Source organism: Lepidochelys kempii, chromosome 1 (assembly GCF_965140285.1).
Source record: "Lepidochelys kempii isolate rLepKem1 chromosome 1, rLepKem1.hap1, whole genome shotgun sequence".
NCBI lineage: Eukaryota > Metazoa > Chordata > Testudines > Cheloniidae > Lepidochelys > Lepidochelys kempii.
Genome location: NC_136380.1, coordinates 344,070,472 through 344,214,085, shown reverse-complemented (window position 1 = coordinate 344,214,085; position 143,614 = coordinate 344,070,472). Strand labels below are relative to the sequence as shown.

Here is a 143,614-nt window from a genome sequence, read left to right as displayed (position 1 = left end):
GGAGATAAGCCCTGGTCTATTCTTTTAAAGTGCTGCTGGTAGATCTATGTTGGTTTAGGGGTGTGACAGGTTTACAGAACTATGTAAACTTGTAAAAGCCCCAGGCTGGACACAGTTATAGCAGTATAAAAGCATTCATAGTAGTATAGTTTATCCCCCTTCCCAGCTATATACTATAAAGACAGGTTTCAGAGTAACAGCCGTGTTAGTCTCTATTCGCAAAAAGAAAAGGAGGACTTGTGGCACCTTAGAGACTAACCAATTTATTTGAGCATGAGCTTTCGTGAGCTACAGCTCGCTTCATCGGATGCATGCTGTGGAAACTGCAGAAGACATTATAGACACAGAGACCATGAAACAATACCTCCTCCCACCCCACTCTCCTGCTGGTAGATAAGCTGTTACCAGCAGGAGAGTGGGGTGGGAGGAGGTATTGTTTCATGGTCTCTGTGTCTATAATGTCCTCTGCAGTTTCCACGGTATGCATGCAATGAAGTGAGCTGTAGCTCACGAAAGCTTATGCTCAAATAAATTGGTTAGTCTCTAAGGTGCCACAAGTCCTCCTTTTCTTTTTGCATATACTATAAACATTTCCTTGGCACTCCAAACCGGTGAGGTTATATGTAGCCAATCTCATAGTCCGCACATTCGCTGGGCATATATTTTGATGATAAACACTAGGTTCATAGCTAGTAGGGCGCGGGGCATGACAGAAAACCTTAAGATAGATAATTCGCACAGGCCCTTGGGCAGGCCCCTTTTTACAAAGCAGTAGTATCTGAAATGCCTTCTCCCAGGGAGACCCTTTTGAAGCGGATCAGCACTCAGGTGATTGAGGCATCTGGTTTTTGCAAGAGATACCAGACTTGGAGGCAGGAGGGTGGTTATCCAGGAGCAAGAGAATGTCCTTGTTCCATTCCAAACACTATGATTTGCAGCTGGTAGGACAAATTCTCTCTCTCAAACCCCTGGGAAGCAGAGGGGCTGATTCTGCAGAGGTGCTGAGCCCTCCCAGCTCCCATGGATTTCAAACAGAGCTGTGAGAGCTCAGCACTGCTGAAACCAAGGTTCAGCATTTCTAATGACAGCGCAACCCTCTGTCCCAGCCACCCGCAAAGCGCTGAACTTGCCATAAACTGCACTGAGCACCTCTAAGCTGCAGGAGTGCCCCGCACAGCACTCACTAAGCTCCCAGTGTCCTGTCTCAGCAGGAATGGGAGAAAGTCTCCCCTGTGATCGTTCAGGAACGTGGAATAGACAGTCCCCGTTCCTGAGGGGAAACTCGAGATCACAGCTTCCCATCCAGATTTTGAACACCCCCAAATTTGCAGTGGTCAGATCCAGGTTGTTGGGTCAGGTTCTGCTCTGTGAGGATGATAACTTTATGAACAGATATTATCGTCATGTGCATTTATGTTGATGATGTGTATAAATGACATCCCTTGGGAAAGTGCTACGAGACTGGAGTATTTCTAACTTTAAGCCTCCTGGACACGTGTACTGCAGAGTTCCTGGACAACACTGCTGTTCAGCTGAGTAGGACTTTCTCATCCTAGTCCCATGATTCCTTGATGCAGAGTCTAATGTGACTTTTGATGTCTTTTGGAGTCGAAGCTTCCATCCTAATTAAGTGGAAGAATGAGAAAAAACAGCTGGTTTCCTTTGAGCCTTTAAAGAAGACCCTCTAATGAATGTTATGTTAATAGGAGGTGAACGAAGTCAACAACAGCTGCATGAAATCACCATAATTAAAAAAAAATATCCTTCCCAGTAAGCAGATAGCTGTGGTCATTCAAAAGCAGGGAAAGGTTAATTTCAACCTAAGCTCCCAGCCACCTCTATGAGAACAAAGATTAAAGATGAAGCCGTAATGCACCCATGTGCCAGCTGAGCTTGGATTTCTATTTGCCTTTCTTTTGTAAAAGGTTACACAAACAATGACACTTTACAGCAAGGTTTTACCAAATAAGCCGTTCTGTCCACAGCGTAACACACACATTTACAATAGCAAATTCCCCCTTCCCTCGTGCTCCAAAGAATGATGGAGTTTAAGAAAAATGTAGGGTGAATATCGGGGATTAAAAATGTCCCTCACTGTGAGAGGGGTTACAGTGTTAGGTGCTCAGGTACCACAGTGACGAGTGTGATATAAGAACATATAGAGACTAGGGTACTGTGACATAGTCTTGCAACGAAAGGACTGGGAAATGTGTTGGCCAAGTTCTTTAAAGGGTTGAACAAAACAGGAATTATTAGAACTCCTTGAAGCTGGATGGATTCACTTCCCCAAAGTTTGGGTGACTATTATTTGGGGATACTTTTAGCACAGGGGTTCATTACCTCTGACGTTTTACTCTGAGTTTTAGTTAGAGCCGGTTGGGAAATGATTTGGTGTTTCCTCAAGAAAAATGCAATGAAAACCAACATTTGTCGTTAAAACTGTTCTTTGACATTTTGGTTTTTGCCGCAGACCCAAAACGTTTGTTTTTGGTTTTTGCAACAAAAACCTTAAACGTTTCAAAGAAAAACAGATTTTTTTTCACAAAAATGTGAATTTCTTCGAAAAAGCCTTTTCCCACTGATGGGAAGTTTGCATAGACATTTTTGAGCAGCTGTAGCTATGGATTTGAATGACAACGCTCAAGAGGTTTGTGCATACACATGTATACACCGCTTTCCTCTGCTGGCTGGAGTAGCAAACTCATGACGAGCCCTAAAGCCATTGCAGTCAATGGAGATTCTCCTTTCGTGTGAGTGGCAAGGTCTTGTGCTTTTGAAGCAGAGAAGGCCTTGAATCCTATCCTTGTTTATGGTCAGTCGGCCTTAAGCAGGCACAGTGTGTGGTAGGCAACCACAAAGCCCTATGTGGCCACAGACCTATTACCGGACAAATCCAGTACCACCGTGTGTAACTCAGCCAGACCCACTGAGTTTCAACTGGATTTGAAACTATGAATCCCGTGTGGTTTTCTAATTGCTTTTTAGTTTACAGTTGCACCATTGGTAAAGAAAACCTGTTGATTATACAACAAGTGATCCAGACTAGCAGAAAGATTTATACGAAGAGCTGCTAAATCCTCCTGGATTGTAAAAACAAAGGAACTGTATCAAACAGCTAGACACTCTTGAAGCCAGAGAAAGCGAAGTGAGCTTGAGGCATGTGGTTTGGCATATAAATGTCTCATCTCCGGTAGCAAGGAACAAGGCTACTGCCTCTTTGCCCCACAGAAACCGCTCAGACTCCATTGGTTAGTTATCCACACTACACAGTTTATCCAAGTTCCCTCCACCACCTTCACAGTGCCGTGCTGCAAGGCTATTTTCAGTGTCCCCTGTACCTACAGCCCTTACCTCAGGGCCGGAGAGGAGAATAGGTCTCCTTTTCTTAAGATCTCTCCAAATCTGGGCTCAACTAGCCCCATTCCTCCCCACTCATGCTTCCTTCCTGTGCCTTTTTATCAGTCCTCAGCTGGTGAGCTAATTAATAGCACCCCCAGCCTGCCACCCTGATTAATTACATCCCAATCAGACCGCTCTGGAGGGCCTAATTATGAGTGCTGGCTAACCCGCCAGCTCGCAGCACTGGATCACGTAGCTATTTCATTAGTAGTCTGGGGAGGGAGCTGGGTTGGCTGTGTTAAAACCTGGGGAAGCAGGAGCAAATGTCTGCCGGGAACAAGCCCTCCCCTTCCACCACCATGGATCCATATTTGGCCAGAGCCATCCACATGGAGGCTCTGTGTCTCAGTTCCCATGCCACACCTCTTCCACCATCTCTGTATGCCTCCGATGGAGATGCGCTACCAGAGACTCCCCTGTCTGCAAGTGCCTTCGGGGGTCCCACAGAGCAGGAGGGGACCAGAGGAAAGATAGCACAGCCCTAGGATGTGTTCTCTTTTCCCTGTAAACTCTGTCGGGCTGGGGGAGGGACAATGCATGTCCCTTCCCATGGCACACCCATTACCCAGCCCCCACTCCACTCTGTGTGAATCTCTCTGCACTAGCAGAGAGACATGGGCCAGTGAAAAGGTTTGGTACCACAGAGTTGGCTGTATTGCCCCCCCTCCCCCACTATCTGGGATCCAGGAGACCCATTGTATGGAGATTCTGGTATGGGCAGGATCCCTTTCCATCGCCAAGCCCACCTCGAGGCTCTCCTGGCAGACCTTTCCTCCCCCAGACGCTCTCCATCAAGTACCTCTGGAGGAGCAGGTCATCGAGCCCTTGGGCTACATTGAGTTAAATTCTGAGTTGTTGGTTTTTTCATGTAAGACACATTGAGGGGGATTTATTTTTATTTTTAACTGATTCCATGTTACAAAGAACGAAGCAGAACCTGGAAACAAACATCCAAAGTACCCAAAAATGAAGAACCACGAATGGCAAGATCAATAAACTATTCAGTCCCTTCGGACAAAGCACTCTCAAGAAACCTCCAAGGATTAAATTAAAAAACAGCATTGCATGTTAATCCAGGTTGGCCATTTTAAAGAGTGTCCCAAGCAGTTTATGTAAAAACAGATGATGTTGGCTGGCATTTGGTTGTCCCCCGCTTCCCGGAGCTCCCATTGGCCAGGAACGGCGAACCACGGCCACTGGGAGTTGTGGGTGGCTGTGCAGATGTAAACAAACTGTCTGGCAGCCTGCCAGCAGATTACCCTGACAGGCCGTGTGCCGCCCGCAGGTTGCCCACCACTGATCTAGGGTGTGGGCTGAGCAATTCCGAGGGAGGAACCCTAGGAGCAGTCAGGCCTGAGGAAAGGGGTTGAGGCAGCTTTGTTACCTTATTGTTGATTTCTTACCTAACCGTCATCACAATAGCATCTAGAAGCCCCAAATGACATGAAGGCCACATGGTGCTAGGTGCTGCATAAAACACATAATGAGGGTCAATACTGGCTATAAATAGTTTACAATCTAATTAGAAAAGATAAGGAGTGACAAGGGAGACAGAGGCATAGAGCGATGAAGTGACTTGACCAAGGTTACACAGTAGGTCAGTGGCACAGCTCAAAATGGAGCCCGGGTCTCCAGAGTCCTATCCCAATGCCCTGTCCACTAGAACACATTGGCTACCAAAGTCAAGGCCTAAGGAAGGGATTAATTTGGACTTCACAAAATGCATGGATGGTGTTAGAGCGTGCTGGCAAAGGCACCTGCTTACTGAGGATACCAGGATTCCATATCTCATCAAAGCCTCTGTAACATGAACATAACCCCTCGGTAGCTCGGCTACTATGGAAATCAGGTGCACCAGAAAACCACTGCATCTGCTCTTCTGTGCATTGCTGTCCATGTAGCAAGCTCCGGTGTTCTCGCTGAGTGGTGAATGAGCACGCCAGCCGGAAAGGCAATAGCCCACGATGATGTGCTTATACAGCATCTTTGTCCTCTCACGCGCAATAAATATGAGAGCTAGTATGCGTTTGTTCTGCCAGAGACACACCCCTGCTAGGGTGGAGAAACAGCAAAGAGCCCATCAAGGAGATAATTTGGCATCTTCAGGAAAGTAAATTATCTACCCAGAGCTTGGATCTGTCTGTTATCTGACTGCAGACCAGACAGAGCAGTGTCTGTTGCCCTTTAAGGTCACTCTGCTCCAAAGAGAGGGGGGAAGCATTTGCAACATGAGTTTTGCCCAGCCAGATCCGTGTGATGTCAGTAGCACGGGCCATCTGACGTCCCTGTAGCTATTCCAGCCGCTGGGAAGGTGTGACGGGTTACTGTGCTTTGCCCTGCTCTGGAGTGCAGACAAGGACTGTCAAATCCAAGAGTCGGGGCAGCCTGCAATCAAACCTCTTCGGCTACTGGATTATCAGCAGTATGGAACTTGGTAACTGTGACACACATAAGGTGTATAGGTCTGAGCACAGGACTAGGGGTCTATTCCAGCTCTGCCATTGACTCCTTCTGCACCCTTGGGAGAGTCACTCACAGCCAGATCCACAATGGTATTTAGGCTCCTAACTTCCACTGATTTCAGTGAAAGTTGGGAGCCTAAAAAGCTTTGTTGATCTGGGCTGTCAGGACTCTGCCTCAGTTTCCCCATTGGTAGACTAGGGCTAATAAATACCTGCTTGTATTGTAAGGTGCCTAGCACATTTTTGGGGCCCCGAGGACTAATAATCCCAACTGGGGCAGAGATTGTGTTTTTCTCCATGAATGGCACAAGGTTGAGCGCATAGCTGAGACTCCGTAAAAACTAACCCTTCACCGGGGTGTTAGGGAGGGTTAGTTAAGTCAATGCTTGTGAAGAACTTTGCTGCCTCAAAAGCCTACTGTGTTGTTATTCCTGATCTAGAGGGGGCCCTGAGGCAGACTCATGGTCATCCCAGCAGGACAAGACTTTGCCTCTATTGACGGCCTGTCCTTCCATTTTGCTCTGGCTGCTTCTCCCTTAGCTAGGTCCAAAAATTAAAACCTCAGGAAAGTCAGGCCATCTGAACACTTAGCTGAAACAACCACAGAAAGAATAGCACTGGACTATTAGGGCCAGAGTCTGCTCTCATTGACCTTGGTGTAAATCAGGATTTTAGTAGATTTGCTCCTGGCTTCCTCGGTGTCACTGAGAGCAGGGTCTGGCCCTTAGCCCCCACACAGTTGAATAGAGATTATTTCTCCCGAGAGTTAGGATCAGTACTTAGGATCAGCCCTGGCTCAGCATTCAGAGGCCTGGGATGCCAAGGCAAACACCAAGTGTAGACAAGGAAAGCTACAATTTGCACTAGCTGGTGGAGTGAACTCGACCAGTGTAAATGGTAGCTTTCTTGTTTACACTTGATTCTTGCACCACCCGTTGCTGAATTCCAAATACAGACGAGGCCTCCCAGTGAGCAGGTAGCTCTTTGGATCCTCTATATTCCCAGACAATGGGAGCAACTCCCTGAAACCTTTCTTATTAATATGGGTCCGGCAGGGTCTAGATGTCCCCACTTTCCGGGCGCTAGACAAGGGTCATCTTGTCTTGAGGGCAGTTGCCGGAGGGGGAGGTCGAGGGGCTGGGAGAGGATATCTGGAGTCTGGGATAGCGCGGGCTACTTGTTAATATTGTGAGGCAGCTTTCAGTAGCAGGGGTGGCTTGTTATAGGGATTATCTCAGGGTGGTTGTTTTACAGAGTCCAGGGTTCGGATAAATGCTTTAAAAATCGTGTGGAAAAGGGGAAGGAAGGAAAGAAGGGAGCAGGAGAGGAGATGGACGGAAAGATGGGGCAGGGAGAGTCTTTCTTTTCAGTGTTTGTACAGCACCCAGCACAACGGAGCCCTGGACATGACTGGGGCTCCAAATAATCATAGGTGGATATAATTCCCCAGCTGTCCATCAGCTTTGGTCCAGGCCACAAAGGAGCTGAGCACCCTCCCTTCCTATTGACTCCAGTGGAAGCTGCAGGTGCTCAGCACCTTCCAGGATCCAGGCCTCTGGCTGAGTTAAAAGCAAACTGTGCCTTTCCTTTCTTGTTCACTGCTTCACAGCACACCCGCCCCTCCCAGCCCTGTAATTTATGCTCCTCTGTTTCATTGACATGGATGGGATTTCACGTCTAAACACAGTTCCACCGTGTACCAGCTCCCCCTGATAAGTGAGGTGCCGTCCACGTTTGCCTCAACTCACTGGCATGCAGGTAATTGCTCCACCTCCCACCGAGCACATTCCTTCCTCCTGCCTGAGCTCACAAGCTCAAGGAATAAGTGTGCGTGCGTCTGTATATGGAAGATCCATGCAGACAGATAGCTAGTTAGGTGGATGCTATCCATATATTCAGATCTAGAATGATGTTTCATATAGTCAGCGGAAGCCTGAACCCTTCTGACTTTTAAAATCTTCCCTTGCCCACACTTAGGGTTCTGTCCCCAACATACGTCACTTACTATTGATTTACATTATGGTGGTGCCATAAGGCTCCACTCAGGGATCAGGGCCCCATTAGTTGTCTCTGTATACACACCCACACACACACACAGAGCAAAAAGACAGTCCCTTTCCCAAAGAGCTTACGCTGTATGTACAAGTTCACTTTAAATAAGATCTTTCCTCTTTTCTCCCAATGAATCCTTTGTTGCTTGGTCCATTCAGATAAATGGGGACTGTACTGTAATTTAAAACATCAGAGGCCTCCTACGAGCGATTCAGTAACTACGGAGAATGGGGCCCAATTTTTTGATTGCACAGTGTGGGTCAAATTCTCTGGTGGTGGCAGAACGACACTGAGTTCAGTGGGGTTGCACCAGCAGAGAACCTGGCCCTGTGGGGTCTCCGGTCTCCAATCTTTATAATACCATATAAGTATATTTATACTTATGACTCTTGGGGATTGCTTCAGTCTGTCTTCAAACCATCACAGCCCTAAAATGAGCAATTTAAATGGACTGGACCCGGGTGGCGAAAAGCACCACTTGGATAGATAGCTATGGCTACAAAAGGAAACATTCTCCTTCTCAGGGCCACTAGCCCAGGCACCGACTTTCCAAAGTGCTCGGGGGTGCTCGAACCCTGGCTCTGTCTCAGGCCCTGCCCCCACTCCACCCCTTCCCCCAGGCCCCAGCCCCACCCCGCCTCTTCTCACTCCCACCCCGCCTCTCCCTGCCCAGTTCCGCCCCCTCCCCTGAGAGGGCCGCATCCTCACTCTTCCCCACTCCCTCCCAGCCTCCTGCATGCCGTGAAACAGCTGTTACCGAACCGTGGGCAGGTTCAGGGTTCATGAAATCTGCTGCATCATGTGTGGCTTGTCATCTGGGGCTGAGTTTCATTTGGCATGTGTGCGGTGAAATCCAGCGACCGGCAACCCTCCCACATACACAGAGGCACATACAGACGGAGAAGTCTGGCCCAAAGTGAATATTCAGATAGTTCCAGTTTCATGTGAGCTCATGTTCAATCATCTAGAAAAAGCCCCTGATAACGCCTCTTCTCCTTTTTCAGTCATGACGGAGCCCCTGATCTCAAGTCCCCTTCAGAAGCTAGTGCAAGCAGCGGTTCTTTGCTGCTGTGTTGGAGGTAGGAATGGTCTTATTCCTGGAGGCAGCAGGGGAAGTTTGACTCCCCATGCATTGCCAGAAGGGCTCAAACTTGAGACCTTTAGCACCACAGCACAGACACCTACCACTTGTGCTAGAGAAGTCACTCTGTTAGCTGGTGGCAGTAGTCAGCTGTTATCCTCTAGTGGACCAGCAATTATGGAGTGATCCATCCCTGTCATCCACTCCCAGCTTCTGGCTGTCAGGGGTTTAGGGACATACAGAGCATGGGGTTGCGTCCCTGACCATCCTGGCTAATAGCCATTGATGGACCTGTCCTCCATGAACTTACCTAGTTCTTTTTTTAACCCAGTTACACTTTTGGCCTTCGCAACATCCCCTGGCAGCAAGTTCCACAGGTTGATTGTGCGTGGTGTGAAGAAGCACTTCCTTTTGCTTCTTTTAAATCTGCTGCCTATTAATTTCACAGGTGACCCCTAGTTCTTGTCTTATGTGATGGGGTAAATAACACATCCCGATTAAGTTTCTGCACACCATTCATTATTTTATAAACCTCTATCCTAACTCCCCTTCGTCATCTCTTATTCTAAACTGAACAGTTCCAGTCTTTTTAATCTCTCCATGGATGGAAGCTGTTCCATACCCCTAATTATTTTTGTTGTCCTTCTCGGCAGCTTTTCTAATTTTATTACATCCTTTTTATATGGGGCAACCAGAACTGCACACAGCATTCAAGGTGTGGACGTACCATGGATTTATACAGTCGTATTACAGTGTTTTCTGCCTTATTATCTATCCCTTTCCTAATGGTTCCTAACTTTCTGTTAGCTTTTTTTGACTGCTATTGCACATTGAGCAGATGTTTTCAGAGAACTACCCATAATGACTCCAAGATAGGGGGACCAGATGTCCCGATTTTATGGGGACAGTCCCAATTTTTGGACCTTTTTCTTATATCGGCTCCTATTACCCCCCCCCCCCGTCCCGATTTTTCACATGTGCTGTCTGGTCATCCTACTCCAAGATCACTTTGGTATCCCTTTTGGTAGCAGCCAATTTTGACCCCATCCTTTTGTATGTACAGTTGGGATTATTTTGTCCAATGTGCATTATTTTGCACTTATCAACATTGAATTTCACCTGCCATTTTATTGCCCAGTCACCCAGTTTTGTGAGATCCCTTTGTAACTCTTCTCAGTCTGTAACTCTTTGTAACTCTTGTGAGATCCCTTTGTAACTCTTTGCAGTCTGCAATTTCATTTGGCTACAGAATTCTTCTTCGCTGCCTGTCCTAAGCTCTCAACATATCGCTGCTCTGGGTTGGTGAACACCTTCTGCATTCCAGCCTAGAAGCAGCTGCATCAGCCTGGTGCTTTTTGCATGTCCTGAGTGCAGGCTTGGGAAGGAAAGGCACTGCACAGATATGTGTGATACAATTTATTAGTTACTATTACCCATAAAGGAGGGATGAATAATTAAGCATTGCAAATGGCCCTTGTGCTGCGTGTTCCCCGTTTGCTGGCTCATAATCAGAGCTGCTGCTGCAGCATTCAGCAAAAATCCTTGGCAGTGGAATGTGATGGCCTGTTCGAACTGCGGGCTCACACGCTGAGCTGCCGGCAGGCCCTGGCCCAAGTCTAGCTGGGTAGTGCCAGGCAATCAGGGTAGCAAGGAGGCTCCATTAGCCAATAAGTAAGTCTTCAAGCTCCGTTATCAAGCACTTTGTCCCCCAACTACAGTGAATATTCCTTGCCATACCTTGGCAGGAGAGCAGGCTGCTTTCCCCAGCACATCCCCTCTCTCACTCCACCCATGAGGGAGCCTAGGATGGGTTGTGTGATTAGCTTAGCTATCACTGGGTGAATAGAATAATGCTGTCTCTGTGCAACTGCAGTCCTTCTGGGAGGGGGCAAGCATCTCAAACCTACTCTCTCCCCAACCGGTGGCCCCCCGTGATCCCCCACAGCTTGAAAAATGAATTTCAAGGGCCCAAGCACCTTCCATTTGTTAAACCCTAAGCTGACCCTGATGAAATCCTTCTGAACACTTGATAGATAATAGTACCACCTTTCTACCCCACCCTCCCACAAATGACCACAATACTTGGCAGTTCTGTAGTATCTTTCATGCCCAGAGCTCAAAGCTGTGTACCACCATTACATTTGCTTAGAGTTTTCTAAAAATCCTTTTTACCCAGCAAAAGCTTACATCCAACCTCAGTGGTCAATCTGCTTAGATTATTCTTTAGAGTGTCAGCTATTTATACACTAGGGAGAGAGTGTCAGCTATTTATACACTAGGGAGAGAACATTTTCAATGTATCTGAAAAGAAACCTGCAGTGATTAGCTTTAAAAACTTTTAAAACCGAAGCCACTTTCCAAGTGGCTTGTTACAGATTAATTTCCACTCAACCCCAGATTTTGTCTGCAAAGCATTTCATTATATCCTCCATTATACTCTGTGTACTGCCTTTCTTTAAAGGGGATGTGAGCATATAATGAACTGTGTTGCTAAATGAAATCTTGATTTTAGCAGAAATTAATCTATAGAAGTTACTTGGAAAGAGATGTCTGCAGACCATGACCGCTCCTGCCAGAAATAGATCAGAGATGGGTGCTCTCAGATATTCCCTAATTATGTAGAAAGCTTATCAGTGAGAGAGTAAGGAATGCATTTTGCTGTTCTTCCATACTGAAATTATGCCCCAGCATTGTGTTGAGTGCGTTTTAGCTGAAGTGTGTGAAGCCAAGGTTGTGAGAATGAATGGGCATTTAAGGACTCCTTGTCATGCTTTCCAAGAGTAAAAATGTCAACCCCAATGTTTTATCATTGTCTCTGATCATAATTCATTATCATCTTGTTGCCCCCGTGGGCTCCCACACAGGCTGTTTGCTGTATCTACCTGTTGCCCTATAGCTCTATACTTAGATTGTAAGCGCTTTGGGGCAGGGACCATCTGCTATATGTTTGTACAGTGCCCAGCGCAATGGAGCTGAGTCCTCTGGGCATAACCATCCAACAAAGAAATGCCATCTTAGCCAAAGTCTAAAATGGACAATTCCATTCTGCCTACCCAAATCCCCCCACTGCTGTGCAATGTCTCTATGCACACTTAAACAGCTGGTGTCTTCCACCCCAGAAGGAGCTATATTTTGGTGACACTTAGGACTGGAGAAATGATTTGCAACAGGTGTGGTATTCAGTGAATTTAATCTTTTTCTCTTTCCATATTGTCCAATTGGCTGCGATTTTTGTTGAGTGGGTTGGTTAGCCAGGCCTGCGGCTCCTGCATGCTACTGTAGTACAGCTCATAAAAAATACCACAATTATTTGCTAAAATAATTTCTCGGACTCATTCCCTGCCCTGCCATTATTTTTGTGAGCAACTGCTTGTGACTAGTCAGTATTCAACATGGGATCTCTTCGGCTCTTTTGATTGGGCCTGCAAGTCGGACGGTATTTTTCTGTTACGCAGTTGGATGAGAGGTTTCAGAGGAGCAGCCCTGTTGGTCTGTCTTCACAAAAAGAACAGGAGGACGTGTGGCACTTTAGAGACGAAGCAGTTTATTTGAGCATGAGCTTCCGTGAGCTACAGCTCGCTTCATCGGATGCATGCAGTGGGAAATACAGTGAGGAGACCCACTGAATGCATCCGATGAAGCGAGCTGTAGCTCACGGAAGCTCACGCTCAAATAAACTGCTTCGTCTCTAAGGTGCCACAAGCCCTCCTGTTCTAGTTGGATGAAAGTGGGGCCTTAGAATCAGGTTTCCAGTGCAAATACTTGAGATTGTGCATTTGAAATGGGTTTCCCACAAACAGGCTGTGACACTCATTTAAAATATGCTGTTCCCGCCGATATTCCCTCCTATTTGCTAGCACGCCCGAGGAAAGCTAAGCCACACCCAGCTGCAGTGAACAAGTGTTAAAAGATCAACTGGAAAATGTTTCACAGCCTTTGCCTAGTGCTACTGTCATGCCTCCCTGCCTGTCGGTCTTGCACTCGGGGGCCAAAGGGGCTGTTATGTGAGGTTTTACCCTGTTTACAACAGAAAGCCTGGAAAAATAACCCTATTTGCAATAATTCACCTCCATCAGCCCAAGGTGACCTCCAGTTCAATAGATGCTCTGAGAATATCTCGAGCTCCTGACGTATATTCGATTCATTATATATTATAATCCTAGCCGACAAAGAGAGCTCGAATGGGCTGGTGAGTCACCAAAGCAAAGGCAGATGATTAAGGCACAGCTGCAGGGATCTCAACGCTCAGAGCTTTCCTTTGGCTCTGCGGCCTGACTGTTTTGTATGCTCGTGATCCGCCTTTCTTAGATTGCAAACCCTTCAGGGCAGGCACCGGGTCACCCTCTAGGGACAATATTTTCTCAGCACCCAGCAGTTCCCATTGACTCCTATAGCAGCTGACAAGTGCTGGGGATTCAACACTATTCTCCCAGTTGTGAACCCTGGTCACAAATGGCAGGCATGGGCGTTGGGTATCAAAGGCCAGGGCAGGCTAAGCCTCCCCTGACCCAGGCCGTGGCCCCACCTATGTTCTGCCCCGAGGCCCCGCCCTGCCTCCCCCTCTACCCTGAAGCCAGCAGGAGCTCAGCTCCAGCTGGCGGCCTGGAGCTCGGATCTGTTGGTGTCGGCCAGGGGCAGACCGGGGGGGAATGTCCAGCACTCAGGCCGGCTTGGGTTTGGGGATCAGACCAGCGACCCAGGGCTGGGGGGGCCGGTGGCTCAGCCCATTACTGGGGCGGTGGGCCAGCTGGTGCGGGCAGCCCAGCGCTGGCGGGGCCAGGCAGCATGGCCGGGGTAGGCGGGCTGGAGCTCCTCCAGGTGGGGGCGCGGGGCCTCAGGCAGAAGGGGCAGGGCCGGCAAGCTAGCCTCCCCCAAGGGGAGGTCACCTGCTGCCCATGACATGCATGCATCTTTAGTTAAAGGTGGATGAATCACCTTGGCCATATACTCTGGTTGCTTCCTTTTCCACTCCCCACTCCCCACGGTATCCCTGCAGTCTTATCCAGATTGCAGCTCAGCCGGCTAGTATTTATCCCTGCTCTGGTCTCCTGTAGGCCCTGGGTGGACAGGTGGTCATCAGCCGTGTCTGCAGGCTTCTCTGTACAGGGGCACCCAGGAAAGTGAAGGCAAATCAACTTGAGGTATGAATTAAAATGCATTAGTTAAAGCACATTAAACCTCATGTTCATGCTCTGTGAAGCAGCTTCCTTTGCTTCATCTTAATTCCCCATTAACTCCACCCCTTTAGCTAACTTTCCCAAGTGTCCCTGTGTAGACAAGCCCTGAGCCAAGAGTGATAGAGGTAAAGCTCTGAGTGTCATTAGCATGGTAGCCCCTCACTCCTCACTAACAGCCTGCCATATGCATTGAACAGGACAGGAGGTAAGACTGATTCTTGGGGGCCACCACATAGCACTCTAAGGAGCAATCTCCCTGCACCACCCCCGGGAATGCTCAGCTAGGAGAGAGGAGTGCTGCCAAAAGCAGCACCATCCCCTCTGGTCCTTTACATACCTCCCTGCCATATTATCTCAGCACCTCAGGATCATTCATGCATTTACCCAACACCCCTATGAGGCAGGGAAGCATTATTATTCCCATTTCACAGATGGGGAAATAAGGGTAAGTGATGAGACCAAGGCCACACAAGAAGCATGTGTGGCAGAGTTTGGAACAGAGTCCAAGTCTTCTAAGCACCAGTCCAGTCCTCTAATCACTAGACCATCCTCCTGTTGCAGTCGCCAGGTGAGTCAACACCACCTTGGGATGAGAGGGCTGGACGGCTGCTGGAAAGTCTAACAATATCATCACAGACCAGGATGAGATCATCTACCTGTCCCGCACTGCTATTTCTGTCCCGTACACAGTTCTGTACCCACATTAATAAGGATCATGTAGACCTGAGACAGATAGGTACTTGGAGTTGACTCACTGCAACCTTTTCTATGGTCTTCCCCAGAAATGGAAAGTTGTCAGAATCTAGTGGTGGTTTCTTGAGCAAAGGACACATCACAGCTTCTTTAAGAGTAGCCAGCACCACCCTCGCACCCCGATGGACGTGTGGACAACGGCCTCCAGCATTGTCCAGATCTGTGTCTCTAGTTAGCCCTCCCAGCCAAGGAGGACGTGGATCCAAAGAACACGTGTTTTGATTAACTCCCTTCCCTGATCTTGGTGATCTCCCCTTCTCTTGCATCTTTCCACCCTGTGAACTGCTCTGGGGCCAGAGGCTCTTGGCAAGTGCTTGGTGGCGACTTGCTGCTGTTTGTCCAGTATCTGCGGAACATCGCCAACAGCAATGGAAACTACAAATAACTGTCTGGAGCTTGTGGATTTCATTATCGAGTGCAGAAAAGGAAACACCTTGAGCTGGGGGAATTGAATTCAGCCAGTGGGGTTGGACTGACAACGTGCCAGCTCCCGAGGCATCGACGTTCCCATCACACACTCATAACAAATGACAGACACCATTTTCCACTTGAATGGCACATCCCTTTAAAACCTTCTGCAGCCTTTTTAAATCCACCGATCGCAAAATGCTTTGCAAGGGCGGGACGTCTCAAGCTGTTTTACAGGCAGGGAAACTGAGGCACTTGCACAAGGAGCTGCAAACTGTGACACTGGCTGCCAAAGCACATTGGAGCATCGCACCCAATCCCATGTGCACACCTGGATTTATTCCCCACCAGGTCATTTCAAGGCACGGCGATTACATTGTGTTGGTGGCAGTGAGGGAATGACACTGTCCTTTTCCCTCCATCCTCAGCTAAGGATCCTCTTCTCTCAGAGCCCCTTGTTCTGTCTTTGAGTTCTGTTGAGATCTCTGTTACAAATTGTCCTTTCATTCAAGCCATGGAGAGCAGAGAAGTTTACCCAAGCTCCAAAGTGAGGGAGAGGATGGATTTTTCCATTAAAAACACTCCACCTGCTATTACTTTGATTTCCACCCAGCCTCTGTGTCCCATTCCCCTCCCCAGTGTTTTCATATTCTCACAGGAAAACACTCACAATGGAACCGAGTACCAGACCAGAGAATAACACGCATGCCAATAAGCCTGCAGACAGCAGCTCCTGATCCACAAGTGGCCAGTAATGATTTTGTTTTCCTTCTCCCTTCATATGCTAATCACCGAGGAGCAGTTGTGAGTTGGGGACTGACTCCAATTAGGGGATGGAATGAAAGGCTCAAGGACTTTTCAATGCTAAGTGGCAATAGGGAGAAATCAGGAACCAAATGACTGGAGCTGAAATTAACAAAAGGTCTTGAAGGACTCCCATTGCCAGTTCTGGGCTATGTTCGCGCCTTTCAGTGTAACCCTCAGTTACTGGCCAAAGCGTCCGTCAGAGATTGCTTCCTCCACATTAATATTCCACTTCCCAAATGCTAACAGCAGGCAGACTGGGGCGTGTGCATGCGTGGGCCGGTTGGTGAGAGGGAAGCTGGTTTGAAGAAGCCACTTGGAAATTCTTTGGATTTTTCTGCCTTTGTTTCTGGGCACTGAACTGAACAGAGATGCAAACTGCTGAGATTTCACCAGACAAAGGTTCCCCCTGCCCTACCAGCACAGGAAGGGAATTGGGATTTCTAGCAACGAGGCCTTTTCGCTCCTTTCGTAGGATTGTTTAAAAAATGAGATAGAATTGCTTTTTCTTTCTGGCAGAGCAGCCGATGAGGAAACAGACGCTTGGATCTTTCTGCCCTGTGCACTTTTAAAAACGGCCTCCCTGTTAAGCCATGAAAAACCCGAGAAGCTAGAGATGGAACAGGTCATCCAGTCTATCTGCCTGCAACCAGAGCAGGCTGGGTCTCTCTAGTTAGTATCTTGCCCAGTCTCATTTTACAGGTTTCAGAGTAACAGCCGGGTTAGTCTGTATTCGCAAAAAGAACAGGGGGACTTGTGGCACCGTAGAGACTAACCAATTTATTAGAGCATGAGCTTTCGTGAGCTACAGCTCACTTCATCGGATGCATGCCGTGGAAACTGCAGCAGACTTTATATATACACGGAGAATATGAAACAATACCTCCTCCCACCCCACTGTCCTGCTGGCAATAGCTTATCTAAAGTGATCATCAGGTGGGCCATTTCCAGCACAAATCCAGGTTCTCTCACCCTCCAACCCCCCACACAAATTCACTCTCCTGTTGGTGATAGCCCATCCAAAGTGACAACTCTTTACACAAAGTGCATGACAATCAAGTTGGGCTATTTCCTGCACAAATCCAGGTTTTCTCACATCCCCCCACCCCCATACACACACAAACTCACTCTCCTGCTGGTAATAGCTCATCCAAACGGACCACTCTTCAAGTTTAAATCCAAGTTAAACCAGAACATCTGGGGGAGGGGGTAGGAAAAAACAAGAGGAAACAGGCTACCTTGCGTAATGACTTAGCCACTCCCAGTCTCTATTTAAGCCTAAATTAATAGTATCCAATTTGCAAATGAATTCCAATTCAGTAGTTTCTCGCTGGAGTCTGGATTTGAAGTTTTTTTGTTGTAAGATAGCGACCTTCATGTCTGTGATTGCGTGACCAGAGAGATTGAAGTGTTCTCCGACTGGTTTATGAATGTTATAATTCTTGACATCTGATTTGTGTCCATTTATTCTTTTACGTAGAGACTGTCCAGTTTGACCAATGTATATGGCAGAGGGGCATTGCTGGCACATGATGGCATATATCACATTGGTGGATGTGCAGGTGAACGAGCCTCTGATAGTGTGGCTGATGTTATTAGGCCCTGTGATGGTGTCCCCTGAATAGATATGTGGGCACAATTGGCAACGGGCTTTGTTGCAAGGATAAGTTCCTGGGTTAGTGGTTCTGTTGTGTGGTATGTGGTTGTTGGTGAGTATTTGCTTCAGGTTGCGGGGCTGTCTGTAGGCAAGGACTGGCCTGTCTCCCAAGATTTGTGAGAGTGTTGGGTCATCCTTTAGGATAGGTTGTAGATCCTTAATAATGCGTTGGAGGGGTTTTAGTTGGGGGCTGAAGGTGACGGCTAGTGGCGTTCTGTTATTTTCTTTGTTAGGCCTGTTCTGTAGTAGGTAACTTCTGGGAACTCTTCTGGCTCTATCAATCTGTTTCTTTACTTCTGCAGGTGGGTATTGTAGTTGTAAGAAAGCTTGACAGAGATCCTGTAGGTGTTTGTCTCTGTCTGAGGGGTTGGAGCAAATGCGGTTGTATCGCAGAGCTTGGCTGTAGACGATGGATCGTGTGGTGTGGTCAGGGTGAAAGCTGGAGGCATGCAGGTAGGAATAGCGGTCAGTAGGTTTCCGGTATAGGGTGGTGTTTATGTGACCATTGTTTATTAGCACTGTAGTGTCCAGGAAGTGGATCTCTTGTGTGGACTGGACCAGGCTGAGGTTGGTGGTGGGATGGAAATTGTTGAAATCATGGTGGAATTCCTCAAGGGCTTCTTTTCCATGGGTCCAGATGATGAAGATGTCATCAATATAGCGCAAGTAGAGTAGGGGCTTTAGGGGACGAGAGCTGAGGAAGCGTTGTTCTAAATCAGCCATAAAAATGTTGGCATACTGTGGGGCCATGCGGGTACCCATAGCAGTGCCGCTGATCTGAAGGTATACATTGTCCCCAAATGTGAAGTAGTTATGGGTAAGGACAAAGTCACAAAGTTCAGCTACCAGGTTAGCCGTGACATTATCGGGGATAGTGTTCCTGACGGCTTGTAGTCCATCTTTGTGTGGAATGTTGGTCTAGAGGGCTTCTACATCCATAGTGGCCAGGATGGTGTTATCAGGAAGATCACCGATGGATTGAAGTTTCCTCAGGAAGTCAGTGGTGTCTCGAAGGTAGCTGGGAGTGCTGGTAGCGTAGGGCCTGAGGAGGGAGTCTACATAGCCAGACAATCCTGCTGTCAGGGTGCCAATGCCTGAGATGATGGGGCGCCCAGGATTTCCAGGTTTATGGATCTTGGGTAGTAGATAGAATATCCCAGGTCGGGGTTCCAGGGGTGTGTCTGTGCGGATTTGTTCTTGTGCTTTTTCAGGAAGTTTCTTGAGCAAATGCTGTAGTTGCTTTTGGTAACTCTCAGTGGGATCAGAGGGTAATGGCTTGTAGAAACTCGTGTTGGAGAGCTGCCGAGCAGCCTCTTGTTCATATTCCGACCTATTCATGATGACAACAGCACCTCCTTTATCAGCCTTTTTGATTATGATGTCAGCCATTTACAACGCACACTTTGCTTCTCTACAAAAGAAAAAGGACACTAAACTTTCTAAACTACTACATGCTACAAGGGGCCACAGCAATGGTTCCCTCAACCCACCTAGCAATATTGTTAACCTATCCAACTATACTCTCAGCCCAGCAGAAGCAGCTGTTCTATCTCGGGGCCTCTCCTTCTGCCCCTCCACCCCCACGAACATGATACAGTTCTGTGGTGACCTAGAATCCTATTTTCGACGTCTCCGACTCAAGGAATATTTCCAAAATATCTCCGAACAGCATACTAATCCACAGAGTTCTCCCTACCAACAGTACAGAAAGAGGGATTCTAGGTGGACTCCTCCTGAAAGTCGAAACAGCAGACTGGACTTCTACATAGAGTGCTTCCGCCGACGTGCACGGGCTGAAATTGTGGAAAAGCAGCATCACTTGCCCCATAACCTCAGCCGTGCGGAACACAATGCCATCCACAGCCTCAGAAACAACTCTGACATCATAATCAAAAAGGCTGATAAAGGAGGTGCTGTTGTCATCATGAATAGGTCGGAATATGAACAAGAGGCTGCTCGGCAGCTCTCCAACACGAGTTTCTACAAGCCATTACCCTCTGATCCCACTGAGAGTTACCAAAAGCAACTACAGCATTTGCTCAAGAAACTTCCTGAAAAAGCACAAGAACAAATCCGCACAGACACACCCCTGGAACTCCGACCTGGGATATTCTATCTACTACCCAAGATCCATAAACCTGGAAATCCTGGGCGCCCCATCATCTCAGGCATTGGCACCCTGACAGCAGGATTGTCTGGCTATGTAGACTCCCTCCTCAGGCCCTACGCTACCAGCACTCCCAGCTACCTTCGAGACACCACTGACTTCCTGAGGAAACTTCAATCCATCGGTGATCTTCCTGATAACACCATCCTGGCCACTATGGATGTAGAAGCCCTCTAGACCAACATTCCACACAAAGATGGACTACAAGCCGTCAGGAACACTATCCCCGATAATGTCACGGCTAACCTGGTAGCTGAACTTTGTGACTTTGTCCTTACCCATAACTACTTCACATTTGGGGACAATGTATACCTTCAGATCAGCGGCACTGCTATGGGTACCCGCATGGCCCCACAGTATGCCAACATTTTTATGGCTGATTTAGAACAACGCTTCCTCAGCTCTCGTCCCCTAAAGCCCCTACTCTACTTGCGCTATATTGATGACATCTTCATCATCTGGACCCATGGAAAAGAAGCCCTTGAGGAATTCCACCATGATTTCAACAATTTCCATCCCACCACCAACCTCAGCCTGGTCCAGTCCACACAAGAGATCCACTTCCTGGACACTACAGTGCTAATAAACAATGGTCACATAAACACCACCCTATACCGGAAACCTACTGACCGCTATTCCTACCTGCATGCCTCCAGCTTTCACCCTGACCACACCACACGATCCATCGTCTACAGCCAAGCTCTGCGATACAACCGCATTTGCTCCAACCCCTCAGACAGAGACAAACACCTACAGGATCTCTATCAAGCATTCTTACAACTACAATACCCACCTGCGGAAGTGAAGAAACAGATTGATAGAGCCAGAAGAGTTCCCAGAAGTTACCTACTACAGGACAGGCCTAACAAAGAAAATAACAGAACGCCACTAGCCGTCACCTTCAGCCCCCAACTAAAACCCCTCCAACGCATTATTAAGGATCTACAACCTATCCTAAAGGATGACCCAACACTCTCACAAATCTTGGGAGACAGGCCAGTCCTTGCCTACAGACAGCCCCGCAACCTGAAGCAAATACTCACCAACAACCACATACCACACAACAGAACCACTAACCCAGGAACTTATCCTTGCAACAAAGCCCGTTGCCAACTGTGCCCACATATCTATTCAGGGGACACCATCACAGGGCCTAATAACATCAGCCACACTATCAGAGGCTCGTTCACCTGCACATCCACCAATGTGATATATGCCATCATGTGCCAGCAATGCCCCTCTGCCATATACATTGGTCAAACTGGACAGTCTCTACGTAAAAGAATAAATGGACACAAATCAGATGTCAAGAATTATAACATTCATAAACCAGTCGGAGAACACTTCAATCTCTCTGGTCACGCAATCACAGACATGAAGGTCGCTATCTTAAAACAAAAAAACTTCAAATCCAGACTCCAGGGAGAAACTGCTGAATTGGAATTCATTTGCAAATTGGATACTATTAATTTAGGCTTAAATAGAGACTGGGAGTGGCTAAGTCATTACGCAAGGTAGCCTGTTTCCTCTTGTTTTTTCCTACCCCCTCCCCCAGATGTTCTGGTTTAACTTGGATTTAAACTTGAAGAGTGGTCAGTTTGGATGAGCTATTACCAGCAGGAGAGTGAGTTTGTGTGTGTATGGGGGTGGGGGGGATGTGAGAAAACCTGGATTTGTGCAGGAAATAGCCCAACTTGATTGTCATGCACATTGTGTAAAGAGTTGTCACTTTGGATGGGCTATCACCAGCAGGAGAGTGAATTTGTGTGGGGGGGTGGAGGGTGAGAAAACCTGGATTTGTGCTGGAAATGGCCCACCTGATGATCACTTTAGATAAGCTATTACCAGCAGGACAGTGGGGTGGGAATAGGTATTGTTTCGGGGGGAGGGATAGCTCAGTGGTTTGAGCATTGGCCTGCTAAACGCAGGGTTGTGAGTTCAATCCTTGAGGGGGCCATTTAGGGATCTGGGGCAAAAATTGGGGATTGGTCCTGCTTTGAGCAGGGGGTTGGACTAGATGACCTCCTGAGGTCCCTTCCAACCCTGATATTCTATGATTCTATATTCTCTGTGTATATATAAAGCCTGCTGCAGTTTCCACGATATGCATCCGATGAAGCGAGCTGTAGCTCACGAAAGCTCATGCTCTAATAAATTGGTTAGTCTCTAAGGTGCCACAAGTCCTCCTTTTCTCATTTTAAAAAGTCCCACATGCTGGAGCTCTTCCCTCTGCTCTTCGGAGACTATTCCACACGCCATTCACACTGCATTTTATTTCACTATGTGACAAAGGGGGAATATCGGGTTTTTCCACGGGAAGAGAAGAAAATTGTGTCAAACTCTTCTCTAAAACCTTATTAGAGCCCCACTGTTAGGGTATGATCTACCCTCCGCTGCCCCAAGTCAAGGGGTGCTGCAGAACAGTGAAGGCTGCCTCCAGGTTGCCAAAAGGATATAGCCTGGATAGCTGGGTTCTATCTCTATCTCTGCCACTGACTCACTGACCTTCGGCAAGTCACTTTGCCTCAGCCCAGCTGTAAAATGTGGCTCATAATATTCACCTAACCCCCACAAGGGGCTGTGAGCCTTGGTTCATACATGTTGTGAACTGTTTCCAGCTCCTTTGGATGGAAGAGCAAATCGGGATTGTTGGCAAATGCATCCAGGCCTGTGTGGGAAAGCTATAAATAGAAACAGATGAATCGGAAAAAGAGAGACACACATAGGTGGTATGTTTTTGGAGCAGGGCAATGGAAAAAGTGGAAACTTTTCTGTTAAATATAGGGACAGTTACTCTCAAACAGGGCCAAGCGCTGTGATCTACAAGTGTTTGTCTAGAGAGGACGAGGGACAGCGGAAAAGATGCAGAATGAAGCTTGTTTCTCTGTGACTGCTGCCATATTATCCCTCCCACACATATACATACCCCACACCTTCTAACAACAATCGCAGGGTACCTGGGAACTCCTCACCTCTTCCTCTCTCCCTTGTTTTCAGCTGGGTCACAGAGACCAGCTGGTCCTGACTGTGAGTCACATTAAAAATCACATGTGGATCATACAGCAACTCAAAGATACTGGACAGAGCAAATCAGAGAGGAAGGCTGGGCTTGTGGATAAAAAGCTAGAATAAGACCCAGGCAATCTGTTTCCAATTTCCAACTTATCATTATTATTAATTATTATTATTTATTAATCACATTTATTACCATAGAGCCTAAGGGTCAGTGAAGAATGGGGCCTCACTGGCCACACACAGAGTATGAGACAGCCACTGGCCTGAAGAGCTTACAATGTAAATAGACAGTACAGATGCAGGGCGAGGGACAGGGTAGAGCACACCAGCAGAGTGAACAAAGTGGTGGCAGCAAATGACATGTTAGCGCCATATTCCCTGTGTGACTTTGGACAGATTATTTCATCTCTTTGTCCCTGAGCTCACCGTCTGTGCAACAGGGCTAATGCTCCTTCCTTCATGTGGCTTGTCTGTTGTGATTGTAAGCTCTTTGGGACAGGGGCTGTTGCTTGCTATGTACAGAGCCTGGCGCAGTAGGCCCAAATCTTACTAGGGGCCCGTTGGTGCTACCACAGTACAAATGATTAATAATAAATTGAAGGGAGAAGGAAGGTAAGATTTGAGAAGGACAAGTGATCTCTAGCCCTTATTAAGAAATACACAACAGTTTTCTAGGGTAACGGTCCAAAATATTACAGTCAGGCCATCGGGTAACATTTTCAAAAGTTACATGGGAACCAAAGTCCCATTTTCCAGAGTGACTCAGGATCCTAAAGGGCTTGTCTACCTGTACAGCACTGCAGTGGCTCATCTGGGGAAGATGCCCTAGGCCGACGGGAGAGCTCTCCTGTCGGCACAATAAAAGCACTTCCACGGGTGGAAGAAGCTATACTGGTGCTTCTCCCGCTGACACAGCTCTGTCCACACTGGCACTTAGGTCGGCGTAACGTATGTCGATCAGGGGATGGTTTATTCAGCCCCCGGACGACGTAAGTTCTACAGACGTAAGCTGTAGTGTAGGCATAGTATTAGTCCCGTTGAAAGTCCATGGAATTTTGGCTTCTAAGTGCCTACGGTCAAGATTTGCAAAAGTGGCTAGTGAGCTGGAGCGCCCTGTTTTGGGAGGCACGCCTTGCGACCCCTTAAAGGGGTCTGACTTTCAGAGGGTGGATGCTCAGCGTTTCTAAAAATCAGGGCCCTTAAGGTGTCTCCTGTGGGGCCCCCAAAAACGGAGGTGTCAGGCTCATTAGTCGCTTCTGGAAATCTTGGCCTACGTCCCTTTTAATAATGGGACTTTGGAGACATTTTCAAAAGCACAGATGGAAGTTAGGCCCTTAAATCCCATTGATTTTCAGTGAGAGCTGGCTGCTTAATTGTCCTTCCTGTTTTTGAAAAGCTCCTCCTAAAGGCCTAAGTCACTTAGGCACTTTTGCAAATTTTAACCTCTGGTAAACCGCATCGCTTGGGAACACCACTGTAGAATATGTAGAACTTCTTAGTAACCAGGAGTGGAAGCAGACAAGATGCCCTCGCAGATAGATCATCACTAAGGATGGGGCTCAACATAGATGCCCATGTTGCCAAGGCTGGGAGAATTTTGGATCTGGATCAGAAGATCATGGTGTCGACTTATTGCTAGTCAGCCCAAGTGTAAAAAGCTCCTTCCCCTCCCCTCCTATCCAACCCCACCCCCCACCTCTGATTTTCCTTGCTCTGCATGTAACATTCTTCACCGAAGCTGGGTGACTTACTCAGCGTGATCGTTATTTGTTATGGGGTTAGAGCTTTTTGCTGTTTGCAAGTCAGCTGGGAATGGATCCCAGATTTCCTTTGAGGGGATTTGTCATTCGGAAGGATGAAAATCAATATTCCCAGACAACCTGCAGGTTTCCTAGCTGAAACACGCTCAGTTTGTTTTGCCTCTTTTACAGATGTATAAGTGGGCCTGAATATTTTCCCTGACAGGATGTAGCAATATAATAAGAATTTCCTTCTAGTTACAGAAATTTGAGCAAAGTACTTGTAAGCAGGTGGCATTCTCGTCCTGCTCCTAATGCAGCATGCCCAAACACACATGCAGGACCCGGTCCAGTTTATTCTCCTTTCCCTGGAATTTCCCTTTATTGTTACCTTCAACAACAAACAAAACATAAACCCCAGCTTGAGTGTTCTCCCGAGATTGGGTGTTTCCTGCAGGGCCCTCTCTGATCCTGTTCCTAGCTCCCTTTGGCTCAGAGATTCAATCCCCTTTTATACTCCTGGATGAGCAAAAATAAATGCATTTCTGTGCAACATCCTTGCATCTGATACCAGGGTGAGTCAGCAAAAGAGCTCTGCATCTTTATGCCGGGTCCGAGAACCTGCCGCAGGTTACGCGTAAAAAGGCATCTCTTTTGCACAGAAAAATCAGTGCAGTTGCATTATTGATTAAGTGCCGATGCAGAGGAGCTACTAGTGAACATTGCTAATGACATAAACAGGTGCCTAGCGTTGGAAACAGAACACTGTCGTAAGTATATGTTTAGTACATGTTCACAAGTGCAACTACATAGAACTAATTTTTCAGGCACATCATAACAGTAATATGGTGTCAGTTTGAGCATATGTAACATTAACATACATGTAACTACAGGGTGACTGCTATGCAGTGAATGTACCTTACGTAAAACATGAGGAATAGAATGGAAGTTTGGTGTGAACCCCTTTCAAACTCCAAGGAATAGTTTGAGGCAGATCACAAAATCTCAGAGGGTTCATTGATCACAGTCCTACATCATGTACAGTTATCTAGAAGCTATCTTGTCTATCTCCTGCCGTGTGTCTATACGGCTCCTAGCCCAGTGGGTCCCTGAACTCAGTCTAGGACCTACCAAAACACCAATTATAAATGCTAATAATTATTAGTGCTAATATTGCCTGTTTCGTCATCAAAGCATTGTACTGTCCTCAATTAATTAAGCAGTTGGTCCTTTCCTCTCACATACACTGAGATAAATCAAGAGCGACTCCACCACACTCAGCACAGTTAGGCCAGCATAAGGCTGGGGCAGGAGGAGAATCAGAATCTAGCCCCTTCAGTCTGTAACAAATCCCAAGAGAACAGGCATTCCGGCAAGCCTTCCTGCTGGCAGCGGGCTGGGATCACCATGGAAATTGCCTCTCTTGTGAGATTGCGGCGCTTCCACTTGCGGACGTAGCCAGAAGCAGAAAATGAGGCAGCAGCCCTGCCCTCGCCCTCTCTCCAAAATGGAAAACAGCAGAGAAATAAAATCCTCCAAACTTCATGAATCTGGAAAAAGTTTGACTCAGGTTCTATTCAAGCCTGAGTTGAAGGTTTGAGTCAATTTCTTATTGAACCCAATTCATTCTGTGCAACAGACTGGCAAACTGTGTGTCTTATTCCCATTGAGAGGCTGGTTTATTAGAGGGTAACAGCTTACTACCGCTAATGGCCAACAGCGTTACTTGTTTATCTCAAGTGGTAAGTGGATCTCTGCTGTGGTTCGTAAGGTCACAGGTTCAAATCCTGTTACTGATCCATTCAGGGGCTCATTATATTGCCAATCTCTGGATGCAAACTTGGCCCTCAGCTCCAGGGAAGTCCTTGGAGCTGCATGGCTGTAAACAAAGGGCACAATCTGCCCTTCTCCCTGTTACCACAAATACGTTCATTGGATTATTTTGAATGAAGAGAGCATCACGAGCTATTGGGCACTGGACTGTAAGTCTGACTTGGGCTCCACCATTCCTGGCTTTGCAGTACCTCACTGATAAGGTAAGTCTGAAGCTGTCTGTGCCCCATAACCCCATCTGTGAAATGGGAATCATGCTACTTCCTTTCCTTTGCAAACCAATTTGAGATCTACTGATGAAAAGCGAAGTAAGTGTTGGTATTAATTATTACAGTCCTCTCCTCTGCAGCTCCTGGTCTTTGGAACAGCTTCCCTGTGCCCCATAGCAGTAAGGATATGTTCATATTCAGTATATTATTCAGTCACTAGATGTATCCATGTGCTGTATAGCAGTCCAGGCAGTATACAGACCCTGGTAAACAAGGGAGACAGAGTTGGAGCTCATGCTGCGTGGAGGCTTGTTTGTTTGTTTCTGTAGATGCAGCTGTTTTCTTTACTAACAGCTTCCTGTTGAAGATGAACTATGATTCCACAAATCAGCCATCTGCCTCCTTGGGTCTCCATCTCTCCACAAATCCTGTATAAGAACCTGACTCCCCGTCCCTCCCCCTCCCCCCTTTCTGTGGCCAGCAGAAAGCTGCATTTTGGCTCAGAGCTATCCCATTAAGCACAGCTCTAAGTAAGGGCACTGAGAAGCCAGGCTGCTCCACGGGGAAGCACAGGGGGAATGCAGCTGCTGTACTACCCAGGGGAGAGTGTGGTGTCCATCCCCTTTCAAGGTCAGTCAGCCTTGCAGATCAGGGAGGGTGTGGCGAATGGGAAAGCTCATGGTCCCACTTCCTCCCAGGAAATATTATCCCTGAACTGGGTGCAGCAGTGGTTGAAACTGCGAGTAGCCTGCAAGGGCTGTTTGTGACTCCTTCCGACATACCTGTGACAGTGGTACCTCCACACAGGGCACCCAGAAAGCTTGCTCAGCTGAATACCCTAACAGCGCATATACAGGGCTGGAGACAGTGGGCTTTGGATTAGGCCTGTAAGTTGTGTGCATATTTGCTTCACACTCGTTCTCTTTACCCCTCTCTGCTCCTTTCTTCATAGGCTCTCATGGGAGGGACAAGAACCCACTAACATTCTAGTAACATAAGAACATAAGACCGGCCATACTGAGTCAGACCAATGGTCCATCTAGCCCAGTATCTTGTCTTCCAACCGTGGCCAGTGCCAGGTTCTTCAGAGGGAATGTGCAGAACAGGTAATCCTCAAGTGATCCATCCCATCATCCACTCCCAGCTTCTGGCAAACAGAGGCTAGGGACGCCATTGATGGACCTATCCTCCATGAACTTATCTAGTTCTTTTTTGAACCCTGTTACAGTTTGGTCTTCCCAACATTCCCAGGCAATGAGTTCCACAGGTTGACTGTGCGGTGTGTGAAGAAATACTTCCTTTTGTTTGTTTTAAACCTGCTGCCTATTAATTTCATTGAGTGACCCCTAGTTCTTGTGTTATGTGCAGGAGTAAGTAACACTGCCTTATTCACTTTCTACACACCAGTCAGGACTTTATAGACCTCTGTCATATCCCCGCTTAGTCCTCTCTTTTCCAAGCGGAAAAGTCCCGTTTTTTTTAACCTCTCCTCATACAGAAGTTGAAATTCAAATGCAAAGGGCCTGATTTGGTGGAACTCAGTGATTTCCCTGAAGTTGCTCATGACTTAAGCCAGGGGAGCAGAGAGCAGAATCAGGCCACAGTTAGGCAAAATAAGTCACCTGATGGGCATTCTAATTAAGGGTTGTTTAGAGGAAAGTGGCGCCTTGCAAGGCAAGACTCGTGTTTGAATGATGTGATTGGCAGGGGGAGGCCCTGATCTTTCAAGTGATTTGCCTCTGCTGGTGATTCTCTAGGGGACAGAAGCTGCACAGTGCCAGGACTTTGTTTCCCCAGAACCTTTCATCCTTTCCATTTCCTTGGCAGCACTGAGCTGTGATGAATCATGTTGATCGCAGGCACAATTCAGTGCTGTAGATCTGAAACCCGCTGCACTAGTCTCATTGACACACAGTCCTCCTTCCATTCAGGTGGGAGACTGGGGCTCTGGGCATGGAGGTCAGTTTGGATCTGAAGTCCTCCGTAATGCTTAGAGTGTTAGATATGGAGGGTGGGCTTTGGTCTGGCCTCCAATTCAAAACCTCGCCTCCTCTGAGTGTCCCTAGCCTCTGACTGCCAGAAGCTGGGACTGAATGGCAGGGCTGGATCACTTGATAAATTGCTCTGTTCTGTTCATTCCCTCTGAAGCACCTGGCACTGGCCACTGTCAGAAGACAGGATACCAGGCTAGATGGACCATTGGTCTGACCCAGTATGGCCGTTCTGATGTTCATATGTTATGTTCTCTTGCAAACACGCACACAACCTGCTCTAGGGATAGAGAAGATGTCAATCTTCAGCTGCAATAGGATGCAGCTGTGAACAAAAGGGGCAGAGGGAGGGGAGTTAATAGCCAAAGAGTGGAAACAGGAAATGATCATAAATAATTAAGAAATAACTAGAATAAATTAATAATATGTGGCCCGTTCACACGTCCTTTCATCTGGCCACAGATCCTCATTTGCATCTCTTCTGGAGTCAGTGCAGCTGCATGAAGGCAGACTGTTGCTCTAACTAGCGAGGTGAACTCACGCTGAGTGAAAGAAATTGCTTCGCTCTCAGCTGAAATGCAGCCACTTCTGGGGTGGAATTCAGTCACTGCTTAGCAATGCACTACACATGAGTTCAGTGAAGAAGAATACCATAACTTCGTGAAACTACTAGGGTTGCCAACCCTCCCGGATTGTCCAGGAGTCTCCAGGAATCAGCCTCAATATCCTGTTTGCTACTGAAAGCAATCCAGCAGATTTTAATAGGCCAAAAGTCCTGTTGGCGTCACAGCAGGGCTAAGGCAGGCTCCCTACCTGCCCTGGATCCGCGCATCTCCCAGAAGCGGCCAGCACATCCCTGAAGCCCCTAAGCACCACACAGGAGCAATCAGGGAGGTCCCTCGCGCTGCCCCCATCCTGAACGATGGCTCCATAGCTCCCATTGGCTGGGAACCGCAGCCAGTGGGAGCTGGGGGGTGGTGCCTGCAGGCGGGGCAGTGCGCAGAGCCGGTGGCTTCCCCTGAGCCTAGGAGCCGCAGGGACATGCTGGCCACTTCCAGGAGCCTCCTGAGGTAAGCACTGCCCAGACAAAGCCTGCACCCTACATCCCCTCCTGCACGCCAACCCCCTGCTCCAGCCTCCTCCTGCACCCAAACTCCCTCCCAGAGCCTGCACCCTGCACCCCCTCCCACACTCCAAACCCTTCGACCGCACCCCCTCCCGCATCTCAACTCCCCACCCCAGCCTGGTGAAAGTGGGTGAGGGTGAGGGAGAGAGATTGACAGAGGGAGGGGGGATGGAGTGAGAAAGGGCAGGGGAGGGGCGGGACCTTAGGGAAGGGGGCGGGGCAAGGTTTTGCGATTGTGCAAATAGACAGTTGGCAACCCTAGAAACTACAGAGGGAATTTATGTAACCTAAACCTTATTACCATAATGGAATACTGTGTCATTAGCAAAGAGTGAAGCTGAATGCAAAAGATGAACACTTTTGATGTACTTTAACATCAAAAGGTACTTTAACTTTATTAAAACTTGTTGACCACTCTTTCCATGTGGCCGTGTTCTAACTCCACCATTTCCTTGTTCCTCTTGAGTCCCATCAATAACAGTCCTTCGAGGGAACATGGGTCCTCTGACTCCAGTTCCACTGATCAGGATACATCGTCCCTATTTTACAAACATTTTAATATTAACATTAAAAACAAATAATTGATGCCCAGAGTCCCACGCTGTGGCCCTTCAACCAGAGGTTGCTAGCACACAGCCAAGTTGCTATCTTGTCATTACCACAGACTCAGCTGGGTTCCGTCCTCTTTAAGATAGTTTGGTCTCCTCAACAGGTGACCACACCGGTAACGATCCATCTCTGTCTCCCTGACACCTGTCTTCAAACATAGGCGCCGACTTCTGCTCACGCCAGTGGGTGTTCGACTGCCCCCGGCCCCGCCCCGACTCCACCCCTGCCCCGCCCCTTCCCGCCCCCTCTATGCCCCTGTTCCGACTCCTTCCCCAAATCCCTGCCCCGGCCCCTGCACTGGGAGGTAGGCAGAGGAGCGGGGATGCGGCGCACTCAGGGGAGGAGGCGGAGCAGAAGTGAGGTGGGGCTGGGGGGCGGGGAGGGGAACTTGGCTGCCGGTGGGTGCAGAGCACCCACTAATTTTTCCTCGTGGGTGCTCCAGCCCCGGAGCACCCACGGAGTCAGCACCTATGTCTCCAAGTTTAGCAAACGATCTCTCTTGAGTCTGCTCCCTCCCTGGGGGGTTAGCCTCTGGGTGTTTCTTTGTCCCTCTGTGCTGTGATGATCTCTCTGCCTCTGCACGCTCTCTCTGGGCATTGTGTCTGCTGGCTCATAAGTGTCTCCTGTTCCTTTGGATCACGTGTCCCTCTGGCATAGTCACCTCACATGACCTGGGTGCCTCTGTCACGCCTGCTCTTCGTGAGGGGGACAAATTAGAGTGGGCTGGAGGTAACCTGGCCCTAATCAGGGAGGCGGAGACAGCTGCAGTCAGGTATGGACAAAACTTGTACAGAAAATGTGACATTCCTATGACACGCTGCATTCCTTTCACATCCCTGGAGCTGGCATGTCTCCGACTACCTTGATCTCACTGGGAACTGCTTTCAGTCCCTCTGCTGTGAACAGATGTCCAATGTATGTCACCTCACGTTGTTTGGGTCACATTTTTTCTGGGTTGTGAGTTTTCTAGTCTTGTCCCTGCATCACTGTAGAAAAGCTTGTAGTGTTCTGTCATGGCCTCATTCAGCTTCTGTATTATTGCTCCCTTCACCAACAATGAGGTTAACATCTGCCATTATTTTCACCCCAGGCAGCCCTTCCAGCACTTAGGCAAGTATTCTCTGGAACACCTCCGGTGCTGGGTTTATACCTATTAGCATATTTAAGCCCCACAATTAGCAAAAATATATTTAAATTAAAAAAAAGTAATCACTGTAGGTATGAAAGAAATAAACTACCCGACAATGGTATGCCCCACCTTGCCAATTTGAAAAAAGCCTTGCTTCATGCAAAACAAACATTTAGCAACATGCTACTAAAATGAATTAAATAATAGCACCACTTAAATATGATTAAATTTTTAAAAATTATATAGCAAAAAAAAAAACCCCTCAAAAGCCACCTGTACAACAATGTCTGTGCAATGTAACAATACTGCAACCCCCCACAATAACTTACTGTTTTCCAATGCATAACAATAAAAATGATAACCTAATAAATACCAATAATGCTCTAAATTTTCATTTTGCTTTGGGGGTTAATTAAACCACCTCATACCAATAGCTAGCAAAAAAATAAGCAAATTAGTCAATTAACTGCAGCAACCCAAACAAAAATACCAACACAAAGTCTAGCGATTTTGCACCAGAAAACTAAAATTCTAAAAATATCCACACAGGCTCAACAAATAATGGTGCACCATTAGTATAACAGTTTTAAAGGCTGGTCCCCCTCATAAACATCAGTTTTAAATATTATAATTCATCCCATAATTGTTTGTTTTAATTAATTAAAATAATGTTTGTCATAATGTGCTTTATATGCTATTAATTTTTTAAAAAAACACCTCAGATTAAAACCACGAGCCCAAATTGCTTTGCAATACATTGCCTTAGAACAATGAAACAAAATGTGACCCATTTAATATATTAATATTAAAGGGAACAGTTCATGGGGATACTTAATTACCAGGTGTGCTCAGCACCTGAGATTTAAGTGTCATCCAAAAGAAAGTGAGCCTGAATCTGTTTTCCTACCAGTATAACTGATGGGCCAGATTTTCTTCAAGTGCAAGCAGACTTCAATGGAGCTTTGTGATTTATTCCAGCTGAGGATCTGGCCCATGGCTCAATGGAGTTATTCCTGATTTACACCAATGTCAGAGGAGGATCAGGCTATAAGTGGGGGGTGGGGTTCCATGCAGCCCAAATCTGGAGAAATTATTGCTGCTCTTACAACTTGTTGTTATGGGTTCTCATTACAACAACATATTTTAAAATCACCTCCCAGGGAAGACAGATAGCTGAGCGGATGGGCTATGAATTGACCATTTTTGCTCTGGGAAAGCCCTTTGAATCCATCACGGGTCAGTAGCAGGTCTAGGTTGTTACCATCCATATGAAATGAGTTTGGTGGGTCTCAGTCGACATCCCCAAAACTGCCTTTGCATCTTGCCAGCTGTCTGAGCAGACAGACCAAGGACTGACTGGGCCATGGACGGAATGAGCTCCAGGGTGGAGCTGAGTACCTTGGTGATGTGCTGTGATAGGCACAGGTACTGCCATCATCTGCTCTGTACATGTCCTGTGGGCAAACACTGGGCTTGAGTCTCCTGGGCTATAAATCTGGCACCTTTTTAACAATGTTGTGCGCGTTTAAAAAGAATTAATTGTCTCTCATGCCGTAAAATAACCCAACCCAGCCAGGAGATTTCATTTTCTTTTATGACTCATGTCAGTGGTTAGTGAGCAGGTCTCAGTGAAGCCCCATTTTGTGTTCCTGTGCATTAAAAATGCCACATAAAAACAAAATGTGCGGTGAGTTGCATTTATCTTTACTGGGTTGAAGGGATTAAAGGGTCCTTTCTGCTAGTGATGGCTGCATGCAGTTCCCATTAATGCTGACAAGTGTCCCACTAGCTGGATGATTGTCCCCGAAAATTAATCTTTACTAAAATGAGAGGGAAGGGGTAGGAAGCTCTTTTCATTACAAACATACTTCAATTCGCAATTCCCTTCTAATCTGCTTTTTATGCGTGCTTTTTAATACAGGCCACTTCAACATAAAATATTGAGATGCTAACAAACAAGGAGGGGAATACATGGAGGAGTGTGTATGCAGAAGCGTCCAATTCATGGAATAATAATATTTTGCATTTCTGCAACGCTCAAAACACTTTACAAACATCCATGAATTGTTTCTGGTTAACCCCACTGTGCAGGAGGGTACTATGATCTGCATTTTACAGACGGGGAAACTGAAGTACAGAGTAAAGGGGCGTGGGGAAGCCCTTTGCCCAAGGTCTCAAAGCCAGTCAGTACCTGGACTAGAAATATGACCTAGGTCTCCTGACTCCTCATCCTGTGTTTTTAAACACTGGATTATCCTTCCGACGGCAACATTAAATTTGTTTTCTCAGCGTTACAAAGCCTGCTAGCCCAAAGGCCATTAATTCAGTGGGAATTGGACTCCTCACTCCCTCTTATGCCCCTCTGAAAATTTCAGCCTAAGCCTGTTTGCCAGGATGTTGTCATTTATATACTAGAGATGGGATCTTCCAAAGCGCTCAGCTGTCAATGGGAGTTGGAGGCCTTTGAAAATCCCATCTATGTGTACAACTGGAAATTCAACAGAATTTTTCTTTTTTTATTGGACAAGAGATACTAATGAATCACTGACGGGCCACCTTTTTTTGACAGTATTGTTGGGCCGTTATCATGGCTAGACATCCTGGGAGAAGTGAATCTTGCAAAGGACAGGGTTGTGGCTGTGCAAACTGATTTAGGGAGGCTATTCTAGGCACTAGGGACAGCTGTAGGAGGTGTTTGGGGGAGAAGCGGATGAAAGTGTCTGCCACCATTGCCCGAGAGCAGGCGGCATATCACAATGCAGCGAGATAAGAGACTGCAGCCAAATTGTGAAGGACCTTAAGGTTAAGAACCAGAAGCCAGGGACGGTCGCTCATCATGGGGCATCCTTATATTGAGGCACCTGAAAAAGAAGTGTGTGTCTGATGGGATCACAGTCTGGGACTGGGGCTCCTAAGCACTACCCCAATATGAATAATAACTGTCACTGGCGAACAGTGCACTCAGTGTTGTTGTGAAGCTAGAACGCCATTGTGTCAGGTTCCAGCTCTGCTCCGCTGTTGAATTGTGCTTGGCACTGTACAGACCCAGATGAAGAGATAGTCCTTGCCCTGAAGAGTTCACAGTCTTGCAGATTGTAAGACAGACAATGGGTAGAAGAGGAAACGCAGAGGAGATCAATGGCTGAGCCAGGAATAGAAGCCAGGTCTTGTGATTACCAAGCCAGTGCTCTACCCACTGGACAACATTGCCTCTCATGCTCTGGCAAAGCCCTAATCAAGTATCAGCTTCAGCCACGTTATCAATGGATGTTCATTCGGGGACAATAAAAAGAAAACCACAAAGTCTCTCTCCCCATGCTGTAGTCTTAAAGAGACCAAGCTCATTTCTAGTAACCTAATGCTCTTTGTTATAACTGTGCAATGTGGTTAATGGAGAGTGAAATTGGAGAAGAATGTGGGACGTTTGTGCCTTTTCTCTCTAAAACAAATAGCGAATTCCTCCGGGCGGCTGGAGGAATTAAACAATGATCTGTTCCGCCAGGGTTTAAGGTGTTGCTGTGGCAACTTCCAGGCTGTTTGTGGGCAAATCCTAGTCAAAGAGGGAAGAGGAGGGAGGGAAGTATCATTGAAAGAAATGTGACTAAGGAGTTCTGAGAGCAGGGTTTCCCCAGCCGGGTGGGTTTATGTTTGCTCAGAGTGGAGAGATACACATCACTCTATGGGCAGTTTTCATTTCAGTCCTGATCTGAATGCCATTGAACTCAATAGGAACCTTTCCACTGAATTCAATGACTTTGGGTTTGGGCCCAAAAGGCCTAACTCAGCTGGTGGGGATGCTGACGGTCCCTAGTTCAGCAACGGGGAAGGGGGAGACGAAAAGCCCAGAGGCCCTGCCAGCAAACGGATCTCCGCAGTAACTGGCCGGGGGTGTTGAATTGGGGCCTTTGTGATGGGAATTACATAATTTGTCAAAGCGGCAATGTGACTTTCCACTGGCAATGGCTTTGTAAAAGAGACACCTATTTAGCTGCACGAGTGAAAGAGACATGCAGAAATACAGGCCTCCTCAAATGGCTATTTTTAACAGTGGAAAATGTGTCTAGCCGCCTGCCCGCCCTTCTTAATGGACTGCTTGTTTATTTTTCTAATGCTTTTCTCTCTTCTCTCCCCGTTTTTTACATTATGCAAATGTTAGTTAGCACTTATGAAAGGGGCACACCAGTCACACTAGGCAGCCACAGAGGAAGCACAGCAGATGCTGCATAGAATGCCCCCATTGAGCTCTCCCAGTGCAATGGATCGCTAATCTGCAGCACTCCCACTAGTCCAGGGGTGGTCAGTTACTGTTTGTCCAGGTCCAAATTCTTGGTCAAGGTATAATCATAGAATATCAGGTTTGGAAGGGACCTCAGGAGGTCATCTAGTCCAACCCCCAGCTCAAAGCAGGACCAATCCTCAATTTTTGCCTCAGATTCCTAAATGGCCCCCTCCAGGATTGAACTCACAACCCTGGGTTGAGCAGGCCAATGCTCAAACCACTGAGCTATCCTTCCCCACCACATCAAGGTCTAGACTCCGGAGAATCATTTGCCACAACCCAATAACAAAAATCATAGAATCATAGGGCTGAAAGGGACCTCAAGGGGTCCTCTAGTCTAGTCCCCTGCACTCATGGCAGGCTTACGTATTCTAGACCATGCCTGACAGGTTCTGCTCTTAAAAATCTCCAGTGATGAAGATTCCACAACCTCCCCAGGCAATTTATTCCAGTGCTTAACCACTCTGACAGTTAGGAAGCTTTTCCTAATGTCCAACCAAACCCCGCCTTGCTGCAATTTAAGCCCATTGCTTCTTGTCCTATCCTCAGAGGTTAAGGAGAACAATTTTTCTCCCTCCTCCTTGTAGAGACCTTTTATGTACTTGAAAACCGTTATCATGTCCCCTCTCAGCCTTCTCTTCTACAGACTAAATAAACCCAATTTTTTCAATCTTCCCGTACAGGTCATGTTTTCTAGAACTTTAATAAATTTTGTTGCTCTTCTCTGGACTTTCTCCAATTTGTCAGCATCTTTCCTAAAATCTGGCACCCAGACCAAGACACAATACTCCAGTTGAGGCCTAACTCAGCAGAGCCGAAGAATTACTTCTCCTGTCTTTCTTACAACTTTCTTACTCCTGCTAAAACACCCCAGAATGATGTTTGCTTTTTTGCAACAGTGTTACACTGTTGACTCATATTTAGCTTGTCATCTACTATGACCCACAAATCCCTTTCTGCAGGACTCCTTCCTAGGCATTCATTTCCCATTTTGTATGTGTGCAACTGATTGTTCCTTCCTAAGTGGAGTACTTTGCATTTATCCTTATTGAATTTCATCCTATTTACTTCAGACCATTTCTCCAGTTTGTCCAGATCCTTTTGAATTTTAATCCTATCCTCCAAAGCACTTGCAACCCCACCCAGCTTGGTATCATCCATAAACTTTATAAGTGTACTCTCCATGCCATTATCTAATTGGTTGATGCAGATATCGAACAGAACTATGTAATGATAATAATAAGTAAATAAAAAGGATTTCGCAGTCCTTTCAAAAGCACCTAGCAGTCCCGATTTGGCCCGTGGTCTGCCTATTGACTACCCTTGCAGACTAGTCCAGTTCTGCCCCTCCAGACTCTCTGCCAATGCGAATGAATCCTGACATGCAGCAGCTTCTGATATGCCAGTCCTTACTCACCCACCACATCCCTGCCAGTTTAAACCAAGCCTGACCTGTAACAGCCCCTGCTATTCCACTGGATTTCATCCACACACAGCTTTGCCAGTGCCCCTCAGTCCTGGCCTGCTCTTCCAATCAATTTAATTCAATCCAATCAACAGTCTAGTCATTCCTGTGATGCAGATGAAAATCTTGAGGCTAGAATCTGGACTGAGATCACCAAAGTCATTTCTATTGGGCATAATTCTGATTTGACCCAGGTCTTGGGTCCAGTTAGATCTGCATAATAATAATAATCATTAATAATTTATATTGCAGTGTTGTGGACCAAGTACTAGCTGCTTCCCAAACACAGCTGGGAACACAGTCCTTGCCCCCAAAGAACTGGCAATTTTGACTTCTTTATATTGTAGATTGTAAATCACTTTGAAATTATTCAGTATGGAAGGTGCTAGGTAAATGTAATATAGATGCAGTCCGTTTATCTGATATGTGCCAAGGATTGTCCCTGACATCAGTTTGGTTCTTAGGCTACACTGCTGCTGGCATTGCTTCATGAAGCTGCTCCTAATACACAGCACACACAATGTACTGTGCATGGCAAAAGTGTCTTCCACAGTGTGGGATGCGTGTGTGATCGAATTATTATTATTATTTATTTGACAGTAGCATTTAGAGGCTCCGGTTGACACCAGGCCTCTGTTGCACTAGGTTCTATAGGAGTAAGAGACAGTCCCCGTCCAGGTGAGCTCACCATCGAAACAGACAAAAGGTGGAACAATAGAAGTACTATTGTGCCCATTGTAAATATGCAGAACTGAGACTCAGAGAGATTCAATGGCCAGGAGTCTGTGACAGAGCTGGGAATTGAACCCAGATTTCTTGGGGTTCAGCTCGATGTCTTAACAGCACCATCCTTCCTGTTGTTATTACTTCTTCACTAGTGTGCCCCAAGGCTTCCCCATGGCTATCAGCGAGGGCCTTGTGTTACGTTGCTAACGGGATTGCTTTATGAAACAGTTCCTACTTACAAGGCATTGTGCATATCAGGACATGACAAAAGTTTCTTCTGCTGCATGGGATGCGTCCTACACAATAGAACCCAAATCTCCTGACTCGCAGTCCTGTGCTCTGACTATTACACCAAACCTCCTTCCTAATTTCTACCTTAAGACCCTCTGCCCCTCCTGCTTTACTACATTACCTGTTGTTGTTTTTTTTGCAACTCTGCTTCTGAAGGCTCCCTTCCATAAATGTTCTCTTTTCCTTGGGGTTATCTGCCAGCCAGCTGTCGGACTGTAGATGTGTTTGCCTTTTGCAGGGATCTCTTTATCTTCCTGAAATAGCCTGTGGTTATCTTGACCCCCAGTGGCAGCCAGTGTTCTTCATTCTGTTACTCATCCCATAGGTAGCAGGTTGGCGCACTTCAGCTCATCATCCTGCCTTAATCCCAAGTTTGAATTCCAAACGTTATTACTTTGGGCCCTATTGCACAAATAAGATAGGTGGTGAAATTCAATAAAATTGGATTGCAGGGAAGCTTGGACAGACAGTTAAATTATCCAAGCCTGGATCCCAGCCCAAACTCAGGAGCTAGCACTTCCATGATGTACAGGTTTTCCTCGTTTCAGAGTAGCAGCCGTGTTAGTCTGTATCCGCAAAAAGAAAAGGAGGACTTGTGGCACCTTAGAGACTAACAAATTTATTTGAGCATAAGCTTTCGTGAGCTACAGCTCACTTCATCGGATGCTGTAGCTCACGAAAGCTTATGCTCAAATAAATTTGTTAGTCTCTAAGGTGCCACAAGTCCTCCTTTTCTTTTTGAGGTTTTCCTCGCTAGCTACATGCCGATGGAGGTAAATACAGCAGTGGTTTTGTCAATGTCAGTCAAATCTGATCGCAAACTTGAATGCAGCCCTAAGTGAATTATGCAGGACAGAGAAAGTACAGCTCTGTTAGGTCATGTGGCCCATCTCTCCCCTGAGGCAGCATTGTTCCCTGTATTCTATTTTCCAGTGCTTCGTCTAGTCTAGTTCTAAATGTCTGAAGTAATGAGGCTTCCATCACTTCCCTGGGGAGACTATTAAAGAGTCTAACAGATTTCACTGTTAAGAAGTTTTCCCTAAAATGCCGCCACCATTCTTCTTTTTGTAATTTCAGTCCCATCATTCCTTGTTATACTCCTTTGAGCAACCATGGGGTCTACCTGTGTAAAGCTCCATTTCACATCCCAGTCCTGCTATTTGACAGAATCTTTAACTAAATAAGTAGAACACAGGGGGTTTGCTTTCTACGAAACCTCCGTGTGTGCACAGATGAGTGTATATGCACGTGCACACGCATGTGCGCGGTATTGCCAATCTCAAGCATTAAACATGATGAGATTGTCTTGAAAATCATGAGATTTAACAAAATAATAACAATACATGTTGGAGTTGTTTATGTGCCTTCTGGACCTTGGGCCCCACTAGGGCAGTGGTTCTCAAACTTTAGCAACCCGAGGACCTCATTTTGATTTAAAATTTTCCATGTACCCCTCAAGCCCACTGCTCAGCCCCAGGCCCCACCCCCACTCCACCCCTTTCCCCAATGCCCCACCCCCACCCCACCTCTTCCTGCCCCCGCTCCACCCCATCCCCTCCTCTTCCCTGCCTCTTTCCACCCCCTCCCCCGAGCCGTTCCGCGGTGTGCAAGAGGCACTGGGAGGGAGGGTGAGGAGTTGAGGGAGGGAGCAGGAGGAGTTAATCAGTGGGGCTGGCAGACCCCCTGGAGTACCCTCATCCACGGATCCCAGTTTGAGAAATGCTGCACTAGGATCATGGTTCAAGTTTTTTCCACCACCATGAGGTCTGGAAACTTACATTTAAAAAAAAAAAAAAAAGCAAGATGAGATTCTCATGCAGTCAACTGACTCCATGAGCTGGGGCTTCCAGAAAACCGTAAAATATTGTGACACTCTTGATAAAATCATGACCTGGCCACTGTGACCTGGCTACTGTGTGTGTGTTTAGGTTAAATGTATAAACACCATGCAAGAGGCGGTGATACCCATGTGACAAACTCTGGAACTGCCTAACTGCATTGACCGAGTATCTTTGGCCTCCTCACCTGCACTCTGCCCACTAATCTATCGCTACTGGAACTACTTCTAAGATTGCATAGCTCTGTACAGCTGCATTATGGGGCGGGCTGCAAAAGTAAACAGAAATAAACAAAGCCCCCATTTTAAAGGTGATCAGCCAAAAAGGGGGACATAATGCTGCTTCAGAGGTGGGGTGAGGTGTTTGTGTTTCTATTATGTACACAAAAGCCCTCCAATGTTCGTCTCTCTCCCTCCCAAAATGGAAGAGAAAGGGGATCGAATGGCCATCCTAAAGTCCAGGCAGAACCTTTCATAGACAAATATTCTGGTCACCCTGCGTGAACATCTTCCACCGGGGGATTCATCAGTGCATGCCTCTCCTTTTCTGGCTGTGTGTTGATGCATATGGCAAAACTATACAATCTGAGGCTGTGTCTATATTGGGATTTCATCTACCAGCCTAACAGCTACCTTAGGGCCAGACTGCAAATTCGCCATGGACGGCCGTGGAGTTAAGGGGTCTGCGAAAGGTTGTCACAACCAGAGAACAGTGGTTTTCAACTGGTGGCCCACGGATCCCTGGGGGTCTGCAGACTATGTCTAAGATTTCCAAAGGGGTCCGCACCTCCATTCGAAATTTTTAGGGGTCCGCAAATGGAAAAAGGTTGAAAACCACTGCCTTAGGGCATAAGTTCCAGACTTTGATGTGCCCATGTGTCCTGTTGCATGGCCTAAATAGAAACAAACCTCCCGTGGGGAGGACGAGACTGCCTGCCCGCAGGCCACTCCCTAGGGCATGAGATAGCACTACACAGCCACGCCCACTCAGGCTATTTGTTACCAGCTTTACAACACAACTAGTGAAAGTAACTCACCCCTCTCTGCACAAAGCCAGCAAATGAGCATGGTTCTGGCTGCTCTGCATACAACTCCCAATAAATCCATTTGAGTAGGTGTGATAAATGAAGGGGACGGGGGTAGCTCCCTTTTATAGACCCAGCCAGCCAGTTAGCTACAAAATCCCTCTTGGTAGCTGTTCTCTACTTGCTTTACCTGTAAAGGGTTAAAAAATCTGACTGCATGCATAGGTAAAAGGAAGTGAGTGGGCACCTGGCCAAAAGAGCCAATGGGAAGGCTAGAACTTTTTAAAATTGAAACAAGATTCCCCTTTTGTCTGTCTGTGGTTGTTCTCTTGGAGAGGAGAGACAGGGCTGGAACTATGCTGTAAAAAGCTTTGAGCCAGGTATGAAAGATCATCAGATCATACCTAGAAACTACTCATTTAAAACCCCAGATATGTAAGTAGATCAGGGAATGTCTAAGAAGACACAATTAGGTTTATTTCTTTTATTTCTTTGTAGCTTGTGGATTCCTCTGTGCTAACTTCAGGTGCTTTTGTTTTGTTTGTAACCTTTAAGCTGGACCTCAAGAGAGCTATCTTGATGCTTAATTCTTGTAATTGTTTTTTCTTTTATCTAGCAAAAAGCCTAAATTCCAAATGTATTTTCTTTCTTTTTGTTTTTAATAAAATTTGCCTTTTTTAAGAACAGGATTGGATTTTTGTGTCCTAAGAGCACTTTGTGCATATGTTGTTTACTTAGCTGGTGGCAACAGCTGATTTCCTTTGTTTTCTTTATCACCTCTTCCCCAGAGGAGGCGTGAAAGGGCTTGAGGGTACCTGACAGGAAGGAATTCCCAAATGCGCCTTCCTGGGTTCTAAAAAAGGGGGGTTTGCACTTGGGTGGTGGCAGCATCTACCCATCCAAGGTCAGCGAAAAGCTGCAACCTTGGGAGTTTAATCCAAGCCTGGAGTGGCCAGTATTAATTTTTAGAATCCTTGTGGGCCCCCACCTGCACTCAAAGTGCCCGAGTGGGGAATCGGCCTTGACAGTAGGTTTCTCCCTGTTCTCCATGTGCCGATACAGTACAACCGCTGCAGCATTAACACTCCATTTCCCAATCCACAGCAGCCTTGTGAGCCACTTGTGATTTTAAAACTGGCCTGCTTTTACCACGGGCAGAAGTTTGTTCGGGCTATTGACTGTTTCTGCATTTTTGCACTCAGAGTCCCATGTAAATGGGCACAATCAGACAAGTGTGGACAGTTAATCAAGAGCACAAAATTCTGCCTACAAAAAACATAAACTGGTGCAGAAAATCTGTCTGATCCTGTAGTTCCTATGCAAGTAAAAGTCTCATGGTCTTCAAAATGATACGTACACCGACTAATACACTGATCTGGCTCCAAGAGCAGCTAATAAATGTCTGGCATAAACATTACTAGGCAGTATGGCACAGCTACATACAGTGGGCCTGATTCAGCATGGCATAGATCCAGATGGGCTTGTGTATCTCTTGATTCCAGTGCATGTACACTAATTTCCTGAAGTAACATGCTGGTGGCTCTGGCCCAATGGGGTGCATATGTAGTGAAAAAAAAAAAGTGCCCATCGCTAGCACTAAGGGGCCCTGATTCTCACTAGAGTTAATCAGCATAGCTCTATTGGTTTTGGCCCTATGTGTAATAAATGATTTCATTAAAGAGGCAGCCGATACACATGTTGTGCTGTTACATTAGTGGCATCCTGGGCTGGAAGCTGGAGTCCCCCAAATTCTCTATTCTTTCTTTCTTCTCCTTGGATCTTCTTTTTCTTTTGTCTTTTCTTTATTGTCTTGAGTTGGCTTTTGTAACGTCTCCCGGTGGATGCATCAGCAGCTGTCTAAGCTGTCTAAGAGAAAGCTGTCTAAGAGAAAGTCCTTTTGCAAAATCATTGGCCATGCCTGTGCAATGAACATCTCTGACACTGTACCACAATGGAATTCCTCGGCATTAAGGATCCACCCGGGGTTCTGTTATCTGCGCTCATTTGAAACCGCTCAACCTTCTGAAAATACTTTCCATGCTTGGTCTGAGCCCAGAGGTGATATTTTTCTAGAGAGTTGGAGGACAAAGCGTCAAATTAAAATATACTCCGATTTTTAAAACGGATACGTGTTTTGTTCACTCCCCAAATGGCTGATGAAAAGCACTCGATCCTCAGCAGTCAGTCCTCGTGGAGAAGTAATGTCCTAGGAGAATTAATACTGCCCCTTCCCTTCTTTGGGCTTGTCTTCACATTCAGCGCTACAAGGGTGCACTTACACCAGTGCAGCTGCGCTCTGGTAGCACTTTAGTGAAGACACTACTATGCCAATGGGAAAGCTTCTCTCATTGGCATAGTTAATCCACTTTCCCAAGAGCTGGTAGCTATGTTCACAGGAGAAGTTCTCCCATCCACATCACACTGTCTGCACCGGGCGGGAGTGAGGGGGCTAAGTCAGTAGAGCTACGTCGTTCAGAGGTGTGGATTTTTCACACCTCTGAGCAATGTAGTTATACTGATATAGATCTGTATTGTAGACCAGGCCTAACTCCAACTCGAAATAATCCAGATTCTCCCTCTAGGGATCAGGATGCAACACTTGCGCTCTGAGAGATGGCCAGACTCTGAGAGTCATTTATTTGATAAGGGAAAGATGTGGGGCATGAATATTTGTAAATTCTCTAGTTAGGGTCTGTTTTTTCATTATATGCATATACTGTGCCAAGCACAATGAGGCCCTCATCCTTGATTGGTGGTGTCTAGGTGCCACCTCAATGCAAATAGTAAATAATAATCATGTTTAATTTACCCACATGCCTCTTCTCCCCATCTACACTTCAGATATATGTCCTTAATACGCAGGGCTTGTCACTGAAATGCTGCAGCAGCATAGCTGCGCCATTGTAGTGTTTCAGTGTAGACATTACCTATGCCAACAGGGGAGGAGGGATTCTCCCATCGGCATAAGGAATCCACCTCCCAGAGAGGCAGTAGCTAGGTTGACAGAATAATTTTTCCGTCAACCTAGCCCTGTCTACATTGGGGGGGTTAAATCATCTTAAATACACCGCTCTGGCACCTGGATTTTTCACACCCCGAGTCATGTAGTTAAGTCAAGCTAATTTTCCCATGGAGACCAACCCCCAGGTTGCAAAGTATTTCCAAAGACCTCCTACAAGAGTGACAGTATTAATATCCTGGTTCTCAGGCTATAAACATTCAATTTCCAGTTTATATGGAAAATTTATACATAGGAGAAAAGTTGGCATGTGTTAAAACAGGCAAAACTTTAAAGGAAAAGAAATCTCCTTTGAGCAGTGGTCCCAGACTGGGAAATACCTGCCTCCATCCTATTATTATTTATTGAAGCTAAACAAATTCAGAATGGAAATAAGGGGTGCATTTGTAAGTGACAGTAATTTAACTATTAGAACAAGGTACCAAAGGTTGTGGAGGGTTCTCCTTCACTGGCTATTTTAAATCAAGATTGGACGTTTTTCTAAAAGATCTGCTGTAGTTCAAACAGGAATTATTTGGCAGGAAGTGCTATGGCTTGTGTTGCGCAAGAGGTCAGACTAGATGACCACAGTGGTTCCTTCTGGCCTTAGAATCTATGAAGTTATGAATTCTTCATTATTGATTTCTATGGCAGTAGCATCTGGGAGCCCTGGGACCAGGACCTCATTGTGACAAGTGCTATACAAATACAAAGCAAAAAGACAGTCTCTTCCCCAAAAGAGTTTACAGTCTAAGTATATGATCCCATTAAAATAAGAACACTATAAGGTGATGTTTCAAAGTCTCTTCACATTAAAATAAATAAAAATAAATTCTTGGACTTGCTGTCGAGAATGTGTGTGTATGAAAAGGAAAGTTACCTTTTGCAACATAAAATCATAGAATCATAGACTAGATGACCTCTCGAGGTCCCTTCCAGTCCAGTCCCCTGCACTCATGGCAGGATTAAGTATTATCTAGACCACCCTGACAGGTGTTTGTCCAACCTGCTCTTAAAAATCTCCAATGATGGAGATTCCACAACTTCCCTAGGCAATTTATTCCAGTGCTTAACCACCCTGACAGTTAGGAAGTTTTCCCTAATGTCCAACATAAACCGCCCCTGCTGCAATTTAAACCCCTTGCTTCTTGTCCTGTCCTCAGTGGTTAAGAACCATTTTTCTCCCTCCTCCTTGTAACAACCTTTGTAACCTTGTAACAACCATGGGCGGCTGGTGAACGAGCCATTGGGGGAGGCTAAGCCCTGGCCCCTCCCTCTCTACCCAAGGCCCCGCCCCTCCTCTTCCACTACTGCCAAAGCCCAGAGCACATGCCGCCGCGTGCCCCCAGTCCTGGAGTGCTGGGTGGGAAGCATGGCTGGAGCACCGCCAACCCCAACACGGTGGGCAGGCAGAGCTGCCAGAGCGCCCCCAGCCTCAGCGTGCTGGGCGGGTAGCGTGCCTGGAGTGCCGTTAACCCCAGTGCCAGGTGGGCGACATAGCTGGCGAACCCCCAACCCCAGCGCTGGGCAGACGGGCAGTGTGGCGTGGCCCCAGCCCCAGACCCCACAGCCCCGGGCCTTGTGAGCACTGGCTCCAGCCTCTCAGCCGTGGAAGAGCACTGGGAAGGGAACTGGAAGCGGGTAGGAGGGGTCTGGGGCGCATGGGCGGGGTCACGTCAGGCTGTTTGGGGAGGCACAGCCTCCCCCAACCTATGCTACTCACTGCCCATGGTAACAACCTTGTAAAAACCTCAGACTGCAGTATCCAAGGCTGGCTGCTTTTTGGACATCTGTCCTTAATTTAATTTTTGATATCACTAAATCCAGATTGTCACTGGACATGTTAGTGATATGTCTGGACTTCCCAGAGAGAGGGGATAGTTCAGTGGAAACCTCTAAGCTTATTTCTAGTCTCCTGGTAGCAGCAAAATACGACGTCGCTAAATGTTAGATAAAGACCTTCCAGCAGCAACAAATAAATGTAGCAAATGTTGCCTTATTGCTAAGTTTATTTTTCACATATTGCTTATTTTTGTGTTCTTGAACCAATAAAAATGTGGGGTTTTTTAAATGTTCAAATCCCAGTTGTTTATGCAAGCAACATTTGAAAATGCAATTTGTGGGCAGGGAGTTTGATGGAGGTAGGGTGCCCAGATAGCAAGTGTGAAAAATCGGGACACATTCTTTTCAAGAGGGCATAGAGTTGTGTATATAAGATAAAGCCCCTAATACTGGGACAATGCTGATGTTATCGGGACATCTGATCACCCTAGATGGGGCAGTACTTTGCACTGAAATAAAGCCTTGGACGCTTCCGAACTGTCTCGCCATCACAGAGCCATGTCATTTGGGGTGGCCTTAGAAGTATTGTGTCATTTACACTTGCTCAAATCTGTTACTCAAATTAAGAGGAATTTTGCACAGTGCGGGATGAAGGCTGTTTCTGGATCTCAGATAATATATACTTAAAAACATGCATATTATTATTTGTATTGCGGTTGCACCTAGGAGCCTGTCATAGATCTGGACCCCCACTGTGCTAGGGTCTGTACATACACAGAGCTAAAAGTCCCTGCCTCAAGGAATTGGCAGCTTAAGTACTACTGAGAGTTGGTATCGTTCAGTCTGGTTTCGATCAGAGGTGATGTGTGTAAAACTTTGATTCATAACGTTTTTCATACAGTTTCAGCTGTTGAAAGTAGAACCAACTCCAGCCCCCATAATCCTTCTGGTTTTTCTGTTACCACCAAGGGAAAGCTTCACACATCAGTGAGCAGTGGGGGAATGTATGGGAATAGCAGTGAGCCTCCTGCATACTCCCTGCTACCTTTGCACCCGTGCAAACGGGGAGGGCCCTACCAAATTCACGGCCATGAAAAACATGCCACGGCCCGTGAAATCTGGCCTCCCCTGGAAAATTTACTCTATATTATACAGAATTCATGGGGGAGACCAATGTTCCTCAAATTGGGGGTCCTGACCCAAAAGGGAGAGTCACAAGGTTATTTTAGGGGGGTTGCTGTGTTGCCACCCTTACTTCTGCGCTGCCTTCAGAGCTGGGTGGCCGGAGGGCGGTGGCTGCTGACGGAGGGCCCAGCTCTGCAGTCAGCAGCGCAGAAGTAAAGAGTGGCAATGCCCTACCGTGCCATCCTTCCTTCTGCGCTGGTGCTCCCGGCGGCTCTGCCTTCAGAGCTGGGCTCCCGGCCAGCAGCCGCCGCTCTCCAGCCGCCCAGCTCTGCAGGCAGGGCCACCGCCAGCTGCCATGCAGAAGGAAGGGTCATGGTATCGCAGCCCCCCTGTGCGATAACCTTGTGACCTCCCTCCCCGCACAACTCCTCTTTGGGTCAGGACCCCAACAATCACAAGGCTGTGAAATATCAGATGTAAATAGCTGAAATCATTAAATTTATGGATTAAAAAACCCTATGCCCCTGAAATTGACCCAGCTGGACTGTGAATTTGGTAGGGCCCCTACCACCAGCCCTAAAATCAGCAAGTGGGAGGGTGGGACCCGCAGTGGACAGGCCGTTGCTGTGGCCAATCAGGGCCGGACTGGGGGGGGCCAGCCAGTCAGGAAGCAGGGTTGGGCGAAGCGGACCAATCGCTCGCCTCTGGCTCAGCCGCACGGGAGTGCGGAGCGGTGCCCGGGCTGGGACCCCGCAGGGCTACGCAGGGCAGCGGCGGCGGCTGCAGCATTCGGCAAAGGCAGCTGCGGCCGGCGCCTGGCGGCGCAGGGAACCCGGCAGGGGGAGCCGCGGGGCACGGCGGGCAGAGGGCGCTGCCGGGCGGGGAGATTTGGAGCGCAGCGCCGGGCGCAGGAGCAGGCGAGTTGCCCCGAGCCCGGCTCCCCGGAGCCCCCCAAGCCCCGTGCAAAGCGGGGGTCGCAGAGGCTGCTGGGGGGGTGGGGAAGCGAGGGGGCTGCAAAGCGGTGCTAGGGACCGGCGCCGAGCAGCGCCCCGGCTCCACGGGCGACGGGCGCTTGTCACCCCGCCCGAGCCCCGCTGCACCGCGCAGAGCCAGCCCCCTGCCCAGCCTCGGCGCCGGCCGTCCCCGCAGGGCTGCGGGAGAGAGAAACCTTCAGCGGCGATCCAGGGAGGCACCATGCGTTGCCCGCTCCTGCTGCTCGTCCTGCTCTGCTGCAGGGGTAAGTGCCAGTCTCCTTCCCTGCCCCTTCCCCGGGGGGCAGCGGTGCCGGCCCCGCAGCCCGCTGGTGCGTGGGTACCCCCAACGGCAGCCTTGCCCCTCTCCCTGCGCCGGGTGGGGGCCAGGAGACCGGCTCCGGGAGGAGAGAGGGAGTTAGCCCCAGGCTGCATCCTCCCCTGCCCCTCAGAGAGGCACCAGGCTGAGACCCAACAACTCATTGCATGTACGCCACCAAAGGGTAACTACTGACGCACGCCGGAGCTGAACCGGCAACCTGGTGGGGAAAGGGGTCTAGCATCACGTTGGCGAGCCCCTGAACCATCCAGCTTTCTTGGGTAGAGATGGGTTAGTTTATGCTGCAGTTGATCGTAGCAGCCCCAGATTGCGTTAGGAGGCATTGGCTCAGTGCAGTCCGGGCTGAGTGAAGGGCAGGGCAGAGTAAAGCTCAGGCTGCAGGCGGCTTTGATCCTCTTCCAGGGGAGCAAAGCAAGTGGAAATTTAGCAACAAGGAAAAGGTGTTTCTCTCTCGCCCAATGGCTCTTCTGAAGCTGGCGAATCTGTTGGCGTGTGCTGCACGTCCAGCAGACACTCCTGGTTTTGCTGAGTTTGAAGTGGAAATGGCCCAGCCAGACAAAAGTAGGAACACAGGTTACCCTGTCTGCATAGTAATGCTTTGCATCTATATAGTGCTCTTCATCCCAGAGGAGTCCAGAGCACTTTATGCCGTTATTCAGTAATTGTTACAGGAATCAATTTACCCCATGCTGAAATGCAGCCGTCTCCAGGTTGGAATGGAGCAGCTGTTTAACAGTGCCCACCTAGCAGCTTAGAGCAGGAAATAAAGAACACTGTTCTGATTTGGATCTTACACCAGTTCCAGTTTCATGCTGGTATCACTCCACTGACTTGGCTGGAGTTATTATTTTTTACTTTTTTTTGCAGGATGCCTGCACACCCCAAACAACATCAGGGCCCCACTGAGTCAGATGCTGTACAAACACAGCCCTCGTCTACACTACAAACGTATGTCGGTATACCTACCTTGCTCAAGGGTGTGGAAAATCCACACCCCTGAGCGACGCAGTTACACCGACTGGACTCCCAGTGTAGACAGCGCTTTGTAGACAGGAGGGCTTTTCCCGTCAACACAGATACTGCCTCTCCAGGAGGTGGAGTACCTACGCCGATGGGAGATGCTCTCCTTTCGATGTAGGGAGCGTCTTCATGAAGCCCTACGGCTGCACCGGCTGCAGCCCAGTGAGTGTAGACAAGCCCTGAGGGACAGTCCCTGCCATGCAGAGCTTACAATGTAAATGGACAAGACAGATAAAAGGTAGGAGGGGAAACAGGAAAAGCATCTTACCTGAGGTCATGGCAAGTGGGTAGCAGAGTCAGGAATAGATCTCCTGACTTCCCGTGCAGTGCCCTAGCTAGAGCACCTCTGTTCGCTTACCCTGACTTACGCTGGCGTGAGTGCAGTTGGAATCAGGACCCCATACCAGGGGATCTGATGAGAGGAAGTAATGATCCAGACTTGGATTTATCCCGGACTTTGGGTTTAACACCCCATACTCTTGTGAAAATTGCCGTAGGATCTTTAATGGGCCCCACGCCACCAAGACCTCAGTTGCATGTCTCGTCTGAAAGGTGTGTTTTAAAATGCCCTCACAGCATGAACCATTTTAAAAGAAAAATAGTCGGAAAGGGAATTCCTCCCTTTGTTGAAAACGGGAGGAAGGGTGAGAACAGCGAAGGCGTGCAATATTTCTTGACATTGAGAGGGAGAAAGGATGGAAGACAGTGAGTGAAGTCCTGTGCTAGAGGAGGTCTTGCAGTGAACTCTCTGCCCATCTGACAGCTTGCCCTCACTGCTAAAAGCTGCGGTTTTTTACCTTGCAGTAACTATCCCGAGTTCAAAGCACAGTGAAGGTCTGCCCCAGGCAGAGGTGCAGGGTTGAGCTCAGCGAGTTTAATCTTCCCCTAAAACTAAAGTGCCCTGTCTTCAGTGTGTTTTCAGCGCAGGAGCTATCCTGCGGTATAGTTATCCCCCGTACAGAAAGCCCCACTCTTTTAGCAGTGGAGACCAGCCCTGAGTCAACAAGTGCAGGGAGGTCAGGCTGTTATGAAAAGGATTGAGGTGTTGAAAAAATGATTTCTCTTGTTGTTTAACATGAGAGGATTAGGCCAAACTCTGATCTCAGTGATGCTGGTGTACATCAGGAGTAACCGCACTGAAGTCATGCAGCCCCTTGCACTTTACACCAGACAGAACCTGGCCCAGCAACGCCTCGGAAGATTTTTTTCCCAGGGTTTCGCGTCAAATCCACTTTGAGTTGTAGGAAGTGGGGTTTAGGGCTGTGCTGGTGGGTGATGGTGATGAGGGGAGGCGTTCTGATGGCTCGGTTATATTCTCTGTCAAGTTTCAGAGTAACAGCCGTGTTAGTCTGTATTCGCAAAAAGAAAAGGAGTACTTGTGGCACCTTAGAGACTAACCAATTTATTAGAGCATAAGCTTTCGTGAGCTACAGCTCACTTCATCGGATGCATACCGTGGAAACTGCAGCAGACTTTATATATACACAGAGAATATGAACCAATACCTCCTCCCACCCCACTGTCCTGCTGGTAATAGCTTATCTAAAGTGATCATCAGGTGGGCCATTTCCTGCTGGGCTCCTCTTGGCTGTCTCACAGCGTCTCCTTCCATAAGCTGCTGCTGTTACGGTTTGAAATCTGTCAACTGCAGGTACTCTTGTACTTTCCCTTCTGTAGAAAGGGTGGATGTTTTTTTTTAATTTTTTTTTTTTAAAGGGCCAGATTGGGCCTCTCTTACACTGACTTCAGCTTGCCCAGCGGATTACACCATTTTGTGAGCCATACCTAATTCCATGAGCAGAACCCGTTCTAATCAATGGGTGCGCTCAAGGAGCAAGGACCCACTCGTGTCAGGAAGGGTGGCCAACCCTGTCCCTTATTTTCCTAAAGGAGGAAAGAATTGTGGGGGAAGGAATTAAAATGTGCACTTTTTTTTTTAAGGAAAAGAAATAACTGGAAACCGCAAGGGGCTTGCTTGCCCTCTGCCTGACTGCGTGTGTGGCCAGCTATAGCTGTGCAGAGAGGGTGTGAAACACTATCACCTGTGCACACGAGTGGAGGGTTCTGATTTGGCAGTGTTCTACCCTGGCTTCGCACAGCTGTAAATAAATGACAGCACAGTGCACAAGGCAGCTCAGCATCAGGACTATGGTGTTGCAGGTTTAAGAACACCGCTGTTTTCTGCTAAGGCTGTTTTCCTATGTAATCTGGGCCCGATGCTGAGCTCACACCAGGGTGATCCACTAGCTTCAATGGAGCTACTCCTGATTGACACTGGAGTAGGTCAGATCAGAGTCCGGCTGGCACAGCATACACATGGAGATGGTCTGAAGCATAATTGCCTCAAATTTAGACAATCTGTTGAGAGAGGCCCAAAGATGCCTGTTTCAGCATGTTCATGGGACGCTTGTTAGATTTTTAAATTCCATTAGAGGATATGGGGGTGGTGTTGACATGGGAGGAAAAATTTGACCCCTTTATTTTTAGGATAAAAAGAATCAAAGCCTCAAATAATCCTTACTGGAAATGGCAGGACTGGATTTTCCCTATAGGCCCGCTGCTCGCCTAATCTAAAGCCATCACAGTCCCTTCACCCAAGGTTTAAACTCGTGTCTCTAAAACTCCCCCTCTTCAGTCCCAGAGCTACAGCATTTCCAAAGAAGCCAAAGGTTGGTTCGATCTAAGGGTCTGTGCATGAACTGCTGAAACTTTGAGTGATCTTGCTTTTCATTCAAATATTCACGATATTTATTGCATTGTAGGAAGGGGCAACAGGCCGCTGGGAGGGGATTGTGGTCAAAACAGGAGAGTCGCCAGGGTAGGGTTACACTAGGAACAAAGATGGTTTGTTTTTTTTAAACACATTGGCAGACATGTGTTAACTAACACATTAAATTGTAATGTGGACAACACAAGTTGTGGTTGTAACTTGCGTTAGCGGGCGGAGGTGGAGTTGGGACTCCAGCATTCTGTCCCCGGTGTAACCTTCGGCAAGTTCCTGAAATTGCGCTGTGCTGGTGATTCCCCAAGGAGTGAAATGAATACAGTAACAGTATACCCCTCTCCCCCGTGCGGTTTGGAGGCTTAATTAACGCATGGTTTGCAAGGCACCTGGACGTCCGTGGATGAAAGGACCTGTAGCAATGCGACATCGTAGTTTATTTTAATTTCGGGGGGTTTCTTTGAAGAATTGTTATTATTATTCATGCCGGTGGCTGAAGTGATGCTGCAGCTGTTTTCTAAACACTGTACATGAGCCTGGCACCTTGTTCGAAGCTCTGTGAAGCTTTGGGGCTCTAGCCCTTGCATTTGTGACATACACCCTGTGGGGCTTGTGTGCATAGGGCTTTGTGGCAGGTGTATGAGATTAATTAGGGTCAGTGAGATCTCTTAGGCTGTGGAATAGTTTCACCATCACTTGTGACATTAAAACCATGGGAGCTTGCAGTCAAGAGATAGATCCCCCCCCAACAGTGGATGGGGTGAAACCCACCCAACGTGGCAAATCCTGCAGATCTTGAGACTTGCAGAAAGAGACGTGGTGCTGGTTAGCTACTTCCCAGGGGAACCCCCTTCTCCTATGGCAATGGTGCGCCTTTGAGAGCCGATCCACTGCATGTACGTGGGGGAGATGAGTGTTTTGGCAGATGGGGACAGCACAGAAGACAGTGCTGAACCCCATCACTATTATCTACAATGGGGAGATCCCTGTGGGTAGGAGGGGAGATGAGAGTGGGGAGAATGGCTGCTTCCCCTCCCCTCCGCACACATGCCTCAGAGCCCCACTGATTTGGGTCAGAGGAGCGTCTGCAGGATCAGGAAGAAGGAGGCTGCTTGCAGTGGACACCCTGGCTGGATTCTGATGGGTTTGGCCTGCTCTGACGGGAGCAGAGAGGAGTGCATGGAGCCTACGCTTCTGAGCCACTCCACTGATTCGAGCGCAGTTCCATCTGCCTGCAGCAATTCTGACTTTGTTTCCACCTCATCTGGGGCACCAACCGTCCCATGCAAGAGTCTCTGTCTGTGCCCAGCTGCTGTCCCTGTGTCCAAGGTCCTCTGTTTACTCTGTCATCGAGCCATCAAGCTGTCAGTTTGCTCCTGTGCCAGCCTGTGAGGGGAAACCGCAGCTGCACGCAGAGCATGACTGGGCTCTGACCGAGCAGAGAAAACCAAGGCAGGTTGGGGGGATGTTGTGAGCGTCATCTGAGATGTTGCACCCTTTAGAACTCAGGGCAGCGGAGGTGAGTGCTGCCCTGTCAGAGTGCCGGCTCCGAGCACGGAGGGCCCTAGGGGGAAGGTGCCAGATGCCTTATCCATGGGACAAACCATCCCGATGAGTCGAAAGAATAGTAAATATGGCAGGCGACCAGCTTGGCTTAATGGTGAAATCCTAGCGGATCTTAAACATAAAAAAGAAGCTTACAAGAAGTGGAAGGTTGGACATATGACCAAGGAAGAGTATAAAAATATTGCTCGGGCATGTAGGAATGATATCAGGAGGGCCAAATCGCACCTGGAGCTGCAGCTAGCCAGAGATGTTAAGAGTAACAAGAAGGGTTTCTTCAGGTATGCTGGCAACAAGAAGAAAGCCAAGGAAAGTGTGGGCCCCTTACTGAATGAGGGAGGCAACCTAGTGACAGAGGATGTGGAAAAAGCTAATGTACTCAATGCTTTTTTTGCCTCTGTTTTCACTAACAAGGTCAGCTCCCAGACTGCTGCGCTGGGCATCACAAAATGGGGAAGAGATGGCCAGCCCTCTGTGGAGATAGAGGTGGTTAGGGACTATTTAGAAAAGCTGGACGTGCACAAGTCCTTGGGCCGGACAAGTTGCATCCGAGAGTGCTGAAGGAATTGGCGGCTGTGATTGCAGAGCCATTGGCCATTATCTTTGAAAACTCGTGGCGAACCGGGGAAGTCCCGGATGACTGGAAAAAGGCTAATGTAGTGCCAATCTTTAAAAAAGGGAAGAAGGAGGATCCTGGGAACTACAGGCCAGTCAGCCTCACCTCAGTCCCTGGAAAAATCTTGGAGCAGGTCCTCAAAGAATCAATCCTGAAGCACTTGCATGAGAGGAAAGTGATCAGGAACAGCCAGCATGGATTCACCAAGGGAAGGTCATGCCTGACTAATTTAATCGCCTTTTATGATGAGATTACTGGTTCTGTGGATGAAGGGAAAGCAGTGGATGTATTGTTTCTTGACTTTAGCAAAGCTTTTGACACAGTCTCCCACAGTATTCTTGTCAGCAAGTTAAGGAAGTATGGGCTGGATGAATGCACTATAAGGTGGGTAGAAAGCTGGCTAGATTGTCGGGCTCAACAGGTAGTGATCAATGGCTCCATGTCTAGTTGGCAGCCGGTATCAAGTGGAGTGCCCCAAGGGTCGGTCCTGGGGCCGGTTTTGTTCAATATCTTCATAAATGATCTGGAGGATGGTGTGGATGGCACTCTCAGCAAATTTGTGGATGATACTAAACTGGGAGGAGTGGTAGATACGCTGGAGGGGAGGGATAGGATACAGAAGGACCTAGACAAATTGGAGGATTGGGCCAAAAGAAATCTGATGAGGTTCAATAAGGATAAATGCAGGCTCCTGCACTTAGGACGGAAGAACCCAATGCACAGCTACAGACTAGGGACCGAATGGCTAGGCAGCAGTTCTGCGGAAAAGGACCTAGGGGTGACAGTGGACGAGAAGCTGGCTATGAGTCAGCAGTGTGCCCTTGTTGCCAAGAAGGCCAATGGCATTTTGGGATGTATAAGTAGGGGCATAGCGAGCAGATCGAGGGACGTGATTGTTCCCCTCTATTCGACATTGGTGAGGCCTCATCTGGAGTACTGTGTCCAGTTTTGGGCCCCACACTTCAAGAAGGATGTGGATAAATTGGAGAGAGTCCAGCGAAGGGCAACAAAAATGATTAGGGGACTGGAACACATGACTTATGAGGAGAGGCTGAGGGAGCTGGGATTGTTTAGCCTGCAGAAGAGAAGAATGAGGGGGGATTTGATAGCTGCTTTCAACTACCTGAAAGGGGGTTCCAAAGAGGATGGCTCTAGACTGTTCTCAATGGTAGCAGATGACAGAACGAGGAGTAATGGTCTCAAGTTGCAGTGGGGGAGGTTTAGATTGGATATTAGGAAAAACTTTTTCACTAAGAGGGTGGTGAAACACTGGAATGCGTTACCTAGGGAGGTGGTAGAATCTCCTTCCTTAGAGGTTTTTAAGGTCAGGCTTGACAAAGCCCTGGCTGGGATGATTTAACTGGGAATTGGTCCTGCTTTGAGCAGGGGGTTGGACTAGATGACCTTCTGGGGTCCCTTCCAACCCTGATATTCTATGATTCACCTGAGGGTCATTGTGATGGCCTGGCTAGTGAGAACGTGCAGGGCAGCCCTCTGCTGAATGGACCTGGAAAGGCCCAACTGTATATCATAGGTCCCTTCACCTCAGGGTGACCAGATCAGAACAGTGAAATATCGGGACACATTGGGGTGCTGTCAGCCCTGCCCACAGTCCACCCCCACTGCTCCCAGATCCTGCTCCAGGTCCCGCTCGCCCCCCCTCCAGCACGCCCTTCATCATCCCCCGACCTGCTGCTGGCTTGCTGTATTCCTCCTCAGTCCCCCACCCACCGCTCGCCTCCTCACTCCCCTCCACCCCTCCCGCTGCTGGCTCGCCTCTTCACCCACCCCGCCTGCTACTCAACCCTACGGCGCTGACTTCCCCTCTGCCCGGTGAGTGCTCACCCCTGCACTGCCCTCGCCCTGCCCCCATTCCACCAAGTCCCCGCCTCTGCCCTGTCTCTTCTCCGTCCCCTCCCCTGAGCGCGCCGCATCCCCACTCCTCCCCCTCCCTCCCGGAAAGTCCAAAGTGCCGTCAAACAGCTGTTAGGTGGCGGGAAGCGCTGGGAAGGAGGGGGAGGAGAGGGGAGCTTGGCTGCTGGTGGGTGCAGAGCACCCGCTAATTTTTCCCGGTGGGTGCTCCAACCCTGGAGCACCCACAGAGTCGGTGCCTCCCTCCCGCTTACCTCCTTACCTGAATATCGGGACAAATGGTGTCCTGATCATACATCAGTCGGGAAGTGGGACAAAGGGTTAAATATCAGGACATTTGGTTTTATCGGGACATCTGGTCACCCTACTTAACCAGATAGAGATTTGCCTTCTACGTCAAATAGAAGGGGGTTGTGCTTCTGGAGCAGGAGGATCTGAATTCTGCCTTTGCTGCCACCTGCCTTACCTCGCCCAACACCTGGACCTGTTTCACCCTCCAGCTGATTCCTTCTCAGACCATTCTTATCTCCCAAGCTGAGTGCGTGTATACCACCCTCTTTCTTTCTGCGAACTTCTGTCTCCGTGACCAGAGAAGGAGGCTGATAGCCTGGGGAGATCAGAACAGCTCTGCTGGGTGTGATAGGCCCTACACTGCTAGGAGCTAATGACATGCGGGGCTGAAAAGTCCCCCAAAATGTCTGGCTATCACTCATGCTGCTCCTGGCTAAGTTCAGATCATCCAAGATCCAAACATCCTGGGACAGTTAAGAATTTGAAGGAAGCAGGGAACAGACCCAGCCAAATTACTCGGTGTAGGAGAATGTCTGGCCCTATCTAGCTCTGTTCACTTGTTTGAAACCCTGGTAACTTTTTCCTTTTACATGCTTGCCCCGATGTCTGTTTTCTAAGAGCCTGATTATACCCATTGCTCCTATGGCTGCCCTAGGTAGCTTCTTCCATAATTAGCCACTTTTCCCTGTTTAAAAAAAAAAAAAAAAGGTTTCTGAATTCCTGGAGCGCCTGCCCTTTCCTTTAGGAAGAGTTCACGACCCCACCCTCTTGTTATTTTCATTGACGGGGGCGCAAATAGCTCTGGGGCGTCTATTGTCTCCGTTCCCCCTCTTGTGAATTCTGTGCACCTCCCAGCGGTTGTCTCTCAATGTCCTATTTTCTTCAGAATGGTGACCTTGTTTGTTTAGCTTTATTGAATTGCTAACATCCTGGAGTACCCAAGTCACTTACGTTTTCCCTCCCTCTCTTATATAATAAGATGAGCTGAGCTGCAGGCAGTGTGCACCTTGCTAATAGCTACCTGCTGTTGAATCTTGTGTGTCCCCATCCAAGGGACACCAGGCTATATCCCACTGAGTCGGCAGGACCCAGCTGTGTTATAGGCATGTTAATGGAATCTCGTATTATAGCATGGACTGGTGCTTTCCACACAGGCAAGACTAAGCTATGTTATAACTGTGTACTATTGTGATAAATTTGTCTCTGCAGATGGACTCTTAGCATAATAGTCAGTTACCAGCTGCTTCAGGTTATTTTTCTGGTTTCTCTTGTGATGTTCTTTGCAATAAATTAATGTCATAGAGAAGGTAAATTTGGCATCCCTTTTTTCGCCCTTTATATAATAACAAGAGGACAATATAATAATATAATATAATAACAAGACGACAATCAATTACATTGAAAGGCAACAAATTTGAAACTGGCAAAAGGTAGTACTTTAACACAGTGCCTAGCTACCTGTGGAACTCACTGCCAAGGGAGTCCATTGATCCATTAAAGAAAGGATGGGGATGGGGATATTGAAACATAACCGTAACATAATCCTGTCTTCTGACAGTGGCCAGTTCCAGGTGCTCCAGAGGGAATGAACAGAACAGGTAATCATCAAGTGATCCATCCCCTGTCACCCACTCCCAGCTTCTGGCAAACAGAGTCTAGGGACACTATCCCTATGTATCCTGGCTAACGGCCATTGATGGACCTATTGAGCACATCCACTGTTCCCATTAGGTAGGATAACAATGATGAGGGTCATACAGCATCATGCTTCAGGGCATAAGCCAAATGCTCACTGGGGGGCTTTGGAAAAACTTCTCCAATTTCTATTACTTGTCCATTACAGGGATTTCAGTGCATTCTTAGGTATCTGGGGCTGGCCATTGCCAGAGACAGGAAACACAATTAGATGGGCCGCTGGTCTGATCCAGTTTGGTAATTCTTATTTTAAAATCTAGCAGTTCTCCGCTGCATTGTTGCCTGAAGCCAAATATATGGGCTCCACCTGCAGTTGATTTGATCTGTCTTTCTGTTGTTGTTTCCTCCCAAACCCCTTTCCCCAATATTATCATCAGGCTTGTCCCACTCTTGAAACTAACACTTTGTGGTCATTTATATACAACATCCTGGCCCTCAGATTGACTCTTGTGGCTATTCCCCAACCCCGACCTGCTGCCTTCCCCCTGCTTTGAATAACTGCCCCATCTGATTGTTTTGCCATTGCCAGGATTTTCCCCTTACATTTTTAAGGGCATTAAGTGCCTGTGAGAATTGCTGGCGTGAAGACCTGGAGATTGACGCTCTCTATTTAGCCAAAGAATGGGCAGCCTCGGGGTAAGTTTCCGTTCTGTTGCCCTGCCAACGTGCCTCATCTTTGACCTGGAGAGACCATATGGATGGGCAGTCTGGTCACCCTCCGTGGTTCCGTGCTTGCACTGACAGATTATGTACTCTTGTCATTTTATTTATTGGCTGCACTGCACTTTTAATTCCCTAGGAGTTTGCTGGAGATAGCAGCCATTTTGTGGTTGGTTCAGCTGCAGCTTGTTGCAGAGGAGACACTGTGCTCTTGCTCGCACTGGTGGAGACTTTACTTCTGTTCTTTCTTGCTTTGTTGTTTTTTTTTCTCTTCATGTAAACTCTAAGTTCGTGGTTGTGCTTTGTGTGTGGAGAACGAAAACTCTCTTTAAGACTTTCACCGGGGGTGGCCAGAGTTCGTTCTTTTTGGGGGTGGGGGTTGTGATGTGGATGGACACTTCTCTGCAAGACTAATGCTGTGTAGTAGATCACCAAGAGCTGTCAGATGATGGCGGGTATTCTGCACTCCTAACCTAGGCTGGAGTTGAATCAGACGCCTAGAAGTGCTGCAGCCAAGCCCCTGAGCCACCTAGTTCCCATGCTGTAATTGTTTCCTGTCTGTAAGGGTCTGTTTACACTGCAGTTAAAAACCTGTGACTGTCCTGTGCCAGCTGGCTCGGGCTAAAGGACTGTTTAATTGTAGTATTGATGTTCGAGCCCAAGGACCTTGCGAGGTGGGAGGGTCCCAGAACGCCGGCTGCAGCCTCAGCCTGAACATCTACACTGCAGTTAAACAGCCCCTTAGCCCAAGTCAGCTGGCACAGGCCAGCTGTGAGTTTTTAATTGCAATGTAGACAGTCCCTCAGACAGATACTCAAGCAGACTTGAGTCTGCACCTGAGAGATGCTGAGGTCCTGCTACTTCCACTGAAGTCAATGGGATTTGCCAGCACCTCACAGGCACAGCCCGTACCATATGTCAATCATGAGCTTAATTTAAAATCCCTCTCCTTTTTCTTGTACTAAATATTATAATTTTGTCCCTTCTCCCAGCGTCCCCTGCCACTGAAGTGAGGTTTTTCTATTTCTCTTTCCGCTTCCTTCATTATTCTGGGGTGCAATTCATCTGCGCCTGGAGCTTTGTCAACTTTTAGTAGTTCTGATTGCATAATTATTTGCTTTAGTGCTATGCTCAGATCTCTTAATGTTTCCCTCTGTCCTCCAGGAAGATGTATCCCTACCTAAAAACAGTAATAGACTGGTGGGAAATTCTCACTATCTATTCCAGCTGGAGTACAAGCCGTAACTCTAGTTAAGGTTGCTTGGGCATTAATATTACAACATTTTCAGTTGCTCTTTCATTTTATGAGCTGGAATTTTTTGGCCGTGGTCTCTGTCTGAAGGTGAATTATTGTGACAAGCTGGAGCAAAAATGGGATTAGCCCTTTTTCCGGGGGGAGATGTGGGGGGAATAATGAACTTTTCCGTCATGTAAAAAATTTCTTGTGATCAACCCTAGTGCTAAGAGGCAGTGTAGTCTAGTGGGTAGAGCAGTGGCCTGGAAGTCAAGAAATGTGAGTTCTAGTCCTATCTCTGCTACTGACCTGTTACATTCCCTGAGGCGAATTAAGTCATCTCTGCGTGCCTCTGTTCCCCTCCCACTCTGTGACTGTCTTGTCTATTTAGATCAGGGGTCTCAAACCCTGCATGTGGCCCGCGGAGTTATTTTCTGCAGCCCGCCAGCTCCCCGTGGCAACCCCGCCCCCCCAGCATTTACCTAGAGCAGCTCCAGCCTGGCGTGCACTGGGGGCTGGGCAGGCGCCCTGCCTGCCTGCCCTGCCCCCTCGCCGCTCCGGGAAGCGGCCAGCACCTGGGGGAGGTGGGGTGGCAAGGGCTCTGTGTGTTGCCCTGGCTGCTCCTCCAGGTACAGACCCCTGTGCCCCTCCACTCCAGGTGCTGGACCCGCCCCCCGAACCCCTCCTGCAACTGAACCCCCTGCCCTGAGCCCCCTGCTGCACCCCGACCCCCTGCCCTGAGCCCCTGCTGCACCCCGCACCCCTTCTGCCCCCCGACCCCCTGCCCTGAGCCCCTTGACGCACCCTGCAGCCCTCCTGCACCCTCTGGGGGCAGGGAGGGGGTGGTGTTGGGGTGGGGATTTCAGGGAAGGGGTTGGAATGGGGCAGGGAAGAGGCGGGGCAGGGGTGGAGTGGGGGCGGGGCCGGGGCAGTGGTGTGGGGGCATGGTCAGTGGTGCAGCCCTCGGGCCAATGTACTAGTCCTCATGTGGCCCTCGTGGTCATTTGAGTTTGAGACCCCTGATTTAGATTGTAAACTCTTTGGAGCAGGGACTGTCTCTCACGATGTGTCTGTTCAGTGCCTAGAACAATGGGGTCCTGATCTCGACTGGTGTCTCTAGGCTAGGGTTGCCAACTTTCTCTTTGCAGAAAACTGAACACCCTTGCCCCCCACCCTTTCTCTGAGGCTACGCCCCTGTTCACTCCATACCCCCTCCCTCTGTCACTAGCTCTCCCCAACCCTTCCTCACTTGCCCATTTTCAGTGGGCTGAGGCAGGGGGTTGAGGTGTGGGAGGGGGGTACAGGCTCTGGGCTGGGGGTGTGGGCTCTGGGATGGGGCCAGAAATGAGGGGGATCCAGGCTGGAACAGGGGGTTGGGGTGTAGGGGGTTGAGGGCTCTGGCTGAGCGTGTGGGCTCTGGGGTGGGGTTGGGGTTTGGGGTGCAGGAGGGTGCTCAGGGCTGGGGCAGGGGGTTAGGGTGCAGGAGAGGGTTTGGGGTGCAGGCTCCGGGTGGTGCTTACATCAGACGGCAGCGACATCTCCCTCCGGCTCCTAAGTGGAAGCGTGACCACATGGCTCTGCGTGCTGCCTACGCCTGCAGGCACTGCCCACTCAGCTCCCATTGGCTACGGATCTGGCTGGCACTGGCGGTGAGGGCAGTGTGCAGAGCTCCCATGGCCGTCCCTCTGCCTAGGAGCCAGAGGGAGATGCTGGCAGCTTCCCAGGAGTTGCACGGATCTGGGTAGGGAGCCTGCCTGCACCGCCAACTGGACTTCTAACAGCCCGGTCAGCAGTGCTGACTGGAGTCGCCAGGGTCCCTTTTCGACCGGGCATTCTGGTCGAAAACCGGACACCTGGCAACCCTATTCTAGATGCTACAGTAATACAAACAATAATAACAAAATGACCATGACTAGAGGGTTTAAATTTGGCAGGGAGCTAGCCCTCACGGAGGACGTGTGCCTCAGTGGAGGTACTCCCGATTTACAAGGTGGGGAGTGAGTGGAGAATCAGACCCAGAAGAATTACACCATGTCAGACCAGCAGAATTGTAATGCATAAGGGGGCTCTGGTGTTGCCTGAGTCTGGAGTGCTTAACGTCCTTTCAAATGTAGTCATTTTTTGATGGAATAATACAAAGTCCACAGGTATGTTTCGGCTCCCAACGGCATCAGCAGAGCACTGACCTGTCTTCCACTCAGTACAAAATGCAAATCAAATTGGGAATAAAGAGCACTGAAGGGAAAATACCAGTAATAAAGTAAAAACTGGGGTAGGCCACTGCCTGCATCCTGGGCACCTTTGGAGGGTCTGTTGTTAATGATTGGTTAATATTTATTATACCTTCTGAAGGTGCTTGTCACCGCAATATTTAGGTGCACACACCCCAAAGTGTAGTATAAAGAGTGACCTCTGCAGAGGAGCAGTCCTGGCCCTTTTTAAAATCCTTCTCCCCTGTAGGGTGAATTCTACTGAACAACGTTGAGTTTCTCAGTGGTTTGAGCAGTGGCCTGCTGCACCCAGGGTTGTGAGTTCAATCCTGCAGGGGGCCGTTTAGGGATCTGGGGCAAAAATTGGGGGATTGGTTCTGCTCTGAGCAGGGGGTTGGACCGGGCTCCTGAGGTCCCTTCCAACTCTGATATTCTATGATCTTTTATCACCCCCCATTCCAGCTCCAGTGTGAAGACCTGGGCTATAAGAAGAATTGCAAGGATGTAATAATATCTCAGACCTGCCTTCTAGCCAATGATTGGAGCAGGAGGAAAGAAAGGATAAATGTGGGTTATGTATTGTACGTAAGGTATGCTAGATAGGTTACCTGACAGGATGTCTGTGCCCTGAACCCAGCAATCTACAGAGTGGGTTAGTGAGCTTCCCTTAAGAGGAAAAAGGACAGCAACCTGCCCCAAAGGAAATATATGACCTGCCAGGCTTGGGAGGAAAGGCCCAATTAGGGAAGCAAGCCTTTAAAAAAGGAAGTGTCTGGGGTGGGAGTAGCCCTTGTTTCTACAGAGGAACAAATGTTTTAGATATCACCTTCCTACACAGTTTTTAAAGGCACAGGACTGTAGCTTTCCTGCCTCTTTCCCCTTCAGAGATTCTTATGAGAAGGCTCATTTTCCAGGTGGAGATGGGACCCCAGCCCAGAACATGTGCCCAGGACTTGTCCAGCCTAGTCTCCGGCAGACGCTGGCTCTGTGACTGTAAAAGCTCTTCCCCTAGCCCCTGTGAGGTGTACCCTATGGTCTGTGCTGGCTGAGTGGAGCTGCCGTTCTGAGAGGCTGTCGCCTGGATAAATGGGCATCTGACCCAGCTAGGGCTTTGTAGCTGAGGCCCGGGAACTTGATTTGGACTCAGCCTTGGATGGGTGAGCACTGTGGGGGACAAAGCTCCGGGGCGATGAGTTGTGGATGGCCTGTGTCACTTAGGAGGTGGGCTGCTGCATCTGATCCTGCTGGAACTGTCACGTGGCTTTCATGGCCAGCCCTAGGTGTCGAATCTTGCACAGAGTAGGGTGGAGGTGGGAAAGGTGTAGATCACTGTGGCTAGGGCCCGTCTGTCAGAGAAGGGAGCAATCTCCTGGCCAGTTATAAATGGACTGAAGCTGTTACATGGGGATCGAGAGGGACACCCAATATCAGGGCATCCAAGGGGACCTTGTGGCTGACAGATGCCTTCAGTTGAGAGGGAGATTATGGCCTGGCAGGTCCTCAGTCTAGATTCCCTGGCTACCTAGATGTGGCTGCTTTATAATAGTGTCTTATTCTTATGTATTTGTATTGCAGTAGTACCCAGCGCTCCCAATCCGGGTTTGGGGCTCCATTGTGCGAAAAGCTGTACAATCGCATACGGAACAGACGTGATGCTGCTCTGTATGGCCACAAGCCAAGAGAGCTCCAGTTCTGTGTCGCAGATGCTGGTGACAGCTTGGTGACAGTACTTCAGGGTGCAAAGAGAGGGCAAATGAATTATAAAAACTATCTCTGTGCCACTTACTGTAAAATGCAGCACTCAGACCGCCTGGAGCAGGAGAGGCACGCGATAATGAGTTGGAAGGGGTGTCTTTATTTCTAGGAGCTGGCAGTCAGGGTGCCGGAACATCTGCTTCTAGATGCACATCCATAATAAAGCATGTGTTGGAAGAGAACTTGCTGTAATGCTAACTGATCTCGCTTTGTTCCCCTAAATTGCAATTTGGCTTTCAGGGCCTATCAATTTGTGTGTAATTAATCTCCAAGAGGAGATGGCCTCTCTGTATAATTCCAGCCCTCTGCTACTTTTGGTAGATGCTGTGGGTTTGAATTTCCCCTCACAGAGGTTTAATTCCACCGACTCCCTGGGAGTTTGTTTACTGCAGCCTAAGTGACAGTGGAATTCGGCCTGTGTTTTAAGTGCATCACTTTATCTTGGAGAGAAGATGTGTCCTCTAGTTATAGAATCATAGGATTGGAAGGGATCTCGAGAGGTCATCTAGTCCAGTCCTCTGCATTCATAGCAGGACTAAGTGTTATGTAGACCATTCCTGACAGGTGTTTGTCTAACCTGCTCTTAAAAATCTCCAATGATGGAGATTCCACAACCTCCCTAGGCAATTTATTCCAGTGCTTAACCACCCTGACAGGAAGTTTTTCCTAAAGTCCAACCTAAACAGCCCTTGCTGCAATTTAAGCCCATTGCTTCTTGTCCTGTCCTCAGAGGTTAAGAACAACAGTTTTTCTTCCTCCTCCATGTAACAACCTTTTATATACTTGAAAACTGTCATGTCCTCTCTGTCATCTTTTCCAGACTAAACAAAACCATTTTTTCAATCTTTCCTTATAGGTTATGTTGTCTAGATTTTTAATCATTTTTGTTGCTCTTCTCTGGACTTTTTCCAGTTTGTCCACATCTTTCCTGAAATGTGGCACACAGAGCTGGACACAATACTCCAGCTGAGGCCTAATCAGTGCGGAGTAGAGAGGAAGAATTATTTCTCGTGTCTTACAACACTCCTCCTAATACATCCCAGAATGATGATTGCTTTTTTTGCAACGGTGTTACACTGTTGACTCATATTAAGCCTTTGGTCCACTATGACTCCAAGATCCCTTTCCACAGGACTCCTTCCTAGGCAGTCATTTCCCATTTTGTATGTGTGCAACGGATTGTTCCCTCCTAAATGAAGTACTTTGCATTTGTCCTTATTGAATTTCATCCATTTCATGCCAACTCTCGTGATTTTATTGCAGGTGTCATAATTTAGTGTTTTTTCGTAAAGCCCTAGCTTCTGGAATCCTAGTACTGCAGGAGAAGCACAACTTTCATTTAAAATAGAGTTTCTAGCCCTCATGATTGCAGAGCAAAGCTTGAAAATATGAAGCAAGGTCGCCCTAACATCTGCAAAAAAACAGAAAGCAAATAAAAAGAACCCGGTATTTTTTTTTTAAATTGCATGATTTTTAAGCCAATCTCGTGATTTTTGAATGTTTGAGGTTGGCAGTACTGCATCCAGTACTTCCCAATGGCTGGTTTTTACACTCTGTGCACTTAGTGCGTTTATCACTCTCATGACAATTGCAAAGCTTGTAAATGAATTGCTCCGTCAAATAACCAAAAGCAAGTGAGCCACATTGTTGTTCTTCTGAAAAAAGAACAATTGACCACAGGAAGCCTCATGAAGGTAGTGAGTGTGCACAAAATCTTCGTGCGATGCAGTTATGTGTCTAATTTGCATGCACCATGGCTGATTGCATACCAAGGAAAACCCAGATTGCATTCTGGGAAGTGACTGTTGCTGATTCAAATGGCAACACTCTTTCCATGCGAGGATTGCAAGGTAATTTATAAACAGTAGAGAATTGATCCTTGCATTATGCCTGCGTGTAAATAAGAATTATTGTCCCTGTTTTACAGATGGGCAAACAGAGGCATAGAGCGGGGATGTGACCTACTTAAAATCCCACAGTGAGTAAGAGGCAGGAGTAGAATGCAAAACAGCTAGCTTCCAGCCCCCTGCTCTAATCACTGAACCCCACTACCAGCCCTTTATATCAGAATGTTTTCTTCTAGACCCCCACTCTCATTGGCTAATCCCTTTAATATGTGTTGGTTCATTTGCATGAAACAGGTAAATGCAACACATTTGGCTTCCCTGGCGCAAATCTTGTCTGACCCAGGAACAAGTCAGAGGGGTGAAGCAATGAGGTCTAGTGGTCTGAACCGTGGACTAGAAGCAAAGAGTTCCTGGGTTCTGTCATTGGCTCCTTTTGTGGCCTTAGTCAAATCACTCAACATCTCTGACAAGTCAGAGTAAGCTCTTTGTGTCTCAGTTTCCCAAACTGTAAACTGGGGATAATAATGCTTGCTCACTTTTTCATGGTGGTGCTGGAGGGATTAGGCAGTTCCAGTTTGTATTGTGCTCTGACAATGTTAATGGCAGAGTGATAATCTAATTGTCCCAGGTCTCACAAGCTCAAGGGGCTCTTGTTGATCTGGGAGAGGTTCACTGTTATTTCATGAAGTGCTGTACAATTAAGCAAGGGGCGATAGACTGGTTTAGAAACCATAGTAGGGCCTGGTTTTCCAGGGCCTTCACTGTTCCTGCTGATTTACTCCTGTGCAGAGTGATCGCAAAGTGCATGGAGAATTCTACCTGTCTGCGTTGGTAGCGCATTACATCCAACTTGCACAGGTGTAAATGGGGGTGCGAGGCAGTGGAGAATCAGACATTTTGAAGTGTGCCCGATTCTCCTCTCATTTACACTGGTGTGAATCATGAGTGACTTAGTCAAGTGGGTAGAATTATGTTAGCATAAACATTTGCGTACTAGTATCTCCCATTGAGATCAGTGGGGGCGTCTTGTATCTTGCAGTGCGACGATCAGACCTATAATATTAATAATAAAGGGCCAAATGCTGTCTTCCAAGTGGATTTCATCTGGTTGAACAGAGGAGGGAACTTGGCTTAAAGTTATTAACCAGATTTGCCCTTTTACCATTGTTTGGAGCCATATTAAGTCTATGCACTAGTTATTATCACAATTTAGCAGGCAGGCCATATATCAGGGGACTGATTTAAGTGGCTTTTGCTGTACAGGGTCCACATACACCTTGATGAAAAGAAAATTACTGGTTTCTGAATAGCTTAACAGAAAGGAGCCTTAAATAAATAAATTAAATTTTGTATATATATATATGGGCAGAAGCGTTTTGAGAAACTATCGTCTGAAGACTTTCTCTTTGAAACATAACAATAGGGAGTTTTCCCCTGGGTCTGGAGTGCGGGAATATGGGGTGAGCAATCCCCATGTGTATCCAAATGAGGGACAATTTAGGAACTTTAAATAATGTGACCTCAGTATTTTTGTTAGCGACTAAGGCAAATGGATTGTTTTTAAGGGTGGCCACTGTGTGTTGTGTATAACATTATCAAGCCTATGTAGGCCTTGTCTAGACAAACAAGTACCAGTATAGGGAAAGCAGTACAACCCCTCTAGCCTGGATGCAATTATTGGGGTTGCCAACCCTCCCAGTTTTGCTGTGAGTCTCCCAGAACTGGGCTCTATCTTCCGGAGGCTACTGAAGCCAAACTAGGAGATTTTAGGCCACTAAAAGTCTGGCGGGACAGCAGAGCTCAGGCAGGCTCCCTAGCTGCCCTGACTCTGTGCCACTCCCAAAAGTGGCCGGCATGTCCCTGCAGCACCTGGGGGTGGGCCAGGGGGTTCTGCATGCTGCCCCCGCCCCTAGTGCCAAATCCGCAGCTCCTGCAGGCAGGGGCAGCATGCAGAGCGCCCTCCCATCCTTGGGTGCCACAGGGACGTGCCAGCTGCTTCCGGGAGCGGCGCGGGGCCAGGGCAGGCAGGGGGCCTGCCTTAGCCCCACTGCCCCGCCGACTGGGAGCCGCCCGAGATAAGCACTGCATGGATTGAGCCCACACCCTTCGCCCCCTCGTGCACCCCAACCCCCAGCTCCAGCCCTGAGCCCCTTCCCGGAGCCCAAACCTGCTCCTGCATCCCAACCCCCTGCCCCAGCGCTGAGCTCCCTCCCGCACCCAAACTCCCTCCCAGAGCCTCCACCCTCACCTCCTCCTACACCCCAACCTCCTGCCTCAGCCCTGAAACCCCCCTGCACCCAAACTCCCTCCCAGAGCCTGCACCCCAACCCCCTGCCCCAGCCCAGTGAAAGTGAGTGAGGGTGGGGGAGAGCGAGCAGTGGAGGAAGGGGGATGGAGTAAGTGGGGTGTGGCCTCAGAGAAGGGGTGGGGCAAGGGCATTTGGTTTTGTGTGATTAGACAGTTGGCAACCCGAGCAGCTATGCTGGTATAAAAGTCCTTAAAGTGCTCTAGCTAGTCTCATATGAGAAGGGGAATAAGTTATATCAGGAGAAAGCACTTTTTTATTTGTATAACTGCATGCCCACCGGGGAGTTTGTACTGCTGGCAGAGTCACTGTATCAGTAAAAATGCACACCTCTAATCAAAATAGTTAGACTGGTACAGGCCTTCTGGTGTGTTAAAGACCCACTAGTAATATGAGCCTTACCTGTTATGTGCTGATATGTGAATGGTGCTGGGGTTTGATGGTATTATTTAATGATGTGTTGGGGGCCACCTGACACCTATCGAAAGCTTTTTAAAAATATTACTATTTAAACCTAAATGAAAATGCCACCTGATGCCGGTGATCACCGAAATGAGTGAAAGAATGTGTAAAATGGCATTGACTTTGATCCTGTTTGTTTCCCTTTTGTGCTTTGTCATCACTAGGATTTTACCTGGGATCAGTTAACTTGAGTGAAGAATACATCTGATTTTTCTGGTGAAGAAGCAGCAGCATCTCACTGATACCAAGGGTACATGAGTACATAGATCAGTGTTTCCCAGAGAGTAGGGAGGGGTGTTCAAAGAACCACCTGGGGGCATGGCAAACTGGCAGTGAAAGGTTCCCCCATGTTACCCAGCTTGTCTGGTAGAGAGGTGGGGTGGGGCAGTTGGTTTTGTTTTCCTGAAGGGTGGCACAGCTTGCCAGAGTTTCTCAAATGCTGATCTAGATAGCTGTGGCCAGAGTCACCACTGCCTTGCGTTGTAAAACGGTACCAGATCAGATAGCACGGATGTAAACGACGACACAAGATGTAAGGCAGCAGAGAATCGGACTCAGGCGGGAGTCCTCCCTCGAAAAGCACAGCTGCCGCAGGAAGCGATGCTGAGTATTCAGCAGATGGCACGCTTCCCTCTGGGGCCATATTAAGTGCGTGCTCTGATGTGGTGTGAGGGATCACGGCCATGCTGGCAGTTCTGTAACGGTGCATTCTGCTCGTTCCTGAACCTGGGCCACAGCATGAGTTGGGGCCACCCTGCTGGCGGTGCTATATCTTCCAATATAAAACAGAGGTCTGCTTACTTGCGGTCCCGCGGAGCAGGCATGGCATCCTAGCCAAAGCCCAGTTTGGCAAGTACATTCACTTAAATTGTTCCTGCCTGAGAGCATGTCTAGCGGCTAGAGTAGCGCAGTGTGGAGTCAGGACTCAAATCACTTAACCTCTCTGTCCCTTGGTTTCCCCATCAGTAAAACTGGGGTAAGAATAATACTTAACTACTTCTTCAGGGTGCTGTGAGGCTCTGTTAACTTTGGTAAAGTGTGTTGGGAGCGTCTGATGAAAGGGGCTTCAGTTATTTGTGCTGGGCTGCACATGCGTGGTGCTCAAGGTGTGGAGTGACTCAAGCTACATAGGACTGCAACAAAACATGGGAGGAACAGAACCTGGCCTTGTGTTTTGTGTGAGCTGTGAAAGAAGGAATCTCACCCTGTTTGGTGACCTGAATTATTGTTCCGAATGCTCTCTTCTGCACATTCCGTAATTTCCTGTCCATACAGGAATTAACGTGAGCCCACACTGCGGTGACTAATGAATGTTACTGACAGCAAACAAAGGCAGAAAGTGCTGTGTGTGTGTGTGAAAAGTATTACTTATACCAGTGGTTCTCAAACTTTTTTACTGGTGACCCCTTTCACATAGCAAGCCTCTGAGTGCAACCCCCCTTATCCATTAAAAACACGTTTTTATATATTTAACACCATTATAAATGCTGGAGGCAAAGTGGGGTTTGGGGTGGAGGCTGACAGCTTGCGACCTCCCCCGCTCCCCATGTAATAGCCTTGTGACGCCTTGCGGGGTCCCGACCTCCAGTTTGAGAACCCCTGACTTATAGTCTTCTGCCCACGTGTGTGACAGCTTCTGACAGGAGAATACTTTTAGTCTTTCCCGGGACTGCTGTCTAGTTACAGTTCCAGGGGAAAAAAAAGGCAGCCAGTGTGAGAGAGATGCCTGCACCATTTGAACCAATGATGGTCCTTCCTTTATCGAAAAGTCTGCGGAATCTAATAAAAAATAGACTTTTTAAAAATTGTTCTGTAGAACATAGTAGAATACTATATCCCTGCTTTGGAATTCTATAGGATGGTTCAAAAAGCCCTATAGAGAGAGCTCCTCTATTCAATTCGATGGGGTGGTTGAAGTAATTTCTATAGAATCCAATGAAATGGCTATATAATCCTATTAGTTTCCTTATTAACGAAATTTTATTAGCCAGACCATGAAGCCCTTCCTCTTGCTGGTGAGCTAGTAGTAAAGGGCGTCAGAATCCGACCTTCCGTAAAGGCCTCTCCCTTCTCTTCCCATAACAAAGCGATCTTGTCCTATCCTATCCGCCTAGCATACTCCTGATAGTTTGATATGTGGATGGGACATTGCAACAGTGACAGCTATGACGTGACCGCAGATTTGGTACAACATCAACAGAGTCCAAACCCCGAGTCTCTGTGACTAGGGAGCATTTTCCTGCCCCTGGAATCTGAAGAATGTAGACAGTTTACTCCCAATGAAGCTAGGGAAAGTTTTAGGGTTTTTTAATGCTCGCCACTTCAGTGTTCCAGATGCCCTGGATCTGTAGTTGGTCTCGCGTGTGGATGGAATGATGCTTAAAGAAGAGAGAAGGAGTTTTTCCTATGTCTATCTTAGATTACCAGTGCTGTGTAGGAGGAGGATCCAAGCTCAGTCCTATGGTTGCCATGAAAACCCAACTTCCCATCCTATGCACCATTGCATGATGCCAGGTAGTCCTAACTGGTCATGGATTGGTTACAATACATTTAAAATCCTCTTTCCTGCTAGGACCCACATTCGGGATTCTGTGTTTTCCCCAGCAGGTAGATGACATCACAAAAGTCTGAGCAGCCTGAAGGGTGTTCTGCCCACAGTGCCTGCCGCATTGTCTGCTGCCAAAGGGCAAATGGAGAACCCTGAACTCAGGTCTTGGCAGGTAGCTAAAAGGGGATGTGACCTTCAGCTATATTGATTTAAAATGTAACAATCATTGTGACCACTTAGGAACTTTAAATAGCAGCAGGAATAAAACTCAGATATTGCTGAGCTCCATAAAGCTCAGGCTCTATCACTTGACCTAAAGGGGAATCTCCATCAGCTGTTAACAATATAGGACCTAGGAGGCACAGCTGAGTAATCCCAAGTCCATTCAGTAGAGGGCAGTGGTGTGCACATTAAATGCTTGATTACCGAGAAAGGGCAGGTCAGCAGTTGACAGTTGTCCTGCATTGTAGTTTCCAGGTGCAACCAGCCTGGGGTCTTTTGATCTGTGTTGAAATGTTTCTCAATGTACCTGTCCTGGTCTGGTCTGCGTCTCATGTCAAGAGCATGCTGCTCACCAGCAGGGCTAGCCTAGTGTAATCCTGCCATCCTGGCTCTTATGACACTAGGCCTGGCCTGGCAAGCCTCTACTGTCGTGTATTCCCTGAAGGCAAGCCTGGCATGCCCCAGGCAGCCTGTGCACTGCCAGCCCTTTGTGTGGCTCTATACAGTAATGAAGGCCACAAGCCCATTTCACACTGTCTCTAAAGGAACAGAGCAAAACAAACCGCAAGCCCTCAAGACCTGTCTGAGACCAGCTCTCCCCACCCAGCCCTGTTTGGATGCATCCCCCACCTCCAGCGCAGCAGAAGAATGTTCTCCCTTGCAGCCTGACATCTCAAATGCTGCCGCTTAACGCAACACTCTGGGATCATGAAGTAGCCTGTCTCAACAAGTGACACATCCCTGCCCATGTATCTATCTCGGGCGCCTTGCCATGGGAGGCACCTTTCAAAGGAAACGTCTTCATTATGCAGTCAACTGCTCAAAGCAGTCTTCTCCTCCAACACAATTGTGTACTTCTTCCCCCCACCAGTAATTACTGGATTGGGGTCCTACAGCCTCGCCAGTGCTCAAAGATATTCTAGCGTTTGCATCAGCACAGGATCCTGGCCTTCTGCCTATGCACAGTCATGTCAACTCCTTATCAAAGTCATTGCATGTTGGCCCAGCAGCTCAAGTCCTGCCTATTTGTGCTAGCCGATCTTGACGTTGCTATAGCACCCACTTCTGGTTCGTTCACAGGCCAACTCCTGCAGGCCTTACTCAGTTTCGTACTCAGGCAAAGCTACCATTAGGAAGCTTCCCAGATGGCTGCCTTCCCAGTGGGAGTGTTGCCTGAGTAAGGGGTTCAAGATTTGGCCTTCAGTGTCCCATCGCACATCAAGGTCCCTTCTGTGGGGGACACGGACCTAAGGATCAGGCTTGCTTGCTTGTAGCTTAGGAGGAGAGGCCTTAGGTATGGGCTATGTAGGTGATCATGTAGAGCACCACATCCGAGGAACCAGCCCTGAAAGAATGGCTCTTCTCTGGCTGTCGAGCTTCTGCCCGCTTGGTCTCCCCCTCCAAAATAGGTGTTCTCCCGGTTGCTGCATGCTGTTGTATGACAGGCTGCTCTTGGGCTTAGCTTCCTCCCAGAATCCCTTGCATGATGGTTGCTGTGGTGTTTCCTCTGAAGCACTGGTTTGACCAAGGCACACGAACAATGGGACAACTCAGCGGAAATGGAGCTGTCCTTTTGGAGGAGGAGGTGGCCCAGGGAGAGGAAGGGGAGGTTGGTTGGGAGGGAGTCGGGTACAGGGGTTGGTGGAAGATGTACCATCATTCTTGTCACTGCCCGGGATGCTGCCGCACGTCAATCCTGACCTTAGGTGGAGCAATTGGAGAAGCTGTCCGTAGGGGACTGTCAGTGTCCGTAGGGGATTCTCTCTCAACTGCCAAAAAATGCTACACCATTGTCACTGTGTGTGTGGGGCTGGGGCCCAGCATTGTGGGAAGAAATGCATGTAGGAAAGAGAATAGTTTACATTACCGATGAGAAAAAGTAGGCCCTGATCCTCGAAGGCATTTAGGTACTTCACTCCCACTGAAATCACTGGGCATGAGGCACCTAAATACCTTTGAGGACCTAGGCCCTAGTTCCTTTGTTCTACCAGCTGGGAAGTTTGTCCCTTGGTGGGTGACGGCTGCGTATAATCAAGTAGTCAGTCTGAGGGCTGGTCTACATTGCACACTTAGGTCGACATAAGGCCGCTTATGTCAATCTAATTATGTCACAATTCACAAGGGTGCTCAGCTCTGGGGGGGAGGGGCTGAGTAGCCAGGCAGCTGGACCCCACTTCCCAAGGGTGAGAAGCCCCAGGCGACTTCCCCTGGCTCCCGTCTGGGAACGGGGAAGGGAGAAGCCCTAGGTGGGGAACGAGGATCAGCCCACCAGGAGCCTGTGGGGCAGCCTGGCTCCTCCCAGGGAGCTGCCAGCAGAGCTGAGAGACCAGGCTCTCAGAACATAAGAACGGTCATATTGGGTCAGACCAAAGGTCCATCCAGCCCAGTATCCTGTCTTCTGACAGTGACCAATGCCAGGTGCCCCAGAGGGAGTGAACCTAACAGGTAGCGATCAAGTGATCAGCTCCCCATACTTCCCCTCTTGTAAGGATTTTTTAGGGAGCCTATCTGAGCAGAAGACTTTGGGGAGCCTTACAGTATACTTCCCGCTGAGTCCCCCCTTAAGCCCATCTCTCAGAGCTGGAATAAAAGAAACCACCACACGGATATGAACTCACAATAACACTCTATTTACTAAAGGAGAAGGAAGGAAGGGGAGGGGGCTGGATTAAGGACCCTGGAGATTTGGAATACTAACATATTCACATGCGCACACACCCTCAATAAAGCAAAGGTGTTTTTCTGCCTCCGTCAGGTACTGCCGGTAACGAGGCTGCAGAATCCGATGGATCAAAGGGAGGTAAGTCACCCTGTCTCAGACCCACCCTATCCCTTCCTGCGTTGTCTATGGGTGAGTGTCAGGTCTAAGTAACCGGATCTAGTCCGAGAGTGCACGTCTGCTCCCCAAAAGAAAATAACTAATAAACCCCAAGATGACAACTTCGTTCAGTGAGTGGCTACTGCAGGCCAGTAACCAATGTGGAAGGTGTACTACCCCACAGAGAGAGCGAGCTTTTAGACACCTGAGCCCCAAAGATTTCAGCGCTCAAGAGCCCCGGCCCCTCCATTCATTTGTTTGTATAGAAACCGGTTACTTAGCAACAACTGATTCCCGCTCTTTTCACTTTCCCGCCTTTTGCCCAGAATAGGGGAACAAGAAGAAGTCACCTTGTTCTTATCCAGACCAAGATGGCCACCTAAGAAACAAAGCCCTAAAATCCAGCTGGGTGTGTGCCTTCCCAAGAATTTGCCAAGGCTTTAATTAACACTCTTAGATGGGGGGAAGAGCTCCTGGTGAGGACATGCACCACCGACCCAAGGAGGGTAGAGTGGACATGCACCACTGCAGTAATTACTGCAATGGCTGTAAGTTGACTTAATATAGGTCGCATGATATTTCTAGTGTAGACAAACCCTAAACTTAAGACAAGGCACAGCACCGCATCAGTGTCAGCAACGGAAAGGGGGGAACTTTTCATTCCACTGATCAGATCAGAAACTGAGATTATGGTTACCTGATCTGGTTTTTTGCAACAAGCAAACGTGCATGTCCGACAAGCTATGCTTTGGCTTTCCATTACCTGTGAGAAAAACGTAGGCCCTGATCCTCAAAGGCATTTAGGTACTTCACTCCCACTGAAATCACTGGGCATGAGGCACCTAAATACCTTTGAGGACCTAGGTCCTAGTTCCTTTGTTCTACCAGCTGGGAAGTTTGTCCCTTGGTGGGTGACGGCTGCGTATAATCAAGTAGTCAGTCTGAGGGCTGGTCTACATTGCACACTTAGGTCGACATAAGGCCGCTTATGTCAATCTAATTATGTCACAATTCACAAGGGTGCTCAGCTCTGGGGGGGAGGGGCTGAGTAGCCAGGCAGCTGGACCCCACTTCCCAAGAGTGAGAAGCCCCAGGCGACTTCCCCTGGCTCCCGTCTGGGAACGGGGAAGGGAGAAGCCCTAGGTGGGGAACGAGGATCAGCCCACCAGGAGCCTGTGGGGCAGCCTGGCTCCCCCCAGGGAGCTGCCAGCAGAGCTGAGAGACCAGGCTCTCAGAACATAAGAACGGTCATATTGGGTCAGACCAAAGGTCCATCCAGCCCAGTATCCTGTCTTCCAACAGTGACCAATGCCAGGTGCCTCAGAGGGAGTGAACCTAACAGGTAGCGATCAAGTGATCAGCTCCCCATACTTCCCCTCTTGTAAGGATTTTTTAGGGAGCCTATCTGAGCAGAAGACTTTGGGGAGCCTTACAGTATACTTCCCGCCGAGTCCCCCCTTAAGCCCATCTCTCAGAGCTGGAATAAAAGAAACCACCACACGGATATGAACTCACAATAACACTCTATTTACTAAAGGAGAAGGAAGGAAGGGGAGGGGGCTGGATTAAGGACCCTGGAGATTTGGAATACTAACATATTCACATGCGCACACACCCTCAATAAAGCAAAGGTGTTTTTCTGCCTCCGTCAGGTACTGCCGGTAACGAGGCTGCAGAATCCGATGGATCAAAGGGAGGTAAGTCACCCTGTCTCAGACCCACCCTATCCCTCCCTGCGTCGTCTATGGGTGAGTGTCAGGTCTAAGTAACCGGATCTAGTCCGAGAGTGCACGTCTGCTCCCCAAAAGAAAATAACTAATAAACCCCAAGATGACAACTTCGTTCAGTGAGTGGCTACTGCAGGCCAGTAACCAATGTGGAAGGTGTACTACCCCACAGAGAGAGCGAGCTTTTAGACACCTGAGCCCCAAAGATTTCAGCGCTCAAGAGCCCCGGCCCCTCCATTCATTTGTTTGTATAGAAACCGGTTACTTAGCAACAACTGATTCCCGCTCTTTTCACTTTCCCGCCTTTTGCCCAGAATAGGGGAACAAGAAGAAGTCACCTTGTTCTTATCCAGACCAAGATGGCCACCTAAGAAACAAAGCCCTAAAATCCAGCTGGGTGTGTGCCTTCCCAAGAATTTGCCAAGGCTTTAATTAACACTCTTAGATGGGGGGAAGAGCTCCTGGTGAGGACATGCACCACCGACCCAAGGAGGGTAGAGTGGACATGCACCACTGCAGTAATTACTGCAATGGCTGTAAGTTGACTTAATATAGGTCGCATGATATTTCTAGTGTAGACAAACCCTAAACTTAAGACAAGGCACAGCACCGCATCAGTGTCAGCAACGGAAGGGGGGAACTTTTCATTCCACTGATCAGATCAGAAACTGAGATTATGGTTACCTGATCTGGTTTTTTGCAACAAGCAAACGTGCATGTCCGACAAGCTATGCTTTGGCTTTCCATTACCTGTGAGAAAAACGTAGGCCCTGATCCTCAAAGGCATTTAGGTACTTCACTCCCACTGAAATCACTGGGCATGAGGCACCTAAATACCTTTGAGGACCTAGGCCCTAGTTCCTTTGTTCTACCAGCTGGGAAGTTTGTCCCTTGGTGGGTGACGGCTGCGTATAATCAAGTAGTCAGTCTGAGGGCTGGTCTACATTGCACACTTAGGTCGACATAAGGCCGCTTATGTCAATCTAATTATGTCACAATTCACAAGGGTGCTCAGCTCTGGGGGGGAGGGGCTGAGTAGCCAGGCAGCTGGACCCCACTTCCCAAGGGTGAGAAGCCCCAGGCGACTTCCCCTGGCTCCCGTCTGGGAACGGGGAAGGGAGAAGCCCTAGGTGGGGAACAAGGATCAGCCCACCAGGAGCCTGTGGGGCAGCCTGGCTCCCCCCAGGGAGCTGCCAGCAGAGCTGAGAGACCAGGCTCTCAGAACATAAGAACGGTCATATTGGGTCAGACCAAAGGTCCATCCAGCCCAGTATCCTGTCTTCCAACAGTGACCAATGCCAGGTGCCCCAGAGGGAGTGAACCTAACAGGTAGCGATCAAGTGATCAGCTCCCCATACTTCCCCTCTTGTAAGGATTTTTTAGGGAGCCTATCTGAGCAGAAGACTTTGGGGAGCCTTACAGTATACTTCCCGCCGAGTCCCCCCCTTAAGCCCATCTCTCAGAGCTGGAATAAAAGAAACCACCACACGGATATGAACTCACAATAACACTCTATTTACTAAAGGAGAAGGAAGGAAGGGGAGGGGGCTGGATTAAGGACCCTGGAGATTTGGAATACTAAAATATTCACATGCGCACACACCCTCAATAAAGCAAAGGTGTTTTTCTGCCTCCTTCAGGTACTGCCGGTAACGAGGCTGCAGAATCCGATGGATCAAAGGGAGGTAAGTCACCCTGTCTCAGACCCACCCTATCCCTCGCTGCGTCGTCTATGGGTGAGTGTCAGGTCTAACTAACCGGATCGAGTCCGGGAGTGCACGTCTACCCAAGGAGGGTACAGTGGACATGCACTACTGCAGTAATTACTGTAAATCGACCTAATATAGGTTGCATTATATTTCTGGTGTACACAGATTCTAAGTTTAAGACCAGGCCCAGCTCCTCATCAGTGTCGGCAATGGAAGGGTTGGGGCTTTCCATTCCACTGATCAGATCAGAAAAAGCGATTATGGTTACCTGATCTGGTTTTTGCAAGAAGCAAACGTGCATTTCCGACGAGCTACGCTTCAGCTTTGGTTAATGTATTCAGTCGTGACTGTGTCTGATCTTGTAAGCAGCGTCGGGGCTGTTCATCACATGCATGGGAAACCTGCAAGGAAACCCCAGCCTATACAGGAAGTGGTGCGAATGATTCAAGAGATGACATCGCTAGGCAGCCAGTGCCCCAGTGTGCTGCTAAGAGGGCTGTATGCCGCTGAAAGTGTTGTCTTTCAGATGGGACGTGAAACCCAAGCCCTGACTGTTTGTGATCATTAAAGATCTCGAGGCACTGTCTGCAAGAGAAGGAACATTGGTCTTGCTCCAGTTGTAATATGGATCATTACATTCAGCCTCCCTGATTTCCCCTACAGTTCCAATTGTACCTGGTATTCTTCTTTACTTCCAGTCCTAAACTGTTAAACAGCTGCCTTGCTCTACCTCAGGTACCTGCATTTCACGAACTTCATTTACACAGGAGTTCTCCTTCTGGAGGACAGATACTACAGAATGCTAAGAGATGATTTCTTTTATCTGTTGTTTTTGCTCTTGATATGGCTCCTTTCAGCAGTAGCATCACCGTTACCAACCATTGCTTTCAGTAGTAGTAGTGTTGTTACACAGAGTAATAGGAGTAACAATCTCAGTGAAAAAACAAAAAAAGGTCTCTGCAATCTGAATTTCAGCCCACAAGCTGGCTCGTCCTTGAGAATGTCAGTTAATTAGAAATAGTTCTGGAACAGCCATGCAAAAAGAATGCCAGCTATTTGCTTTTTATTTGTGTTAGAGTGGAGCAAACGCAATAGGATTTCTGCCCTCTGTTTTGTTTTTCCTATGATTGCTTTCTCTGTTTGCTCGTCCTCTTTGCATGTGTGATGGGACAACTCCAATCCGATTAGGAAGGGGGCTCATTAATGAGGGGTTGCAGCAATGCAAAGCCATAAGCTGATTTTCTCTTGAGCATGCTTAGGGGTCTATGCGCTAGGAAAAGTGCGTCCAGCTGGTCTTTTTTAGAGAAGGTTCCCTCATGATCCAGCTCAGATCAGCAATCTTGGGGCACTGACTTCCAGGGCTTATCTCTGTCTTGGCACAGAAACTCAACAGCCTAAGACGACAGAGCTCTGAGGCAGGAATATCCCTGTTAGCAGCTGTGTGAACGGGGAAGTGACTGTAAAGCTTTGCAAGCTAATTTACATTAAGGCCATGTTTGTTGTCATTTTTATTATTATTATTTCATTCCCATCCTGCAGTTTGACCCTTCTGTGATCACTGCGGTGGGGAACAGATTTCCATGCTTTCAGAAACATCTGTACAGCTTGAACAGATGTGCGTGTACCCTGTTAAACCATGTCCCTGGACAAAGAACACCAATGAATAACGGTGCTTTGGATTTCTGCAGTGCCTTCCATCTGAGGAGCTCTAAGTGCTAAATATCAAAGAAGGTACCCTCACAACCCTGAGGCAGATTGAGGTATTATAAGGCTTCTGATTTTCAGTTTTAACTGATAAACACCAATAAAACACCCATTATTAAAAATATATATATATAAAATCGGTGTTTATCCAATAAATACTGGAAAAACACCGGAAAAAGGTACTTGTATCTAAGGATTTGTCCACTCAGAGCAGTAATGTGGACTATGAGGATGTGATTTCTAAAGCACATTAACATGTCGCACGCTAACTGGTCTATGTAGACCTTGCTGGTGCACGCTGAAGGTTCCCTAGCGTGCTTGAATGTAGTATACTTTGAAACAGTTCAAGTGAACTAGGGAACATGACCGAGATTATTCTGTACAGCCGTGGTCACCAACCGGTCGATCCTAGATGATCTCCCAGTTGATTGCGATCTCTGGCAGCAGTGCAGTAAGACAGACTCCCTGCCTACCCCGGCCCCACACCGCTCCCGGAAGCGGCCACTGCTGGGAGAGCTGCGGGGGCGGTGCTTGCAGAGAGGGGCAGTGTGGGGAGCCAAGTGCTCCCCGCCTTCCCCACCCCAGGGGTTGCAGGGATGTGTTGGCCCCTTCCGGGAGTGGTGTGGGGCCAGGGTAAGCAGAGAACCTGCCTTAGCCTTGCTGTGCCTGTTGCCGACCGGGAGCCGCCAGAGGTAAGTGCTGCCTGGCAGGAGGCTGCACTCCAACTCTTATCCCTGAGCCCCCTCCTGGAGCCAGCACCCCATACCCCCTTCTGCACTCCGAACCCCCTCCTGCACCCCAGTCCTGATCCCCCTCCCAGAGCCAGGACCCCATACCCCGTCCTGCACCCCAATCCCCTGCCCCAGCCCTGACCCCCCCATCCCAGAGCCAGCACCCTGTACCCCCTCTTGCACTCCAACTCTCTGCCCCAGCCCGTTGACCCTTCCTGCACCCAAACACCCTCCTAGAGCTTGCACCCCTCACCCCCTTCTGCACCCCAACCCCCTGACCCAGGCTTATCCCAGAGCCCCCGCTCACACTGTGAACCCCCCAGCCCAGAGCCTGCAACCCCCCCCCCACCCCAAACCTAGGTGTCCCGATTTTATAGGGACAGTCCCAATATATGGGGCTTTGCCTTATATAGGTGCCTATTACCCCCACCCCCGTCCTGATTTTTTCACAGTTGCTGTCTGGTCACTCTACCCGAACCCCAACCCGGTGAAAGTGTGTGAGGGTGGGGGAGAGAGAGCAACTGGGGGGAGATGGAGTGAGTGGCGTGGTGTAGATCCTGAGTTGCCCTGAGATACAAAAAATGATCTTGGGTGTAAAAAGGTTGGAGACCACTGCTGTACAGTATATACTACTGTAATGAGTAATGTGTATGATCTACATTACTCATTACAGTATGCTCAAAGAGAGAGCTCCAAAAAGCCCCAATTTTTGGACATCTACATAAAACTCAAAGATTACTAAAAATAAGCCCTGAAAAATGAAATGAATAAACCCCTAGAAACAGACGCCCAAGTTATTACTAGCTCCATTTTATAGATGAAGAAACTGAGGCACAGAGAGGGGGCTGAGATCACAGAGGAAGTTATTGGCAGAGCCAGGAACAGAGCTCTGCTCTCCAGCTGTGGTTTAGCAAAAAGGCCACCCTCTCCTGTTAAGGACCAGGACCAGCAAGGTATAAAACAAAGTGTTGAGCAGACAGGTAGGCAGGCTGGATTCCTGCATTTAGCCCCAGAACAGGCAGAGCACCGGCAAGCCTCCCTAGACTAGAATGTCCTGCTAATAGGCTTTAACTTTGATGCCCTGCCTCTGGGTGCATGGGGTCCATGGGCAGCTAATTGTCCAGACCCAATTCAGTTTGGGCCCCATCTAGTGAGTCTGCCAACAAGAGGCTCAAGGAGAGCCAAACATGCTGGTGGTTTGATGATAGAGGCAGCTCAGTCTCCCCAGCAATTGGCTGAGACCAACAAACTCATTTCCCGTATGGGTTACCGCTAAACAGCTGTCTGATGGTAACAGCTTTTGGTCCCAGCTGAGCTGACTTGACCTGGCTTTGAGCCAGCTTCCTGTGGGTAAAAGGCTCCATGTCCCATTGCCAGTTATCTGAGACATAAAGGCCAAGTTTGTCCCTAATATAACTCCATTGACACCCGTGGAATTACACCAACGGGGAACTTGGTCTATCAAGCTTCCCGTGTTTATGATGTACGACCTAGCTACGTTTCCTGACCTCCCGCGTCTGGCTCACTCGCTTCTGCTTCATTTGCGGAAGTATATTGAAGCACTTCCTCTGGCAATGAAGGAATTTACCATCTGCTGCAGTGAAAGAGTCCAACTCTAACATCTAACTTTAGGTGGGGAAATCCCACTTGTTTGAATCGTGGCTTGCTAGTTTCAGTCTAGAGCTTAATGCATAGATGCAAAGAAGTCCTAGTGGCTGACAGTCTCAGTAGAGAGACGAAGTAGACATAACTGTTACTGGTTTCAGAGTAACAGCCGTGTTAGTCTGTATTCGCAAAAAGAAAAGGAGGACTTGTGGCACCTTAGAGACTAACCAATTTATTAGAGCATAAGCTTTCGTGAGCTACAGCTCACTTCTTCAGATGCATATCGTGGAAACTGCAGCAGGCTTTATATATACACAGAGAATATGAAACAATACCTATTCCCACCCCACTGTCCTGCTGGTAATAGCTTATCTAAAGTGATTTCCAGCACAAATCCAGGTTTTCTCACCCTCCACCCCCCCACACAAATTCACTCTCCTGCTGGTGATAGCCCATCCAAAGTGATAACTCTTTACACAATGTGCATGACAATTAAGCTGGGCTATTTCCTGCATAAATCCAGGTTCTCACATCCCCCCCACCCCCATACACACACAAACTCACTCTCCTGCTGGTAATAGCTCATCCAAACTGACCACTCTTCAAGTTAAAATCCAAGTTAAACCAGAACATCTGGGGGGGGGGGGGGTAGGAAAAAACAAGAGGAAACAGGCTACCTTGCATAATGACTTAGCCACTCCCAGTCTCTATTTAAGCCTAAATTAATAGTATCCAATTTGCAAATGAATTCCAATTCAGCAGTTTCTCGCTGGAGTCTGGATTTGAAGTTTTTTTGTTTTAAGATAGCGACCTTCATGTCTGTGATCGCGTGACCAGAGAGATTGAAGTGTTCTCCGACTGGTTTATGAATGTTATAATTCTTGACATCTGATTTGTGTCCATTTATTCTTTTACGTAGAGACTGTCCAGTTTGACCAATGTACATGGCAGAGGGGCATTGCTGGCACATGATGGCATATATCACATTGGTGGATGTGCAGGTGAACGAGCCTCTGATAGTGTGGCTGATGTTATTAGGCCCTGTGATGGTGTCCCCTGAATAGATATGTGGGCACAGTTGGCAACGGGCTTTGTTGCAAGGATAAGTTCCTGGGTTAGTGGTTCTGTTGTGTGGTATGTGGTTGTTGGTGAGTATTTGCTTCAGGTTGCGGGGCTGTCTGTAGGCAAGGACTGGCCTGTCTCCCAAGATTTGTGAGAGTGTTGGGTCATCCTTTAGGATAGGTTGTAGATCCTTAATAATGCGTTGGAGGGGTTTTAGTTGGGGGCTGAAGGTGACGGCTAGTGGCGTTCTGTTATTTTCTTTGTTAGGCCTGTCCTGTAGTAGGTAACTTCTGGGAACTCTTCTGGCTCTATCAATCTGTTTCTTTACTTCTGCAGGTGGGTATTGTAGTTGTAAGAAAGCTTGACAGAGATCTTGTAGGTGTTTGTCTCTGTCTGAGGGGTTGGAGCAAATGCGGTTGTATCGCAGAGCTTGGCTGTAGACGATGGATCGTGTGGTGTGGTCAGGGTGAAAGCTGGAGGCATGCAGGTAGGAATAGCGGTCAGCAGTCTTGCTACAGTGGGTGGCTGGGGCAGTGGTGAGAGAGGCTGCCTGTCTATGGACAGACATACAGCTCTGTCTTCTAGGCTGGGTCAGTCCCCAGTGGCTTGAAATTTATTTACAAAATCAGAAGCTGGACTGTGCTTCGAGCAAGCGTGGTCTGAAACCGCTTCTTGGCTTGGGCAAGGGATACAAGACACGGACACTAAGAAAGGGAGATTTAGCTTAAAAGGCTTTTACAGGACTTACCGTGTGCAGTGGAAGGCTGTGGGGGGTAGGCTGATGACTTCATGTCGGGCAGATGACTTCAGCTAGTATAAAGAATGACTCCAACTCCCAACCCTCTCCCAGAACTCAAATCTCAACTTCTTTGGAGGCCTGAAAATATATTTCCTTCTTCCTCCCGTCTCCCCATGAACCCCTGTCTGCTTCCCTATGGGAAAGGACATGGAAGAGACATTACCTTGGGAGAGGTGGTCATGCAGTGCCATGATGGTCTATTGATTGATTAGAAGATGGGAGTAGGCGAACTGGGCTCTATTCCCAGCTCTGCCACCAGCCTGTTGGCTGATCTGGGGCAAGTCATTTCTTCTCTCTGTACCTGTTTCCCCTCTCACTCTGTCTTGTTTAGTTAGATTGTAAGCTCTTTGGGGGCAGATACGGTTTCGGTGAGTTTGTACAGTGCCTAGCGCCATGGGCCCTGATCTCAGCTGGGTGTTTAGGTGCTATTGTAATAAGACTCCATTTTTTGCGTATGGTTTGGGACCATTGAGGCCTGATTTAGAGAGCACGCACAGGAACTCCAGTTGGAGTCTGTGGCAATTTTGCCTGAGTAACAATTTTGCGATGTGGCGCTTTTATAATTAGCGATACAGGTACGCTTTGGTGTCTCCCCAAGCATCTGAATGATTAGATCCTCCTCAGAAAGTATGAATATTTTAGGGTTGTCCCAAAACTTACTCCGTGCTCCATCCTGCCATTCTTGGGTCAGGGAAGAGGTTTTTCTGAATTGTCTTTTATCTTAAAGTGCTACAGAATCTGATGCGACAAAGCGTGTATTGGTTTGGTGATCAATCACTTGCCTGTGTAGCGGCAGAGATGAGATGTGTGCAGAGAACCCAGCTTGACCAATGCACCCCACTCCTGACCAGCAGCGCTGGGATGCTCCCCAAAGGTAGCCAGGGTTGAGGGGCACCTCGCCACAGCCTGCCCTTAGCGTGACGGAGTCTTGTCTGCGCCTGCTGCGGATCAGCTCTCTGAGACCAACAGCCCGGGGCGACGCAAGCACTGCCTTCCTGGCCTTTGCGGACCTCGCTCTCTCGGGGCCGGTGCACCCCCATAGGACTCAGAGCCCTCCCTGCAGCGTCCAGTCCCTTTTCCACTGCACGCTCACAGAATTACCAGGCCCGCTGTTCCCAAAGGAATGGTACGCACCAGCCTGAAAGATTCAACTCCGAGCCAGCACTTTGCTTAACACCACAGCACTGAGAGACATTTATCGTGAAAACAAGAATGCATTTATTGTCAAAGAACAGTTTCAAGTGACAGTGAGAAAGAATATTGGAAACAAAAGGTTACATATAAAACCAAATCATAAACATGCTTTCTAGAGACTGCATTTAAACTCCTTTAGCCAGGAGGTGAACTTATCTCACCCAAAGTTCTCCAACATTTTCAACCCAGGCTGGTTGAGACACCACTTTCCTGAATGCAAATGTGCTGTCTGTTGACTTCCTAGGTACAAAGAAAAGGAGGACTTGTGGCACCTTAGAGACTAACCAATTTATTTGAGCATGAGCTTTCGTGAGCTACAGCTCACTTCATCGGATGCATACCGTGGAAACTGCAGCAGACATTATATACACACAGAGATCATGAAACAATACCTCCTCCCACCCCACTGTCCTGCTGGTAATAGCTTATCTAAAGTGATCATCAGGTTGGGCCATTTCCAGCACAAATACAGGTTTTCTCACCCCACACACTCACTCTCCTGCTGGTAATAGCCCATCCAAAGTGACCACTCTCTTCACAATGTGTATGATAATCAAGGTGGGCCATTTCCTGCACAAATCCAGGTTCTCTCACTCCCTCACCCCCTTCCAAAAACCACACACACAAACTCACTCTCCTGCTGGTAATAGCTTATCCAAAGTGACCACTCTCCCTACAATGGGCATGATAATCAAGGTGGGCCATTTCCAGCACAAATCCAGGTTTTCTCACCCCCCCACCCCCATACACACACAGACTCACTCTCCTGCTGGTAATAGCTTATCAAAAGTGATCATCAAGTTCGGCCATTTCCAGCACAAATCCAGGTTTTCTCACCCTCCATCCCCCCCCACACAAACTCACTCTCCTGCTGGTAATAGCTTATCCAAAGTGACCACTCTCCCTACAATGTGCATGGTAATCAAGGTGGGCCATTTCCAGCACAAATCCAGGCTTTCTCACCCCCCCCCCCCTTTTTTTTTTCCCGGGGGGACACACACACACACAGAAACTCACTCTCCTGCTGGCAATAGCTCATCCAAACTGACCACTCTCCAAGTTTAAATCCAAGTTTAACCAGAACTAGGTACAGGAAGCTAGGAAGTCGTCTTGCTTCTAAAAATACCTGCAAAGTTCACTGTCATTACTCACCGCTAACCCCTACCTCCCCATGGCTTGTTCTTTCCTGTGTGCTCTTTTCCTATTGACCTCTCCTCTCTTTGTTAACATTTAACTTCATATGTAAATGGCTATCCATTGTGTCCTCTTACAATGCTTAATTTACATCCTGACAGAGAGAGACACATTTCTTATCTCCTGTCTGGAGAAACCGATCTAAGCCCTGCTTTTCATTCACATGCTTAAGAACACAGTTTTTTCTGGTACAGATACATCGCTCCTTACATAGTACCCATAGGTGCGTTTCACAGGGATGCTGGGTCACAAACACAATGGCTATTCCAGAGCCCTGCTAATATACCATGCTCTGACCAGTAGCACTCACTGTAATTCCAGCCTTAGCTCCACCCAGCATTGCTAATGCAGCATGCGCCTGCCTAGTGGTACGCTGTCTTATTCCAGCTGTGGGCCCTTATGCAGCCCGGCCTGTGCACCGGCCTGCAGCCCCCTTTGCTGCTATCCCAGCCCAGCATTCCTTCAGGAAATTCGCAGACATACTGTGTCAACATTTCACTGTCGTGCCGAATGGTGGGAACCAGACAGTAAGGTCCCCAGAGCGGAATTGTTTAGATACTTTCTTAAAGCCCAACTCCCCTGCGGCTGTGAGCAGTGGCCAGGTTCGTGAGCCAGCTCTTGAGAGGAACCTGGGCGTGGAGTTTGCAAACCAGCCAACTTCTCTAAAAGAAAGATGGGGATAGTTAACCTTGGGCTAGGGGAGGATGTGCCCCTTCATTTCCCCTCCTCTTTCCTTTGTCCTCTCTGTCCCCCACCTCACACTGCCCACATAGCATTCCTCCTATGGCCCCATATCAGGGTGCGAAGGAGAGGAATCTAGGGGGCAGGGTGAGAAGAGAAGCACTGAGGATCCTCTAGTGCTGACCCTACACGCCCTTATAGAAGGCTCCAGAATTGCCTTGGCGGGGTTGGTGCCTCTGTCTCACCCTGTGCTGTTCCTAGCCCCCATTCATGCACCCTTCTCCCCTACCTCAGTGCTCCCTGGACACCACTCAGCTCTCCCTGCCCCCCCCCCCCCAAAGAGACTCTCCTGAGGCCCAAACTTTGCCAGGCTGCCTTTGCAACTGTCCAGGTGATATGCTCATGTAGTCTCTCTCCCTGCACTACCTGAGCCCCCTGTGAGCTGCGTCTAGATCTCATTTTATATTGGGGGGAGTGATGCTAAGCCCTCCATCTTCCACGAAAGCGAGAATCTCGCAGCTCAAAACTGCACCATTAAAATCCAGCATCTGCCCAGGAACCCCTGAGCACTAAACCTGGGTGCTGGATTCCCTCACGAACACGAGTGCCTGGAATCCTTCCCAACTGCGGTGCTCAGTTGCCCTGTAAATTTAATTCCTCTGATGACTCACGACAACAGGACAGGCTGGCTGGAAGGGTGATGCCGTTCAGGAGCCAAACACAGCAGCGAAGTCTTATTTGAGGTTCCTCCACCTTGTCAGAGTCACAGTTAATTGAATAATTAAAACAATGGCTGATTCCGGGGTAGGATCTATCTTGGTAGATGATTCAGCATTTTTATTGGGCCATTATTCTGGCCTGTTGATGGGCAAAGAATTAATGAGAAGCCTCTTTCTCCTTCCCTGTTGTGCAACCCCAACCCAAACCAAGACCCTCGTGGTCTATAGGCAGCAGACCAGTCAGATGAGTCAGAAAGGAACCCGCTCATGGCTGTACCTCTGGCTTGTCTCCGCTCGAAGCCCCTCTCTGCACCTCTTGCAGGGGAGGTGAAAGGAATCAAGAGGCAGAGGCTGTTCAGAGCAAGAACCTGTGTGATTCTAGGCTCCTGGGTTTATACTCTCTTCTGCCACTGATCTTGGTGTGAACTTTGGCAAGTCACCCAACTTCTAGCACTTACCCGTCTTCGTAAAGTACTTTGAGATTCTTGGATGAAAGGTGCTTCATATGTAAAATATGGATAATGATGTTGACCTTCTTTGTAAATCACTTTGAGAACTACTGATGAAAAGCATTACATGAGAGTTGGGGATTATAATAATTAATATACAGTGCAGTAAACCTGCCCAAAAGGGACACTCCAGAGTATCCCCAAATGCACGGAGTACAATTTTGAGCCACATTTATTAGGACCCCACCCCTGTTAAGGACCCAGTTTTTCTTAATCCTTTAAGTGGTTGCTTAAAACAGGTTTCACTCTGCACATTGCTACTGCTGATCAGGTCCAGCTGAGCATGAGTATTCTGGGTCTCTGTTTACCAAGGCTGCTGTCACAGCCTAAAGCACAGTGCAGCTTCTTTGTAGGGTGTTCAAAGCACAGAAGGGGAGCAATTGTTTGGGAGGATGGGATCTACCCAAATGCAGTAGCCTCCTCTCACAGTTCCTGCGTTAACTGCCCCTCTCTGACCGCTTTGTGGCCCCTCTGAGATTTAGGTCTCGGGCTTTTAGCCATCACCTTTCTTGGGGTGGGGACCTCTCTCTCCAAACCAGGGACTTAGGCTGCAGACTCCTGCAGTTGACTGTGATGATCTGTGTGGGTCTGACTTCAGCTCAGCACCTGCAGTCCTGGTCTCTCCAGGGCAATGACAGGGTTAACCAGTGGCCGGCCAGTCTTCATAAACCAAAGTACTATTTATTCAGAACAAAAGTCTTGCAAAGAAAACCTCTTTAAAACAATATATGTCTAGTGTGCCAGGCAGTCACCCCTCTTCCACATGGAGACCCTGATAGGAGTTACAGACCTGTCTCTCTTGGTCACAGTTTCATGTCAGATCTTGGATTGAGTGTGAGTGACCCTCTTAGCTGGTCAGGGTGGATATTTTAGACAGTTTCAAGTTCTTTCTCTGACAGGCCTTTTGAACCAAGTCAAACCAATCTCTGCTTTTTCCTTGTGGGACAGAACTTCCACAGACTGTGACCTGCCTTGTTTCAGCATTAGGGATTTGCAGTAATTACCCCCCACGATTGTCACTCGCCCATCAAGCCAAGAATACAATCCCCAGCCAGCCCATCAAGGTACAGCCAACATTTATAAAGTTGCCATAATAATCTTAGAAATATTCCAAAGCACTGCATCTGTCACGTGGCCCAAGAGAGTGTTTATTAATTATTTGTATTTCAGTAGCACGTAACCAAGATTGAGGCCCCATTGTGTCAGGTTCTGTACAAACACACGAGAGACAGTTCCTGCCCCCATACTCTTACAGTCTAATTAAACAGGACGTTATCCCCCCCTTGTACTGATGGGGCACCTGGATACATGGAGAGAGGTTAAGTGACTTACCCAAGGCCTTACAGGAGTTTTGGGGCAGAGTTGGGAACTGAACCCAAACCCTAGTTCAGTGCCTTTACCACAAGACCATCCTTGCTCTTGTGGGGAAGGTGGCGGTTGCCCCTTCATTTGTGTTATTTGTACATAGACTGGAGAAAACACTGGATAATGTCATGCTGTCTGGAGTGCTTCATGACCACGAGTGCCTACCTCAGGGCAGACTGTCAAAAACAGGGCAGACACCCCAAACTTGTGGTATGTTCTGTAATAAGGTTTCACCAACCCAGTAACGTGAACTCGTAGATCACTATATCAGTCTTACCACAGAGTCACAGACAGTCCCCTTGGGCTCTCTAGTTTATCCTGCTACACAGGCAAGTTGAACTTAGTGATAAATGGTCACTTATGCCAAAAATCACAAAATATGCAGGTTGCTCCCAGTCCTAAGAGACCAATCACTTGGTACCCAAGATCTTACACCAAAGACCACCGCTGTAGCCAATCCTGTAATAAACTATCGAAAGGTTTATTAACTAGGAAAAAGAAATGAGTTATTTACAGGTTCAAGCAAACGTAAATCCTAAGAGTGACAGAGTTGTAGTGATATGTTAATTCAAAATCCGTATTGCCAACTCTAGGTGATCAAAAATCATGTTGGACCCCCAAAAATCAATGAGATTCTAAAGAGATGATATTGTATTTTTTGGGTCAATCTCTTGATATTTGAAGTCCCCCTGCCCATCCCCAATGTCTGTGCATGTAAGTGTCGCCCGCTCTCCCACATATACTGGATAAGATGATTCTGGCCCCTGCTGCAGGAGTGCTCACCCCCACATCTGCCCATCTCCTGCCCAGCAATCAGTTCTGTCCTCACCCAACCTCTGTCAATTCAGCCCCCAGTCCCCTCAGTTCAGTCCCCCAGCCCCCATCATCACCACACCATCAGTTCAGCCCCCCTGACCCACTGACCCCCCCACCACCCTCTGTTCACCCTCCCAGCACTGCCCCATCTGCTCCGAACCCATCATCAATAGAGTCCCCCGCCCCCCTCATTTCAGCCCCCTGCAGTCCCCAGGCCATAGTTCAGCCTTCCCTGCCTCACTTCTGATCCTCTTAGGGTTCTTCACAGTCCCCAAGTCTTGGGGGCTGAAGTGGGGTCCCCTCTCCCACTTCCCAGGCTGGCAGAGGAGCCTTAGGGCTGACAGGGGCAGACCCACCTCCCCTGGGGCTGTGGCTGAGAGTGGGAGCCCTCCCACCCACCAGACTGGGGCTGAGAGCTGCAGCCTTCCCTCCCCCCGCCCACAGACTGGGGCTGAGAGTGGGAGGCCCCCACCTTCCCCCCGGACTGGGGCTGAGAGTGAGACCAGCTGCTGAAAAAAAAAAAAAAATCCTGACATTTGAGAGTTCTATCACAAGATCATGAGTTGGGCTTAATTTTACTTAGAAATTGCATCTCTGGCGATTAATTTGGAAGAGTTGGCATGTCTGCAAACTGTATCAGGGCAAACCCAGGGATAACCCTAGGGGATCTCTTGCTTCAGTTTAGTGTCTCTGGACCTATGACAGTTCAATCAGCAAAGAGATGAAAAGTTCTCTTGTGACCCTGTTTTAGCTTTTACATTAAGGCCAGGCCTGCACTGCCACTTACTTTGGTATAACTTATGTCCCCCAGGGGTGTGAATAATGGCCCATTTAGGCTATGTCTACACTACAGACCTTCCCATGTAGCTGCTGAGCTCCTCCTGCTGACATGGCAGCACTTTTGTGGCAAAACTTATGTCGGTCAGGGGTGTGTGGTTTTTTTTCACACCCCTACCGACAAAAGTTTTACTGACAAAAGTGCAGTGTAGACAAAGCCTGAATCTTGATAGGCCTCCTGAGTGGGCAGCAGGGATGATTACCTGGGTTCACAAGTTCAGAACAAAGACTTTCAAAGTTATAATGCACATGTATGTATTTCCTTATAGTCTGGAATACAGGCATTATGGATGGGATTAAAGAGAAAAGGTGGGTGAGATAACATCATTTATTGGACCAACTTTTCTTCAGGTCTGGGAAAGGGACTCTGAGCATCACTGCTAAATGTAAGGTGGAACAGATTGTTTAGCACAAACAGCGTATATTCTAAAACAGTGGCTCTCAACCTTTCCAGACTACTCTATCCCTTTCAGAAGTCTGATTTGTCTTGTGTACCCCTAGGTTTCACCTCATTTAAAAGCTACTTGCTTACAAAATCAGACATAAAAATACAAAAGTGTCATAGCACACTATTACCAAAAAATTGCTCACTTTCTCATTTTTTACTGTGCAATTATCAAATAAATCAACTGGAATATAAATATTGTACTTACATTTCAGTGTACAGTATATAGAGCAGTATAAACAAGTCATCGTCTGTATGAAATTTTAGTTTGTACTGACTTTACCAGTACTTTTTATGTAGCCTGTTGTAAAACTAGGCAAATATCTAGATGAGCTGAGGTACTCCCTGGAATTCCTCTGCATACGTACACGTACCCCTGGTTGAGAACCACTCTCTTAAGAGACCATTCAAGGTAGAGAGGCTTGTTAACATCTCTGCAGCCACAGCACAAAAAGAGGGGCCAAGTGGCTTACAGACAGTTGTAATACGTCCACACTCCTGAGCAACACAGTTATACCGATGCATCCCACAGTGTAGACGGCGCTATGTGGATGGGAAGGCTGCTGCCTCTCACGGAGGTGGATTAACTGCGCCAACGGGAGAAGCTCTCCTGTTGGTGTGGTAGCGTCTTCACTGAAGTGCTACAGCGGCAAAACTGCAGCGTTTTGTGTGTAGACCTGCCCTCGGTTCAGTCCATGATTTTTAGTGTCTAGCAGTTACGAAATTGAAGGTCCCAGACTCGTCTTTTGAAAGGGTTGTGCAGGTTTCCGTTTAGGATGAGGACTGAGATTAGTGCATGCAGCAATTTACAAGCGTTTTGTAGAGTCTAAATACTAAATACATTCTTATAAGACTAATCCCTATTTTGAACAAAACTAACATAGAGGTGAACTGGTTTGGATTCCATCTATGAGTTCTTCAGTTCTTAGCTAACGCCTGTGGCCTTGGCCAGAGCTCCACTTGGTTTACCAGTATCACAGATAAACCATAGGGAAGAATTCTGCATTAACAGTTTGTTAGGTAAGGTCATCTCTTACACCAGGTCTCATCCATCTCTGAGACCTGTATTATGTCAACAAGGGGGGAGAACAGAAGCTCTTCATCAAACAGAACACTGGTCCAAGTGCTCCTTTTTACCGAAATAAAGCGAATAGGGGTTTCCTATTTCTGGAACGTCTATCACAAGAGTTAAATAATGAAGCCATTATGCATTTGCCAACAATAGAAGTTGATCTGATTACGCAGATTTAAAGCGAGATGGTCACTGGAGCCATTCATTGGGAAGGGACTTTTGTGCCAGACAGTCTTTAAATAGTTTTGAATAGGAGGGAGAGTTAGCTGTGTCCTTCCCTTCCTACACTCTTCCCCACCTAAAGAATGGTCTCTTGCCAAGCCAACCGTGTCCTGTCAATGCCTGAAGGTTCAGCATGCATAGCCTTTAAATATATAGCTAACAAAACGGACTGGGTAAAGCCCACTGCAAAGGAGTGGTGGGTGGGGGACTACAGGCAAAAAGGTGGGACTATAAATAGCATCCACAGACAAAAGACTGCACGGAAATGTACAGCCCTCTTTGAGACACTAACAGGAAATCTCCAGGCTTCTGGCTGAGTAACCCCCAGCCACCAAAGGTCATTAAACAATGTGACTGTAGCAAAGGGCCTGATCCTGTGGACCCAAGCAAGCAAAGCTCCCATTGATGTTTGGCTGCAGGGTCAGGCGTGGGAGTTTACGTTCGGGTAGAACATCTTTAGTCCTAGCATATCCCCAAGAGTTTCTTAAACTCTCTGCAGTGAAACCTGTCTCAAGTGACTGCAGCAAAAGTAGGTGGCGTAGCAGAGCTGGTATTTTACTCGGAAAAGAACGACATTTGCCTGAGAGCCTTTGAGGTACTTTGAAATGATCACTTTGCACAGAGACGCCCATCAGATGTAGTTCCTACGATCTCTGCCTCGCTATGTATCTTTATTAGTCACTGCAGCCACAAGCGAAATGCAGCCCCCTCTGGGGTAGAGCACAGCAGCTTTTTAACAGTGCACCCCGCAGCGCTACACAACAGTGCAGGGCAGGAAGTGAGTTGTTCTGTCTCCAGTCGGAACTACAGGAATTTAAAGTAAATACACCACCATTCGAATTTGGCCAGGACATCAGAGCTCCTGCCTCTTAATCACAGGACTTCCTTAGTGTTGTGGAAGTGCCATGGAGTTTTAATGACCAAAGAGGATCGGTTTGATTTTTAACTCCAAAAGACAGTGTGGGCATGACAACACCCTCTGCCTTAGGACCTGACTCAGGGGACAGAGCACCCACGCCACTTCCTGCAAGACCCGAGTTAGCAAGCCGCATGTGCCGGCAAAGATGAGAGGGGAAGGCAGAAATGTCTGCCATTCAAGCCCTCCTGCAGGGAGAAGGCTACGAAAGCATTTTCTGGCCGTAGCTGAAGGCTGGGGAAAGTACAGAACTATTGTGTGTAATTTGTAGAAGAGAAAAGCGAAGGTGAAGTCTCACGTAGGGACAGGGCCCTCGGCTGGGGTAAACCAGCATAACTCCATTGAAGTCCATGTACTCCACCCGTTGACATCAGCGTTCACCAGGAAGATGGATGAGATCAGTGTGAGAACGCTAGGGTGGCCAGCGTCATTCATCAGGGCTTAAAATAAAGACAGACGGTGGGTGTGGCGGGATAAAGGGCTGAATGGCTCTAGCTGGGGATGACGGCACCCTTCGTCAGAGGCAAAGTGTGTGTTTGTGTATGCAGGTCAGGCCCCTTGTACCTCCCTTCCCTCAGCCGGGGTGACAGAAGGTCCCTAAAAGTGGGGGGAGGGGCACCGTCACCTTAACCGTGGCCCCGCCCCCTCGCACCACTCCTTCCACCGGAGCCCCCGCCCTCACACCACCCGTTCCCCTTCAGCGGCACTGGGGGTGGGATGAGGGTGGGGGCAAGGCAAGTACAGGAAGAGCAAGGCAGGGGAGAGTCAGGTCCCCTGGATGCCAAACCACTGCAAAGTGACCTGGCTTTGTCACCGACACCTGCATACTGGCCAGCTGAGGTGGATGTGTAGCCCACCTCAGCATTTAGGTCCCTGCTGAACTTCGTCCAGACACGTCAGCGGGCGTTTTACATGCCTGTGGCGCTCTAGGTCCAGACTCTTCTCCTTTTCCTCTTGTGCGATATGATCAGGCAGCTGGGAGTTCTGAAGGGAATAGCCACTGCTGGGGAGCGATCCCTGCCCATAAATCTAGAGGAAGGGGGAAGGGAGGTACAAAGGGTCGGGCCTGCACACAGAGTTACCTACACATGCTCGGTTCAGAGGACAAGTGGGTTGGAGCACCAGGGTATTATTCCACGACAGGATCTGCTAATCTCAGTGAATTTCTCTCCCCCCCCCCTTTATTTTTTCTGTGTTTGTGCTACAAGCGATAGGGCACAGCTGTGCTCCCCTTATGTATGTGTTGTAACTCTCGAGCTGTGTGTGGTCATTTCCTCCTCGTCCATGTGCTGGAGCTCAGCTCTCCTTCATGCCAGGTCTCGTACAAACGTGTTGCCCCCCCCCCCCCCACTGTAAATACTGGACATCAGCAACACTGAATATGGGACACCTACAGACAACGCTTCCTCTATGAAGCCAGTCCCAGCGTGTGACGTTTCCTGCACCGTTGTTTTCCAGCGCTGATTGAAAATGAAGAATTCCGTTTTGTGAAAAATTCTGAGGTTTCAGGTGAGACCTTTTGAAATTTTTCACACAGAGAGAGAGAGAGAGAGAGAGAGAAACAGACACACCCACCTGCCCAGCCAATAGCCCAGTGGCTGGGCACTTGCCTGTGATGTGGGTTCAGCTCCGTGGTATGCCTTAGTCACCGTAGGGAGTTGAAGCTGGATCTTGCTCCTTCGCTCTGGGCAGAAATTCCATCCTAGGCCCCAATTCCCTTTATTTATTTTCCCTATTGTTCCCTCGTCTCACAGATGAACCATTAAGCAGAGGTCCCCTCTGCCTTTCTGCAGTTACTGCTGTCCAGAGTCCAGGATGACTTTTGAAAGGGAGTCCGTGCTAATTCCAGTCCATTACCTCCTCCGTCCCTCTTGGTCTAACCTCCCAAGCTGCATGTGGGCTTTGTGTTGCTGTGTTTTCTTCCATGGTCTCAGTTCTGCCAGTGCCTATTGCAGTGTAAAGCACTTTGGGATAGTGCATGGTAGGAGAGGCGCTCGGTGTACAAACCCACCCTTGGAATCTCTCCTTGGCATGAGAATCATAAATGTCCTTTAGGATGAACTTGTCCCTTAGGAAGAACCTCATGGCAAGTGGGAGGGAAGTACATGGAAGACTTGAATACAGGGGAAGGACAGGAAAAATGCGTGCTGTACAGGTAGGTTTGTACAGCCCTGCATTTCCCCATCCCATCCAGCTAGTTACATCCTGGATACAGGAATACACAGTATACTCTCCAAGCCAGATCCTCCATTTGCTTACATTAATGGGACTCCACTGGGCTCAATCCTGTGCCCCAGCTGCTTTGCTTCTTGAGACAGCAGTAGGACGGTTGGGAGTTTCCCTAAAGAGGCAGCCAAAAGCAGGCATAGCTGGCTGGCTGACCCCCCACCTCCCACTCTCAAGGCTAGGTACAGGGAGGGGTTAGGACAGAGCATATTGCACTTACCTGCCTCCGCCTCTAGCTGTAGGTTATGTAACTTAGAGCAACCCAGCAGCTGCTCTAAAGTCTGTTAGGGGCCGTTTCAGTCAGGAGATGGCCCAGGATTTGGAGAGAGGAAAGGTAGAGCCACCTTCCTTAGCGTGGCTGAATATAAACTTGGCCCACCTGAAGGTTGAGTTCAGTGAGTTACCCTGGTGTCAATGAGGAGTGAGACCAGACTTGGTCTCTTTCTCTGAATGTAGGAGTAGGTCTCTGCAGGTACAAAGCTGAAGTACCATTCTTTAGAAAAACAAACCAGGAAATTAAAACACAGCACAATCTGTTAATGTGACATTGAGACCACTGTTTCAACTCTCGAGCCAGGAAATGCCAGCGTTAATTACAGAGTGCAGAATCCTTAACAAAGAGACCTTTCCTCTCAGGCGTTTGAGTTAAATAGGTGTTCGCAGAAACAAACCCTGAGTTTGCAGGGATTGCAAATGGGGGTAGAACTTGGCATTTCAGCGAGTCTGAATGAAAATTGCTTCCCATCTCAGTTAATCTGGTCAGGCCTCCATGGTGACTCTGGATGTCCTACATCTTCAGTCTTCCATAGAGTCCTCTAGGCAAAGCAGGTTACAGAGGAGTTCACTTCCTAACATAAAACCAAGCAGAAAAACTCACCCAACGGCCTCATTTTTAAACAGATCAACCTTTCAGGCCTTTCTTGTGTATTGTGAAGAAGCTCCGTCATACAGTGAGTGGGATTGGAGAAAGAGGGTCAGATTTCAGGAGAGGCCCAGTTTGGTGTGACACCCCAGAATGCAAACTGGTGGCCAGGTTGCTACTGGACAAACACAGGCCTATGAGTGTGTGACCCTGGCCTCTGCATGCTTAGCACAGATTTTCCTACCACTTTGCCTGTCTGCCTGCCTGCAGCATAACCTATTGCTACTGAGCAAGGCACGAACCCAATTACCTCTTCCCCTGTGGCTGGTCTCTGTTAAGATTGGGGCAGGAAGAGGCAATGAGGCTGACGTAGTTGGCCTGTGGAGTCAAGGCAGTTTTATTATTTGTATCACTGTAGTGCCGATCTCCTGATTTTGGGGGCTTGACTCATGATTACTGTAGAGTGAACCTGGGTGGTGGAGGTCTTTTTTTCTGATCTAAGTTCTCAATAATGTTTTGGTTTACTTGGAAACTCTCTTGTTGGCCCCAGTGTAGCACTTGCAGGAATCCAAGGGTTTCAGAGCTCATTATACCAGCATCGTCATCACAAACTTCAATGGCAAAACTCCTCAGAGGGCTTGTTTACATGAGGGATATTTTGCACCAGTTTGAAACGGGGATACAGTGGATCAGCACCAGCTCTGATTAACTATATGATCTAATCGTAGATGCCAGGGTCATCTGATCCCATGACTCTCAACCTTTCCAGACTACTGTACCCCTTTCAGGAGTCTGATTTGACTTGTGCACCCTCAAGTTTCACCTCGCTTAAAAACTACTTGCTTCCAAAATCAGATATAAAATACAAAAGCGTCACAGCACACTCTTACTGACAAATTGCTGATTTTCTCATTTTTTTACCATGTAATTATCAAATAAATCAATTGGAATATAAATATTGTACTTACATTATCTGCATGAAATTTTAGTTTGTCCTGACTTCGCTAGTGCTTTCTATGTAGCCTGTTGTAAAACCAGGCAAATATCTAGATGAGTTGATGTACCCCCTGGAAGACCTCTGCGTACTCCCAGGAGTACACGTACCCCGGGTTGAGAATCACTGCTGAAGGCCAACCCAAAATTGTCTCTTCTGGCCTCAGACTCTGTGAAATTATGAGAGGTTGGCACCACTTTGTTTCCATGGGGGAAACCCCCCTAAAATGACAAGCCCTCACAAGGGTTTCAAGCCTGGGTCTCTTGTCTTTATGGAGCTGCAGTGAGAACAGGAGGCTCAGTAGGGACATGCTGGTCTGTTGGCCTGCATTCCCTGCTTTTCCGGTCCCAGCCTTTCCTCTGTCATTTCCTGAGTGGTGCAGTTTTAGGTAGACAGGGTTTTTATTCTGGGGTCCCTCGCTGTTTAGTTTAGCAGCCTGGGAATGGTGATGGGCTGGAATGGGGGGAAGCTTGATCAACTCCGAAATCGAACCACAGCACTGTAGAAGCTTTAAAAGAATTTCCTAAATGACATGGGGATTGAGATGTAGAATGGTGGGGTATATGTGTGTGTGTGTGTGTTTTCCTATTTAGCAATCACATGAAGAACTCTGTAGATGAGGCTACAAAAAAAACTCTTTGTAGATGAGGCTATTGATTTTTGCCTCTTCCCCACTTAATTTGACATTTTAAGTGCAGAATGCACATGGGAGTACTGGGGAAAGGCCCTGGAGTCACAGCACTGGACCTGGAAGTCCTGTATTTATCTATAGGGCAGCATCTGGGCAAGCTCCCATCACATTATCCCCCCCAGTGTCCATCAGCTCTGACCTGAGGTTCAGTCCTTGGTCATGCTGCTGAGGCTGCCATCAAGGGGGCCAGGTGAGACACTTCTTGCAACCCTTGTCCATCAGCATCTGAACTGAGACCCACAGGTTGACTGAATAGCTGTCTGAGGATGATCCTGTCCAGTCCCTTCCCACCTGGGACATGTCACAAGGCAGGGACCTGCCCCCAGCTTGCTAAAGCCTCACTGCCAGATCCACAGGCTCTTTCATGCAGTTTTATTGACCAAACTTAGGCTAGGTCAACAAAAAATCCAGTTCCTCAACTTGCCCCAGGCTACAGCTCCCAGGGCTTTCCCTGCCCTTCTGCACCCCCTCCCAGCGCACTCTGGCAGTCTTGCTACACCTGCATCCCCAGGGTGGGGAAGGGAACTCAGGCATTCCTGCTCTCTAGGGCTCCCACGGAGGAGGCAGTGAGAGCCACATGCCCCCCCTTTCTGTGCCCCTTTCCTGGCTGGCTCTCAGCGGGTCTCACCCAGGCTTTCCCTCCATCAGTCAGACAGAGTCTCTCTCTAAACCCAGGTGCCCTCTTTCAAAGCTCAGCTGGGGTTAGCTGACCAGTCACAGGTGCACCAGCCCTGCTCCCTTTTAAAGGGTCAGTGTCACCCTGTGACAGGCAGGATTTGAATCCACAACCAAAGAGTGAAGGGCTCCATTTTCCATTAACAATCACCTGACTGTAGTGAAATCGGAGGAAGGTCAAGCTTGATATTAAAGAAAATTAAATTGCCTTTTTGGGGGGAGGGAGGGAGCCAGCTTTCCTAGGCGCAGAAAAGCCAAGCTAGGCACACCGCCCCCAATATTTTGAAAATGTAAAAGCAGGATTACCTTTAAATGGCCTGGGCTGAGGTACCCCATCAGCCTAGTACACGAGCACCTCACAGTACTCCTGCAAGGCAGGGAAGCGCTATTCCCATTGGAGAAGCTGACCCAGAGGGATGAGTTGACTCACCCAAGGTCACACTGAGTTGTAGTGGAGCAGCGACTCCAACCCAGGGTTTCTAAGTCTAGGCTGCAGCCTTTAGCACTGGGCTGTCCTTCCTCCGCCTACAGCTGCTGTCCCTGCCCTCTGGGTGCTGGGTGGTTTTCATAGGACCTGTTTTTGCCACACTAAGCAGACTCTGTGTTAAGGGGACGCGGGAAGCTAGGAACACTTCTCCCACAGAGGGAAGTTGTCCAGAAGTACCAGAGAATTGGTGCGATGAGGGGAGACGTCTGGCTGAAGGTGTAAAGTCTATTTCTTTTGGAGCAGTGTTTGGCTCAGGGAATCAGTGATGGGCTTTTAGCTCTAGGTCAGTGGCCTGAATCAGTCCAGCTTGGGTGGTGACCAAAGTCCCTGCCGTCTGATAGGGGTTTGGTGGCGATAAAAATAGTTTGCACTTACACAGTGCTTTATAAACTCAAGGTGCTGCATAAACATGAACGCATCAGGTCACCCAGCATCCCTGAGCTATTATGATCCCCATTTTACACAGAGGGAAGCTAAAATACACTAAATTTGAGTTGCCCAGTGCCACACACAACTCATAAAGTGGAGTTCGTGGCTCCCGGCACCAGGCTCTGTCCACGCTGTGACCCTCTGTCAAACAAGCTGAGGGTCTAAGTCTAGTTTAGGGCCCACATGTTCACCCAACAAAACCCACCATCACAAGCCAGCCCCTTGTTGCAGTTGCCGGGTGACAGAGACTAAAATCCCCAGCCCATCCTAGCAGAGACATCGCTGTTGACTGTAGAATCATAGGGCTGGAAGGGTCATTTAGTCTCACCCACTGCAAGGGGCTAGATTTAACCCTGATGTTGGTTTACAGTAGCTCACTGTGCTAAGGACTGTACGAACACGTGGCGAGAGACAGTCCAGGCTTCCCAAGAGCGTGTGGTGCAAACAGACAGGACAGACGCCGGGAGCAAGGAAGGATGCTTAGCCCCATTTTGCAGATGGGAACTGAGGCACTGGGAGACAAAGTGACTTTCCTAAGCTCACAGGAGAAGTCAGTGGCAGGGCTGGGACCTGAAGCCCTCTGAGTGCCTGACTCACAAGGCCACCCTCTTGGAAGCGTCTCTTCTCTGTTTTCACATGTGGAGGTTGATTGGGGAGGGCTGGCCATGCGGCTGCTGCCTGTGGGTAAATGTCCCTTTTCATGATTGTGGACATCATTGGTTTAAATCATTCCCGCGGTGGCCTGGTGGCCTGGAGCATTCATCAACCTGTTGAAGGGGGTGGGCAAAAGGAAGGGAGACGGTCTCTGCAGCTGGTGCCCATTGAAATCTGACCCACTGAGAGCCCTTACCAGCTCTCCATCTGAACTGGGGCGATAAGAACAGGACGCTTCAGGATCGGAAGAATGCCCTGCCTTTATCTCTCCCTTGATTCAGACAGTCAGGGTTTATCAGGTGGGGCCTTCTGGGCACAAGCGTTGGACTTGTTCCTGTCTGATAGCAGAGACGACACCGCGTGTTTTATTGCCTTGATTTGATTGTCTCTGTGTCGCTCAAACACTAGCTCTAAACAGCTCTGACTCAAAAGTCAGGTCCGCATCAGTGAGTCCTTGTCGTGGGGTGGGGTGGGTAAACAGACCCCCCCCTACAGAAAGCAGGCCCCATTGCACTAAATCTGAATCCAAGCATGGTAGCTTCCTTTCCAGAGATGTTGTACTTCTCATTCTATCGGGTGCCAGGCCCTGTCTTTAATATTGTACAATGCAATAATTGGACAGATGAACTACTGTCTGTAAAGTGCTTTGACAGTGCTTGCTGTGTGTTGCCAAGTATCATTGCTTGGAGGACCTCACATGCTGTGATTTCTCTTTGGGGCAGAGTAGAAGAGGTGAGGGGATCAGTTCATTCTCCACCTCTTAATCGCCTCTCATGAGGTCAGCCACAAAGGGATTAATTAATGCCAATTAGTGAGTGGTTTTTTGTTATGTGGACACCTGCTTTTCTATGGGGTAAATGGCACTGGGTTATTGTCTGCGCTGTAACCCCATCGTTTGGCTTAGAGCCGTGATACTCAGGAACCAAAGTAGCGATCAACATTATCTCAAAGAGCCACAGCAAAATGACTGACCAGGTATTATTCTTTTATCAGCTACAATTGGTTATTAACATAGTGAAAGCATCCTGATTGGTTAATAGTTATATCACACCGTGTTTTAATGTCATGTGCTGCAAAGAGCCGCGGGAGACACATTAAAGAGCCACTTTCGGCTCCCGAGCCTCAGTCTGAGTGTCACTGGCTTAGAGTATGACTAATATAACTACTGTGACCAGTGTGCTAGCAGGTCCACAGGGGGCGCTGTGCTAGATATGCTGTCTTTCTACAATGCCATAAAACTGTGGTCCTGCCCACATGTGATCAGTAAATATCCTGACTCACGTTAGTCAGCAGTTGGAGCGCTTGCCCCGGTGCCCTGACCACATTCCAGTATGAGTAATTTATGTTCTGTCTAATTTCCCTTCCGGTTTCAATTGGAGATTATGTTCCTCCTCACTTCCCGGCACAGCTGCTGCCCAGCGGTGGCTGCCATTCAGTGGCAGGTGGAGTGGCTCTTTGTAAGTAATGTTTGCAAAGCACTGTGGGATCTTGCGTGATGAAAGGGAAAGAATTGAAGACTCTTGACTCTCACCCCCCTGTTCTAGGCTACGCTCCCTCCCCTGTAAATGCTGGGTTTCCAAATCCCATCTTCCCCTTAATGACGTCAACCCTTTGCTCTTATTTAAGCAGGAAAGGCTGCAAAGGAGAAACAGGCATTTCCAAAGGTCTGTTCAGCCCCAGTTTGTCTCTCCCCTCCCACTAACCGCACGACCTCATGCCCCTCGGTCTCCCATCAGGTCTCAAGAGAAGCAGGGGCTCTTGGCCAGCAACGCTGTGAGTGGGACTCCGCCTGCTTGACAGGCTGAGTGGGGTGTGTCGCCCACAATTTCCTAGGTTATTCTTCTGTGTTTCCTTTTCCCACTATTAATAGACTTGGAGCCAATCTGAGCTCTTTCGATGAGGTGACTGGGGGGAGGGAGAGTTACAGAGAGAGGAAATTAAAGGGCTTAGATGGGGAAAGAACGTAGCAGCAGGAGCGAGGAGGAGAGGGGTGGCTTTAGATGGCATTAGGGGCGGGACGTTCCTTTTCTAGGCGCTTTGCTCTGGTGTGTTTTTCTTTTCTTTCCGTGCCCGGAGCAGGGGCCTACCTCTTCCCGGAGCAGGGGACCCACCTCTTCCCTCGTCTGGAGGCGGGGGCCCTTTCCAAATAAATCCTGCCACAGTTTCTCCTCCTCCCCCTTCTCCCCCTCCTCCCCCAGAGCTTCAGTTTTAAAACTCCGGGCCAGATCCTCAGTTGGTGTAAATTAGCATCACTCTGTTGACCTTAGTTTAGCTATGCCAATTTATACCAATCAATGATGTGGCCCTCTGTTGGGTTTGGATAAACGGAACAAGCCCTAACAACATGAAGCTCAGAGAAGCAGGTTCTTCATTGCCCAGCCGCTCGGATGGTCATTCGCACCACCGCCAAGTACGATCAGTTCAGAACAGGAGCGTTTCACATCCACTTTGTGCTGCCATGAATGACTACACAAGACACGGGGCAACAGAGAATCAGGCTCAGTCATCAGCGAGGACTGAACTTGGCACTTTCAGCATTGCAACCAGAGACCCACCTCATTTGCTGTGAGGGGGTAACTCCTGTAGCTAGCATTCGGTAAGAGACTCTTATCCACGCTAGGACTTCCCTCGAGGGAGACAAATGATCTCTCATGCACACTGATATGATCATGTTATGCTTTTATTCAGGGCACTTATTCCTCCCAGACTATTTAACCTCAAACTGCTGCGTGTGTGTGAATTTTTAATTGCCTTTTCAAAGCCTCCCATGCCACATGCCTTTTGCTTTCAGGATTTGGATTTGTCGCAACTATTGTTAAGCTGCCATGACGATTCCACCTCCAAGATACTGTCTTCCAACAAACCTGGGGACTAACGGGGTATCTCTTAGTTTTCCCTGGCATGCTACAAGAGATGGAAGTCCAGTTAATGAGGTGTTACTAACCTCACCCTGATGCTATCACCCCGAAATGTCCAGTCTGGCCTCCTTAGCAGTGTCTGTGAAACAGCAGCAGGAGGACTGTTTAACCTGTTAGCATAGGAGCAGTGAGATGCGTCCTCGCTGGCAGTCCATTAGTTGAACTGACGGTGATAGGAGCTTCCTTGCCCCTGCTGGGCATCAGGATAACTTTCTCCAATAGATGGATGGCAAAAAGTAAATTAGAGCAAACATGGGTATGGACACACTGGCTTCCTACCAGTGGCAAAGACTCAGCCACTGGTTGGTCTTTCTAGCCAAGGCTTAGCCTAAGCTGCACTTTGCTGGCAACATGAGTGTATTGAAAATACATCCCAGGACGTGGTGTGTGTCAACTGAGATGGGGAGAAGTGACGGGGTTGAGGACTTCCTCTCCCCTGGAAGCTTAAGGACCTGCATACCATTAAGGGCATCTGCTCCATTCCAGCCGCCAAAAATTGCTCTTCAGAAGAATCTGCCTGAGGCCCAGAGATAAGTTGTCCTTGGACGGGGAGTGGGGTGGGGTGGGTTGGGCAGATGCCAGGGCTGAGCTGAGCTCCATCAGAGGTTTAAAAAAAAAAATCACCCCCACCTTCTGATGAATTTTTGGGGGAGGGGTGTTTAACAAGGGGCTTCCCAAGGCTCCTCACCATCCCATGACTGCATCACAGGGTTTGTGCTGAAACAATGGCCTTTTGTCAGGGTTGACGGTCCCACCTAACAGATGCCTCTTATATAGATAGATCACTCCTGCCAGGGGCTCGCGGGTGGGCGGGAGATCTCGTTCTCCGCTTCCTCTCTCTCTCTGTTATGCCTTTTGATATCAGCTGCAACAAAGGGTGTGGCGGGTGGGGGGGGGGGGAATTCCATTGCTTACATTCCAGCCCGTGTCCCTCTTGAGACTGCTGTCCCTGTGCGAGGGAGCCTGGATACGTAGGATGGGCAGGAGGAGTGAGAACTGCAGCTCTCATCCATCCAGGAAAAGTCACAGGTTGCAGATTTTTGTATCTGGGAATGAGTTAACGGAAGCTCCCCTCTGGGGAGGAACATGTGAGGGGGTGGAGGGTATGAAATGACTACAGCTGGAGGTGACATGGACACAGGCCATTTGCGATCCAGGCGGACACCTGATTGGCTCTGGCAGGGTCAACAACCACAGCTTTGGGGGAAATCAGATCCCCAACATATTCTTATTATTTAATATGTATGGCGATACCTAGAGGCCCCCAGCGGAGATCAGGACCTCATTGTGCTTGGCACTTCACATACGCGTAATCTCCCAGCCCCAAAATGCTGACAAGACAGGACGGACAGAAAGCTGGGATGGTGAATAGAGGTGGCACAGGGAGGTGAAGTGACTTGCCCAAGGACACTCAGCAGGTGAGCTGGGAACTCAGCCCAGGCCCTAATCCGTGCAAGGACGAGAGTGAGCAGGACTGATGGCTTGGAGGGTGGCGATGGTACTGGTGGGGAGGCTTTTAGTGAGACCCAAGCCAGCAAAATACCCGGGTGTGAGCCTAGTGTAAAGCCAATTGACTAAGGGGGCTGTCAATCAAGTAGAGACCTAAGGCGGGGACTTCCTTTCTCTCCATATCAAACCCCTGGTCTTCCAGCTGGGGGAGAGTCTGTCAGGGTATGTCTGTGTTTAGCGTTGGGGGTGCGATTCCTAGCTAGCATGCTAAAAATACATTGTATCCATGGCAGCGTGAGTAGGGCTAGCCACCCCCTATGTATTTGGCATGGCCAGCACCTTGCACCACCGCGGCTCCACTCCGCTTTCAGCATGCGTATGCCTACGTGAGCTGGGAATCACACCCCCAGCTTGAAAGTGTAGACGTACCCTACTCAGGCAGTTGGAAGCCTAGGTGCTGGAATGAGGGGTGCTGGGAGTGCTGCTGCACCCCCTGGCTTGACGTGGTTTCCATCATATACAGGGTTTACAGTTTGATTCAGTGGCTCTCAGCACCTCCCCTATACAAATTGTTCCAGCACCCCTGGTTGGCAGAGGAGAATGGCTACAGGAGACAGCTGCAGGAGCCATTGGTGAATGTATATTGTGCAAGGTATCCTGTCTGGTTTGCTGCTCGGTTGTTTTTGTTTTTTTTTTTTTGTTAATTTAAATCAATTTTGGTGTTATTCTTTTGCCCACCCCTCTGAACTGGGTTTTTGTGGTTTTGAGCTGTCTCGCTGCTGCCCTCTGCCACAGATCCTCTCTGTAGACTCAGTCTTCAACTGGGTATTCTTGAAGATTGGGTTGGAGGTGACGTGGGAACAAAATGCAGAGGGGTGGCAAGAGGGAAAGAGCCTGCCTGGTATCAAGGGCAAGTCTCACGTGCTCCTCCATTGGCTTGTTACGTGTTTTTTCATGTGCCCCAGTCTAGGTGGTAATATGAAAGGGCTCAACGCGTGTCAAATTCAACAGGCTCTTCAGTAAGAACTATTTACAGAGATGCTGTGTCTGCACCTGGCATTCCAGCCATGTGCCCACAGACCGACTTCCTGGTGCCTCCTCCAAACTCTTCCCTCCTGCAATCTGTGCTCCTCCCTCCAAGTTCTATGCAATTTATGATACTTGTACCCTTTAGACTGGTTTCTTCACTTCTTTTCCTTACCTCGTCCTCAGCCTTCCCCTCTGCCACGCTGCTCCTTAGGGCATTTTCTGAAAATCCCACACAGTAAGCTGGTCCTATAGGGGCTGCCAGGGAAGTGCTGAGCGAGTGTTCTCAGCAGTGGGCAGGGGCTGATTCCTGCACATTAGCTATTTACACACGTGTCCGCGCTGGACCTGGTGCATGGGAAGAGCAGGTGGAGGGGCGGGCTAGAGGGAAGGCAGGAAACCCTCCCTTTCGTTTTGTAACCATTTGGCCCTTTTGTGTTTTTTAGGAGGTGCAGCTGGACAAGAAGGCACGACTGCTGTTTCCACCACAAGTGCCCCGTCTGCCAATGCCACCTCCAAGGGCAGCCCACCCCCCACTGACGCAACAGGTGCCCCGACCCCCACTCACGCCCTGACCCCCACCAAAGCTGACGCCTCACCCTCCACCGGCATCCTGCCTACTGCCTCGACTTCCACCAAGGCCCTGCCTGTTGCCAGTGCCCTGCCCCACCCCACCTCTGGTACACCAGGTGGTGCCGATGCCCCATCCTCCGCTGATGCTGGAACCTCGCCGGGCACCGGCACCCCGCCCCCCACCGGTGTCCCATCCCGCACTCATGCAAGCACTCTGACCCCTGCCGACACCAACACCCCGCCCACTGAAGTTAGTGCTCCCTCTGAGGGCACAGCAGCAGTGGTCAGCACCACTGCCGGCTCTGCAGAACCCCTCACTGTCCGTGCCCTGACTGTCCCAGTTGTCCATGTCCTCACCTCCGCAGCCGTCCCCAGCTCCGTGGCCACCCCAGCTGCTCCCATGGCTGTTGCCCCGAGCCCTACCATCACTGCTTACATCCCCAGCTCCGGAGACGCCACTGATCCGGCCGCCGTGTCTCCGTCGCAGAAGCTCCAAACACCAGAAACCGTTACAGGTATGAGCAGGACTGTGTGTAGGCTTTGGAGGCTGGGGGAATGCTGGCTGACTCCGGAATAGAAAATGGGTCATGGAGTCTTTCCAGGCTAGATTAGGTCCTGGGTTCGTGTCGAGTTCAGCTTGGCCATGGCTGCAGTCGCTGCCACCCAGCAGCCGTTCAGCGGCCTGCATGAGATCACCTGGTGTCTCGGAGTCCAATGGCCAGGGGTCCCTATCACAAAAGCCACCCTAGCAAGTGCCCCCCTTGTTGACAGCCTCAGCAAAAGAGGCTCAGGACCAAATGGAGCATAGAGGCCAAATTCCTCGCTTGTCCCTACCAGGGCCCCGTCTGTGCTTGTTTGAAAATGTAGCAAGTATGCCATGGAAACCAGCTTATGTATGACATGATGGAGAAGGGGAAGGCAGTGGAGGTATGCCAAGAAAGGGACAACATGGTCAACACAATGGACTAGGAAAACGATCGTTGAAGAAGCAGTCTGGATACGAATGGGGCAAGGTTGTATTTTTCAAGGCCAGAATGAAGGACATTGCTCTAATCAAGATGAGAGCCTGGATGAGAATTTTAGTTGTGTGGATGGATAGAAAAAGCTGCATCTTAGAGAGGTTATACAGAAAGAACATAAGAACAGCCATACTGGGTTAGACCAAAGGTCCATCTAGCCCAGTATCCTGTCTTCCGACAGTGGCCAATGCCAGGTGCTTCAGAGGGAATGAACAGAACAGGTCATCATCAAGTGATCCATCCCCTGTCGCCCATTCCCAGCTGCTGACAAACAGAGGCTAGGGACACCATCCCTGCCCATCCTGGCTAATAGCCATTGATGGACCTATCCTCCATGAACTTACGTAGTTCTTTTTTGAAGAATCGGCATGCCGTAGACATATCCTGGATGTGAGGACCTAGACAGAGATCTGAATCAAAGATGATGCCCAGGTTACAGGCCTGTGATCAAGAGAGGAGGTTACGAGGAGATTTTCCTTTTTTTTTTTGCAGGAGAGTTTAAGAGTTCTTTTAGCCATGCTGAGCTTAGGCTGAAAGCTAGACATCCACAGGGTGTCAGAGAGGCAGGCTGAGATTTGATTCTGAGTAGAAGGAGACAGGTCTGGAGTAGAGAGGTAGAGAGCATAGAGATGGTGGTTGAATTAGTGTTTACGGATGAAATTACCCAGGGATAAGGATAGAGGGAGAAGAGAAGAGGACCCAGGACAGAGCCTTGTGGATCCCTCATAGAAAGTCGGAGGGGGACACACTGAAGGAGTGATTAGAGAGAACCAGGAGAGGACAGAGTCATGAAAGCCAAGGGAGGACAAGATCTCAAGAAGAGCAGGACTGACTGTATCGAAGGCAGCTGACCGCTCCAGGAGGGTGAGGATGGAGCACTGACTGGGTCTGAGCTTTGGCTAAGAACAGGTCATTAGAGACTTTGTCAAGAGCGAGTTCAGTGGATTGCAAGGGGCAGAAGCCAGACTGGTGAGGGTCTGGGATGGAACGGAAGGAGAGGAACTCCAGACAGCAGCTGTGGACACTGCATTAAATGAGCTTCATGATGAAAGGGAGAAGGGAAATGGGGGGAGTAGTTGGAGCAGCAAGTGGGGACAGAGGTGGTGGGTTTTTAAAAAAAAAATGGAGAGGCCAAAGCATGTTTGTGTTGTGAGGAGAAGGAGTCGGAGGAGAGAGGTTAAGGAGAAGCATAAGGGAGGGGATGAGCCTAGACATGAGGGAGATCAGGAAATAAAGTGGGAGGAGGCCACTGGGGCAAGTGAAGGGGTTAGGGGAGGAGAACAGATGAGAAACTGCTGCGTCTGTGACAGGGGAGAAGGAGGAGAGTTGTAGGAGAGGAGGTGAGCTGAGGGGACGGGGAAGGTCACGATTTTTGTCAGTTTTCTCTTGGAAGAAATCAGCGAGATCCTTCTATAAGGGGGATTTATGGGAGGCATTCAGCTGGCACCCTCCCCCCATCACAGCCCCTGGCAGATCTCCTCAGAGAGTGGCTTTAACTTGGCATAAAGCAGGGCAGCCTTCAGGCCCCAGAGTGGTGAGGTTTCATCTCAAGGGAATATAACAATCTACAGCAAGTTTTTACATATCAGTATTCTCTAACCTGCCCCCCCACCCCTTTTATTTTAATAAACACCACTAAGGAATTCCTAGACAAAAAACTTCAGGATACAGGTAGGGCTGCCAATAAATGTCATGTAAAGTTTAGGCAAAAGCTTCCTTTTGCAGTTCACCGTTCATTGCTCCTCGTGGCGCCTGTCTGCTCTTCGCATTTTGGTCGGGCTTCGCTATAACTGATCAACGTCTTGTTTGTTTGTGTTCTGATGTCTAGTAAGGGGCTCAGGTGCTACTGCGGACAAGGAACATACCCCCCAGAATGGACATCAGTCAGTGAAACCTGTGGCATCTACGGAAAGTACTACCAAACATGGGAAAGTTGCAGTTCCAACCACACGGCAGTCGGGTGTTATATCACAGCCACCAGCCTCAAGCTCTGGAACTGTGATCTCTATTACAGCCAGCACATCACTGAGCCGCCACACTCCAACTCCTGGCAGGGAATCCAAGCCCACTGACTCCCTGCCCAAAAGTCAGGTAACAAGGGCCTGGGTGTAGGTGGGCGTGCCCAAAGCCAGCAGAAGAACAGGCTCAGTCCTCTTGGGCGGCCTAAGACTGTCAAGCCTTATGGCGCTGGAACATGCCAGGTTCAATATGTGTGATCAGGTCTCTCTCTGGTGGCTGGACCACAGAAAAGATACAAGCCCTACTACTGCTGCTGACAGCAAATAGAGACCCTCTTTCTGCTCAAGGAGCAGGGGCTTGTGTTTTATTCCCAAAACAGCGTATTCATTTGAAGTAGCACCCAATGTATGCATAGGTCAGGGGTTCCTTATGGCATGTGTCATTGCGTATGTATCTCTGTTGTCGTCAGGGGGTGATCTCTTGCAAGGGAAGTCTCTACAAACACATGAGCCCGCAAGACAGGAATGGACAGACCCCCCCCCCCCCGCAGTGTATAGATTTGGAGATAGGGGCGAAGGAGGACTACTGTTGGGAAGCTATTCAGGAAAGACATCTCGTTTGCGGGGTGGGATGGGGAGTATAATGGAGGGCACGAGGCCTGGATTCCCAAAGGTCCTTAGGCTTTGTGACACCGAGTGACTCGGTGCCGAGAAAATCACAGGAGGTAGGTGCCCAGGCTCTCTATACAATGAATGGGGACAGACAGGTGCCTTACACTGTAATTCACAAAAGCCAGCATGCAAGGCACGGAGCCGCCTAAGCTGGCCAATGGGAGATGCCAAGCGGGGGGGGGGGGGCGGTGCTAAGCCCTGCCCCTGCATTGGAGCTGTCTGGGCTGCAGGGAGGTGCCTAGCTCCGCTTGTGAGTCCCAGCTGTGGGGTTAGCCATCTACGGTTTTTGCAAGAAGCCAAGCAGCAGAGGGAAAGGTCCTACCTCCCTCACTACTCAGCCCAGTGGTTGGAGCACTCCCCTGGGATGTGGGAGACTCCCCCCCCCCCATCCCAATTCAAGTCCCTCCTCTGCCTGAGTGGGAGAATGGCGGGGGGGGTGTCTTCCACATCCCAGGTGAGTGCCACTAACTACTAGGCTACCAGATACACTGATGTAGGGCTTCCTCAATCTCTCCTGTTGCAGCTGTTATGTGGGAGCTCTTCTTTTTCTTCCCCTCCTTCCACTGAACTCACCTGATGGGCCCAGTCTGGTAGACGATCTCTGAGCACACCTCTCGGATTGGCCCCACAGATGACGTAGACGGCCAAGTTTAAGTGGGAGATAGAGGCCCAGGTACCTAGAGTGAGGCATCAGTGCCGAGGCCCAGAGGCAGGAACATAGGCATGGCGGCAATTTTTAAGGCAAACACAGGTGCTGAGGGAGTTTTGGCATCTCCTGGGTTCAGCGGCAGTTTTGAGGGTTGCCGTGGAGCCAAAACTGGGACTTGGGTTTCTAAATCTGGGGTTTAGGCACCCGGGTACTTTTGTGAATCCAGCCCTGACTGACTTGGAGAGGAATTAGATTGTTATGGCTTTGGACAGAGGCCATATCTGGTCATTTTGTTTGCTCTAGAAATTGGGCATGCTATAAACAACAACAGAAATTAGATGATGAGGCTAGGATGTGAGCACAGGAGAGGGGGCCGTGATAACAGGAAGCAGGGAGAGGGAAACGTTTTGGGGGGTTTGTTTTCACAATGGGTGGGCATGCATCATGGCTGACTCCCATAAATCACGTGACGGAGTGTCGGACTCGAACCACTTATTGGCAGGAACACGTTGGTGAGACCCAGATCTCTCCACCTGACCCCTTGCTCTAGGTCCTAAGCCCGTTTTGGCACATATGCTAGCAAATACAGGTCAGACGACAGTTTCCTGGTTAGAAGTGCCCAGACTGTTCAGGACACTTACCTATAAAGGGTTGGGAGATGGGCCCCGTAGACCTGCCAGGCCTTTGCCATCTCTGCCCCTTGATTCATATTCATGGCTTCTAAGGCCAGAAGGGACCATTAGGTCATCTAGTCTGACCTGCCTAACACAGGCTATAGAACTGATTGAAGTGTTTGCAACCCTGTGTCTCTGATCAGTCTGCTGCATCAACGACCAGCTGTCCTTCCACCACGCAGAAATGACTTGGGTTGTTTTGTTTTTTTTTCAGTTCATTTGTGAGAACCAGAACTTGTCCAGCGACTCAGCAATCATTCTAACCCTGAACCAGCCTATACGCTGTGTGAGTACCCCCCTTTACACACAACACCCCGTTGTCCTTGGCTACAACAGCAACTTCCCTGCAGCTTTTAACCCCAGGGATCTCAAAGCGCTTGACAAGCTGTAGGCACAGGAATGATTTCACCAGCTACTGAAATGCAATCACTTCTGGGGTGGAAAATGGCAACTGCTTAACAGTACACAGCAATACTTCCCAATAAGGCAAGAGACCATATCCAGTTGAAACTGGTGCAGGAGTTAAAGATAGGCAGACTATAATCAGCAGAGTAGGAAGATGGTCAGAAAACAAGCATTAACCAACCCAAGTTGGTTGGGGAAAGTGCAGATGGAGCTTTAAAGACCAGGGTGAAATCCTGCCTCTGTTAAAGTCTGTTGGAGTTTTGCCATTAACTTGGTTGGGTCCAGAATTTCATCCCAGAAGTGGTCAGGACCTTGGATTTATATCTCATCTACAAGATGATACTTCCAGGGGCGCACTGCCCTCCAATAGCATGCTGGGGAGCTCGCTCAATATTGAGTGAACAGTGCCCCCCCCCCGAGTCACCAGCACCATTCAGCGCAGCAGCTAGGTGGTTTGTTGGTTGGTTTTTGAAGATCTCCCATCCAAGTACTAGCACAGACAGACCTTGCTTATTTTATGAGACCTAGCAACGTCACGGCAGAAGGTAGCATGACTGCTCGTCTTACAGCAAATGACCTGCAATCTGGGACTCACTATATTAAGGTCCAAAAAGCCCTGTTAGACCAAGGGTCCAGGCACAGTGTTACAGTCCTGTATCTTGCAGACAGTTAGAACTAGGCCCACATGCCTTACAGCTCTGGAAAACTGGGGTTCCAGCAGGAAATGAGATTCATTTCTGGCCATGGCAGGTTGTGAGGGTGGACCAGTAAACCACACCATTCAGATTACCTTCTCGCTCCCTCTCCCTCCACTTCAGTTCTGACATGATTTTAACAGCTAATTTCTGAGAAAACCCTAGAGGGAGAGAGAAAAGTCCCTATTCTCTTCTTGCTTGTACCGGGGAAGATCAGGAGCAACTCCACTAAAGTGAGTGGAGTTACCAGCTGTAAAACTGGTTTAGGTTGAAAGGAGAACCCGGCACTTACCTTTTCTACCAAAAGTACTCGACTCTTTCTTAATGTGTCCCACACCACAGCTCAGGGACCCCTCACTTGTCATTCACTGTCACATAACATCCTAGTGGCTACCACAGCAGTTGCTTATCTGGGAAAGTATTTAGTTTATTTCTCGCTGTCTGTAATATGATGTAGCACCCTGGAAATGAGGAGGAGGAGCCAGCATTATGCGACCAGCCAACTTGCCACAGAACACTAGCAGCTGCTTCAGATTTGGAGCACAGTTCAGATTCGGAGTTGCTCTCGGACAGTATAAAGCTCTAGTTTCTGGCGCCGGTGGTTCTCATGATAGTATAAATACCGAGTCAGAGGGGGTCAGGACTTCTGGGTCCTTTTCGTGGCTCTCCCTGCGTGGCCTCAGAGCGGTCAGTTAAACTTCCTGTTACCTGTAAAATGGAATAATCCTAACTTCACTGGAATGCAGGGAGATGCAATTCCCGAATGTCTGTAAAATGCATTGAGATCCTCTGATGAAAGAGTCTGTTGTGCAGTACACATCGTCATTCATACAGATCATGGCAGTTCTGAAGCTGCCAGGACCAGGAAGCAGACCTTCCCCCTTCTGTTTGTCAGCCTGTTAATCCCTGTCTGTCACTCGTGTGTGTGTAGGGGGGGGGGGGCAGGGCGGGGCGGGAGTGCTTGGTTTGAGAGGTGAAGATGTTCCCGGTTGGGTCCAGCTTGAACCCCTGGCTCTGGGGATGGATGTTAGGGATGGACCCGGAAGTAGTTTTGAAAGTACAGTCAATCCCCTTTCCTACCATGCAGGCTTAAAAAACATACATAAACGAGAGCCTGAAAATGGCAGGGACTCTGTGAGTGGCAGCCCTGCACATTTCTGAGATGCAGGGCCTCTGAGCCACTTCTGGCCTCTCAAGCAATACAATAGCTTGATGGCTGGCCAGTGGGCCCCTTGAAAGCACTCTTGTGGGGTTGGTGCAAGCTTGCACCTAAATCGCAGCCTGAGAGGCAACATCTGAGATGGGAAATGACTCGCTGCTGCCACCACCTGGTCATCAGTCACCCCTTCTCTTTCTTGCCACTACTGGGGGGAAATTAGCTCCTTAAATGGATACTATCAGACTAAAAACCCCATCTGGGTCTTTATCTGTGTTGCTAATAACACCCTCTGATGATTTAATTGCTTAGGGTTCCAAAAAGCATTCGGCATTAACATGGATAATATGGATAAAGCATCCATAGTTAAACAGGATTTAAAATAACAATACATGTCTGGAAGGGATAAACTCTCATGCTTCAGGCCATAAGCCAGCCTCTCACTGCGGAGGTCAGGAGGAAACTTCTCTGGGTAGGTTAGTCCAGAACTGCCCACTTTAGTGTTTCTTGCACCTTCCTCTGAAACAACTCGTATTGGCCACTGCCAGAGACAGTATCCTGGATTGGATGGACCTCAGGGCTGATCCAGTCTGGCTCTTCCTACCTTCCTCTTTACTTTTCCCCACTGGTATATTTCACTTGGACTGGAGGATGAAGATACACTGGCCTGTTTTGCTGGTGTTTCTAGTTAGTTTCACTTCCATGTTGTCAGTCAGTAGCACTAGACAGGTTTGCAAACTGCAGGGGGCTGTTTAACATAGTTTGCCAGACTGAATCAGAACCAAGGTCCATCTGCTTCAGTATCCTGTCTGACGCTGGCCAGATCCATGTGCTGCAGTGGAAGCTGTAAGAACTCTGCTGTAGGCAGATGTGGGATAATCTGTTCCCCAGGTTAGGTCCCATCCCAATCTCTGTTAAATCTCTAAATCTTTAAATCCAGACCAAAAATAACCTCTAGTTTTCAACCACCCTGTGTACATATTCATTCATGAAAATGTTTCTCCTGTATTTTATTTACAAACTCTAAAATTTGCACCTAAACTGGCTGTCACTTTTTTTAATCTTGTTTGTCTAACACGCTGGCTGTAGCCAGGGATTCTCTTCTCCCTGCAGCAGACCCTAGCGACTGTAAGAACTTGTTGCTTCGTACAGCTCAAGGAGTAAGTTCCTCCTTTAGCCTAAGTGGCAGGGTTGGTGCTTTGGTGCTGACAGTCCCAGGGCTTGATCCCTGCTGAGACCCTGTGGTGTCTGTCTGTATATACATCTTTGTTACAAAATCACACCCTAGATAGGGACGTGAACTCCCATCGACCTCAGATGTTCAGAAGAGGTGTGTGTGCAGAGAAGGGACACTAGCTTAGTGTGTGTGAGCGTGACTGTAGCAGCCTGCTACTCACAGCTAAAGGAGTTTAGCGGCAGGGACTTGGACTTAGTCCTCTCCTGATGATGGTGTCTGTCTCTACACAGCCAACCTCCCCAACCCTCCCCTCTGGCTCATTTCCGGGTAGTCGGCATGTGAACATCATAGGTTAGCTTCGTCCACATCTCCTGTGTGCTTATGGGACCTGCACTTTCGCACTGTCTGGCAGTCTCATCAGGAAGTCTGCAACTCCAATTTCTTAGAGACATGGCAATTATCTGAAATGTTAATACGATGCGCTAATTAAATATTTAAGCAGCTGCAGTAAGATCTTGATTATGCATCCCACAAGCATTGGAAGGTGCCTGCCTCACCAGCTCCTGGAACGCCTCCCGCTCCGCTGCCTTTAACGCCCTATGACAGGAACTCCTGAAAATCAGAACGATTTGTATGTCTCCCAAGCTAAGCAGATAACTGAGAACCTGCAGCATCTGCTTCCCCCTTCTGATGATCTGATAAACAAGTTTCTAGCCAAACCTTTGACAGTCAGGTGAAAGAATCTCGTGCACTTTGTAACACAAGGGAAAGCGGCAAACCAAGAGCTACCAACGAGGACTGTTTCGTTCCAGAATTGATTCAAATGTGTATTACAGGCCCCAGCCCAAATTGGGGTTCCAGGGTGCTATGCGGTGTACATGAACATAGTGAGAGACGGGCCCTGCTCAAAAGAGTTTGTGATTTAACTAGACAACCCAGACAAAGCGTGGAAGAGGAAAACAGTATCACACAACGGTGCAGACCCAGATCCTTAATGGTAGCAAGAAGAATTTTTAAAGGGGAAGCCCCTTGCTCAGTATAATGTCCGGAGCTGGGCTGGTTTCCCTAGGCAGGGCCTCTCAGAAACACCATATCATTCATCTCATTGATTTGATTTGTTGTTTAAAGGGCCCGTGACAACTTGTTTCCCTCACCCCCCGAAAAGGAAAGGAATAGGGCTGGGAGAGCAGGTCTTTGCTTCCTGGAGATCTGTGGATCGTCGCAGCCTGGCAGCTTCACCCCCACAGCGACTGACATGGGAAAGCAGGCCTCCGACTGGGGCAGGCGCACGCCAAGCTTGCTATGCTATAAGCCCTGTCTTGAAGCCCGGATTTTCCCACGTCAGCCACGCTCAGTGCCGAACTGAGTTACTTCACTGAGCTGGAGAGTGGCAGAGGGGGGAAATCTCTGTTCTCTCTCCCTGTCCATCTGTTTAGGGCGGTTTGTTGATTCAAGTGCTGTTACCTCATTTGGGGATGTTAGTTTAAGATTCCAGCCAGTGTGGGAACCAGATTAGATCAGCCCGTCAGGCCCTGTCAACTCCAGCCAAAGAATGTAAAATACTCCGAGGGGCAGGGAGGCATTGGAGCAGATGGAAAACATGGGGGACTGGCAGGTTCAGAAGACTGGGGATGAGGAACAGAGATGTTTGCCTCAGAGGGCAGCAGACCCACCCCAGCCCAGGTCAGGAGGGACTTAAAGTTGTCCCATGGCTCTTTGGGAGCCTGTAGGTGGTGAGCCTGGTGGTTTCTAGTGGAGAGGCATCCATAGCCACCGGCAGTCATTGTAGAGGCAGCAGTGACCGAATGGGCCATGAAGGCAGGACCATCCTCTTGCCCATACAGGCAGCCACTCCAGGGCATGTCCGAGCAGAGTGATTAAATGACATTTGCAGATAACCAGAGCCCTTTGGTCTCCTGGGCTGACCCATCCATGGCCCCACAAAGTCCTGAGGCTTCCTTGTCAGGCGCCTGGCACTGGCCAGGACAGCCACACATCAAAGCAGGACAGGGAGGCAGTGTTCCTGTGACTGGAGGCCCGTTTGCCAGTCCCTTGTCTGTGCAGAGTTCCTTGGATGGCATCAGCCGACTGCATTGACTCCTTGTGGGAGCAGTGGACTCTGTCTGGCATTCTGTGCATGGCGTTCCCCTCTGGGTCCCTCAGTTTGACCTGTGAGCTGCACCCCATCCCTGTTTCTTATTCTTTGCCCTCCGTTTTCAGTTCAGTTCTGGATTCTGTGGGCCCCCCCTTCACCTGAGGGGGCCAGGCTTTCCATTACTTTGGTGAGTCCCATGCAGGGTTTAAATAGTTCAGCACCCTTATTCAGCGCTAAGTAAGTGCTGCAGAATTAGCCAGCTGCTAGGGAGACCGATTCCTGCGGCATTCAGCATCATATTGACAGGCCCCTCTGGGAATGTTGCAGTACTGGGAACGTCAAGAGATCAAACAGCATAACCCCAGCAAATCAGGAGGACAGCCCACAATATCATGAGATTTTTTAAAAAGACGGTAGTGTGGTTTTTTGGCCTGTCCTTTGATTTTTCAACTCCCCCTGCCCAGCCCCAGCGTGGGTCTGTGAGACAATTAGTGCCTCTCACTCTCCCAAATGTATTGAGTAAGGGGATTTGCCCCCCATCCCCCACTGCAGGAGCTCTCACCCCAACATCTCCCCATCCCCTGCCCTGCAATTAATTCTGCCCCTGACCTCCAAATCAGTCCTGTCCCAGCCAGTCCCCATATCAGTTCTGCCCATCTTACTTCACCCTATCAGTTCTTCCCTCCATCCACCATCAGTTCAACCCCCCAACTCCCTGTTATTTCTGCATCCCCCATTAGTTCAGCCTGTCCTAAGCACCCCATCAGTTTTACCCCCAGCCCTCGCCCCATCAGTTCATCCCACCCAGCCCCCACCTCCCTAGTTCAGCCCACTCTGCTCCTCCTGTGGCTCTTTACCCCCTCTCCCAAGCCTGGGGGGCTGCAGTGGGGACCCCTCTCCTCCTTCCAGGCTGGGTGCTTCCCAGGGACTCTTCACCCCTCCCCAGGGAGGTGTTGCAGGGAGTGGGAGGAGCAGAGGCACCGTCCCCTCCTGGTTGCTCACAGGAGGAAGGAGAGGAGCTGAGCTGCTGGGGTCTCTAGCTCCCTCCTCCCTTGGCGTTTCCCTGGGGAAGGGGAGAGAGAGAGCTCTTTCTGCAGCAGCTCTGGTGGGTCACTAGAGGACTGGAGCTTCTCACATCAGCCGAAGCCCGGATCCAGCCCCAACCAAAATCCTTCCATTCCCGAAAAAACCGTAAGAGTTGGCAACACTGATGTTAACACGGCTGCGCTCGCTGCTCCATCCGAGCCAGCAATGGCTCTGCAGGGCCAGGCTCATTTGTAGCAGCCAGGGAGGGGAAGAGACCAAGACTAGAGAGTGGGGTCAGTTCCCAGCTCTGCTACAAGTTGCCCGTGTGACCTGGGGCAAGCCACTTCAGCCCAGCTCCTCAGCGGGATAGGTAGGTGCCTGCGGCCACTTCTTAAACACCGCTGGCATTTTCAAAACTGCCACTTCCCTGCTGCCTAACCCTGTAGGCCCCTAAATCCCTATGTGCACCAGCGTCTCTGGCAATCAGCATTCACAAAGCCACCCGAGCCCTCATGCCGCCCCACTGCCAAGGAGCTGTTCAGAGTCGTCGCTCAAGCCAAAGTCCCGGAGGCCCCAAAGTGAGTCTCAAAGTAGGTGGGGGAACGGCAGGGCTCCATCCTGTTGGTGTGCTCTGAGCCTGCCTGAGACCTGTGAGATCCCACAGCAGGAGGTGCCAGAGGCAGGCAGGGCTCTGCCTGTCCTCACGCCTTTCCCCATGCTGGTGTCCTCTTTGCTGTCTGTCCCTCAGCAGGGGGGGACCCTGATTTGCCTTTGTCCCATTGCCAGTGGACTGTGTGGGACAGGACTCAGCTCACGGGGTGTGTGAGAAAGCCGATCTCGGGGCAGCACTGATTTCCTCAGCCCGTTCAGCTGGGATGGAGGGATGGAAAAGTTCCCTTCGAACAGAGAGCCTAAGAGGAGTCAGCGCCCCTGGGAGCCAGCATCCAGCAGGCTGATACTCACTGATCTCCTCCAACAGTCACAGGTCCCCCCCGGCGATGGAGCGGGCCCCACTGAAAGAGTCAGGTTCTCATCTGAACCCCCTCCCCAGCTTAGCTGAGCGCCTCACAGTCTTTAGAGGATTTCCCCTTGCAAGGTGCCTGGGCGCTCGCGCCGTGCTATGATCTGGGGGGCGGAGGCCCACAGCCCCTAAGGGGAGAAGGTTTCCAAAAGCACCACTAACAACGAGCGTTAGGGGCCGAACAGGTGTCTTCGGAAAACCTTCCCCTGAGCCACTCACCCAAGGGCCTACAGCCAAACAGGGACTTGAAGCCAGAACTCCTAAATCCCAGGCTAGCACCCCAAGCCCTGGAGCAGCCATGTCCCTGGTGGGGAGAGGACCTAGTAATGCCAGGTGGGAGAGGGGGGAAAGGCAGCCAGTGCTGCTCCCCCTTTTCCCCCTTCCCCCAGCATACCAAGCCGAGGCCCTTTTTTGGCGGGGGGGCGGGGAGGGACAGAGGCAGATGGTAAGGGAGCACAAAGGGTTGTGGTTTGAGAGGGAATTTTTAAAGGGGTCATTTAAAAAGATAAGTAAATGATTAGCCCCGTCCCGTTGTGCGTCATTAGCCAACGCGGGGGGCCACCCGAGCGCCCTACCTCCGCTTTGCTGGTTCCGCTCACTGCTTGCATCTCGTCTTTCCGTTGTCAGCTCTCAGGATAGGGCGTCCGGCCCTCCTACGGGAGCTGCGCCTGGCCCCCTGGCAGTGTGCCCAGGAACAATAGCTGCCAGCAGGGCAGGCATGGCCCCGCGTGGCACTTAGCAGGCCCCTAGGCATGCTGCTGTGGGTCCTTCAGCAGCAAGTGCGCTGAGTGCCATAGCCAAGGCCTAGCACGTCCAGATCCCTGCCTCGACCAGTGGACAGGGCTGGCTGGGTCAGAGGGAGGTGGGAGTCTCAGAGGAGCTCGCTGTGCGATTGAAGAGCCTGCCAGGGCCTGACTTTCCCACTGGAAAGCGAAAGGGCAGGAGATGGGCAGCACCTGGAGCTCTCCCCGGTCTCATGGAGCTGAGGCCAAGGGCCCTCATCCCTGCTGGGGGGCTAACAATGCAGGCGAACTCCCCCATGCTAGCAGCTGGGGAACATTCCTTCCTCTGGAGCATGTGCATCCTGTCACCGCCACGGGCGCCTTTTCGCAAATATTTAGACAAGACGGGGCGAGGTTGTTCCTTGGGAGGTCAGGGGTGCAGAGGACAGGAATAAAGCAACTCTGCTCTTGGTGGCTGCCAGCCCAGGGGCTTGGCAGAGAGACCGGGCTTGCCTCTCCACGGGACGGGGCTGAGGACGGGCAAAGGAAGCATCAGCTTCTCGGTCACTGCTGTGTGGCTAGGCCCGGCTCCTCCTAGCCCAGGAGTTAAAGGGAGGCCGAGTGGGACGGCTCAAGGGAATTAACTAGGAGGTGAGGGGTTAGGGAGCTCGGTTCTTCTGGGCTCACACCGGCTGCCTCCTCCCCACCTCACTGTCCCCTGTGCTCCAGTTCCCAGCAGCAGCATCACTGCTCATCTGCTTCCCCGGCTGCCCTAGTACGGTGTGTGTTGTGGTAGCACCGAGATGGTGGGGCCCCGTTGCGCTGGGCTCTGTGTGTGCAAAGAACAGAGAGACGGTCCCTACCCCCAGAGAGCTACGGTGGGAGCATAAGGTCAGGCAGGGGCTGGAGACAGACAGACAGAGACGGGGGAGCAGTGTTTGTGCTCCACTCCCCACCTCAGTTCTGGCTAGCAGTGTTCCAGGAGCTCCTGGGTGCTCCCTACTCTCCCGGGCTCTGCCCCCCAGCTCAGCCTCCCCCCCCAACCCCACGCACCGTTTCGGGAGCTCCCAGGCACCCCCTTCTCCCCCAGCTCAGCCCCCCACCCCGCACCGTTCCAGGAGCTCCTGGGCTCCCCTTTCTCCTCTGGGCTCTGCCCCCCGGCTCAGCCCCCCCCACCCCGCACCGTTCCAGGAGCTTCTGGGCGCCCCCTTCTCCCCCAGGCTCTGCCCCCTGGCTCAGCCCCCCCCCCCTTCACCATTTCGGGAGCTCCTGGGTGCCCCCTTCTCCTCTGGGCTCTGCTCCCCGGCTCAGCCCCCCCCCCCCCCCGCACCATTCTGGGACTCTCCAGGTACCCCCTTTTTGCCTGGGCTCCCCATCTCAGCTCCCCCCCCCATACTGTTCCAGGAGCTCCCATACACCCCCTTTTTCCTGGGCTCTGCTCCCCAGCCCTGCCTGGCACCGTTCCAGGTGCCCACTGACATTCCTGCCAGCCTCCACACGCTGCGCCCCAGCTCAGCATTCCCCCTGCTGCTGCCGCACTGGCTGGCACAGTCTGAGCTCGGCCCTCTCTGTGCTGGGGTTTCCCTGGGGGCTGATGGTGCTGTGGGTTATAACCATGGGGTGGAGGGCAGCCCCCATCCCACGGTGGCGGGGAGGGTGGTGTTAACCAGAGTACATTGCCAGTGGCGGGCCGGAACACGCTAAAAGCCAGCTGGCGGGGCTGGCTCGCTGCTTGGCTGGTCATTCTCCTGGGACGAGCAGGTACCCGCCCAGCACACGCTCCGTGTCACAAGCCCAACCATTTGCTCACACATCCCTGTGGGATGGGAGCTGAATGGGGCCCTACTTGCCTCTGGGGCTTGGGGCTCTTTGTACAAATCCGTCGGGCCTGCTCTCTTGCAGGGCTCTGTTTACCCTGCCCCATCCTTTCCCCTGACCCATGTCTCAGTAATCGCACAGCCCAGCTCGTTTGAAGCCGGGGCCAGGGACGTGCAAGCGGCACTTGGTTATTGTGATGCAGGGCGGCTTTCGCACCCTCTCCCTTGGCTGAGCTTTGCCTTTTGAAACACTCCCCCCCACCCCTGTGATCTGGCTCCCCTCCGGGGAGTTGCTATTTCTGTAACTCCAAAAGCTGCAGCCCTCAGATAAGGCCGGCCGTGCCCTGGTGAAGAACTCCGGCCAAGTGGATTTGGCTTGTGATAAAGAAACTGCTTCAAAACTCTTCCTTGCCTTGGGGCTGAGCCACAAGGCAGATGAAGCGGGGAGGCAGTGGAAGCCACAGCCAGGAGGGACGCTCATGGGACCCTGAGCAGCTGGGGCATCTGGGCGCAGCAGAGAAAAAGCCCTAGGCAAGAAGCCCACTGCCGCTCAACAAGCCAGTGGTGGGGTGCCCAACAGCGCTCAGTCTCCTCTGGGGATATTATGCAAGACCAGAGTGAGACTGGTCCCATGTTTACATGGGGAGGGAGGCAGCCAATGTGGATCATTGGAGAAGTTGGAGGTGGGGGTCTAGAAAGGAAGGCAACCTTGTGATGCCTCTCGGGGCACCTGGGCCTGAAAGCAGCCTTGTTACCCCAAGCCTCCCAAGTGTGAGAGTCTCAGCAAAACATGCAGGGGGATCTCTGCCACCACCATCCTCGCAAGCCCTCTCCTTTGGCCTCTGCCCGCCCTGGCTTCTCCTTACAGGTTAGTAGTAGGGATGTCCCAGGCCCTGAGTCCCTGCGAATCGTTCTCCTGTGCTATCCAGCCCCGGCTGCTTGCAGAAATCCCAGATGTTGTGCCGCCCAAAGGAGCTGAGGGCCCCAGTTTTACCTTAAATCCCCGTTCCTGTAAACCACGCAGCATGTGTCATGAAATAAAAGACGGTTTATTTAAGAAAGAACCGAGAGTCAGCGAGAAACAACAGAGAGGGGGTGGAAACATGTCTACAATACAAAACAAAATGATAACAACCCAGACTTGGGGCTACACCCTTTCCTAGTTAATAAAGTAGGTCATGTGTGTCGTTTCCCCCCCGCCCCCGGCCATACACTGAATTAGTCTTTTGTCTTTATTCCCAGCCAGGGTCAACGCCTGCCTGCTATAATGCTCCTTTTCACCTCCAAGTGGTTTCAATTGTTTGCAGCTGTCGCTGGGGGTTTTCCATTGATGGTCTTGGGTTGGAGCTGGGGGGGGGGGGGGTGTCAACAAATAGCACCTGGCACTACCTTGCTGGCTCAGCAGGGCCAGGTGACACCTGCTTTCTGCGCAGATACATTATCCTCAGGTGGCTTAACTTGTACGCCAAGTCCATAAAGCATACGTTCAATAGCAATACCTTATCAACTATCGTATGTACAGCTCACCATGATTATGAATCCAGACCTGTTAGGAGCATCTCTTTATTGGCAAATACCCTGCGAGACCTGTTTGGTGTAGTGAGTTTGTCAGGTCTGAGGGGAGTGGTGTTTGCAAAGAACAGGGCACTCTTTTGGTTATTGGCAGCAAGACCATCACCAGGACTCCCCAGGCAGGAAACTGTTGCCACTATTTTAGTGTCTCAGAAGCAAGCCCCCGACCATATTCTTTTAGTGCAGCGGAAGCTGGCCCAGTGGTTAGGGCTCTAGCATGGCGTGTGGGAGACTTGGGGTCATTACTGGCTGAGCTGCAGATTTCCCATGTAACCTTGGACTTGTCACTTAGCCTCTCTGTGTCTCGTTCCCATCCGTGTTATGAGGCTAAAACCATCAAAGCATGGGAGGATAACTGCATTAAGGACTGGGAGGCGCTCAGATACTGGGGTTATTTTGGGGGGGGGGGGCGTATAAGTACCGTAGAGCGATAAACTAAATCAGGCCAGGCCTCCATTTCAAAGGTGTCCGGTCACCGTAGCACTGGTACCACCTCTTGGGGCAAGAGGGTTGGTCACACTCCACCCACAAAGGGGCCAATGTGTGCCCAGTGCTGGTGTGGTTCTGTGATGTAACCAGCTGCCCTCGCCCCCAGAACAGGGCTGAGAACCATCAGGCTCATTGCACTACAGTGCTGGGTGGAATTTGACCTGGGGAGCTGGACCCAGGCAGACCTGGAGCCCAGAAGGTTGGTTGGAAGCTGTATCTGCTGTGTGCTGCAGTTGGCCCTGGCTTGTCTGATGTGTGCTTTCTGTCCCTGCAGGGCATCCCTGGGGATCCCTCCCTGCACAACATGCTCTGCAAAGCTGTGAAGGCCACGTTCAACCGGAGCCGAGACATCTGCACCGTGCGTCTGAACACCGCTGGGAATGCCCCCAACAGGATTGCTGTGCTCGGTGTTTCTGTGCAAAGTGAGCCCTGCTTGCTGCCCACGGGCTCTGCAGGAGGGAGAGGGAAGAGGTTGGGGGCATCTTACTGCTAAAGACCTTTAAGCCCAGTGGTCCCCAAATTGTGGGGTGTGCCCCTCCTTACAGGGGCATGGAGGAATGTCCAGCTTGCGGGGGGAGGCAGTGGCCCGGGCCAGCCCCCCATGAGGGATGGAGGGCAGGGAGGAGCCCCACCCAACCCCGCTCTGGCCCCGGCCTCAGCCATAGCTGTGGTCCTGGTTTCACTCCCAGCACCCAGCTGCAGCCCTGCTCCAGGCTGTGGCTCAGCCGCCAGCCCCTGCTCTCGGCCTGAGCTCGCACGCTTGGCCTCAGGCCTCTGTTCTTGGCCCCAGCCTGGCCATGACTCTGCTTCAGGCCTGGTGGGGGAAGGTGGAGGTGCGGACACATTCCATTACTGCGGGGGGCGGGGGAGGCAAGAAGAAGTTTGGGCACCACTATTTTAGTCTTTTCAGGAAGCACAGGAGAAGCACGGGAAGCCTGGTGGAAATCATGGAGCTGTGTAATCAGCCTTACTGGGGACTCCCGTACTTTCCATTAAGGGCTGGTTTGGGGCTCCGCGCCATTGTTCCCGCTGTCATCCTTTGGCTTGCGATGGAAGCCCAGTGGCCCCAGTAATCAGTGAACCGCTAGGCCACTGCTCTGGTACCAAACCTAGTTGCTAGGTGGATCAGTGGGGACCAGCTTAATTTCATCTTCCAGTAAGGTTATGACTCATTAGTCAATATCAACAAGGGAACAGAGCCCAGCCCAGGGAGGAAAAGCCTCACCCCATGGAGGCGCAGGAGAGTAGCTGTGCAATGATCTCTCACTTCAAGGGCCCCAGTTCAAATCCAGCCTGGCTCAGGCGTGACCGAACGTCAATTCGATGGCTGTTGGGTTGCTGACGTGAAATGAGGTGGTAGGTTTCAGTCCAGGCTGCAGGTGCTTCAATGGTTAAAGTGCCCCACAAGGACTGACCTCCTTTGGGCACCCACAGAGGTGAGGACAGTGTTGTTCAGGGCCTGGAGATGCACTCCCCTTCTTTCAGCAAGGCCAGGAGCTTACAGCCAGTTTACACAAGCAGGACAGGCCAGAGTTCTCATGCTTCAGGACAGAAGCTAACCGCTAGCTGTCTGGGGTCAGGAAGAGATCTCCCCTTGGGGCAGGCTCTTCTGTAACTGCCCCCTACAGGGGCTCTTTTACTCTCTTCTGAGGCAGCTGGTACTGGAGCGGGGACTTGCTCTCACAGCTGAGGAGGGTAGCACCTGCCTCTCTGTTTAATGCCACTCATGGCGAGGGGCGGGCGGGGGGAGGGCGGGGGAGAGAAAGTGAGAGTGATGCATGGTGCTCCCCCCTCTACCCACCAGGGAGAGCTGCTGGTCCCAGACCTGGCCAGTGGTCTCATGCGGGCGAGTGTGCAGAGAGGGGATCTCAAAGCTCAGGCAGACCTAGATAATCCAAGTTGGCGCTCTGGGCACACAGCCCTGCTACGGCGTCTCCCAACCCCCCTGCAGCTGCATGGTCACCTCAGTAAGAGCCCCACCTCCTCAGGAGATTTAGGAGCCCGCTGCTTGGCAGAGGCTGTTTGCCAAACTGCGGGTAACAATCCGATCCCTCCCGTGCTCCATGAAGGACGCCTGTCCTTGGGGGCAGGGAAGTGACTCCTGGCCTGTGAGCTGCTCTTCAGCCATCCACCCTCCCTGTCTCACCTTCCCCAGTGCTGTCTGCTTCCATCGCACACAGCACTGCCTGATGGCCAGAAACAGCCGGCGGGTGTAACAGCCCTCCCGCGGCATGGGCACAGGGTACGCAGGGGCTGGGATTCGGAGCTGCCCTCTTGGGCTATGGGTATGTCTACACCGCAGTGAGACACCCACAGCTGGCATCAGGCTAAGGGGCTGTTTAATTGCAGGGTAGACATTCAGGCTCAGGCTGCAGCCTGAACTCTGGGATCCACCCCCACCTCGCAGGGTCGTAGAGGCCAGGCTGCAGCCCAAGCCCGAACGTCTACACTGCAATTACACAGCCCCTTAGAGCGACCCCCTTAGCCCAAGTCAGCTGGCACAGGCCAGCTGGCACAGGCCAGCCATAGGTATTCAACTGTAGTGTAGACTTCCCTCAGGGACTCAAGTACGTGCTTAGGGTGATTGTTTGAAACACTTGGTGCTTGTGAGGCTGGAAACCAACCCCCAAAGCTGATCTCGCTAGCCCCGGCTCCCAGCCCCTGGGCTGCAGCCGCTCACCACGTGGCCCTAAGCCGCTGCACAAACAGGACTGCTGGAGTGGACAGAGCGCTGTGGGATCCCGTGGAGGGACCAGCCCAGCCCAGGCGGGGGCAGGGACTAGCTGTCCTGTGAGGTTTGCTCCTGCTTTGATTTCTGTTATCGTCCCGCTCTGCAGCACTTGCATCATAGCGCCCCATGCAGGGCTCAGGCAGCCCTTCCCCCAGCTGGAGCTCTGGCACCCAAAATCTCCCTGGTTAAACGTTCCTTTGAACCACTGTGCTTTGGGCCTGGGTGTCGCGCTGCGGAAAGGTATTAGAGTTACAGCCCTGGGCTCCAAGCCAACAAGCATCCAGGTCGTAGGCAAAGCACAACCAGGAGCACAGCCTCCTGGGGCCTGTGGCCTCCTTAACCCCATGCACCAAGCCTAACAGCAGAGAGGGCTGGGCGGTCTCCCTCCCCCGTTTAATCCTGAGTTTCTCTGCAGAGGCCCAAGGCACTGATCATGGTGGCACAGGCAGGGAGGGGGCTGCCATTTATTCACTGCAGGGCCTGGGGCAAGTCGCACCGTTTCCTCATGTGTGAGACAGAGGCTGAATGGCCCGAACTCCGCATGGCACAACCGCTCGCAGCCGTTACGCAGGGGCCGCCGTTCACCTCTGGCTGGTTTCTCCCTACAGCCAACGCCGCGCCCAAGGAGCTGTTTGACCTGCTGGAGACGAAGAAGGGAGAGCTCCAGCAAGTGAGTGAGTCCTCCCCCCCCCCGGACAAACTCCACTTCCCATTTCTTGGTAGGAGGCTTTGGGCGAACGCTGCTCAGGGCCAGCTGCCAAGAGGACGTTGGCTGGAGCTCTGGGGCTGGAAGGCGCTGGAGACAGTCCCACTGCTCCCTGCCGTGCCAGCCCCAGGGCAATCAGCATCTCCATTTCTAAAGGGCTTTAGCCTGTGTCGAAGAGGAGCCAGTTCCCCGCTGCTTGGACTGGCAGGGGACGGGAACACAGGGGTGGAGTGTCACTCAGCCCAGCTGTTGTCCTTGGACATCCATCCCTCCCCCTCTGCGCAGGCTGCAGAGAGTCCCTGCCAGGGCAGGACAGCGTAGCGGCCCCCTCCCCGCCGCGCTGGGTGATGTATGCCACAGTTGCATGCGCCCAGCTGAATGGGCAGCTAGCTGTTACATGCAGGCCCAGGCTGGGGAGAGCGGGCAGGAGCTGGGCCACTTGCGGTGCCACGGAAAGAGGACTGTAGGGGACACCTGGGGGGGCGGGTGCTCTGTCAGCGGAGGCTAGGCCCTGAGGGAAGGGAGTGTGGGTGCTGCTGGATCTGCCCCCTCAACCTTCTTGCTTGTGGTAGCTTGGCATCAGCAACGTCACCTATGCCAGCAAGTGGCTGAAGGAGGAGACCGAGGACCGGTTCAGCATGCCCTTGATCATCACCATCGTGTGCATGGCCTGCTCCCTGCTGCTCATCGCGGCCATCTACGGCTGCTGCCACCAGCGGGTCGCCCGTAGGAAGGATCAGGTAAGCCGCTCCCAGCCTCCGTGCGCCCGCGGGGGCTTCCCGTTACGGCCCTGGCCCCCTCCACGGGAGGGGCGTTTTGTTTAGTCAATCAGCAGACAGAAGGCTGGGGTGACCTGCCTGGCGGGGGAGAAGGGACCTGTGCCCGAACGGGGCCTAGGCTTCTGCCACAAGCGGGGGGGGGGGGGGTGCCGGCTCGGTCAGCATAGCTGGGCTGGGAGAAATGATAGGGAGTAATCCCCCTCCCCCTACTCCTTACATTAGACTGGCAGGAGCTGGTCAGAATTTCGTCCCAGGAAACCTGGTTTTGATGCAAATTGCTTTTGGTCAAGCACAAAAAAATGCTCTTGGGGAATCACTCTGTTGGCAATGAAACTGGCTTTCTGATAGAAAAACAAAAATGGGTAAAAATTTTGGTCATCAAAAAACAGGTTTTGGGGATTTTTTCTTCAAAATTTCCCCTGAATTTTTTTTTTGATGAAACCCCACCCCCGCAGAGCGATTTGATTTCTTTCAAAAAGTTTTTGGGGTTTTTAAATTTCTGGTAAAAAATAATTTTTCAACCAGCTGTACCCCAGACTCCGCCCCCTCAGGAAATCAACCAGGAGACGCCCCCCAGGGGAAAGTTATAGAACAATCTGCCCGTTATGCAATTTCATACGCTCTCCTGTAACGGCTCTAACGCTCGCCTCTATCAGAAACAGAATATGGGACAAGATGGGCTGACAGTTCCCACATGTCTGACATTTTTAAGTGGGTGGCAAGCTTTTCCCTCAGGTTCCCGTCCAAATTAAATCCGAGATGTTCCCTTGGAGCTCAGCTCACACAGGGTCAGTCCCTGAGCACGCAGCCCAAAAAGCTGGTTTTGAAGTGATGGGCAGCTTGGCTCCCTTCCCCGAGCCTGCATTCCATCCCTCTAGGTGCTCACAGTGTAGCTAAGGTAGCAGAGGATCAAAGCCCCAGCGGGAGTTATGCACCTAAATACCTTTGGGGCTCGAGGCCTGAGTGCCTCCTTAGGTGGGTGAGTCTGTTGTGAGCAGAACAGTAGGGTTTACAGTAGGCTGACAGGGCGTCAGACGTTTCTCCTGCTCATGTCCCTTTGAGTTTCCCTGAGAGGATCAGGCTCACAGCAGAACAGGCTGGAACGTTGTGCCCAAAGGTTCCCCACCGATCTGAATACTGGCCTGGACTGAGTTACTCCTACTATCCCCTCACTGGCTCTGCTGGAGAGTCATTGCATCACTCTGTGCTGTAGGAAAGGCAGATGTGACTTGCAGAGATGGCTGATGTCCACAGGAGGGCACCGGCCCTATGCACTTCAGATCAACGCTGCGGTAGCAATTTAACCCTTTAGTTTAGCACTGCTAGGGAAATCCCTTTGCTCTGCCTTTGCAGAGTCGGGTCTCAAACCTAACAGATAAAGGCAACACCTGGTGCCAAGCTTGTGAGCGAAAAGGCTGGCGGTAGAATCAGCATAAAGAGCCAAAAGATAGCAAAGTACAAGTCACTGCTCCCTAGGTTTACACAGCTCCAACTGCTACTGATAAAAGTTGGATCCAAAAGAGAAGGAATTTGACAGTCATGTGCAAGAATCCTATGATACGACAAAACCACTAGAGGTCTTCACAAGTTATCCTGAGGGTAGTGTGGGATTTGTCAGAGAATTAGACTCCTCTTTTCAATTGGCTTAGAAATGTCTATAACAGGTGATCACTCAGGGCTGGTCTACACTGAAAAGTGAGGTCAACCCAGTTATGACGTGTCGGGGTGTGAAAAATCCACAGTTCTGAGCGACGTTGTGAAGCTGACCTAAGCCCCAGCGTAGACAGCACTAGAATTCTTCCGTTGACCAAGCTACCTGGGGAGGTGGATTAACAGCAGCAAGGGGAGGGGCCGTCCCATCCCTGTAGCGAGCGTCTGCACTGAAGTGCTACGGCGATCGCGTCGCAGTGTGTTAAGTGTAGGCATAGCTTCAGTTTCAAAACCAGTTTGGAAAGAACAGCGAGGTCGACATAAAGCAGCCTTGCATTGACCTAACCTTTAGTGTAGACCAGGCCTTAGAGACCCATGTGCTGATGAAAGGTGCCACATCACTGGCCCCGGAGACCACAGTCCTCTGTTTATCCACAGAACGGTACAGCATCAACTTCCTACACTCGGGGCTGCTTCTCATGTGCCCCACCTCTGTGATCAGGAGCGAAAAGACAGACTGGTCTCTAGGTCCATTTAATTTTTGGTCACTGTGCCAAGGCCAAATCCAGGGATGTTAAAGGGACACTGTCAGCTTGAAATTAACTATAAAAATGAAAAGGCATTAGAAGTAGTTACAGAACCCACCTGGGCTGGAGCCCCCCATCAGTGTGAATTCCTTGTATTGCTGTAGGGCTTAGGAGCCCTAGTCCTGGCCCTGGACTGCATTGTGCTAGGCACTGTACACACAGAACTAGAGCGTACAAGTTTCTCTCACTATTCTTGCTCTGAGAGAGGCCCAGCAACAGGTGCAACTCGCTGTATGGGGGAAGGAGTGACACTGACTATACACCATGACCTGTCAGCACTGGGTGTTGCCTACTGTCGTTCAAAGGTTTAAACACATTTTCAGGCAGAAGTGTGATTTTTAGGTCCTTTTCACGGCAATGTGGACACCTGTCTGGTAAGAATTGGACTGCAGCTCAGCACACTCATGTGCCAAAGGGCCACTGGCCAGGCACAGACAGTAACAGGTATCCGTAATCGTGGGCCTGGGCTGGAGTCAGGTTGGCATCCTTGAGAAGAAAGGCTCTCTCTGCCCTGAGGAAGACAGGCCTTAGTGGTGACTTAGAAGGCTAGCTAAGAAATTGGAACAGCCCATCTGCTCTTCCTGGGTTTGGCTGGAGGCCTTGGGGCTCTGATCAGTATCGTGGGTTCTTACACCTGAAGAGGCAGGCTGTGCCATCTTTAACTCTCACTCACTCACTCAGTCCCAAGCACTCATTAGAGCAGAGGCGCTCTTAGCAGAGACAAAAAGCAATGGGTGTGGAGCACCCAGACTTGAAAATCCCTTCCCTGCTGTAGTTACCCCTCTTTGAAACCGTTGCCCATCAGCTGAGGAGCCGTGCGCCGTGGATTTCCACCGGTGCAGCTACATCAGAGCAAACCCTTCCCATGTAGCTGAGCTACACGGTTCAGCTCTCAGCCTCTTGGGACTAAAGGGACTAGAGCACAGGAGTCTTCCGGGGCAGATGAGGCCTGAAGATCTAATGTAAAAGACAAGCAGATGATCTCTCTTCTCCCCTTGGCAAATACATTTCAGGCCTTCTTTAGACATCATCAGAGCACCTGTTCTGCCCCCAAGTAGGGTTGGGTCCTGCCCAGCACTCACCCCACAGTGGCAGCTCCGGCAGCTCCAGTGCTGTGGGGCTGGCTGGGCTTGGCTCTCCGCGTGGCTCAGGTTTGGCCCCACCCCTGACTGGACTAAATTTGTGTGAGTGGAGCGGTGGCCTGGCTCAGGGGGTGGCAGGGCCACACACTCAAATTTGGCCTACCCAGACTCCCGTCATCATGGCGGCTGGGCCAACCCTGAGGGGCGCTGGGACCCCAGAGGGTGCAGTGCCTGGAGCAGGGAGGCGAGCTCAGCCAGCCCTGTGGGACAGGAGCGGCCACGCGACCCTTTGAAACATTCTGGCAACCCAGTTGTGGGTCCCGACCCCTGGGTTAAGAAACCCTGCTCTGAGAGATATGGGGAGATGGGCTGGGCTGAGTGATGCTCTGCTGGGATCAACACCCGCTTCAGCTCCCCATCTATCTCCAGGGAAACATTCAGAAGCGGGCGGTTTGCGGACGCAGCGCCGCAGAGTCTCCTGCTGCAGTATGTAAGTGATGGAAGTGAATGCAGCCGGCCTGAGTTGTGTGAGCACCAATGAGAGCTGCTGGCTTTATTTACAAAGCAGCACTTCCAGCCGCTGGCTCCCGAGGAGTTGCCATGGCAGCAGCCTGGCTTTTAATATTTCTAACAGTAGCAGCTAGTAGGCCCTGTTTGTGCAAGGTGCTGTACGGCCACATAACCAACAGCAGTTCTGAGCCCTGAAGAGCTTATTGCCTAAGGTCTGGGCTACACAGGAAAGTTGTGCCAGTTATGTCCATGTAGTCGGACCAGTATAACCCCACCACCACCCCGCCAGTGTGCACACTCTGATTCTGGTAGAAGAACAACTTTTCTGGTTTAGCTTAAGCCCCTTCCCAAATACCACAAGCTAAATTTAAAAAAAAGCCACACACAGGAATGAGTGCCCGGATTGGGATGGGGCAGACGTTATGCCACTATATTAATAGTAATTCCTTTCGCTTATAACTGTAGCAGCTTAAATTTGCTCCTTGGGCTGTAGCAAAGCAAATATCCCGCCCACACAACAACTCTTCCATATAGAGAAGACAGACGGAGTGTGGAAGGTAGGCAAATCAGAGGCAGAAGCACAAGGTCCCACAGCAGGTCAGTGCCAGAGGTTTGGATAGAACCCACCATTCTGACATGTGCTCTGGCCCCTGGTCCCTGCTGTGTCTTTCATTGTTATAGGCCGCATTACACGGGAGGGTTCAGCGCCCACGTTCAGGCTGGTAGAACAGTCATCCCGCTGGCCAGTTTGCTGTAGTCCACAGGGCAGGGGAGAAGCTTGTAGGGGAAGAGCAAGTATAATCCAGTGCCGATTTCCCAAAAAATGAAGGAAGGGTGATCCTGGCTGTTACCAGCCCAGAAGGCCAATTTCCACCCAGTGTCAAACTGAGAAGGGGAACACCAAGTAACTATACAGAGCCACGAGCAATAAGCAGCATGATCGGTGGGTTTCATAAAGAAGAAATCCTGTCAGAAACTTAATTGCTTTGCTTTCTGGACTGAGATGGGGACCAACTGGCAAAGCGGCAGTTCTGCAGAAAAGGACCTGGGGATTACAGTGGACGAGAAGCTAGATATGAGTCAGCAGTGTGCCCTTGTTGCCAAGAAGCCCAATGGCATATTAGGCTGTATTAGTAGGAGCATTGCCAGCAGATGGAGGGAAGTGATTATTCCCTTCTAGTCGGCATTGGTGAGGCCACACCTGGAGTAGTGTGTCCAGTTTTGGTCCCCCCACTACAGAAGGGATGTGGGCAAATTGAAGAGTCCAGAGGAGGGGAACGAAAATGATTAGGGAGCTGGGGCACATGACTTACGAGGAGAGGCTGAGGGAACTGGGCTTATATAGTCTGCAGCAGAGAAGATAGCATTTCTTTGATTTGATAGCAGCCTTCAAGCACCTGAAAGGGGGTTCTAAAGAGGATGGAGCTCGGCTGTTCTCAGTGGTGGCAAATGACAGAACAAGAAGCAATGGACTCAAGTTGCAGTGGGGGAGGTCAAGGTTGGATATTAGGAAACGCTATTTCACTAGGAGGGTGGTGAAGCGCTGGAAGGGGTTGCCTAGGGAGGTGGTGGAATCTCCATCCTTAGAGGTTTTTAAGGCCCAGCTTGTCAAAGCCTTGACTGGGATGATTTAGTTGGTGTTGGTCCTGCTTTGAGCTTGGGGTTAGACTAGATGATCTCCTGAGGTCTTGTCCAACCCTCATATTCTATGTTTCTATGTCAAATGGATTTTAGCAAAGCATTTGATGTAGCGTCTCTTAAAGTCTTATTGGAACTGGCTTGGATAGAAACACTCGAAGAACTAGTAAAAGGCAAAACCCCAGGTAACGGTAAACCAATGTAGCTGGGGCAGAAGTCTATCCACATTCTATAGTGATGGCTTGTTAGCATCATAGCTGAGCTAGGAGCATGGCTAGAACACCCCATTCAGAACACAGACTGATGATACAAAACTGGAAGAAGTGGTAAGAACCAACCAGGACAAACAAATCCTCTAAAGAGCCCGAGAGAGATCGGAAACATGGGCAGAAAAGAAATATGCACTGGGAAAGACCCATGTGAGGATATCTGGGGGATGCTCCCTCAGGCACCTGACCAGTGCAAGACACCTGCGAGGAGCAACAATGCCCAAAGAGACAACAGAGGGACCATGGACAGCAAGTTAGACGGGAGTGGGCAATGAGACACGGCTGCAAGATGAGCCGGCGTAATATCCAGCTGCACATGCTTGGGCATCACAGCCAGAGCAGGGAACTAATAATCCCTGCCGCTCTGGTGTGACCGTTCTTAGAGCATCAGATTCATTTCCAGGCACCATATCACTAGAAAGATGAGGTGAATCAGGCATGAAATAGTGAATCCCAATGCCTTGGGACGAGCCTGGACAAGAAAGACAGTGGGGAGCATAGAATGGAGAACAATTCTTCATGGCTAAGGGGAGATGGAGCGGATGGGCTATTTGTCCTTTCCCATCTATGACTTCTGTAACAGAGGACTAAGATAGGACTCCATGGCATTATTTATATAGAGGCACTTTGTGACTAAGTGCACTGTAAACCAAGGGTGGCCCCAGTTAAAGAAGGTTCAGACCTGAAGAGCAGGGTTTTTCTTGCCTTGGGAATGCCAGGAAGACAGGTGCAGAAAACAGAGTGGAGCAGGCTAGTTCTGAATGACGATGTGCCGCTGAGCTCAGGAAAGGCGTCGCTGAAGGAATCAGGAGCTAGTGAGGTGAGCCGGGGAGACTGCCCGTCTCTGGCCCTGGGCGTGAGGAGCTGAGGTAGAACCGAGCCACCAGCTGCACTGCACTTCAGACTCACTCTCTTTTTAAAATTCACTGATTGCCTAGCGTCAAAGGCAGGCATAGCTGGCAGATGTGTTATAAGATTCTCCACAGAGCCCCGCCACGGTACCTCAGTCCTGACCCACAGTACCCCGGCCTGCTCCAGTCCATGCCCCTCCATCCCCATTGCTGCGCACTTCCACCCTGACCTACAGCACCCCTGACTAGTCTAGTTTTGGTCATCGCCAGGAACGTCACACTAACATGTCTGGTTGTGAGATGACTGTGCAGTGTGGACAGATGTTGTGAGGATAAGGTTGGCAGCTAGGAAATGCTGTACGTTTATCCACAGACCGACCACACACTCGTTTTCACCACAGATTTCTGTGTTTGTTTTTTCTCTTGTCCCCTTCCAGCAACGCCTGACAGAAGAGCTACAGACCATGGAGAATGGCTACCATGACAACCCGACCCTGGAGGTGATGGAGACCTCCTCAGAGATGCAGGAGAAGAAGGTGAACCTGAACGGGGAGCTGGGAGACAGCTGGATTGTCCCCATGGACAACCTCACAAAAGAGGAGCTGGAGGGAGAGGAGGACACGCATTTATAAGTGACATGAAACTCTACCAGCAAAAACAAAAAACAAAACAAAAAAGCAGCCCCAAAATGATCAGAGCCACAAGTGCCATCGCTTGGAGCATCCTGTGGAGCAAGGAGACACACTGGTGCCTGAATGCCCCGTTGAGGCAGGAGACCATGACTGGAGTTTGCTCTGGCCCAAACGTCATTCAATCAAAACATATTCACTGTCCAGACTAGGTTGTATTTTTGCTTCTATAGCGGGAGAGTGCCTGTATTTAAGCCTTGACTAGAGGAGACAAGAAAGTTCAGCTTCTGGCCATCATAAAAGGATGAGAGCTGACGGCCTCTTGCAGGGCTTCTCATCCTTTTCCATACTGGTACCCCTTCTGTCTAGCTGGATCTAGTATTATGGGAAGGGCAGAGTGGTCATGACCCCCTGCCCGGGCTGAGAACCCTGGATACAGAATGATCAGAAGCCTCTGGTGCCTAATGGGGTACTCCAGAAACCGAGTTAGCATCATAGCGGATTTGCCTTAGCGAAGGATGCTACTCAGGGTAGAAGGGCTGGAGGCAAAGGGCTCGCGATCTACTGTCAGCTCTTTGCTCTGCTGTCATGTGCATCACCTGGTGCCAGTGCCCAGTACATTGTGAGCCTCTGCATCCTGTTTGTTCTTTTTCCATCACTGCTCCCCAGGAGAAGGAGGATCTTTCCCCCATGTAAACTCCACCGTCACCTGCAGCTCAATAGTCAGACCTCCAGGTTCCACTCCAATCAAATGAGGGGGCAGTGCCATCTAGTGGTGAGAGCTTGGGGGTAGGATAATCGGGGGACTTGGGGGGGTCCATTCTGTGTGACCTCAAAGAAGTCACTTAGGTGTTCTGTGGTTTTGTTTTTCCCATTTGTTATATGCAGAGAAGCTTTAAAGTCGTGCCAATTATTAAGTCACAGGAGATAAGGGAAAGAGCAGCGACTGCCCTCATCCCAAGCCACATGATTGCCTGGTCATTTGCCAAGTCTCCCTGGAATCCCTATGGAAAATGCTTTGCATTCACCAAAGCTTCCCCCGCCACGCACCAGTGATCACTCCTGGGTCCCTAATACTCCCTCTGTCCTACATGGCCCTTCCTGGCCTGCAGTGTGACTGACACTGCAGATACACCCTTCCTTCAGGACAGGGGTGATGTTAAGGCTCCAAGACTGCACTTCTGCTGGGGTTTTTTAGCCATTGTAGGTAGATGTTGCCGTGTTATGTTGCCTTCTCAAGCCATTAAAATGCAGCATTTTTCAGATACCATAGTGTCCTCACTACAGCGAATAAAACAGAGTTATTTAATTCTGGGCTGGACTCGTGTCCATAAACAGGCTAAGCAAGAGGTACCTGCTCTGCCTCTGCCATTCAAATGAAATTCCCAAGCCCGTTTTTTTAGCTCCTAGCCCAAAGGTCATAGAAGTTTAAAGGGCAAGTGCGTAGGAAGCTCACCACTTATTTAGGGAGGGTTGCAGTAAGGGTCCTTAGTGAGATCTGCATTTGAAGCAGGACTGAACTCCCTGTTTCATCATTGTAGCTAATGACAAACTCACTCAAAACGCGCCTTGAAGTTTCTCACCGATGATAAAAGGCATCTAACAGCAGGCAAATAGGAAACTACCATCTTGATGGTGTGGTGTGCAGGCAGAGTCCGGAAATGCAGTTCTGACAAGAATGTATGAATGGAAAGGAGAGATTCAAACTCATTATGTAAGGCAAGGGCTAGTGCTGGGGAGAAACTTAGTGAAGTAGCTGCTGTTAACCCAAAAATTCTCTTACACACCTGAAAATCTGTCATGTGCCAGAACAGGGCTAGCCCCCCCCCCCCCAGCTCTGACCCTGCGGCATCACACATGCCTTCCTAGGGGGAAAGCGTTAGTAACACCGGCAGCTCTCAGAGCAAATCCAGTCACTATTAGACAGCAAAACGGCAACAGGCATTTCTAGAAAGAGCCAAACCAGTCACCTGTTCCATGGTGGGCAGTAATCGCTTCTCTCATCAGCGAATCACTGCAGGTTTCCTTTAAGGACATTTGTTTCACTCCTGAGATCAGTCAGAAACACTGCAAAGGCCCCCAACACAGGATTAGAAGAAAACAGACCGAGGCTGTTTTACAGACCGAAACTGACCTGCTGAAACACACACGAGCAATCTCCCTGTGCCATAAGCAGAAGAATATGTTAGGGCCCAGTGGAACTGGGAACCTAAAGTCGGTGCCAAAATTAGAGCTGGTCTGAGTGAAGAGAGCTAGTCCCATTTCTGGCAGAGTTTTGTGCAATCAGTTCATTTGAAAGCTCTACCAAGCTGCAAGGGAAAAGAGAACTCAGCAATCAATCAGGGGAGGAGCTCGCCCAATGTCCTATCCAGATCCAGTTGGCACGGGTGAATTTCTGCCAATTCACACACCTAGTTGAAATCAACAGATTTCAAAGGTAGGAAAGGTGAATGAAGGTTGCATCAAGCTCTGAAGGCTTGACTTAATATTTAATCTAAAACGTTACAAGAGATACAAACTGCAAAGCCTCAAACAGATGTGCGTATAGGATATTTTCTTAAATATGGAGTCAGCTATTGTGAAAAGTTAATGTAAGTGCAAAGAAAAGCACATGGATAGTGTTCTCACCTGCATGCAGACAGTTCCCTCAATTCTGTTACCGTTTTACCTCTCAAATGAGGCTGGTATTACTGGTATGTCTGGATGGCCCCTCTAGTGTTTCTTCTTTAAAAGCCTGTGTTTGCTGATTGATGGTGCTGAGATGCACGCTGAAAAGACTTTACTTCAGTGGCAAATCCGGGGCTGGATTTGGACATTCAGACCTTTTTCTTTAAAAGCCCCACTGCTCTGGGCACTTTGCAAAGGTTTATTAACCAAGGCGCCCAGGAAAAGGCCATTTCACTAAATCCACTCTGCAGCGTAGCGTCTACTTTACTTTAGAACGATCACAGCAATTTCTCACGAGCCAGCTGGGTTATGGGTTTGCTGAAGGCATAGAGAACTCACCAGTGAGCTACGTCGGGCAGGTGTCCTGGCGCATGTTAAAAGTGTAACAGCCGGGATGAACAGAAGTGCAGGGTGTGGAGACTACATCTCCCAACATGCAGTATTCTTTTGATCTGAGCCACCTAGTCACTTGGATCAAAATGTGCTGGGACCTGTGGTCCCTGTAGGCTGCACCTCTGTATTATAGAGAAGGGTGGCTACACTCTGCTCCTGCCTATGCATAATTGGGGCTGCAGGTTCCTCTGCTTAGCAGCTCCCACAAACTCATCAGTCACCTATAAATCAAAAGAGAATTTGCTTTAGCTTCTGCTTGTAGCAGAGATGAAAGGGCAGCTATGAATTGCACAAACTATTGTTTTGTGGCCAATTTGGTTTACACATTCCACAGCTAAGGTGTTCATGAGATTTTGCAGCGGGGAAGCGTCAGTGAAGCAAAAGCCACCTCTTCATGTCGCCACCTTAGGAGGCAAACAGTTTGGAAATCACCTACCTATTGATTTGGATTGTGCCAGGCAGGGCATCTAAACCTGCGAGAGCCTTGAGAGGTATCAGCAGAAGGCAAACCACAGGGAGCTGCACTTAAATTCCAAGGTCATGGTTGCTGCGGTCAGCCTAGCATCACTCACGTTAACACAGTACAGCGCTATTCCCCCTCATGGCTGGGCACCCTAGAGCAATTCTTAAGTGTTGCCCTTGCTTGGGTCATGGGCAGGGATGGACCAGCGGATAAAGTATGAGCAAAAGGAGCAGCGGCATTAGCTTGGGGGCAGTTGCCAAGTCAAGCTACTGTACAGATTCCAGCCACTAGAGGGGGCATCGCTGCTTTAGCCTGAAATACACCAGGATTGCAGGACAGATCAAAATTTCATTCCAGGAGGTGCTGGGGGAGGGAACAGAAGAGTTCACATTTCTGAGACACTTTTTTTTTTTTTTTTTAAGTCTGATCTAGCGGTGAGTTTGCAGGGTCTGTTTGTCTCCCTCCTCTCCCCTAAGACCCATCATCATCCCAGGGCTGGTTTGTCTACAGGAACTAAACCTGAGCAAGTTCTGAATTTCTTCCCAGATTTCTTATTTATCAAGTCTCCCTCCAGCACAGGCTTAATTTTAAGAATCTGCAAAAGGCGTCACCGAAGGCAAGAAGCAGAAGTCTGAGCGGGTACAAGAAAGAGGGTATTTCCCCATCTGAAACTCATCTAGGCCCCAATCCTGCCATCTGATCAGCCCCGGCAGACCCTCACGCCCACCTTGCAGCTCACCGAAGTGGAGCTCGGGATAGGTGCAAGGAGGATCCTTGTGTGGCTCATGGCGTAGGGCTAGGGTGCTGGTGCTGAAGAACCCATTATCTGTTTCAGACATTACGACAGAGCCCCGATAGCCCTTGGGCTGGCAGAAGGGCTGGTTAAATCAAAGGGATTTTTGCCTACATAAGAACTTCAGACCAATGTTTACAAAAAACTCCCCAAGCCCCAATAATTTATCCTTTTCTCTAAAAAGGGCTCGACTTTATTTAGGCTCCAAATTTAGGTGCGTTTTAAAAAAAAAGGTTTTCACAGTACAAAACCCAAAACGATTACTTCTGCTCTCTCTTTTCAAAGGGACACCATCCACTTTAAAACAGGAATCACACTTCTGGCCCTAGGTTTCAGAGTAACAGCCGTGTTAGTCTGTATTCGCAAAAAGAAAAGGAGTACTTGTGGCACATGAGAGACTAACCAATTTATTTGAGCATAAGCTTTCATGAGCTACAGCTCACTTCACTTCTGGCCCTAAACACTGTACTCTCGACTGTTGCAAGGACCATCTTGTTCATCTTCTGTAACGGAAAGCGATTAGATAATCATTTTTCCTCTGCCTTTTCAGTTTGTTCGTGATCAAGTTCAGTTTCCCTGTGTAACCAGCCTCTCTTATTTTTGTGGGTCTTTAACACAACAGCAGCAGTGAGAACATTTTAAAAGACAGGAACCAGATTTTGAAACCACAATAGGTGACAGGAAGTCGCGTGGGCAGGTGTCGTGGTAACAAGTTACTTTAAACAGGCTCAAGTGGACCGTGTCCCTTTAATTTAATCTGCACCATTGTGAACCCAGAGACTGTCATGTGCTGGATCAGGAAATGCAGAAAATGAAAATAACCTCCTTCATTCGAAGGCAGTGTGGTTTGAGGACAGGGTATTAGACTGGGAGTCTGGAGATCTAGGTTCTAGCCCTGGCTCGGAAACCTAGGGCAAAACACTTCAGGGTGGATTTTAAAAGGTATTTAGGCACCTAACTTCCATTGGTTTCAGTTACAAGTGGGAGCTTGCCCAGGATAACGGGGAAGTCTCTGAAGCTTGGGACATGCTTCCTGAGGTAGGGGAAGTATGTAACCCAGGCCTGCTTGATATGTTCTGTCCACTTCTAATGGCACCGAGACCATCTAGAGATGTATGAGTCTGCTACAGCCTCACCTAAGCAGCACATGGCTTTTATCTCATGCAGTAGAGGCTCATACACTAAGCCTCAGAGGTCCCAGGTTTCATCCCACCCAGGATCTGTCAGCGTTACACCCACGTACCTTTAAAAATCTGGCCCTTAATCTCTGTGCTCTCAAAGTGTAAAGTTTCCAGAAACAGCATCAAAGTCCCATTTTCAAAAGCAAAAGACTCTTAAGGAGCCTTACTGTGAGTGAAAGCCAATGGGCCCAAGGTGCTTACATGTCTGACACGTACAAATATGGGAAAATATTACCCAAGATCCTGATCTGTGAATCCAGGGGAATATTTACTCTCGTTGGTAGAGCGGGTTCGGATTTATTGAGGAAGAGAGCTATGCATGGAGTGTTACACATTTCTCTATCCAGGCCAAGAAAAGTGCAGAGCAGCAGGAATGGTGAAAAAGTAACAGACTTTTTGGAGTCTCAGGTGTTAATCAGCCGAGGTATTCACACAGGTTAAAGGTTAGGGGGGAGGAAGGGATCTCGACCAGAACTGAATACCCAGTACAAGGAATCGGTAAACTCTCTGATATGAAGTAACCCTTCCCCCTTCTCTCATACACTGAAAGAGTCTGAAAAGTGGTAAACAAGTGTATGTTCAATATGTAAATATTACTGCTAGTGGTGTGGCAATGTACTTAGCACACTTTGCATATTTGTGCACTGCTTTGGGGGGGAAATAAAGCGAAGGTTCAGAGCCCAGTGCTCTGCGAGCAGCCCCACTGAAATGGCCAGGAGTACTCACACAGGCAAGTATTTCTTCGCCTGCAGCAGGGGGATGAGAATCTGACCCAAACTAAGGGGATGTTCATTTCAGGCTATAGCTTGCCAATGGGAGCTGCAGATTAAGATTTGTGGTAGGCCCAGAAGACTTGCTGTGTTCTAGGGGGAAGCGGGATGGCTAAAGCTGACCAACAGTGGCCAAGTGACAGGCTTTGAAGCATGCTGTCGCATTAGAACAAGCAGCTTTGTTTTCATATTTAAACAGGCTCAGCCTGCTGGTGTGATGATGCAAAAAGCCTTAAGAAGCTAGTCTCAGCATTTCCAATAACTTTCATAACCATGTTGATTCACAGTTGTTCTAATGGACAACTCAGCCATTTGCAAGCTTGTGTGGCTGCCCTTTTACATAATGTTGGGTCTCTCTTCTTGTTTGTGCCAAGGAATCTTTAATTGCAGGATATCATCATAAAGGCCTCAATTCAGCAAATCATCCCTATTCAACTAACTTCTTCTCTATGTATGTTCTTATACCATGCTCATCACCAGAGCACCCGAGTGCCTTCTGCCACGTGATGAACATCTGTCTCGTTCTCTCACCCTAACCACAGGCGAAAACCACACGTTTAGGCATGGTAGGATGTTTTTTGTTTTGTTTTTTAAATATACATGTTGCTATTTATGTTAGAGGAGGCAAGATCAAAAATATGCGCCTTGCACTTGGAGCAGAAAGTGGTTCTCAGCTTTAAGTGCATGCTTAAGCCCTACTGAAATCAGATCTATACTTAACTGCTTTGCTGAACGGGGTGCAGAGACCTGATATCACAGATTGGAAGAACACGGTGCAGGCCCAGGGCCTGACACTGAAATTACAGGTCTCGGTCAGAGCAAACAACATTGCTCAGCAAGCAGTGACTAAACATTTGAAGGGGAATTGTGAAATTTATTTATTTTTCCATAACACCATATTTTTAAACCACAAGAAACTTAAAATATAGATTTTTTCCCCTCCCACTTTTTAAATAAAGATTTCCTGTGAAGAATGGAAAGTGATGCAGAGTAGATCATGTTCTTCAAAGTCCGCTAGGAAATAGGAGAACTAGAAAATGCAACTTTGAGCATATTTGGCCTTAAAACTTCATAGTATAATGTAGCCATAATTATGTGTTAGACCAAAAAAATGAAAATCCTCCCAAAAACAATAGCTTTAACGTAAAGATACACTGTACAAATAGAGAGTGTTACCTTCACATTTTGGTAAGACAAGTTCTTGCAAGACTTCTATTTTCAGAATCATAGAAGGAAAGTGTAAATAATGCATATTTTATGCTCATAGCCATATGCCATGGTCCAGCTGACAGGAGGTTTATATTACTGCCACCACAGAAAAATTATACCCAAAACAGACTGTGGGGAGGGAAAATACATGTTTAAAGAGGCTATTTTGTTGTTGAATGTTTCACATGTACACAATACAGCTATCTTGTGTGCTGTAGAGTGGCATCTCTCGTAGGGACAGGAGTCTGATTTACACTGGAAGTTACTGAGCAACTGGATTGTAGAGATTATAATTCTTGCATTTTCCTACAAAATATATTTTGAAGACACCATGTATTTCTGTCAATAAACATTCTTGTGTGTAAAACACGACTTAGTTTTTGGTTGGGGCGAAGGGGGTACTGCTTGCGATAAAGGAACATTGCCACAAATGAAGCATAAATTGCCAGTATATTTCCAATATTTAAGATTGCTTTGAGTTAAACATCCCTGACACAGGGTCCACTCACTGTGAGTGGCACCGCCTGCTGGCCACCCTGGGAATGAACTCTTCTAGGGTTGTGCTCTCCCTCCAGTGGCATCTTCTCCCCATCCTGCCTTGCTCTGCAGCCCCTACTCACTCCCAGATCTGCAGTTTCCTCTTCATGGCGTGGCTCTCCTGCCAGGTCACTAAGGTCCTCCTGTTCTGGGGAATTCAAAGTCCAGACCCACTGGCTGGCATAGCCAAGCCCTTGCCACTTCCTAGTGGCTGGGAGGGAAACCCAGACCCATGCTCTACACTGCATTCCAGCCCAGAGACCCTATAACAAGCAGCCACAGTCCCTGTACAGTCCTACGTCTTGCTGCTGTTTCCTTGGGCCTTTTCCTACTTATATGGCTTCCCCCACTCTGTATTTGCCAGCCTCCAACTCCCTCCACTCAAAGAGGGACTGCAGCCCTTCTCAGCAACAGCCCCCATCTGTAGCCAGCTACCTGGCT

General features: G+C 49.4%; 1 protein-coding gene across 1 annotated transcript; it reads left to right on the top strand.

The window, feature by feature from the left end:
- The first annotated feature begins 47,845 nt into the window (after positions 1-47,845).
- Positions 47,846-137,468, top strand: PODXL (podocalyxin like). Its single transcript, XM_073328856.2, has 11 exons — positions 47,846-48,376; positions 74,228-74,272; positions 75,943-75,987; positions 77,658-77,702; positions 106,455-107,096; positions 109,429-109,691; positions 111,768-111,839; positions 124,003-124,150; positions 127,068-127,129; positions 127,738-127,905; positions 134,969-137,468. The coding sequence occupies exons 1-11, from the start codon at positions 48,334-48,336 to the stop codon at positions 135,161-135,163; spliced, it is 1,728 nt and encodes a 575-aa protein (XP_073184957.2). The 5' UTR covers positions 47,846-48,333; the 3' UTR covers positions 135,164-137,468.
- The last annotated feature ends 6,146 nt before the right edge of the window (positions 137,469-143,614 follow it).

Excerpts from the sequence above, each read along its gene's own strand:
- PODXL (XM_073328856.2), top strand. The coding sequence starts at position 48,334 with ATGCGTTGCCCGCTCCTGCTGCTCGTCCTGCTCTGCTGCAGGG. Across the intron at positions 107,097-109,428 it reads AACACCAGAAACCGTTACAG|TAAGGGGCTCAGGTGCTACT; the intron begins GTATGAGCAGGA and ends TCTGATGTCTAG. Across the intron at positions 127,130-127,737 it reads AGAAGGGAGAGCTCCAGCAA|CTTGGCATCAGCAACGTCAC; the intron begins GTGAGTGAGTCC and ends TGCTTGTGGTAG.